General features: G+C 32.2%; 4 protein-coding genes across 4 annotated transcripts; all 4 read right to left on the bottom strand.

The window, feature by feature from the left end:
* Window positions 1-16,120: 16,120 nt before the first annotated feature.
* LOC134694019 (inositol oxygenase-like) lies at window positions 16,121-18,105 on the bottom strand. The gene has a single exon (XM_063555019.1). It carries the CDS (start codon window positions 17,977-17,979, stop codon window positions 17,110-17,112), a length of 870 nt encoding a protein of 289 aa, XP_063411089.1. The 5' UTR covers window positions 17,980-18,105; the 3' UTR covers window positions 16,121-17,109.
* A 15,482-nt stretch (window positions 18,106-33,587) lies between these two features.
* Window positions 33,588-41,602, bottom strand: LOC134694964 (probable Bax inhibitor 1). Its single transcript, XM_063556088.1, has 8 exons — window positions 41,320-41,602; window positions 40,072-40,180; window positions 39,343-39,512; window positions 38,160-38,257; window positions 37,821-37,900; window positions 37,245-37,345; window positions 35,137-35,206; window positions 33,588-34,359 (listed from the first exon to the last, which is right to left on the bottom strand). Exons 1-8 carry the CDS (start codon window positions 41,382-41,384, stop codon window positions 34,342-34,344), a joined length of 711 nt encoding a protein of 236 aa, XP_063412158.1. The 5' UTR covers window positions 41,385-41,602; the 3' UTR covers window positions 33,588-34,341.
* A 6,406-nt stretch (window positions 41,603-48,008) lies between these two features.
* On the bottom strand, window positions 48,009-54,045 carry LOC134694479 (uncharacterized). The gene is made up of 4 exons (XM_063555489.1): window positions 53,344-54,045; window positions 52,140-52,342; window positions 49,661-51,395; window positions 48,009-48,125 (listed from the first exon to the last, which is right to left on the bottom strand). The coding sequence occupies exons 1-4, from the start codon at window positions 53,737-53,739 to the stop codon at window positions 48,009-48,011; spliced, it is 2,451 nt and encodes an 816-aa protein (XP_063411559.1). The 5' UTR covers window positions 53,740-54,045.
* A 16,171-nt stretch (window positions 54,046-70,216) lies between these two features.
* LOC134694042 (ecdysone-inducible protein E75-like) lies at window positions 70,217-129,011 on the bottom strand. Its single transcript, XM_063555039.1, has 14 exons — window positions 128,883-129,011; window positions 126,011-126,121; window positions 109,160-109,248; window positions 103,692-103,798; window positions 98,304-98,341; window positions 89,152-89,390; window positions 88,573-88,740; window positions 87,135-87,242; window positions 85,431-85,551; window positions 84,446-84,622; window positions 82,428-82,491; window positions 80,177-81,038; window positions 78,303-79,345; window positions 70,217-77,703 (listed from the first exon to the last, which is right to left on the bottom strand). Exons 2-14 carry the CDS (start codon window positions 126,054-126,056, stop codon window positions 77,568-77,570), a joined length of 3,198 nt encoding a protein of 1,065 aa, XP_063411109.1. The 5' UTR covers window positions 126,057-126,121; window positions 128,883-129,011; the 3' UTR covers window positions 70,217-77,567.
* Between the last annotated feature and the right edge of the window lie 15,168 nt (window positions 129,012-144,179).

Genomic DNA, 144,179 nt, shown 5'->3' with positions numbered 1-144,179 from the left:
ACACGATATGTGCATGTAAAACCAGAGGTGCTATAAACACTATACATGTTAACCAAATGTAATCCTCTAAAAATAATATTTTACAAATCAGTGTTAATTTGTCTTGTCACGAAAGCTTCTCAAATTGACACTTTTTTGTCATTACAAACAGTGTTTCATGCTATTGGCACCAAATAAGACCAATAACTTTGTGAGGTTCATACCGCGCAGTGCTAACCACCGCAGTTAGGTGTATTGGCTTCATTTGTGGTGCATAGATACGCAGTTTCATTTTTTAGATTTGATTTAGTATGGTTTGGTAATTTGTATTAGTATACGTTCAAGATTGTTTTCTAAAATCCGAGTAGATTGACATTCGTCACAACTCGGCCTATTCCGTACCTCAGCGGAGTCACCTGAGGATTACCGATTAAGTAAAATTGATAGATCTTCCATACGCAGGTCACCAGTCGTCGCTCACTTCCCGTATTTTCGAAAACTTCGCCCGTTTCGCAAAATAACAACTTGTTGCATTCAATTATCTACACGATTACCGTTCTAAAGCAAAACTGTTACATTATAGTTGGTTTCATATCGTGTTTTTTAGTGTACAGAAGAAGGAAGGGAAAAAATACAGCATTCTTTGCGTGCTCAACAAAAATATCGCTTGCATAGTACTAAATGAAAACTGCCTGATCAATTCAAAAGGACTGATACGCGCCCACCTTAACATGCTGAATGTTTGACCTTATCTATTTTACTGGCTGTGAAATGAAACAGTTGTTTATTTTGTCAAGTTCAAGGGATTTTTATGCCTCATTTATGGGCATTATGTTTTCTGGTCTGTGCGTCCGTTCGTTCGTTCATCCGTGCGTCCGTTTGGTCGTCCCGCTTCAGGTTAAAGTTTTTGGTCGAGGTAGTTTTTGATGAAGTTGAATTTAAATCAACTTTAAACATTGTATATAAACATGTTCCCTATGACATGATCTGTCTAATTTTAATGCCAATTTTATCCTATGTCTGTATTATACACAAAATGAAATTTAAAAAATGCACTATGCTTTCTAGTATAAAATGTTAAACAATTTTCATGTTATATATACGAAAATAAGATAATAATAAATGTTTCATTCACAGTCACAAGCAGTCCCCTATTAATAAATGTTGATGTATATTCACGTATGTATTAAAAGTGTAAGTTTTATCAAACATTGACCTGGCCTGTTTCCAGGATACACCTGTGAGCTTAGCTTTTTAGTGTACAGCTTTGTATTTTTTTATATTTTCGAATGTATCACATTATAAATAAAGTATTATGTACGTGAGACAACTATCCGTTCGTCTCAACTCGGCCGATTCCATACCCTCATCTAAGTAGAGTAGCAGATTCTACGGCCGAGGATTGCCGAATGAAAACTACCCACAGATTACAAATAATGCGTAGGGCCGTAACTAACGAAATGTGTTTATATGGTCAGGATTCTCGCTGTATTGAAGACCCAATTGTGGTCTTGCACTGTTTTCTGCACTTTCGTCGGGTTGTTGTCTCTGACAATTTCCCTTTATTCATCCTCAATTATATACATATGTAAAAGGCAGTATTAAGATAGGCTGGAGTTTGCCAGCTAAGTACCTAAATGCTGAGCCGTTTTCGTGCTTTGTTGTGCAATTCTTTTTCGGTGTGAGCCAAGGCTTCGTGTCGAAGACCGTACTTTGACCTACTAGTATAATGGTTTACTTTTTACATATTTTGACTTGGACGAAGGCTTGTCTCATTAACACATCTTCTTATACCTGTCTTCATAGTTTCAGCTGCTGCGTTCGCCCTATTACACTTGACGTGTGCCGTCAGATTTAAGCGGTTTGTTTATCATTATTCCATACTAATTCAGTAGCGATTGTACTAGTACTTGCCCTTTAAAACAGACAAATTTCATAAAGCAGCAGTCTTTAAATAAGAAATGAGCTTTTACGAATACACATGTATCATTTTATGTGGTTCTTTTGTCTATGGCTAATTTCATTTTTATTTAGTTTTCCATAAATAGTGGCCTAGAAGACAACTTGCAAATGTTCCGTCACATAATTTACGGTACTAAAAGTATAAGTCTTATGTTGAGAAAACCTTATAATACCGTATTTAGTCTGAGTAAAAAGGCACGACATGAAAAACGTGAAACAATTCAAACGAGAAACAAACGGACAAATTTAGAAAAAACAATTACAAGTTGATATTTGATATAATAATTTTGTGTCAGAAAAACCACAATCGTGTGCAAATGTAAAGCAAAATAATGTCCTATAAAATATTGTCCAACAAGACATTATATCATGACTATGTACTATGAAATTCTGTTCTCATCTATAAAATTATGTCTTGAGATAAACAAATTTTCATAGTGGAATTTTGTCTGTTTGATTACAATACTTCATAGATGAATAGTATAAAATTTTGTCCTGCTAAAGAGAATTAATCATTAGTTTATATTAAGACAATATTTCATAGACTGATTGTTATGAAATTTTGTCTTATGAAGGGGAGGTTATCATCATATATCATGATCGTTAAAAATATCATTAAAGTGTTTTCTTCAATTGACAATAACTAAATTTATTTCAAGAGTTTTGATAAGAATTCAAATGAAGTTATGAAAAGACTTGTGATTCATGAAGACAAATTAGAAAGAGGGATGTATCTATATATATATACAACTCGTCTAAACATCAACCAAACAATGTTAGATCTGTAAATTTGCTTTCGCAAATTTTTGGTTCTTCCCTCGCCGGGATTTGAACCCCGGCTACTGTGATATCGTGACACCAAATCGCCTGCACTCCAGCCGTCCCGCTAGACCACACGAACACCTGGGATCTCAAAAAAAGAGCTTTCGGTGGGCATGTGTTACCTTTCCACGTCAGTTATATAGATATATTAATAACCAAATTACAATTTATTATTATTCAAAAATCTGAATGCTGCATGTTTGTGTAATATAACTTGTATTAATTTGAACAAGAATTTTTATTATGGACAGTATTCTATGGGAAAATATAATATTATCCATGAAATATTGTGATGTCGAATTTAATATAAAATATTGATAGCAGACACGTTTTCATAATGATGTATTGTCATTGACAAAATTTCATAGTGAAATATTGTCTTTAAGGTGGTACCTTAACACTTTAACTAAAATTAATTTGGCTCCTTTAATTTTCTTAAAATTTTGACACAGTATTTACTTTGACCCTTTGACAAAAATATAAGAATTTCAAAAGATTTGAAACAACAGTTTAATCAACAAATGGAAGTTTTTAACGACCTTGACTGGCTATACAGCCCTTGCACGGTCGGTTCAGTTTAATCAGAAAAATTACACTGGTTATATAGCAGTTTAAGAAATTATTTTGATCATTAAGAAGCTTAATATTCCCGTATGAACATAACGTCATTAAAACGTTCTGCCGATTTTACAGAGTTATCTCCCTGTAGTGTTAGGTATCACCTTAAGGCGGTGACAAGCACAATATTTCATAATGTAATATTGTCCCTTGACAATATTTCATTATGAAATTGTGTCTTAAGACAATATTTCATATGAAATTTTGTCCAACAGACAATATTTCATGGAGGACAATCTATTTGGAGGAGGCGCATGCGTCAAGTCTAGATCAGCTGTTCTGAGCTCCGAGAAAAAATTCTCGAATTCGTTGTTTAATAGATATTTTTTCACAATTTGAACTGAACAGAACATTTAGAAGTATTTCATCTATTGATTTCATAGCTCAGTCTTACAAAAAAACACATTTTGACTATTTGTAAAATATCAAAGTGTCCTCAAAATTTACCGCCGAAATTGTCACATGATTTGTTGTTTATAATTGTGTTTTTCATTGACTTCCTGTGTAAACAAAAACAGTCCACAGACTGACCCATCATCATTTTTTGACACCTTGCACTGAAATATCATAGTTGCACACTTACATTGCTCATCATTCCATCATCCGAGCCCTAGGTCAGCAATAGGGACAGAAGATAACTATTCATCGGCCCATAACAATACAGAGCCCAAGTCCTGAGCACCGGTCCAGGTCCATCACATACCAGGAGGTCACTTGTATTACACCATGAACATGTTGACAATTGTTTATTACTTTGTTATCATAGCTACTATATTTATAGAAGAGAAACACCCAAATGTAGTTGCAAATGAGAAAATACCAAAAGTTAACGAGTATTCAATTTTGACCAACGGCATTAACAGTGACACTGCTATGACGCATATGAATACAGTCACCTGTGTAGTTGTTGAGAACCTTCATAATCAGTTTCATTGTAGTTTATCATTCATGTTTGAAATAACATCTAATCTTAAATACCTCCATAACATGCATGTTTGTCTTAGTATTCAGAACACCATATACAAGATGGCAAAGCAAGATCCTAGATGGACAAAATTAAAACCATCTAAAATGCTCTTATTTTTTCTTTTACTCATGATCATGAAGTCTAATGATATCCAGTCAAATCCTGGCCCTAGTAATGACAGCACAAAATATTTGTGTGGTACTTGTGATCAGTCAGTAAACTGGGACCACAAAGGCATTGCATGTGAGACATGTGATCAGTGGTTTCATATAAATTGCCAAGGTATCCACTCAAAAAGTTACGAAGATCAAAATGACAGCATGATAAGCTGGCACTGCATTATCTGTGACAAACCTAACTACAGCACGGTACTTTTTGACTTACATAGTATTGATTCACCAAATCCATTTGCAAGTCTTTATATTGGAGACATCAATCACTCAAATCCTCCATCAAGTCCAGATTATCAGAATCAAAACATCAAGCCTCTTCATGCATCTACACCCATACGTAAAAAAACTCGGGTGTCATCCTTTAATAAGCCTTTGAGAGTACTCAATATTAACTTTCAGTCAATTAAAAACAAGCAACACGGTTTGAATGGCTGACCACGGTTTTCCAGAGCTCCCGGAATAACACAACAATTTATAGTTATGTACAAGTGTGAAAGTCACTCCAACCATTTAAACAATTATCAAAACATTAATTAACATCTAGAAACTGTCAGATAATCTTATACTTTGCAATATGAGTAATCAAAACAGTGAAAATCCGGACAATGACAAGATGGCCGGCTCCTATGTCTCGGCACTGAAACAAAACAACAACAACTTTTCCAAAGATAATGCAGAACCTGACGCTGAATATTTCAACATCAAGCCTGTATTTATTCTTGAATCAGACATTTTCGGTAGCTCAAAACCCGATAAAAACAACTACCTAACACACACAGAACTGTTTAGATGTATTGATCTCACAATACCAGCTAGCCATCTAAACGGGCTTCAGAGGGTAATTGGAGGCGTCTGGCGCATCTACCCAGACAATGAGGAAGACAGGAATACACTTGTGGTTAATTCAATTACAGTAAGGAAAAAACGCATTGAAGTATACCCTAGAAACCCAAGATATGTACAAAAAGAGAGTCCAACTACTGTGAGAATAAGGATGAAAAATATACCACTGTCCGCCGATGATGGCCAATTGTTAAGATACCTGCAAAATTGGCACCTCAACATACTCAATTATCACAGAGAAAGATTAAGGATCGATGGGTTTATGACAAACTGTCAAACAGGTGACAGAATTTTTCATTGCGAACCCTTTCCACCCACAATTCCAAGAAACGTAAAAATTGGCAAGTACCGAGGCCTCATATTTTATAAAGGACAAATAAATGAGAACAACACAGACATTGAATGCTCCAAATGCTTGCAAAAAGGTCACAAAAAAACAAACTGTAGCAATGATTGGAAATGCAAGACATGTGGTGAAAACGGACATATCTCAAAGAACTGCATTTCTGAATTTGATAAAAACAGTCAAATTGCCTCAGAGGATTCAACAGAAGAGTCAGATGAAGGAAGTGAAAATGAATTGGAGAAAGATGAGGAGATTGTCACATCTCAATCGACTGAAAATCTCTCACATACTGATGATACTCCACAGAATAAAGAAACCAGTAATATTACCAAACTTACCAAAGATACCAGTAAAGTGGATGTACCAACACAAGACATATCTAAATCAGAGTCGGAGGCACCCATAGAACAGTCTCCTGAACAAAATCAAAAAAAAAAAAAGAAAAAGAAAAAAGTATCCAAATCCCAAGAAACAACTCACGGTCCGCTGGACAAATATCTTGGAACAACCCCGCAGCAAAAAACAGCAAAACGATCTGCAACAACACCAACCGACACTTTGCATGACCGAGATATTGGCTCAACAAAACCAAGGACATCTGAAAACTCCTAACAATTACAAATTAAAACACAACCATGAATAATTGTAAATATTGTATTATATTTTTTACTTGTTTGTCTATTTTTCTTTTTATGCAAAAAAAAAATACAAAAAAAAATAAGTCAAAGTGTGATATAATTCTAGATTATATATACCTTGAAATAAGTAATAAAATAAATATTAATCATGTGAATGAAAATGTATCTATATGTAATGAACTGTGTATAATATTGTTTATTATGGAAAAGAACGATTTTCAAATAACCCCATTCCTCAAACCAATGAATAAATGTTTCTGCTCTCAATATGCGATCCAACAAACAAGAGATGAGAACAAGTCAAATTGTGATAAATCAATCACCAAAACAGCCTTCCCTGTTTATGAAAAATACATACGAAAAATTGTATCGATAATCAAATTTATTAAGACGCTAATAATACAGAATCAAAATACAATAAACATATTAAATAAATATATTTTTGAACTGTTTATAGAAAATAGAATAGCTGTCAGAAATAAAAATAAAATAGATCCAACAAATTTAAAGTTTATAAAGAAGCTTTCCCTGATAGATATCAATTCATTAATCCACATATATCTGAATTCAATTTTTCTGTTTATCTCGCTAACTATCTGCAACAACTTCTCAATGATACATCCTTGCTTTATAACAAATTATCCGTCCATTTTAATCCTTATAATAGTAGAACATATTCATAGTCCTATTTTACATCATGTAAACAACATTTGGATATCACTTGTAATCCACACATTAGAAATATTTCAAATGCCCAATTTAATCCACAATATAAAAATCTTTTGTCAATCCATCACAAGTCAAATACATGTATCACCATCTAACATGTTCCTCTGTATAAAAATGCAAGTACTGATTCTGTCTCCAATTGTTTCCGTAAATACTGTAAACATGGTAAACGCCTACATCATGTACATAGTCCTACAATCTCATTATACTGTTAAAATAACAAACCTACAAATAAATAATTATGAAATTATTATACATGATACAAAAAAAATATATCTAGTTTTTTTTTATTATATATTTATAGTCTCAAATTATGGCAAAAAAGCAATACATGTAGTAAAATCTAATGTACGGGGACACTTAAATGAAAATATGTGTTTAAATACATGTATGAATGCTTATATATATTTGTGTTGTTATGTCTCATTTTCTTCCATGAACATTGTGAAGTATGTGCACATATTTTGTTTACCAGTACTGTATATATTTAAATCACAAATAATCATGTACATGTACCAATGTTTTTATAGTATACTGTGTAACTTTAAAACCAAACATTTAATGAAAGTACTTTGTGAATATGATGTGAAACAAATATGTCTCCTTGTAAATTTTTGTAGTTTTGATATTAACTACACATATAAACTCTAAATTAATCAATGGGTGAAAATCTTCATATAATATCACTAAACTGTCAAGGTTTAGGCCAAAAAAACAAAAGAGAAAGATTACAACTATGGACAAAAAATCAAAAATGTAACATTCTTTTCATTCAAGAGTCACATTTTATAGAAAATATTGAACAAACAATAAATAAAGAGTTTGATGGCAAAATGTTTCATAGTTATGGTAACACACAATCAAAAGGTGTTTCAATCTTTGTCAAAAACAATTTAAAATGTAAAACAATAAACGAAATAAAAGATAATGAAGGTAGAATAATTTTGATAAACATAGAAATAAATGACAATATTTTTACTCTAATAAATGTTTATGCTCCAAATCTACACAAAAATAGAAACAAATTTTTCAAAAGGGTTCAAAATATAATTGAAAACAATCGTTTGGGTATCCTTATATTAGGAGGTGATATGAACGAAACTCTCTCAATTAATGATAGAAAAACTAATATCATCCCAAGAAACTACAAACCAGTAAATAGCTTAAAAAAACTAATAAAGAAAAATAATTTAACAGATATATGGAGAGAACTTAATCCAAATACTAGTCAATTCACATGGAGAAGGAAAAATGAAACAAACATAGCGAGCAGAATTGACTTCTTCTTGATTAGTCCTGATATAAGACCGCATGTTATAAAAGCAGATATTAGACCTGCAATGATCTCATACACTGATCACCAAGCCATTTCTTTACAAGTTAGACAAAATTCAGAAGAAAGAGGCAGGGGTTTCTTTAAAATTAACAATAGTATACTTAAAGAGCAAAAATATATTGACCTCATAAATGATTTAATCAAAAATTATAAAGTACAAATACTCACCAAAAATTTAAAAACACTATGGGATATGTTTAAATCAGAGGTAAGAACTGCAACTCTTACTTACTGCAAACAAAGATCATCTGAAAATAAAAATGATATAAAAAAATTAGAAATAAAATTAAGAAAACTAAATGAGAAAACAAATGCAAGCCAAATTATAAAAAAAGAAATTAAAAACATTGAAAATGAACTTGAACACCTCTATTTAAATAAAGTTAAAGGTGCACAAATAAGATCTAGAGTACAATGGCTAGAAGAAGGAGAAAAAAATACTAAATATTTCCTTGGCCTTGAAAAATCAAGACAAACAAAAAAGAGCATTACAGCGCTAAAAAATAATCAAGGGAAAATAGTAACAGATTCTGCAGAAATCCTAAATATAGAAAGATCATACTATGAAAATTTATATAAAAGCACTTCTCCAAACTTAAATGATATAAAAAATTATATAAACGAAACCAACATTGATCACAAACTATCAGAAAAAGAAAGTGATTCCTTGGGGGGGCCCTTAACTATAGAAGAATGCACTAAAGCAATATTCAACATGAAATTAAACAAATCTCCAGGAATAGATGGGTTAAGCGTAGAATTTTATCGTACTTTTTGGAGTAATTTAAAAGAATTTACAGTTGAAGTTTTTAATAAATGCTATGATGACGGAGAACTAACAACTATACAAAAGATAGGTATCATCTCTTTAATTTACAAAAAAAAAGACCCTTTGTCACTGGATAATTATAGACCAATTACGCTATTAAATGTAGATACTAAACTCATTGCATATGCAATAGCCCAGCGCTTAAAACCAATACTGCTGAAAATAATTCATGGAGATCAAAATGGGTATATCAAAAATAGATATATTGGTTTTAATATACGCCAAATCCAAGACATTATAGACTATGCTGAAACTTTTAACATAGATGGTGCATTACTCTTTATTGATTTTTCAAAAGCTTTTGATTCGCTAGAATGGGACTTTATGTATGAAGCCCTTATAAAATTTGGTCTACCAAACTCTTTTATTAAATGGGTTAAAACATTATATAAGAATATTAAAGGCTGCATGCTAAATAATGGGTGGATTTCAGAAACTTACAATGTATCTCGCGGGATACGTCAAGGCTGTCCGTGCAGCTCTTTAATTTTCACAATAGCAGTAGAAATTCTTGCATGCAAAATAAGACAAGATACTGGTATTAAGGGATTTCAAATAAAATTAGATTCCAAAACACATAGTCTGAAAATCTCACAATTAGCCGATGACACAACTCTTTTTTTAAAATGCAAGCAAGAAATTAGCTATGCTCTGAATATTATTGAAATATTTGGAACGCTCTCAGGTCTTAAACTCAACCGATCGAAAACAGAAGGAATATGGCTAGGCAGACTTAAAAGCTGTAAAGATAAATATGAAAACATTAACTGGAATAAAGAACCTATTAAAAGCCTAGGTGTATACTTTGGACTTAATAAAAATGAATGTGACAAATTAAATACTGAAAAAATTCTAAGAAAGTCTCAAGATACAATCAATAGCTGGAACAGAAGAAATCTCACAATGATAGGTAGAATAACAGTAATTAAATCTCTCATCTTACCAAATTTAACTTTCTTGGCATCAGTAACAACCATTTCCAAAGAATTTTTAAATGAATTTAAAAAATTGATTTACAACTTTATCTGGGGTAATAAAAAAGAAAAAGTTAAAAGAATCACCCTATGTAAAGATTACTTGGAAGGAGGCCTTAAAATGATTAACATTGATGATTTTTTATCAGCTATACAATTATCTTGGGTCAAACGTTTAACATCAACACAATTTGCAAACTGGAAAGTCATCCCCCTTTTCTTTTTCAATAAATTTGGAGAAAACTTTTCTTTATTTAACATGAATCCAGGTAGCATAAGAGCAATCCCAAAACTCAGTAAAACAATCCCTCTTTTCTATTTAGAAATAGTCAAAAGTTGGTTTAAGATAAAAAATATCTCTGAAATAAAAACCAACAGTACAAATTTTATTAATATAAGACAACAATACATATGGGGCAATAAACATATAAAATTTCAAAACAAATGTTTAATATTCTCACATTGGATAACCAATGGAATACTATTTATTAATGATATAATAGATGAAGCAGGAAATATATCACAAAAGGCAGTATTAGATAAATTGACCCTCAAATCCAACTGGATATCAGAAATATCTAGAATAAGAGCTGCAATACCAAAAAAATGGCAAATGATAATGAAATCAGATAACTCGCGCAATACTCAAGTTAAAACAGATAAAAGGCTATACTTTAAAACACAAAATAATACAAAATTGATAAGAATTGAAAACCTTCCATCAAAAGAAATTTATAAAAGTATTAGCTCCTGTTATATACTGGAAAAAACACCAATTGGCTTTCTAAAATGGAAAACACAATTAAAATTAGATTCATCAAGCCATTTGTACAAAATGCTGAACTTTATATTCAATAGTTTACAAGTAAACAAACTAAAAATATTCAGATGGAAGTTACTTCATTATATACTTCCTTGTAAACAACTATTGTACACCTGGCATCTGAAAAATGATGACCAGTGCCATATTTGCAACCAATTAGAAAACTATGAACATTTTTTCATTTCATGCAAATACTTTAAAAACTTTTGGAAAAAGGTCAAAATACTCCTTGATAAAATAAAAATAGGAACACACATAATCACCTTCAAAAATCTAATACTAGGCTACAAAATATATGATAAAAATTATTATGACATTAATCTATTTCTTACTGTAATATTATTCTCTATTCATAAATCTACATATGCATCAGAGTATAAACAAAACAATGTTGATGTCTATAGAATATTTAAAACAGAATTTAAACAACATTATGAAAATATGAAACTTCTTGATAAAACAACAAGTAGATTTTTGAATGATGTTTATAAAAAAATATAATAACCATAATGTATTATTGCGCATGATCATTCTTCTGTATTACTATATATATTATGTAGAAAAACTCAAATGTAAACAAATGTATTATTTTAAGATGTTCAAATGTGACGCATGGTCAATGTTTACCTGTAGGACATGATTTTTGACCCCATACTGTCTACTGTCTAATTATCTCTAATTACTGGAAAATATCTAATACTTTAGGGAAAACAAATCCTTCTTGATCAATTTATCATAAGTCAATAGGAATATAACAAAACTCACCTTTAGAAATACTCAATTTAGATCCTTTGTTCATGAAATCATTCCACGTGTTATCCTTCAATCATTCGATCATCTCAATTTTCACGAGATTATGCCGATTAAGGTTAAGGGTCAATGATTAAATTATAACCAATATCGGATAATGAATAGTACAACTTCCGTATTTACGTTACATTATGAGAACTAAGAACTTAGACAAATTGTTAAAATCAATGTATTGTATACTATTTATAATAACTAATCATAATTAATATATATATATATATATACATATGAATATAAATTTACTGTATAATCTCCCTGGTTAAACAGTAACTAATTCACAGGGATACCCGGCTGAATGCTGTGAGTCGAGTAATTTGTTAAACAGCAAAGAAATGTGCAATAAAAGATTTATCGTTTAAAAAAAAAAAAAAAACAAGCAACACCTAGTAAATAACATCATTGACAGCACAAAGCCTGACATAATATTTGGCACAGAAACTTGGCTAAACCCCAAAGTAAAAGATGTAGAAATATTCCCTGACAATTATAAATTGTACAGAAATGACAGAAAGAAAACAGAAACAGACAAAGAAGGGGGTGGTGTTCTTATAGCTATAAAGAAAGAACTTATTAGCTCTGAGGTATATGAACTTGCACCCCCAGACAAAACAGAAATGGTCTGGGCAAAAGTAGACTTTGTTGGCTCGAAAACACTGTACTCAAGCTCTTTCTATAATCCAAGAACATCTGATGAAACTAGTCTCAAAAATTTTGACTTGATGATAAGAAAAGCCACACAAATAAAAAATTCTACGCTTATTATAGGGGGAGACTTTAATCTCCCAGGTTGGGATTGGAATAACAGATCATTAAAACCAAACACTACTTACCCACACCTTCATTACTTCTTTGGCAACTCACTTGACGACACATGTCTCACACAAATTGTTGATGTCCCTACACGTAAAGACAATATTCTTGATCTGATAATTACAAACTTACCAAACCAAGTACAGCGTGTTGAAGTTATCCCTGGCCTATCTGATCATGATATTGTGTTCGCAGAATTAGCAATAGCTTCATCAAAACTTAAACAAAAGCCAAGAATAATTCCATTATACAAAAAAGCAAACTGGAGCACAATTAAACAAGAAATTAACACCTTATATAAACATCTCTGTGAAAATCAGCAACATCTTTGTGTAAATGAAATGTCGAACTGTTTTAAAACAACAATAACAAAAGCAGTGAAAGATCACATCCCACATAAAACAGCAAAAACAAAGGACGGTCACCCATGGGTCACAATGGAAACAAAAAGGCTCATTAGAAAAAGAGATAGACTTTATAAAAAAATCCAAAAAATCTGGGAATGCATCACTTGCTAAAAAATACAAAGAGGTTAAACACCAGGTGCAGAAAAGTATACGAAAATCATACTGGGAATACATTGAAAGCATCATATTACCACCACAAGATGAAACAAATTTTGGCACTATGAAAAATTTTTGGACCTACATTAAACATAAAAAAAACTGATTATAGTGGTATTACTGAAATCAAACAAGATGGCAAACTTCTAACTGATCCACTACAAAAAGCTGGGGCACTTAACGCACAATTCCAGTCTGTATTTACACCAGCATCTAATATTTCTCATACAGAATTTGTCAAACAGTGTAACATGCCACAGAATACTTCTTTTCCACCCATATCAAAATTAATAATAAAAACAGAAGGTATACAAAAACTCTTACATAACTTAAATCCAAACAAAGCAGCAGGACCAGATGAAATTAAACCAAGATTTTTAAAAGAACTTTCACATGAAATTGCACCCATACTCACTATTATCTTTGAGAAGTCAATCAAAACAGGCGTTGTTCCAGATGACTGGAAAACTGCCCATGTCTCTCCTGTATACAAAAAAGGCCAAAAATATAACCCTGAAAACTACCGTCCTATATCACTTACATGTATTTGTTGCAAACTTTTAGAACACATCGTAGTAAAACACATAATGAAACATGCAGATAATCACAACATTTTATATCCCCTACAGCATGGATTTCGCAGAGGTCGATCCTGCGAAACACAACTATTAGAATTTATAGACGATGTCTCACTAAACATGGAAAATGGTAAACAAACAGATATTTTTGTCATGGATTTTTCTAAAGCATTCGATAAAGTTTCACATTCTTTTTTAACTAATAAGCTTCATCATTACGGGATACAGGGGGAATTAAATTACTGGATACAAAATTTTCTTAGCAATCGCAAACAGGCAGTAGTTCTAGAGGGGGAAAAATCTGAGTATGTTGCAGTTGAGTCAGGGGTTCCACAGGGGTCAGTTCTTGGACCAAGTCTTTTCCTGTACTATATTAATGACATTCCATCTGGTCTTACATCTACAGTACGTTTATTTGCAGACGACACAAGTTTATTTGGCAATAAAATCAAACTCCGATGCATTAACACTACAAAAAGATCTCGACAAACTGGCATCGTGGGAAACTACCTGGAAAATGGCATTCCACCCAGATAAGTGTAATGTAATTTCAGTCACCAGAAATAAAAAACCAATCACATTTAACTACACATTACACAATCATTCTTTAGAACATGTAACAACAGCAAAATATCTGGGGGTCACCATCAGTTCAAACCTTAAATGGGATGTGCATATTAACAACATATGCAAGAAAGCTAATAGCACACTAGGCTTTCTAAAGAGGAACCTGAACATAAGTTCAACATCCATTAAAGAGCAAGCATATAAGTCCCTAGTAAAACCATCACTAGAGTATGCTTGCTCTGTTTGGGATCCATACTTACTACAAGACATAGATAGCATTGAAAAAGTTCAAAGGAGGGCTGCGCGTTTTGTTACCAACAAATACAGAAACACCTCAAGCGTTGGTAACATGTTACAACATCTTGAATGGCGCAGTCTCTCTGACAGAAGAAAAGACTCCAGATTGGTAATGCTCTACAAAATTGAACACGAAAAGGTTGCAATCCCTAAACAAAATAAATTAATTCCACAAAAAAAGACAAACAAGACATACAAATTCGAACAGCTTCCAAATTCCATCCTGCAAAACACAGTACAGAAAAGAGTCATATTTTCCAAGAACTATCACCGACTGGAACAAACTACCGGACAACATTGTAAATTGCACTTCAGTCGACTCTTTCAAATCTTCAATTTCAAAGCATCAATATTAACTCAATTACAACATCTTACTTTATTATACAAAACATTTTATATTTTTAATTTTTCCTATTTTTTAAAAATTGTACATTTTTCCAATCTATGTCTTGTTGTAAGTTTCCTCCTGTGACATAATCTTCAATTTGTTGAAGGCGGTCACTATATGGTAGAATAGAATAGAATAGAATATTTTATGTTACACAAACACTTCTCGGTTTCGTCAGATTATATTCATAATGTAAATATTTTATAACGGTGTCCGAACTTGTTGGCCTTTAGAAAATAATTTGAACAGCTTAAGCTACTCTCATGCAGTGACTGAAATATTGTTTCTCGGGGATCGTTTTCAGTTATGAGATGGTCCCTGAAAACAGATCGTTAATCCCGAAGTCGGATGTAATACTGTTTGTACATTAAATATAGTAACATAAACAACATTGATATATCAGTCAGGTGTGTATGCACCAGATGTCTAATGATCGTGACATAATAGATAAAACACATAGTTAATTGCCATTGTAACTCTATGATGTATTAGTGTTGAACTAAATTCAGAAGCCTACTGACATACATTTAAAGGAGCAACCATTAAACTGATGGGAGAGGGAGTGAGGATTATGGTTTTCGTCCGAGTCAGAATTCCCCCCCCCCCCCAATTATCAGTCAAATTATTTCAAAATTTAACGCTAAAAGGTACTGGGAAATTCTGGATTCAGAATATAAAAAATGTCTGCTTGAACAGAATATTTGTTTCATAATGAAATTGGGGATCAGACTATTTTTAAAGAAAAAACATAATCCCCCCTCTTAATTGAAGTTTAATGGTCGTTCCCTAACTGCTGACAAGACGCATACACGTACATATATTTATTTCATTGTTTGTATTGTATGTATTATGAAAATTATTGATGTTGTAATGTTAATGCCCTTTGGTGCCCATAATTGGAAATAAAAATATAATCTTATTATTACTGTTTCATTATCAATATTAATCCATTATTTCCATGAAACCCCTCGCTGTTATGACATGATTCTAATGAGGCACCATGGAGTATTCTCATACAAAGATTCATAAAAGAAAACATTTTTTAAATATCTATATTTATTTCTATAACAAAACAAATACAATGGACAGCAATGGATTGGTTTTTTTTTTTTTTTTTTTTTGTCTCATTGTGAATTATACCCCGTCACATGAGTTTAATATAAACATGATTCTAAAACAAATTCCATTTGAAAAAAGTGTTTGTCAGTCTTACTTAAAAAGACAGTTAACTTTATAATGCATGAAAGTTTAGAATATTTCTATACGTATCATTAATTTACATTTTTGCGTATTTTATTTTGAAAATTCCAATTTGTTGAAAACCTCGAGTAGGTTAGGAATGCGCATAGCCCGTTACTGACTTAATTGCTTTTGTTTTCGGAACAATATATACATACTAGTTCACTGTATATGGAGAAATGGGCATAGCGCAAAATTGACTCCTTAAAATTCAGTTGTTTTCGAGAAAATATATATATAAAGATATCAAATATGTGAAAATGCGCGAAGCTCGAAACTGACAAAATCAAAGTTCATTTCGAAACAAAACATATACAAGTATATGCGAGTTTTGTGTATGTTTTTTTATAGTTAAATTTGAAATATTTCATGAGCAAGAACTTTCCAAGCATATGCTTAACAAATACAAATAATTTATCAGAGTGACGCCAAACCTATCTCATAGTGACGAACATTTGCCGATTCTAAAACGAATCTGTTTAAATGTTGTGATGGTGCTTGAATTACTTTTTTTTTTCTTTTTTTTTTATATAAAAAACAATATAATTAAAAAATCTTTCGTCTTTCGAAAATCCGTGTTCAGTGTGAACAAACGATTTGAAACTATATAGACTGACACAGCTATAATATAGGTATAAAATAAGGTAACCTTTTGTAGAAGCTTAAAATTGCATAGACGTTTATAAATACCAAAGTATTCAAGGAATTCTCATATTAATGATCCGATATATAAATTATCCTGTAAAACTACTTTAACACATGCTTTGATCATTTGTTCTTCACTATAAATGCAAGTCAAAGTTTCCTGTAAGACTTTTCTACCATTTTAGCTTTCCTGGAATATATTTCTCCACAAGTTGTGTGTAATAAGGCACCAACTCCTCAAGCGGAGGAATATCCGGAGTTTTGGAATACAGATCAAATTTATTAAACTCGTTCACCCATTTCATGATTTCCAAGTCCTTGTTGTCGCACAGATATTTGTAAGCACCGGAAGTGTGCCAGGGATAAAACGAATGAAACCGGATGCAGTATAAGGCTTCTTCTGGAAGATGGCAGGTATTTGCGGGAGCTTTCAGGACACGGTAAAGATATTCATCGTGACCCCAAGACATGTAAACGTTTGTCAAACCGCAGTTTTCTTCGTAGATTCCTAGTTTCGTGTTGGTTTTCTCATTTTGTAAATCGGGATTGTCTTTAAAAAGTTCGGCGTCAAAAACGATCGATTTATCGGGACGGCAGCCGACTGGAAAAGTATCTCCAACGGTCGAAAATTGTGGTTCACCCCACAGCGCCATTACTTTTCCAACATCATGGACCAAACCTGTAACTTGGAACCATTCGTTGTTAGGGTGTTTCTGTCGGATACCCTCGGCCGTTTGGAATGCGTGGACGGAATTCGGTACATCGACATCCGGATCGCTCTCATCCATAAAATTGTTCAACATGTTAAGCGCTTCCATAATGCTCATCTCGCCATGGTTGAATTTGCACCAATATTCATTTTTCTTTTTCACATAATCCAGGGTCTGTGTAGTGTGCATTGCTCTATATGTATTGATCACTCTTTCAGGTGATGTGTGGATATCGAACGTACGGTAGTCATCTTTGTCTTTATATTCTGGACGGTATTCCGACGGATCTTCAAGAGACACCGAGCCTGGAGGTACTACTTGAGCGTTCGACATGATCGAAGCATATGATTGTATTGAATGATCTATAGTCTACCTATGTATATAGTTTCAATTGATAATATACAATAAATCCGGTTAGAACCGCTTACATTTTTAATACCTGTACAATCGTATAGTCTATTCCAAATAAGTTTGTTTTGGTGTCAAGGGATGTTCTCAAAACGTTGTTTTTTTTGGAGATGGGGGTACGTATTTATTTATACGTGATTGTTGATGTTTTACGTTTTAACTGCAGGAGGGTCCGGTTGTGTAGCCTGGTAGGAAAATGTGTTTAGTGCAGTTTTACAATTGATTAAATAAAAAAAAAACATAGAATACAAATGGGAATATGTTACAAGGAGACAACAACTCGATCGAAGAGCAGACAACTCGACCAACGAGACAATAACTCGACCAAAAAGACAACAACTCGACCAAAGAGACAATAACTCGACCAAAGAGACAACAAATCGATCAAAGAGCAGTCAACTCGACCAAAGAGACAATAATTCGACCAAAGAGACAATAACTCGATCAAAGAGTACATAACTCGACCAAAGAGCACACAACTCGACCAAAGAGACAATAACTCGACCAAAGAGTCAACAACTCGACCAAAGAGTCAACAACTCGACCAAAGCGCACACAACTCGACCAAAGAGAGAACAACTCGACCAAAGAGCATACAACCCTAACAGAGGGCAAACAACTCGACCAAAGAGACAACAACTCGACCAAAGAGCTCACAACTCGACCAAAGAGACAACAACTCGACCAAAGAGCACACAACATGCAACTATTTGCAGAAAAGCGTCTTTCGCCGTTAATACAGAAAATGATGATAAGCAGTAAATATAGAAACATTTGTAATGATATATTACTGCGATTGTTGGACTATGGAAAGACATGAGGGTGTGGATGGGGGTCCATTACAGAGGTGGATTTAGAGGGCAGGGGAACCTTTTTATGTCCACAGGCACTTGTGACTCACTTGTCTCAGATTTCCCCCCTATATACCTTAATATTAAAAAAATATCCTTCTTCATTTTTTCATTGCGTTTTTTACCTACTTATAAACTAACACGAAGAGCGATCGAAGTGTAGAAGTTTACTAATCCATTGAATTGGATGTCCTGCTTCTTAATATCACATGTGCTTATCGAACGAACAAAATAAGGATATTGCTTAAGACTCCCTTCTCGTGCAATTATTGAAATCTATCATGTTGTAAAACATTACATCATGGAGTAACTTAAATCAGATAAACCCCAAAAGGGCTAACACCCTTAGCCGGCCTTAGGGTGGATTAATATACTAATATTTCGTCTTACATAGAGAAATTTATCAATACGATTACCTTAATGTTTTAGATTAAATTTGATTTAAGACGGTTTCGTAATCTTTTGGTAATAAGATAATTTTTAACGTCTTCTTTAAAAAGATTTTTTACAAAAATTCATGTAAAACAAATAATTCATATTAAAAGTTTTCTAGTTATTTTAAGAGATTACAATTAAGGAACCTGTTGTTCAGGTGGCAGAAACCATGCAATTATTTTACAATAAATCTTTAAAATTTCATGGATTAACCGATTTATGATTTAATTTTCTTGAAAAAGATGTATGGTTTCAAGTATTTAAGACGTGCGCGTGCTTATGTGAATATATAGAAAGATTAAAAATGTGGGTGTCTGTCCAGCATAGATATTTTAAAATTTGTAAATGCGATTTAAAATTTTGCTCTTATATAAATCTTATCCTCACCTGCAGAATCCTCCTAATAGCAGAAAAGAATTTTAGGAGAAATTTCAAGAGATAAATTATATTCAATGAATAAGAGCTTTGTTCCGATCCTATCCTTACCATCAAAATCTCAAGACAGTTTTGTAAACATATGATTAATTCCCCCCTCACTTTGACTTGATGCCGTCAAGTGAAGAGGCCACAATTTTGACTTCTGATTGGACTCATACCACATCTTCTTATATCTCAATATTAAAGATTCTACAATTCAGGTTAATGGTGGTTGTCCAGGCACTTATTTCCGAAAAAAAAAAAAAACCCCTACAACGTGACTATATGGAATATTAAGGTATATTTTAATTATTGTTAATAGAAAATATAGACAAGTGCCTGTGGTTGTCCAGGCACTTATTTCCGAAAAAAAAAACAACCCCTACAACGTGACTATATGGAATATTAAGGTATATTTTAATTATTGTTAATAGAAAATATAGACAAGTGCCTGTGGGTGCTTGCTACTATTGGTTTTATTCCGTCATTGAACTGAATTCTAAATGTGCGTATTGTTATGCGTTTACTTTTTTACACTGGCTAGAGGTATAGGGGAAGGGTTGAGATCTCATAAACATGTTTAACCCCGCCGCAATATTGCGCCTGTCCCAAGTCAGGAGCCTCTGGCATTTGTTAGTCTTGTATGATTTTTAATTTTAGTTTCTTGTGTATAATTAAGAGTTTAGTATGAAGTCCATTATCACTGTACTAGTATACGATTTTTTAGGGGCCAGCTGAAGGACACCTACGGGTGCGGGAATTCGCGCTACATTGGAGACCCATTGGTGGCCTTCGGCTGTTGTCTACTCTATGGTTGTAGTCGCTTTGACACATTCACCATTTCCTTTCTTAATTCTATTACTATATCTGTTTGACTCGGTTTTTGTTTGAAGACTACTGCATGCAGAGGCTTTACATGTTTTTACTCCTGCATAGGTTGTGCCTCCTCTCTTTTCAAAATCCTAGTTCTGCAGATGACTGTAATACATTTAAAATTAGAAACATGTAACATAAAGTTATAAAATTTGACCGCTAGTTCAAGTTTAGATAATACTATCAAACTGACCTATCAAGCTGTTCCAAATATTGACACGTCTGGTGAAAACGTGATGGTTCAAAACTCGGGGTATTAGGGACAATACTAGTAGTTTTGGTATCAATCAAGCCTTTAATGATATTTTTTTTATGGTTCCGGACAGATTATACATGCTTTAAATCAGATTAAAAATGCTGTAAAAATAACAAAATAGCAACACCGCAAGATGAACAATACACTTATATCAGAACAATTGCTGTTGGATGTAAGCCAAGGCTCCGTATTAACGGCCGTACTGTGACCAATAATTGTTTGCTTTTACGGATTGCGACTTGGATGAAGAGTTGTCCCGTATATATAAAAAAGAAGATGTGGTATGATTTCCAATGAGACATCTATCCACAAAAGACCAAAATGACACAAACATTAACAACTATAGGTCACCGTATGCACTTATACCACATCTTCTTATTTATATATACACGTTGTTTTATTAGAAAATTGGACAAGAAGCAATCAGCCATTTGTTAATTTAAAGTTTCATTGTTTGTCCTTTCCGCAGCACCCGAGATCACCCGCGAGTTTTGTTAAGTTATTGTTGCCCAGTTTTCTATGCTGTGTTTTGTGTACTGCATGGTTTCCGTCTTTTCTTCGTTTGCTACGGCATTGTCAGTTTGCTTTCGGCATATAAGTTCGAATATCCCTTTGGTATCTTACGCTATGCCAGTGCCTTAAATAGCTTACTATACGACATCTTCGCTATAGCCAAGGGTTACGATCCATTCCCGTAGTGAAGAGAACGGGAGTGGATCGTAACCCTTTGCTAGTGAAGAAGGTTTTGCTTGCTGTTAAAGATCGTACAACTCTTCACAAAGGATAAAATGACACAGAAATTAACAACTATCGGTCATCGTACGGCCTTCAACAAAGACCATACCGCATAATTAGCTATTAAAGGTCCCGAAATGACAAATGGTAAACAATTTAAATGAGAACAAGAGTGCACACGCTGAAATGTCTCGCCCTTTTATTGATATCATGTTGATAGACATAAATATAAAGCTTTATTACAATCGTCACATAAACTCAACATTAACCAAGAAAACTATACATTGATCAATGAACCATGAAAATGAGGTCAAGGTCAGTTATGCCATGCCAGACAGACATGTAAAGCTAACAATTCTTCAATACAACAAATATAGTTGACTTATTGCTTATAAATTAAGAAAAGCAGACCAAAACACAAACACTTAACACTTTGAACGTGAAAATGGGGTCAAGGTCAAATAAAACCTGCGTAACAGACATATAGATCATAAAATATTTCCATACACTAAATATAGTTGACCTAATGCATAAAATATTAGAAAAATAGACCAAAACTCAAAAACTTAACTTTGACCACCGAACCATGAAAATGAGGTCAAGGTCAGATGATACGGGGCGCCGAATGGGACTCTTGTGGTTTTGTACAAAATTCAATTCTGTCATAACAAAATCATTTTTGTCTTACAAAACTATGTGCTACAGACTTGTTATGTGAGAACTTCAATTTTGTGATGACAAAATTCATTTGTGTAGACAAAATTCATTTTTGTCATGACAAAATTCATTTTTGTAGACAAAATTCATATTTGTCATGACAAAAGTCAATTTTTTCTTAAAGGTATGCAAATATAAACATATTTGCATACAAAATTGACTTTTGTTACCTGATATGGAAATTAAATCACAAAAGTCAATTGTGTACGGTAAGATTCAATTTTGTGAGACAAAATTGACTTTTGTGAAACAAAATTAACTTTTGTGAGACAAAATTGACTTTTGTGAGACAAAATTGACTTTTGTGAGACAAAATTGACTTTTGTGAGACAAAATTGACTTTTGTGAGACAAAATTCAATTTTGTCATTTTTGTTGAGACAAAATTCAATTTTGTCATTTTTGTTGAGACAAAAGTCAATTTTGTTAATTTTGTTGATTTTTGTGTAACAAAAGTCAATTTTGTGTAACAAAAGTCAATTTTGTGTAACAAAAGTCAATTTTGTGTAACAAAAGTCGATTTTGTATGCAAATTAGTTCACAGAAACCAAACTAAACTAATTTAAATACAAAATTGACTTTTGTCGCTCAATTTTCAAATTAGGTTACAAAAGTCAAGTCTGTGTAACAAAAATGAATTTTGTCATGACAAAAGTGACTTTTGTCCGCTGATAGATAATTTTGTATGACAAAATTTCAAATTTGCAGTATGATACAAATTTTGTTAAACTGAACTCATTTTTGTTGAACAAAAGTCACTTTTGTCAGTACAAAATTGAATTTTGAGTACAAAACCACAAGAGTCCCATTCGGCGCCCCGTAGATGACACCTGTCAGATATAGACATTTCCACCTTACAGTCATTCCACACACAAAATATAGTAGACCTATTACATATAGAATAAGAAATACAGACCGAAACACAAAACTTAAGTATAACCACCGAACCATGAAAATGAGGTAAAGGTCAGATGACACCTGCCAGTTGGACATGTACACCTTACAGTCCTTCAAACACCAAATATACTAGACCTATTGCTTATAGTATCTGAGATATGGACTTGACCACCAAAACTTAACCTTGTTCACTTATCCATGAATTGAGGTCGAGGTCAAGTGATTCTGTCTGACGGGCATGAGGACCTTGCAAGGTACGCACATACCAAATACAGCTATCCAATTACTTATAATAAGAGAAAATTTAACATTACAAAAAAACCTAACTTTTTATTCAAGTAGTCACTGAACCATGAAAATGAGGCCAAGGACATTGGACATGTGACTGACGGAAAGTTCGTAACATGAGGCATCCAGGTCTTCTACCTTCTAAAAATATAAAGCTTTTAAGAAGTTAGCTAACACCTCCGCCGGATCACTATCCCTAAGTCGAGCTTTCTGCAACAAAAGTTGCAGGCTCGACAAAAACTATCAGCCTAGTTTAGGTACAAATAAATGAACGAGACAATAACTGAATTACGGGCTTCAACATGCATTAGGACATGACATGTAGGGCAGGATCTGCTTACTCTGCCGGAGCACTTGAGATCACCCCAGTTTTGGTGGGTTCGAACGTGTTCTCGACACCAATATCTTTGTCAAACCTGCAGTGAATGTAATGACTGTTGGGCATTTATATATAAGGGAACAATAATTTATCTTCAGGGGATATTGTATTTGTTCCAGTTAGAAAAGTTTAACATTTTTATATAATGTTTGCTTTCAATCATTTTTTTTTAATTTAACACTATAAGGTATGGGGAAGAGAGTTCAGAATATTTGTTTGGTCGAGAGTTCAGAATATTTGTTTGGTCATCTAGATAGATATAGGAAGATGTGGTGCGAGTGCCAATGAGACAACTCTCCATCCAAGTAACAATTTAAAAAGTAAACCATTATAGGTTAAAGTACAGCCTTCAACACAGAGCCTTGGCTAGATGACTAGAATATTTTTTCCCCTTAAATTGGGTATCAGAATACTAGTCCCCCCTTTGAAGTTAAATGGTCGTTTCCTAAGCTTTTTCTAGATCCAGAAATAAAACTAAGCATTTAAATGAATACATTTTTTTTAAATATTGTTCTTGTTATTCTAATAATTGGACTTAGTTATTGGCATTATTCCTTCAATTTACGCTTTTACTCCAACAGTAGAAAAGGAAGGCTAGACACACGGTTCAGTTTTTTCTCCTTCAATATTAAACAGAAATAGACTATTGCAGAATAAGTCTATTTAACCATCTTTTAAAACATCCACATTATTCGATGCCTAATGGTGCATCAAGTTTAAAATAAAACTGGAAGCTCCATTAAGCCTGAACTATTCACCTGTGTGTATCTTATACAACGCGGGTATGTTAATGCTGTATTTTCAAAAAAATGAAAAAATGATACTTAAATTTCAACTTTTAATAAAAAGACTTTTTGACTCATTGTTAGTGTAATTTGTTATATTTTTTAGTTTTGCTAGTATGTTGACAATATAAATTTTTGTTTTCAAAAATAACATTCTCAAATTATCACGTGGTTATCACGTGACACTCAAAATCTATTTATAAACATGTAAACAGTAAACTCAAAAGTGCTAGCGTGTAGACACTCTTGTTTTTTTAAGTATTGTTATATGTGGATAGCTTATATACCAAAGTATTAGAAAAGTGCTACTCGCTTCCTTTGAACGAAAAGATTAATTAAATAAACGGAGATTTTCGACTAAATTGCGCCAAAAATACTATGACCTTCAGATATTACATCGTCTAACACTTAAACGGAATAAACAACATGAACCGAGTAGCAGTTTTCGTAAAATATTAATATTCAGCTTTCTGTAGGTTAATTAGAATCGAAAATTCATCATTTCTACACGCTAGCACTTTTGAGTCAAAGTTAACTTGTTTCATAAGTTTTCGGGTCCGTCATTGTTTACAAACGCACAAGTGACTTTCAAAGGGAAGTAATTCTGTAAAAAGAAATAAAATTTTCAATCATCGGGTAATTGTTGCTGATCTTTATTTAAATGTACTTTTTGTTGCATCTTCTCCATAACCAATTTATTTAATAAAAGAAATATATATTTTACTCGGACAGTAGATCAGAATGATTATAATTACACATCGGCTTGGTATGAAGCCCCTTTTCTTTCTGTTTGGTATTTTTTGGCCAAAAAAATATGTACGGAATTTTTCTACGGACACTAGCTTTATCTACCAATAAAACATGACCTCCGTGTATTTTCGCACAACAGTGTGGGAAGTGTTATTAAACACCATTCAATCAATCAGATAGTTCTTTGAATTGTGTTTTCTATTTTGTCAGATGAGATCATGCCTCTCATGTTTGGGTTTTGCCTCTTGTAACAGTGTAAACTGTCAGAGTGTACAATAAAATCTGGAATCTTTCTCATTCTTCATAAGTCATACAGACCCATACACTGTACATCATTCAGTCGTTGGTCACAGTGGCAATCACACCATATATAATGACAGCTTGGAATATATATATTCAATGTCCTGCTTATTTTTTCTTTCAATAAATTTAATTACCACATACTGATAGAAAACATAGTTCAAGAAAAATAGATGTTGATTTCATAAAAAAAACCTTATGATGGTCAGTAAGTATGGGACTATTAAATGAATTTATACCAAATATGATATTCCAAGAGCTAATGGAAATTTAATTATATTTCAAATCCTGAAACATTTTCATCACACATTGATTTCCCTTTACACCATGTACACATTCAATGAACATTCTGTGTCTCATTCAAGCATACTTAAAACTCCAGAACATGTATTAATTCTATGTATGTATATATATGTACCATTATCTCTGTATTGTATTTAGTTTATGAGAATAAAATATTCTAAAACTGCAGAATATTTTCTTTTTCAGCTAATTGCCTAAAGCTTGTAGAGTAAAAGTTTGGTTGGCCTGCTTTTTTTGTTTGTATAAACATTTACCTAAGCTTAAAGCACTTAAGATTGTCATCTTCAAACAATAAATATAGACAAACTTGTAAATATTAAAGTTAAATGCAATTTGATGTTATTTAAATTATCATTGTACAATATATACAAAAAAGCAAACAAGGTAACTGAAGTCTTGCTCTACATGCAATAGGAAATCAGCTGTAATCTGTGCCTTCTTTTTAAGGTGCTATTTGAATAAAAATAATAAACAAAAATTCTCTTAACAACTAATTGACCCCCTCACCCCCCCTTTCAGACCCCAATGTATGTATCTGTGGCCCAAATCTGTATAAATTTAAAAAAAATCATGAACTTGGACAACTGTTTTAATTATCTATATTTTATTTATAACAATATAATATATTATCTTTTATAACTGCAATGCTAACCATCAGTGAGGTGTTTATTTTTAAGGATAAACAGCATAAAACTAGCAGACATCAGTTTAAACCATGTTGAATAGTTCAAGTTATAATATTTATCATCTTTTTAAGCTTCATGTAATTAGATAATTGAATTATTGATAATTGCTCTTCAATAAGAATAATTTGGTACTTTCTTAAAAAGGTGGAGTGAATGCTTTTGTAAGGGATTATATGATCAGTGTCTGACAGAAAACACTACAGGGCAATCTCAAAGTTGTTTCATTTAACCCAAGTAATTTAAAATATACATTCACTGATTGATTGATTTGAAATTGTGTATTAAATGCAGCCAACATGACTTATTTTACTTCATGTGCTACAAAATGTATGTTTTTCTATGTGTCACAACTTACCATCATAACCAAATAACATAGATTTTTTTGTTTTTATTATAAAACATGTTTCACAATCATAGAAATTAGGGAATGGGTGATCCTATTGATGAATCTATTTGCTTATTTGTATGTGAAAACATTTCATCATTCCTAATACTTTTGCTTTTGTTTCACATTATTATTAATAAACAATATTAATAATTTTGATTTTAATCATGTTAATATTCCATGGAGCACAGCTAAATATACTTTATCCGCCGAATAAAATCACAATTTGTACACAGTGACACATTTATGAATTAAAAGTTCTGACTTCTGTGAAACATCCCCTCCTCAGTGATGATAATTAGGACACAATATCACATACTATATGTATTCCACTATCTTATAAATTTTTCCTCTAATGATCATGAATTAAACACATGTTCCAGAATCATTGCAGTTAGTTATTCATTCATTTCAACCTATTTCCTTTTGTTGAACCTGCTTTTTCATACAGCAAATTTTTTTCTCACTTATTTTTAATACAGTCAATTAACTTCTAATTTGTATTCCTTTTAGCACAGTTAAAACAGTCTTGATTCCATTCATTTTGTCACACATATGTATATTAGTAAAGAGTCTTTTCAGGAAAATTAATTTTCTCTTTAAATCTCATGTACAGGAATCTAATATGAAAATAATATCCTTGTTTGTGTTTCATTTGTTGATCTTCCTTATAGAATGACAAGTGCAGTCCTTGTGTCTTATTCATTTTATCAAATGTGCTATTGTATTGGAAGTAGCCATTGTTTCTCATTTATCTTAAAATCCTGCAAAAAAAATGATATTATTATACACAATATATTTAATTTTGCATATATATACTAGTATGTATAGCAATGGGGCTTATAATATAAGCCCCATTGCTATACATACTAGTATATATATTAGTATATATATGCATAATATTTATTACTTCAATCATTGTACTCGATTAATATGCTCTAAAAGTGCCCTGTTATTAATATTTTGAACATAAAAATCATCTTATTCTTGTTTTGTTACAAAAAGAGAACTTCAATATAATCAAATTTTAGTAAGCTTAATAGCCTAAGCCCTTAGTATCAGCTTTGGTTGGTAAAACCAATAGTAAACTTACATGTTTGTAATAAAATAATTGCCATGTTTGTTTACTTTCTTAACACATAAATATAATTAAAGACAGATTAATCTAAACTCATAAGCAATTAATCTTTAGATAGCTTTCATATCACTTCAAGTGACTATAAAATAAGTGTCAGTAACAATAATATAATATTTGAATGCTTACATGATAATGCAGACTTCCTACATGTCAAGTCACTTGGAAGCAGTAGAAAACCCAGTGAATACAAATTCTGCAAAAGACAAATATAAAATTGCATAACCAAAACTTTAAAAGCAATAAACACACCAAAAGATTTTTTTAAAACATGTAGGAAATAGGCAATAAAGGAGATATTTAAAAAAAAAAAGATTGATTGTTGGTTGCTTAACGTCCAGTGGCAAATATTAAAAAAAAAAACTGTTAAGTATTTAATCTGTATGATATTGAAACATTTACATCAATGTAGATTGACAAATTTTAAAGTCACTTATTTGGATTATAACATTTTAATAGTTATCAAGCAAATCCTACAAGAACTAAATAGTCTTTAAAATGTCAATTGAATGAAAGTGGTGATCAATCTAAAATTTTCATATCTTTAACTAAAAATTAAATTAGATAATATATTAACTGAGAAGAGCCAAATTGGCAATTCTCTCATTTTGTAAAATCTCAGTAGCCTGTTAAATGAAATATGACTTAATAGTACCTTTTATTTGTTTGTACATGCATTTTTAATTTCTTTGTCTTTGTGTGACTGTTTTTTTCTCATAAACTTAGAAATGTCAATAAATATATAAATATTATTTGTGAAACAAATCCAAGTTTTATATTTATAAACATTCATCCTTAAGTTAAATCACAATTAAAAAAAATAATTCTGAATTGAAACAATGTCATTCTTTTTTTAACATGTAAAAACACCAACCCTGTTCATTTGTGGACTTTGTGTGGGTGGTGTATAAAAGTATAAAAAAAAATGACTAAGCCTATTAAGGAGAGGTAGACTGGGTATATATGATAATATAGGGGGTGCACCCTTACTACCAAAGTTAAGAAGCTATTTATACATAAATGAATAGTTTTAATTTATTGCATACACTGAACCAATGGGGAATTAAAGGGGGGAGGTAATTATTATGTAACAGGTGGCATGGGAAAAATCGGGAAAAATCAAGTGTACTATAACTAATATTAAAACAATCTTTCTCCGAGCATTTTTTCCATTTAGCTAATTTTATTGCTTCATTGATTGATTCATAGGCACTTGTGTTCATAGGTCAACGGTTTTCGTCGTCGGTTATCGAAATAAATGACGAATTATGAATGTTTTGATTCACTTCAACAAATTCAATGAGAAGAAATGGGTACCGTTGATAAAGAGTTACAATTTACAACATATTTACCTCAAAATGTATGCAAAATCCTCCTTTCCATTGTTATTTCCATGTGCCGACTTCTTTGACAAGGTGCTCAACAGCTGATGATAATGAGTGTGACGTGACAAGCTAAACATGGACGTTGATGAATCTTAGTTTTTGGCGATTTTCTTACTCAAAACTGTAAGTGTTCAAGGGAACAACGGTCATGTTTGAAGATATTGTAATTGTCGCAATGATGTTGTCGAAAAACAACAAGTTGATAAATCTTTGATCTCGGTGTAGCCAAAAAATCACCACTCCATATCAAATTCTCCCAACGTCCGATCTAGCCAATCAAAATTCGAATAGTTTCGAAAATGACGTAATAGATGAGATTTCGATGCAATCGACTAAAATCGTCAAAAATGATTTGAAACAGCATTAACCTACCCGCGAAATGGTAAAGCAAAATGATTCTTATTTTACCTGTTAACAAGGTTAATATTATACCTAAGGAACATTTCAGCTTGAATTGATTCTTATTTTACCTGTTAACAAGGTTAATATTATACCTAAGGAACATTTCAGCTTGAATTGATTCTTATTTTACCTGTTAACAAGGTTAATATTATACCTAAGGAACATTTCAGCTTGAATTGATTCTTATTTTACCTGTTAATAAGGTTAATATTATACCTAAGGAACATTTCAGCTTGAATTGATTCTTATTTTACCTGTAAAACAGTTTCTTATTGCTTTCAATGTCACCTATAACATATATGTATGTCAGAAAAAAGCTCTAGAGCTTATGTTGTATTGCTATATAAAATTGAGAATGGAAATGGGGATGATGATAAAAAGACAATCCAACCAAAGAGCAGAAAACAGCTGAATGCCACCAATGGGTCAACACAAACCTTCCTTTTGTGGTCATAAACTGTGTGTTAAAATTTCATAGATTTCTATTCACTTTTACTAAAGTAAGAGTGCGAAAACTAAAAGTCTTCGGACGATGATAACGACGCCAACGTGATACCAATATACGACCAAACAAGAATTAGTCCTCAGTACACGAATGCCCCACTTGCACTATCATTTTCTATGTTCAGTGGACCTTGAAATTCGGGTAAAATCTCTAATTTGGCATTAAAATTAGAAAGATCATATCATAAGGAACATGTGTACCAAGTTTGAAGTAAATTGGACTTCAACTTCATCAAAAGCTACCTTGACCAAAAACTTTAACCTGAAGCGGAAAAGACGGACGGACAGACAAACGGACGCACAGACCAGAAAACATAATGCCTCTCTACTATCCTAGGTGGGGCAAAAAAAAATTCAATTTTTGCGATCGTATAAAAAGGGTTTGATGTAGATCAGACCGTTAGACACATTTTAAAGAATAGTACAACTTTGAAGAAGCAACATTCTTATGTTGTACTTTTATACCACTGTCCCAGGTTAGGGGGAGGGTTGGGATCCTGCCAACATGTTTAATCCCTCCACATTATTTATGTATGTGCCTGTCCCAAGTCAGGAACCTATAATTCAGTGATTGTCATTTGTTTATGTGTTACATATTTGTTTTTCGTTCATTTTTTTACATAAATAAGGCCGTTAGTTTTCTCGTTTGAATTGTTTTACATTGTCTTTTCGGGGCCTTTTATAGCTGACTTTATGCAGTATGGGCTTTGCTCATTGTTGAAGGCCGTACGGTGACCTATAATTGTTACCGTAATGCTTGTGTCATTTTGGTCTTTTGTGAAAAGTTGTCTTATTGGCAATCATACCACATCTTCTTTTTTATAAGTAACTTTTTACTGTTGATGAATAGACCAGAATAGTTACAAACTATATAACTGCTTTTACAAACACTTCTTTGACTCATATTAGTATTAAGCTAAGTGCTTGAATCAGAGGCAAAACAAATCTAGTTCCAACAGATATTAAATGACTATGTAAGTAAGGGGTCATCCATAATTGTCAACCATTTTCCAAAGTGTACAAAACGTACACTTGGGGGGAGGGTGTTTAAAATCAACATTTTTACCGTACACTTTTTTTTATCACCAAATAATCTATATAAAACAGTCCGATATGTTTCATTTTTTTTCCAATGCAAATTTCTATATTAAACTAAACTATGATAGGCAGGACATTTTTTTTTAATTAAAAATGATTGCTTCTTGTCTTGAAATCTGAAAATGGTTGATGTACACTTTTTATGGGAGGGTGGGAGGTCTGAAAAAGTGTATGTTTTGTACACTTTGGAAAATGGTTGACAATTATGGATGACCCCTAATTCACATTAGGGCATAAAATTATAAGAATTTCAAGACTTTTGTCAGGATTTTAATTTTTTGGGAGAGTATCAACGGTATTCTCCAATTAAGCTTGTACAAGTTATCAGGGTAGAGTGGTAACAATGCATTCCAATGTTTTAGATTCTTTCAGTTACATGCCTATATAACTCTTATTCATTTCAACTTTCATCATGTAATCTTGCACACCAACAATGCTATTTTTGCGATGGACAAAAGATCAAATTATGATTTTAAAAGCTTAAAAGAAAGATATAGTATTTTTTTTTACAATTTTTATTACCATAATAAACAATGACAGATATTATAATTCTGCAGGAAACAAATGTTTAGTGGTTAAAGTTGAAATGGTCTTATATTTTAGAATTTATAAAAAAAAAAAAAACCAAGGGGAGATAACAACTCTATAAACTTAACCAAATGTAAATAAAATATTCACCACGAAATATTTGTCCTCAAAACTATAATATAAAACAAAATGATTGGCAAAGCAAACAATGATTATATAATTATATACTCTTGTATTGAACAAAGGGAACATAAAATATGAAAAGAAAAACATTTAACAATGAGGCCATGCAAAGTTAACCTTCAGTTTCTCATGTATAACTTGTTGAACGAAGCAGGATAACTGGATCATTTTCATCCCATTGATTTCAAATGATAATGAAACAAAAATCAGTTAATCCATAATTCTGCTCATATATCAGTTAAAATTGATATAAATGTACATAAGAAATTAAAAGTTGATTTGATGGCCTTACTTACAAATGTATATTAAGATACACTTAACATTCAAAAGCAAGTTTTAATATCAGGAATTTAAACTCTTCAAGCAGACATGGTAAATCATTTTTTTTTACTTAACATGCAACTTAAATATATTTGTTCTTTAATACATACAATTACATTTCTTAACAAACTATTATAAAAAAAAGTTCCAAACATGCTTAATTTACAAAAAAAATGCTTTTCCAATTTTCAAAACTGAAATGAAAAACATACCCTGACAATATCAAACATATTTTTGATTCTAAATATCAATTTATTAATGTAATTTTCTGAATAAATGATTATCAACAAATGAAACCATAACCCACTTGAGATAGTACATTTTTGTTTTACAAAAGTAAACAGTGTAATAATTCCAAAACCACTTGTTCTATAAAGGTTTATGACAATTCCTTTAAAGTTTACAAATAAATGTACGGAGTAAAAATTCCATGCGTAGACCATTTCAATGATAAAAATTTGCATTCCCAAAAAAGAACAAAACTTTATTCAGCTGTTATTTACAAATCATTGAAGTATATAGAATAATTGTGACAACAAATAAAAAAAATCTATTCTGAAAATAAAATATATGTAGTCTTTGAGAAACCTTACATTTTTTCTATCAATCAATGAGCAAAAAAATACATCATTCTGAAATCAACCTTCAAGCATGTTCTAATTTTCAACATTTTTGGTTCAAATTAAGTCTAAGACCAGCAGATTATACTTTTTAACACATAAGATTTCTAATTTCTTGGTGGTATTTTTCAATACTGTATTCTAAATCTTTAACAGCATTGTGTTTCTCAGATATCAACATTTAAATTTCTCATTCCTACAATCATTAATACTGAATGTAACTGCTTTGCTGAAGATGGCAATATTTCATGGCCTTTTTACCAATGTATTTTGTGTTGAAATAAAATTAAATAAATAAAGATAAAATTTCAATCAGTGCTTTATTACAATTATAAATAGTCAATTCATATTTTATGCAATTTAAAAATATTAAGTGCCTGTTTTCAAGCATGAGTTGTAAATAAAGAGCTGTTGCAAAAATAATGTTTGGTTGTATTTAACCATCAACTTTGAAGAATTATACAATGTTTCAATTAAACAATGAAATAAGTGGCCTGGTGATCTAAGAAAATTACCCATGATGCACCACACAATCATGAGTGCAAAAAAAATAAAATAAAACTTTAAGTGTAGTAGATCTATGGATTAGTAATAAAAAAATAATTTCTTTCTTTTATTCACTTTAACAAATTCTTCATGTTAAAATCGAAGATTTGCTTTCTCTTTGTCTTTTCTTTTTCTTTTAGAATTTGTAAACACTGCTAGAAACCTTTTATAAATAGCTGTGTCCAATTTACCAATGATGTGCCTTGATTTTTGGGTTTCAATATCTTGCAGATAACTAATTATTTCTTTGTGTTTATATCCCAGCTAGATGAAATATTAAAGTTGAATTTGATGTTTCTGTTTGGGTAAATACAAAATTCTTAAAAAATTAACTTTGACAGAATTTCAAGTGTACAAAATAAGCAAAGTATCACAACATATGAAATCAAAAAGGAAGTTTAATAGTTAAAGTTTAATTTTTTTTTGTATTTTCTCTGCATCTTTCCCACAAAGATGTCAGATGTCATTAAGAAAATAAAGTTCTTCAATTCAATCTGTTTCTGTTTTATTTACTCCTTCTTCTTTTCCTGTAAAGAGAAAAAATAACTCCTTTAATTTGCATTGAATCTTGTAGAGTTCTATAAAAACACACCAGATTCAGAGAAGAATTCAGATTCTAAACTATTGCTGGATGTCACATACTTATTATTCCCCACATAGGGCCTTATGATTTTCAGTTCCTCCCTCTTCAGGTTGTTAAGTGTTTTGTCAAGGTAGTTTTTGATGAAGTTGAAGGCCAATCAGCTTGATACTTACTACACATATTCCCTATGATATGATCTTTCTAATGGTAATGCTAAATAGGAGTTTTGACCCCCCAATTTCACAGTCCACTGAAGATAGATGATGTTCCCTCTTGTAAATATTATCAGTTATTGAAGTATTGAAAAGGACTCTCTCATAGCTGATTTCCTAATAATTTACTAACTGCATCAACAGAGCATTTTATAAGTTTTAATTCTGTTCAGAGAAATTTTAAAACATTTGAAAACATGTTGGGTCACAAAATAAATCCAAGAAACTGTGTCACTAAAAGATTACTGCTATATCTCTTATGCACAAAAACGGTAATTAAACCCATACATTGTTTATGTAATTTATACATGTTTCTCTTTTTTCATATATATTAGACGGTTGGTTTTCCCATTTGAATGGTTTTACACTAGTAATTTTGGGGCCCTTTATAGCTTGTTGTTTAGTGTAAGCAAAGGTCTCATTGTTGTCTTATTGGCACTCATACCACATCTTCCTATATCTATACAAGACATTATCTTCTTGAACTGGCTAATCATTTACTAACTTACCTTTTTGCCTAAGATGATCATCAGTTTACGGAAGATGTTGATGAAGTCCAGGAACAAATCTACACTGTGCCTACAGTTAAAATAGGTTTAGAAATATAATTTGATTTTACCTTCCATGCTTACAAAATGTTTAGAAATATCATTTGCGATTCATTATCTATTTAAAATTTAACAATGTATGTAATTTTGGCCCAATGATAGATGGATTGTTGCTTCCTAAACATGTACATGTAGGATAGATATTCAGATCTTTCATCAGTTATTGCACTTTTAATATGATTGTGTATGTAGATTGAACACTATGCGTCTACAGTCTTTATCTTAAGTGTGTATTGTTTTTTATTCATCTTCATGCAACAACTATTTTCATTCGCTATATTTACTGTCAAATCTACATGTCTTAGGATGCCTTTTTGAAATGCTTAAATTCACAAAGCTTCCATTTATACAATATAATTGAAAATTTTACTAAATGAACCTCAACAAGAGGCTGTCACAATGACAGCAAACTGGATTTATTAACATTTATTTGTATCCTGCCAATATCACAAGAACCATAACTGATAAACGGTGAAAGTGAAAACCTTCAATATCAAATTTGACCTCCATTTTGTCATCAGTATCAACATATTAAAATCTGAAAAGCTTATTTTGTCATCAGTATCAACATATTAAAATTTGAAAAGCTTAGGTTGAATGGTTCATGAGGAAATGCAAGGACACGACTGGAAAAGCCATTTTTCAATCTTTCAAGAACATAACTCCTGAACTGTAAAAGTCAAAAAAATCGTCATTATTGAACTTGTTCTCCCTTTTGTCATCAGTAACAACATATTGAAATTTAGGAAGCTTTGGTTGAACAGTTCATGCGTAAATGCATGGACACGACTGGAAATGCCATTTTTCAATCTTTCAAGAACCATAACTCCTGAACGGTAAAAGTCAAACTCATCATTATTGAACTTGACCTCCATTTTGTCATCAGTAACAACAAATTAAAATTTGAAAAGCTTTGGTTGAACAGTTCATGAGTAAATGCATGAACACGACTGGAAATGCCATTTTTCCATCTATCAAGAACCATAACTCCTGAACGGTAAAAGTCAAAGTCGTCATTATTGAACTTGACTTTCATTTTGTTGTCTGTAACAACATATTAAAATTTGAAAAGCTTTGGTTGAAGGGTTAATGAGTAAATGCACGGACAACATTTGGTTGCCACCCGCCAAACCACCGTACATCCCCAAATCAATAACCAACATTTTGGCACAAAAATCCGGTTAAAAATGGTGTTTCAATGAGATTGAACCCTTTTCTCCATTGATAATTTTTTTAATTACTTGATTTGCATAGGATTTTTTCAATAAAAAAAATAATATTGCATTGCGAAAACGAATATATTTCAACAATGAAATCCCAGTCTTAGATTCTCATGAATATCCTTTTTTATATTAGATAAAAAATTTATTATTAAAGTCTAATAAAGTTTTTTCATAGGAGAAACGTTTCAACTGAGTCACTACACAGGAGTCATTATGGATTTAAGGGGATGCATCAAAAGGCATCTTTAAGGAGGGAAGGGTTTACCCTGATCTGAATCATACCAATTAAATAATGTTATTTGTCATTTTTTTCATTTGTGTGACAATACAGATGTATGTTTTGCCGTGATGTTTTTGCACAAAATCATTAATGAATTAATACAAAATATTATCTAAAAGCAATAATGTACAATTTTCTTTTTGTAATGCTTTTGTGACTTTCTAATTGCTTATTGGCAACAGGAAGTTTTCAACTAGTAACTTCAGTACTGGTAATCCTTAAGATTTATGTAGTGGTGCACTGATTATATGAACCATCTACTAATTGGTTAATCTGGGTTACTTGATTTCGTTGGTTGATTTGAAGTGTGTATTGATTTGTATTTTGAGATGACCCATATAGTACTGAGGTGTGTTTTAATATACATAATACAGAGGGAAGGCAACTACATACATTTCACAGGGCCTTCCCAGGGTATCATGTGCATTGTATGTGTAAATTGAAAGATGTTAGAAACTTTTAATACTGTTCTTTTTAAATTAGATGTTAATTAAATAATAAATTACCAGATAAAGTCTTCATCTCCATTACGTTTTTTCTCAACAATAAGTTGTGTGTCGTACAGAACAAAGGCACAGAAAATCAATAATCCAGCATGAAGGTATAACTAAAAAAAGAAAAAAAAACATTTTTTTTACATCTATTTTCGAGTTTTGCCTAGGCATTCAAGGTCCTACCCCAAACCTGCACATGTATGGAAATGTGTTTTAAAATATCAACCAGAATCAAAACAAAATTCATGTTGTACAATGAGAGGTAAATATAATGTCCGACTCCCATTATAACATGTATAAATGTTTAATACATGTACAAAATGTACATGCATGACATGTACAAATGAATAAGTATTTATTTTAATACAGTCATAATATTAATTTATGTGTCATTTTGGTCTCTTGTGGATTAGTTAACATGTAATTGGAAATTTTACCACATCTTCTTAGCCAGCAATGTCCCCTGATAACATGATAAGATCTGAGTAAATTATTGATATAACAAACTAACATCCCAAATCATGGGAGACACTGAGCCCCCTGATTACATGGTAAGATCTGGGTAAATTATTGATATAACAAACTTACATCCCAAATCATCTGAGACTGGAAGAAAATGTTCATGAATCCCAACAGCATCAACCAACTAAGGCCAGACATCAGAAATCCTGAAAAAAAACCCATGTATAATGTGTATGGATAATGTATGACTTGTAGATTAAGAGTGGGTGTCTATTAAAGTTAAGATATAATACAGAAAAGCTAAACACAATTATACCTTATAACATTGTATAAGATTTCTTTGCATTTTTATTTTTCAACAGAATGGTAAAAACTTTTCATCTAAATTATCTGTAAACATACAAATTTCCAATTGTATCTTCATACTTATTTATGTATTTGCTAAAACAGATTTTTTTTACTTACCGCCCATGTATAAAAATGTTCTGTCTGTGTTGTATAATGCAGCCAAGGAAAAACTGACAAAAATCACAGTAGTGGCCATAAAGGCTGTGGCTATTATGCTGAAAATAAAACATAAACAGAGGTGAACTCCTGTGTACAATCACAGTAGTGGCCATAAAGGCTGTGGCTATTATGCTGAAAATAAAACATAAACAGAGGTGAACTTCTGTGTACAATCACAGTAGTGGCCATAAAGGTTGTGGCTATTATGCTGAAAATAAAACATAAACAGAGGTGAACTCCTGTGTACAATCACAGTAGTGGCCATAAAGGCTGTGGCTATTATGCTGAAAATAAAACATAAACAGAGGTGAACTCCTGTGTACAAACACAGTGGTGGCCATAATGGCTGTGACTATTATGCTGAAAATAAAACATAAACAAAATTAATATTAAGATGAGGTGAACTCCTGTGTACAATCACAGTTGTGGCCATAAAGGCTGTGGCTAGTATGCTGAAAATAAAACATAAACAATATTAATATTAAGATGAGGTGAACTCCTGTGTACAACCACAGTAGTGGCCATAAAGGCTGTTGCTATTATGCTGAAAATAAAATATAAACAATATCAATATTAAAATGAGGTGAACTCCTGTGTGATTGTTTATTGTGGATTTACTGGCAATCACACATGTCTTTTGAAAAATCAAATTATTTTTTAATCTGGTGAATTCAATGGCTGACTAAGTAGTGTGAGTTTTGCTCATTGTTGTAGGTGATACAGTGACAATGCATAATATTGTACTTCAGTGGATAGTTGTCTCATTGGAAGTCATACCGCATCTCTTAATTTTTTAAGGCAATAGACTTACAGTGTTAGTGATCAAAGGTTGCTTACATGCACATCTATAGATTTAAGAGGATATTTGTCTCACTCATTATTGGCAACAACATTCAATGCACAATTGCAGTCATTGTACATGGTGTTTGTTTTTTAAACATTTCAAGGATTGCATTGGAAATGAAATTACCCTACTGTATTCAAATAGTTGCCACTGTCAATTTAGATTTGACAGGATCTACTTCATGACATTGTCTACAGTAAAATGGCATGTTGAACTGCCAAATCCTTAATTGATAATAGAAACTCTTCAAATACTGTACTGTTATTTCTTAACAACAAAACAATGTATTTTACAAACCTTGGATCAATGTCTATAACCCAATCCATGACTGGACCAAGTGACATTCCACTGAAGAAAGTAAAACCTGTAAAGATGGCCATTCTCTTCATCTGTGTCTCTTTTGAGTGATGTGTCATTGCCAACCATATCATTAGTCCAATGGAGGCTAAGGAGGTGAGGAAACCGGCCTGTAAGAAGTAATGAAAAATATAATCCAATGTACATGTATGATGTGCAATTAAACTTTACTCTCGTCAAATGTTCCTAGAAAAAGGAAACTTACCCTCATAAGACGAGTAAACAGAAGGATACTTACCCTCATAAGACCAGTAAACAAAAGGATACTAACCCTCATAAGACCAGTAAACAAAATTAAAGGATACGTACCCTCATAAGACCAGTAAACAGAAGGATACTTACCTTCATAAGACCAGTAAACAGAAGGATACTTACCTTCATAAGACAAGTAAACAGAAGGATACTTACCCTCATAAGACCAGTAAACAGAAGGATACTTACCCTTATAAGACCAGTTAACAACATTAAAGGATACTTACCCTCATAAGACCAGTAAACAAAATTAAGGGATACCTACCCTCATAAGACCAGTAAACAAAATTAAAGGATACCTACCCTCATAAGACCAGTAAACAAAATTAAAGGATACTTACCCTCATAAGACCAGTAAACAAAATTAAAGGATACCTACCCTCATAAGACCAGTAAACAAAATTAAAGGATACCTACCCTCATAAGACCAGTAAACAGGTGGACATAGGCACCTACACCTGCAGCTATCATCGCTATAGATAGAGTTCCATAAACTTTCTTCAAATGCTCCTGCACATTTCTTTCTCTGAAAATTATAAAAGCAATATTTAACATGTTTAAATGAGAAGCATTGTATGATTGTTTCAACCTCTGACAGCAACATCAAATTATATTAAATTTATTTATGTCATGTTCAAATGTACATTTTACATGTACATGATGTATAGGAGATAAAAACCAGTCTCTGTTAGAAATGCATGCGAAAATTTACAGAGATATATGGTTGTCTTGCCGCTTTTAACATCACAAATTGCAACCATGATGATGTTGCACTCAAAGTAAAATGACAGTCTTTCACATTGAGGCATTGAATTAGATGTTCTTGACGGTAATTCGTTCTGGACAAGGCATAATGATTGTTGTAAACATGTTAAACTTGTGGATTTTTCAATATTGGCAAACATGTTGAAAATGCATAAATTGTCATGTTTGTTTAAGTTAATAAAAACAAGAAAAATAAGAAAATAAAAAGAAAAGATGCTAGTGAAGATTGATGCCCTCTAAATTAAAATCTCAACTGTATGGATTATATCATAACTCAGGTGTCTGTTTGTTTCATCATCTTGGAATAATCAAATTTCAGTTTAACCTCTAAAAACAACCACAGGCACAGAAAGCAGGAGTTAGTACATGTAGAACACAATTTTATTTAGAGGCCACCTGTGGATGCAGGATTTTATCCCTGCGTTGAAGACTCAATGGCGGACTTCGGCTGTTGTCTTCTATTTGACATATTCCCCTTTTCCAATCTCAAATTTATATAATATAGATCTATGCAAGTTTTTAATTTTTTGAAACATAACATGCATTTGAGTTTTATAAACCTAGGGCTAGGATTCTAGAAGATGACACATGACAAATGTGCTGATGCACAGGTTTTCTGCAATCAGAAGTAACACTAACAAATGCCATCTGAGATGGTGTTAATTTTTTCAGAACCAAAATACTTTCATAAAAAAACACGTTTATTTTTTTAGCCTTTAAAGTTTGAATGCTTGGTCACTTGTCTTTGTACATTTAGGCGTCCTTCAATTAAGTTTAAAAATAGCATCCTCATACGCAAAAAAAAAAGGTTTACTTTCGTTTTTAGAAATTGAGTATATTGTACATTTGTGAAATGAGTTAAATGGGATACAGATTTGTTTTTGTTTAGTTTTAACTTACATATGGTCAAATTTAAATAGAGCTGCCGGTAAAAATTCATCATTTCTTCTTCTTGTGCTTGTCATGTTGTCTTTTAAATTTATGACGTCTGGAGATTTCCAATTTCAAGATGTCGGTTAATAATATCGCTTCTATCACTGCAAATAATTTCTAACCGCTTACAACATTGAAATACAACTGGATAACAATATATGTGTAAAAGTATTCAGAATTGATAAAAACGTTGGCTTTGGTAATTTTTTTTATTCGAAAATAATAGTTTACAACCAACAGTTATAAAAGGAGAGAAATAAATGACTACAACAAAGCCAAGTAATCCAATCAGAAATCGACACACGAATCACGTGATTTTTATTCATCAGGGACGTTCTCGAAATTCGATATGTTTCTGGTTACCCCGAAACATTTCATCATTAATGATTTTCGTCGAATCTAGTTTAAAAAAGTATTTTTTTGTTAATGTCACAATGTCGCAAACAGAAATAACAAAAATAATCATTACAAAATCACCGAGACAACAATTATAACTCAATTCATTTTTACCTTTTATAATTCAAAATGTTACTGAGGGACTTATCCTTTTTTAACTGGGAAGGGAGGGATGCTGGTAATTTTGAAATCAAACATATAAAATTTCTTGACCCCACCAAACCATAATATTTCACTATTTTCATTTGATCCCCCCAGTAAAAACATTTAAAAAGTTTGACCCCCTCTATTTACACACGAAAATTTTAACCTAAAAAGCACTTGTAATTTCACGAAAATATTGATAATGAAAACATATTTGAGGAAAAATTGTCTTGAAATAGTGCTCTTCCATAAGGCCTTTTTCCATGAATATAAGTAGGAAGAGCAAACTAGTGCTTTAAGTAGTTTTTTTTAACTTTGAAAAAAACCCGTAATTTCCCATATGGTGCTACACAAGAAAACTTTTTGAAACAGTAGCAACACATTAATTATAAGGAGGAATATAATATATGAACGCTGCTTAAACTAAAGCTTTACGTATATTAAGGCCTTATTGAAACTGAATGAAGAGAAAAGAAAAGTCCTATTATCATGGTCCGCAAAATCAGAGACATGTATTATATTGTAATTACACATGTTAAACAGGGGCGGATCGAGCCATTTTGAAAAGGGACACGGAACAAAAAAGAGGGGGGTTCCCACTACATGTCCCTATTCAAATGCATTGATCGTCCAAAAAAGGGGGGTTCTAACCCCAGGAACCTCCCTCCCCCTGGATCCGCAACTGTTACATCAAGTTATGATGTATATATACTAGCTCTGCCAATATAGTCATCTCTAGTGGCGGATCCAGAACTTTTTATAATGGGTAGGGGAGGGACGGGGTGAGCATGTGATCATGATGTTTCAGTATTTACCTAGAGGCCAGAACCCCTGGTTCCCTCTATCGGATCTCAGATAGTCATATACAAGTGAAAATACAGAAGTAATGTTGCACTAAATAGTCTATTAGCCGCGTTTATGATTGTTTCTATAACTACTTTAATTTATATAAGATAAGATAAGATAAGATAAGATAAGATAAGATAAGATAAGATAAGATAAGATAAGATAAGATAAGATAAGATAAGACAAGATTAGAATTTTATTTATCCTGATTTAGAGTAATTTCTCGCAATTTGATTGGCTGATATTGTCCTAATAAATTTCAGTACAATTTTTTATCACGTCAATTGGAATTATCTCCCTTATTTATTACGTCAATTTAAATTATCTCCCTTATACCATTAGTTTAAACATATTTTATTTGCTCAAAGCGAAAAGGGATCAGACACAAGTAAAACATACTTATAAAGTCTTCTCCACAATACAATATATATAACAATACATTGACCTAATAAAACAACAAAATTCACAGTTTTAGATTAAATATCTAAAATATATGTGTTGATATTGTCCTAAAATTTATTTTGAATATAATAATATATTACGGATTACAAATGTGTCGAGGTTTGTGATTGGATAACAACACAGATGTCAGTATATATTCAGGAAACTGCCGGGGTATATACGACGTTTTAATCCCCAATTGGAACCTCAAAAACGTCATCATAACACCGGTTACTATGTGACGTAGTCAAAAGCTATCAGACTGTCAGAGGCTCACAGAGGGAAAATTATGACGTGCTTCAGTCAATAATACATTTTTGATACAAAATCACGCAATTAACACTTTTATTTCTTAAATCTAATGTTAAAAGTGTTATTATAAATTATTACATACACGATAAAATTATGTTGACAGCAAATTAGAAAATCCTTCACGTATGACAAACATATCAGGTTGGGGTTTTCAACTTATATGTTGTCAACAAATACCTGCACTGTAAAATAACATTAAGCCAGGGGTAATCCGTAATATATGTGTAATTCAGGTCTCAGAAAGGGTATATACTGTGACATTCCCGGCTTAGAGCTTATAAATCCAAAGCCGGGAATGTCACAGTATATACCCTGTCTGAGACCTGAATAACATATAATGTCATATAACAAAATCAGGATAAATTCGTTACACAGTGTTCAATTGTCCTAATACGGAATTTTATTGACCCGATAAATTCTCGTATTAGGACAATGACACACTGTGTAACTAATAGTATCTCAATGACGTCAGTGACAAATTTAAATACATGTATATATCACATTTTCCCTAGAAAAAACTCAAACCAACTTTTACAACTGCCTCAGGTCTTAAGTTACATCTAGATATTGACAGTTGAAAACAAAACTTTACAACAAAAGACATGATTTCAGCTTCCCAATTGTGAACTTTCCATTTCTATGTAGCAACATTCCAGCAGCGTCTGCATACAGAGTATATAGCTCCCAATTGATACCATATTTACGATCTTGTATTTCGTATCATGCGTTGCTTGATAGAGGATTGCTGCTCACAGGAGAGCTATCAAACTAGGACCAAATGGTGAAGCTGAAATCACCGCTTCATAAATTTTACGGACGCCATCGTGAGTTAGTTTCACCAATGATGTCGGATTGTTTCAGCAATCCTGTTCCCTTTCCACGAATTTGACTTAACGAATAAGATTATTTACTGGGTTTGTAGTAACATGAGCAACATGGCGGATGCTACATGTGGAGCAGGATCTGCTTACCCTTTCGGAGCACATTATATCACCCCTATTTTTGATGGGATTCGTGGTGCTTAATGTTTAGTTTTATGTGTTGTGTCTTGTGTTCCATTGTCTTTCTGTTTGTTTTTTACTTTTTAGCATTGGATTTGTCAGTTTATTTTTTATTTAAGAGTTTGAATGTCCCTCTGGTATCTTTCGACCTACTTTTACACAAAAACCTTTTAAAGAGAGTTAATGGGAAGAACGACTTAAATCGAAAATACATAATGCATACTACCCAGTACAATATGTTGGTGTCTAATAGATATAGGAAGATGTGGTGTGAGTGCCAATGAGACAACTCTCCATCCAAATAACAATTTAAAAAGTAAACCATTATAGGTTAAAGTACGGCGTTCAACACGGAGCCTTGGCTCACACCGAACAACAAGCTATAAAGGGCCCCAAAATTACTAGTGTAAAACCATTCAAACGGGAACACCAACGGTCTTATCTATATAAAGTAAAACAAAACGAGAATCGAGAAACACGTATATATTACATAAACAAACGACAACTACTGTACACCAGATTCCTGACTTAGGACAGGTAAGAATGTCAGATAGTATCATACTGGTAAAGTCGTTTGATCTGCAAGATAGATGATTGTGTCCTTTTCAAGAGTGTTATCTTTTTACTGAGTGTGAATTCGCATGGCATATAGTGTATACAGAACAGGAAACGCTTAGTCGGTCTCTCACCTTTTGGATTTCATTTAGAAAATTTTGTCTGCAAAATGTATTTGATGAGAATATTTCAAAATACGAATTTATGGATTTTTTTAGGGAACAAGTATACAATAAGATTAAAGTAGTAAGCAAAGGTACCTGGATTATAATATAGTACGCCAGACGTGCGTTTCGTCTACAAAAGACCAGTGACGCTCAAATCAAAATATTTATAAAGTCAAACAAGTACAAAGTTGAAGAGCATTGAGGATCCAAAATTCCAAAAAGTTGTGCCAAATACGGCTAAGGTAATCTATACCTGACCTGGGATAAAAAAAATCCTTATAGTTTTTCGAAAATTCAAAATTTTGTATTAAAACAGGAAATTTATCAAAATAACCACATTATTGATATTCAGGTCAACACAGAAGTGTTGACTACTGGGCTTGGTGATACCCTTGGGGACGAAACGTCTACCAGCAGTGGCATCGACCCAGTGGTGTAAATAGTTATCAAAGGTACCATGATTATAATTTAGTACGCCAGACGCGCGTTTCGTCTACATATTGTTAACGTCTTTCTATGTGTAGGAAGGTAAATAACTGTCCAAGCTCATATAAAAACAAAGACAACATATCACTGACATGACGAAGTAACGTTAGAACTGTTACATTCGTGACTTTGAAATGCACGAAAATAACGCTTTATAAATTTCGTGCAATCAAGGTTTTGGGTATGAACTTAAAATAGAAATGGTCTAAACAGACGAACACATATACTGACCGACTTTAGAAACGTAACACTAGATTATTTTCATGTTATTTTTGAATGAATGTGTCACCGTCAAAAGCGACGACTGCCTGTTACAAACGCCAAAATAATTGTTAGAAAGGTCAACAAATTCTGTCTGACATGTTTTGGGTTCTGTTTTACACCTTCTGATTTTGCATTTGTTCATGTTTTGGGCAATTATGCGGTTGGAACTTGATGGCTTTAAAGGTTTTTTTAGTCGATTCTATGGCAATTCAGTTGATGGGAAAATTTTATGGCATGAATCTGAACTCAATGGCACTCGGCAATTGGATAAGCAGTTTAAACATGTCTAACAAATGACGTTGCGTAATCAAATTCTTTTGACGTTTCAATGTCACTACACGTTGATCCGTTCATTGATGGCCAGCAACAAATCTTGTTTACTTTTATCATTGTCGGAAGGACAGTAAGACGAGTTTCTGAAGTCATACAGTATTGTTGCAGCACGTTTATGTTTTCATGTTTGCAGTATTCTTAAGGGCTAATTTAGTTTTTTTTATTTCTCAGTCTTTGCAAAATTGAGATGAAACATTTTTAAACTGGTTGAAGTGAGGCAAAGGATTGAAAGAATTGTTTCACAAATAAAAAAAACCTAAAACAATCTTTCATGGGTCCAAAATTTCGCTTTAAGAAATTCGTGCGACTTCAAAATTCGGTATGTTCAATAACCACAGGTAAGTCAGATTTTGATTATTTGTAAGGAGAAAGAAGCATGATAAGCATGATTATACTGCAATCAGCTATTTTACTATACAGATAAAGCTATACGTATAAACGTTAGCTTTATACGTCAATGACCCCAACTAACCTATAAGCCCCGCCTCCTTATTGTATTTCATCAACAACGTCACGTCACGACCATGACAACGTAAAGTAACAATGGTCAAACTTTTATGAATTTAAACTTTTATGTCTTCAAATTGGTTATTTATATACCATGTTTATCAAATGTTATTTATTAAGTTCATTTTCTCTTTTTCTAATTTCAATGTGACTTTGTCTTACCGCCTGGACTACGCTCATAGGGAAATACCCCAAAATGGTACCCCAAGGGGAAATTCCAAACAATTTTTTTAACAAATTTTGTTACATATTTTTTTCATTTTTCATTTTTTTTTTTTCGATTTCAGTATAAAGACAATATACGTATAGTGTCTTGAAATATGAAATTTGTTTGTATTCGGCACGAAACGGGAAAATGCTCGGTAGAACCTCGCATTTTCCCGTTTCTAAGCCTCATACAAATAAATTTCATATTTCAAGACACTATACGTATATTGTCTAAAAAGTAGTTGTAAGAGAATCAAACAAGATTTGGTAAAAAAAATCAAATAAATGAGTGTTGCGTTTCTAAAGTCGTTCAGTATATATGACATATAAGACAAAACTATAACATCGATTAATTGTATACTTTGTCCTTACTTTGTGGATAATGTACAACAAGTTACTTGTTAGTCAATAAAGCATTAGAAACTAAAGATTTTTCAATTATTCTATTGCTATATCATTCTCACTACAAGTGCTTAAACATGTTAACCGCAGATAAGTAAATGATGTAATTCACAGACTGTCATTTTCTCTTTCAATTTATCAATTATATATAATAAAGTGCTGTGGAAGGTGTCTTGTTGATGTAATTAAGGAATACAGCAGATAAATACAACAACAATATAAAAGAGGGACGTAAGATACCAGAGGGATAGTCACACTCATAGATTGAAAATTAACTGACAACGCCATGATAGCTAAAAATATTAAAAAAAGACAAACAGACAATAATAGTACAGAAGACACAACATGAAAAACTAAAGACTAAGAAATCCCACCAACAACTCGGGGTGATCTCAGGTGCTGCGGAGGGTAAGCAGATCCTGCTCCACATGTGGCACCCGTCGTGATGCTTATGTTATTTCAAATCCGGTAGGTCACATTCGATAAAAGGGAAGGGTATTGTAGTTACGACATAAGGTACATCCGTTATCATCTGTGAAACTTTATAATGTTCAAAACACATTCAGCAATAACAAAGTTAACAATTTTATTTGCTTTAAACTTTATCTAACATCAACTTTAGAATTTCATCATTGTCAAGTTTATACCCAGCATTCTTCACTAACAACTTTTGATGTTTAGTCTTGGTTTCTATTTCAGCAGCTGATATAACCTACAATGAAATGAAAACCACATACAAAGCAATCGTATTATCCAATAAAGAATCTCTTGTAAGTTTCAGTTCCTATTTAGAGTAAGTTCTTGAACGTAGAGCAATACTAGATCAATGTAAGTTACGACATAAGATACATCCGATATCATCTGTGAAATTTTATCATTTTCAAAATACATTCAGCAATATCAGAATCTCTTGTAAATTTCATTTTTTTAAGAGTGAGTTCTGGAAAGTTCAATGTTACTAGGTAAATGGGTATTTTAGTTATTACGCTAAAATTAAGACATTTGTTATCCATTCCTTTGGTGTGTTTGATATTTTGATTTTGCCAATTGACAATGGAATTTTCCTTAGAGTTCGGTATTTTTTGTAATTTCACTATTTAGAATTAAGAACCAGTGACCTAGTTTTAAAAAATGTCATTGTTTTTGATGTTCTGTGCTGTCTCTAGTTAATGTACGATGTTTGTTGTTAATCCGCGGTTAACATGTTCTAACAATTATTATATTATTTTTGTGCTTTTCCGTGTGGTAAATGATCTTGCGTTTGTTTGTGCTGTATTTCTGTCACATACTTAGCGATATTTTTGTTAAACATTGCCATATAAGCGGGAGGTTTGGTTAGCCATAACACCAGGTCCAACCCACCAATTTTTTCTTTTTAAAATGTCATGTACAGCGTCAGGGATATGGCAGTTCGTTTTTTATGTGTGTTTGCGTTTTTGTTGTTGTTGCACAACAGTTTTTCTGTTGTTCCTTTGTTTTCCTCTTATAGATGATGTGTTTCCCTCGGTTTCAGTTTGTGACCTAGAAATTGTTTTCTCACAATCGATTTATGGCATTTGAACAGCGGTATACTACTGCAGCCTTAGAATAATCGTCTGATACCGATTGTCACATTTTGACTGATGATAGATTTTGATGGCGACTAATATATGCCTACCACGAGACGTTATTTAACTTCAGCTGTCAGCAAGTATGTGCCACGTTGACGCACCTGATCCCATCCTGTTTTGGATGCCCCCATTTATAATTTGTTACCCTCTTTTTGTTTTTTCTGAATCGATTGACGAGATTTGAACATCGGTAAAGTAATGTCGTCTTAAAAAAATTACAATTAATTTGTATTAAGAATTTGTAAGCTACTGTCATTCAAGTAAAAGCTGTAGCTAGCTATAAAACCAGGTTTAATCCACCATTATCTACACAAGAAAAATGCCTGTACCAAGTCAGGATTTTGACAGTTCTAATCCATTCGTCTAGTGTTTGAGCTTTTAATTTTGCAATTTGATTAAGGATTTTCCGTTTTAGATATAATCGGAGTTCGGTATTTTTGTGGTGTTACTTTTTGCATTGCCATATAAAGAAGAAGATGTGGTATGATTGCCAATGAGACAACTGTAAACAAGAACCCAAACTGACACATACATTAACAACTATAGGTCACCGTACGGCCTTCAACAATGAGCAAAATGATTATTTTTATCTCTAATTTTAAAAAGGAAAACAAGCCATTTTAAAGAATACTACTACCTTATAAGTCAGCAATCGCAGGAACTCATCTGACCCAATTTCAAATCTGGCCATTATTTTGACATCGGTTCCTGCATACCCTGTTGTAACAAGTCCTTCCCATATGTGTTTGCTAGTTTCTTCGAGGTGCGTCCATCCTTTACATGATACTGCCGCAACGTCTACAGAATTAGGTATTTCAATAGAAAAATAAATATCTGTTTTGGCTGACAGTATTCCGGATTTTGGAGAAAATACGCCAATATTATTGGTCCGTTCAGGACAAAGTTCTGGATATGGCGACCATCGTAAAGAAGGGTTAGTTACAGATATTAAACCATTATACAAACATTTTGAATCAGTTTCTCCCGCACCAGAAAATAATGATAATAAATATTCTCCTATTCTAGGCAGATTTAAACGAATGATAACTAAAGACGCGTTATAAGTAATGAAAACATGTCGAATCATGTTATGGAAACATGACGTAATTATGTGAAGACGAGGCTCAATATGACCACCATTATAATTTTCCAGACGTAAAGTTACCTCTCCTGAATTAGTGCTTTTAATGATTCCGTTAACACAGTCTGTGAACCTTATTCTTTCTCGTCGTCCGTCTTTTGTTATCCCAAGTTTCCCATCTTCAACAAGTGGAGGCATGCAATTACATGATGGTTCATTAAGGAAATTAATAAGATACGAACACACTGATGCATTATGGGATAATAATATCGTCTCCCTTTTTAAAATATTGAATAAGATAAGACCTTGAAATGGGCTGCTTATCCGGTATGTTATTGAATCTGTGTCATACCAGAAGAAAACAAAACGTCTTGATATCGGTTCATCGGAAGTAGATATAGTGTCGATACTGAAGTCATACATGTAGTCATCTTTTGTACGTTTGAACTTGATAAGTACTGAACTATCCGAAGTTGTTATTTCTGAATCTCTGTGAGAAAGTGGAACGAGCCCACAAATTCTTGTATCAATCCCAGGTCCCCATTCAAAACGCAAAACATTTCTCGGAAATCCGGAAACATCTTTACTATCGGGTTTGTTGTTGTTGTCGTAAGAAGCCATGATGTCATAACAGCATACCATAACATATATACTAGAGGATTCTGTATCCATGGCGTATACTTTAAGCACTCCATTATGTGCTGTATTTAACCTGACCGCTGTTTCGCATTTGTCAACATCGGTATCGACAAACGTCCAGGATTTCTCAGGCGTGTCGAGACAATCACCACCATAAGAACAAAATCGTGCTGCAAATTGTATCTTTTTATTAGATGGAAAAGATATTTTGAAAGTTTTCAATTGATCTGATGTCATATCTACGTGTAAAGTGTGAGATGTTTTCAATGTTAGTTTCAGTTCAAAAAAGAAGGATGTTAGATAAACCATATTTTGCCATTCATCGTAGGTAACGAATCTCCATAGCAGTTGCCAATAAGATTTGTGTGGAAAACAGTAATAAACAAATTCAACGGGATTAACCAAAAAATGATTGTCCATTTGTTTACGGAAAAGAAAATCAACAGTATTTATTTTTCTGTATGAGGAACCAATCATAATGCAATTTTTAGACTCCCACAATTTCTTATCTACTGGATGAGGGTCAATCAACATCCATCTGTTTTCGTGCAAAACTGCTAGCCACTGACTCTCAACTGACCAATCCACCTTTTTCTCTTTCGGAATAGTTCGTAGATATCCATGAATTGTCATACATGGAATATTTACAACACTGGAATGAATAAAATTGTACATTAGTAGATCAATTTAATGTGTATGTGTGTAATTATGTGTGTGTGATTATTGTCAATTGATTAAATATTTAAAACTAGCATAATAATACAAGGGTATAGGAGCGCGAGGCAAGCGAACAATTCCTTCACACATTTTGGCAAAACAACAACAAAAAACTGAAAATGTAAGAGGATAATAATCAACGTATAGTCTATTAGAATACAGATAGGTTTTTCTGCCAGTCACTTTCATTATGGACTTTCCGAATTGATTTTCCTCTAAGTTCAGTATTTTTGTGGTTTTATTTTTTCAGAGGGAGGTATCACTCCTTCCCTTCCCTTCCTTTTCAGTCTTTTCATTTTATGCGACTGGCATACTTTAGAGAGTTTTAGCTAGTTGTAAAACCAGGTTTGACAATCAACCATTTTCTTCATAAGAAACTGTCTACACCAAGTCGGGAATATGACAGTAATGATCCTTTTGTTTGATGTGTTGGAGTTTTTGATTTTGCCATTTGATTAGGGATCTTTCCGATTTGAATTTTTCTCGGAATTGATTTATATTGTGATTTTTCTTTTGATTTTGCCCAATTTAAAACTACTGATGATTCAAAGTCCTTGTTTGATCGAAGTGGCCAATGAAGTGTATACATCACGTCTAGATCTGTTTATGTTCATATATTCATTGATAAATAAAAGTGGTCATATGCTATGTATATATAAATTATGAGTTTTATATCTACCTGCAAAAATAATTAAATATCTCCACATAAATATCGGTTTCTTCATCTTTCATTTTTATACCAAGATGTATGGCATCATTTTCTAACTGTTCCTTAGAAATAAATGACGTCACTACATCGAAGATTAATCGAAGTTTGTCGTAAGATGTAACTTCCTGTTTCAAACGGCTTTCGAAATTGGCAAGTGGTATACTCGAACACATCTATAAAAAGAACACGCACATGTGAAGTTAGACATTTAAATATACATAAAATGTAATCAGTCTGATTGTGAGTGCCTTCTCTTTTACATGAATTCATCACAGATACCAGCCATGATAAAAAAAATGTAATTCGTCAGCGAATCTCAAAGTTAATAGGCAAAATAAATTACTTGGTTGAATTGTATGGATGACAGTGCTGTTCGTCGTTATATCGGTATCATATAACTGCTCCAGTGCTTCACATGTTTCAAGCGGACAGTATTGTATATATTGACCATACCATAGCTGTGAAGTTAAAATTCTCAAATCACTTTTATAAAAAGTTTCATATTAAGAAATAAAGGCAACAGAAGTTTACAGATGTTCAAAAATCATGAATCGTTTGAGAGAAAATAAATCCGGGTTACAAACCAAATCCGAGGGAAACACGTAACTATATGAGGAAAACAAAGGAACAACAGGAACACCGAAGTATAAAAAAACATCCAACACACATATAAACGAACTATTTGATAACAACTGCCATATTCCTAACTTGGTAGGACATTTTAAGACAATGGTGGAATGAAAACATGTGATGTGAACAACGCTTTGTACCGCGTTTTTATACAAATTTAATACCCTCTACCAGTGAGCTAGAGATCAAACGACAAGAAAGTAAAATGCACAAGGCGAATAGCTTATCTTAGTGTATAGATAGGCATAATTAAGTAGGAGCTAAAAGTAAAATCACAAAAATACCAAACTCCGAGGAAGATTCAAAACGGAAATCCCTAATCAAATGGCAAAATCAACAGCTGAAACACATCAAACGAATGGATAAAAACTGTCATATTCTTGACTTGGCACATTCTCTTATATTTCTTATTTTTTTCGATACGCTATTTTTAGTGTTCTGATTCAACTAATGCTTGTGTTAATGTTTACTTCAAACCATTGTCGCAAATATCCTTGAACATTATCAAAATAGAATTGAAATAAGTTGATACAATTGTACTTACCTTTGATCCATTGGTATGATGATCGCAACCTAAATCCCAACGATATGGTATTGGTATTGGCATTCCATCATTAAATCGAGGAACATCAGAATTCTTTTTCCCCATGATGGTATTTTGTGCTGACTCTAACACATTTGGAAAAGGGTGGAGAAGAAACAAATCCTTCTGTATCAAAGGTTTATATTTTTCAAATGCAACTGTTATCAAATGATCGTCAAAAGTCGATTTTAAAACATGTTTTTCTTCTTTGTCTTTGTTTGAATTGCCATTTAGGTCATTCGATTCAGTATGTTGATCTTCTAAACTTAATGCATCATCTTGCATCACATCGTTTTCGGTGTCAGTTATCACATTATTTTGTGTCTGATTGTCTGTAGTGCTTTGGTCACGTGTCATTGTAGTTGAAAATGGCGGGATGTTAGCAATGCCCTCTACGTTTGAAATCTCGTTACCATCTTCTTGTATATCGACAGAATTACTGAATTGAGAATTTGAGGAGAGTCTTTCCGGTACAACATCTGCTTCATTTTTAGAATTACCTTTTAGTCCTTGGAAACTAATTTCACGTGCTGTTCTGTCATTTAAATTGTCTGTTTCCTTGTCTTGCAATTTTGTACGTTCAATCGAAGAACTTGAGTTATTTCTGTCACACCCTAAAGTATTAGGCTGAAATGATAAAAAGGGTTAGTTTACCATTTTACAACCATGCTTGGTCGACGTCAGATTCAATATGGCATTACAATCGTTTGGCTCTCGTTTAACACACGTGGTTTTACAACCGTGTTTACTCAATGTCAGATCAAGGTACAAATCTGACGAAACCTCAAATAAGATTGAGATATAGTTTGTCAAGGTATTTATAACATAACCGGACTGCCGGTTAGTTCCTATCATTACATTTAAATCATTTCTTTAAGAAAATGTCGCCAAGGTCAAGACAATATTTACTGTGTATGTGAGCTGGAGATTAAATCTTTTTTTTAGATGACCTGTCAGATATCTTCCTTTGATTTTTTTATACAATGATTATATACAAATATATTATTTGGGTTATATATACTATCAAGTTCAAAATGAGATGTATTCAAAGATACTGTATTAGCTATACAACGACATTGGTAAAATGGTTTAAGTTAAAGGTGACTTCTAGTCCGTATGTTTTATGAAAAGCATGCCCAGAATTCAGTTATGGAAAAAACAAAACTTAGCTGAATATTAAAAGACGATCATTTCATATCCATGGAGTTGGAAATAAATATGTTGGCCTGGCAGGAATTTCAAAACATGTATAAGACAGGATATAATGAATAACAAGTTGTCATAAAAATTAGTGTGTGTACTCAATATTAAAGGGGATATAAATAAATAAATAAAACCAGAATAGCAACAGGTAACTAGAGGCTCCAAAGAGCCTGTGTCGCTCACCTTGGTCTATGTGAATATTAAACAAAGGAAGCAGATGGATTCATGACAAAATTGTGTTTTGGTGATGGTGATGTGTTTGTAAATCTTACTTTACTAGTCTTGCTGCTTACATTTATCTCTATCTATAATGAACTTGGCCCAGTAGTTTCAGTGGAAAATGTTAATAAAAATTTACAAATTTTATGAAAATTGTTAAAAATTGACTATAAAGGACAATAACTCCTTAGGGGGTCAATTGACAATTTCCGTCGTGTTGACTTATTTGTAAATCTTACTTTGCTGAACATAATTGCTGTTTACAGTTTATCTCTATCTATAATAAAATTTAAGATAATAACCAAAAACAGCAAAATTTCCTTAAAATTACCGATTCAGGGGCAGCAACCCAACAATGGGTTGACCGATTCATCTGAAAATTATAGGGCAGATAGATCTTGATCTGATTAATAATTTAACCCTGTGTTGGATTTGCTCTAAATGCTTTGGTTTTTGAGTTATAAGCCAAAAACTGCATTTTACCCCTATGTTCTATTTTTAGCTGTGGCGGCCATCTTGATTTGATAGTCGGGTCACCGGACACATTTTTAAAACAAGATACCCCAAAGATGATGATTGCCAAGTCTGGATTAATTTGGCCCAGTAGTTTCAGAGGAGAAGATTTTTGTAAAAGATAACTAAGATTTACGAAAAATGGTTAAAAATTGACTATAAAGGGCAATAACTCCTAAACAGGTCAACTGACCATTTCGGTCATGTTGACTTATTTGTAAATCCTACTTTACTAAACATTATTGCTGTTTACAGTTTATCTCTATCTATAATAATATTCAAGATAATAACCAAAAACTGCAAAATTTCCACAAAATTACCAATTCAGGGGCAGCAACCCAACAACGGGTTGACCGATTCATCTGAAAATTTCACGGCAGATAGATCTTGACCTGATAAACATTTTTACCCCATGTCAGATTTCCTCTAAATGCTTTGGTTTTTGAGTTATAAGCCAAAAACTGCAGTTTACCCCTATGTTCTATTTTTTGCCGTGGCGGCCATCTTGGTTGGATGACTGGGTCACGCCACACATTTTTTAAACTATATACCCCAATGATGATTGTGGCCAAGTTTGGTTCAATTTGGCCCAGTAGTTTCAGAGGAGAAGATTTTTGTAAAAGATAACTAAGATTTACGAAAAATGGTTAAAAATTGACTATAAAGGGCAATAACTCCTAAACGGGTCAACTGACCATTTCGGTCATGTTGACTTATTTGTAAATCCTACTTTACTAAACATTATTGCTGTTTACAGTTTATCTCTATCTATAATAATATTCAAGATAACAACCAAAAACTGCAAAATTTCCACAAAATTACCAATTCAGGGGCAGCAACCCAACAACGGGTTGACCGATTCATCTGAAAATTTCAGGGCAGATAGATCTTGACCTGATAAACATTTTTACCCCATGTCAGATTTCCTCTAAATGCTTTGGTTTTTGAGTTATAAGCCAAAAACTGCAGTTTACCCCTATGTTCTATTTTTAGCCGTGGTGGCCATCTTGGTTGGTTGACCGGGTCACGCCACACATTTTTTAAACTAGATACCCCAATGATGATTGTGGCCAAGTTTGGTTCAATTTGGCCCAGTAGTTTCAGAGGAGAAGATTTTTGTAAAAGATAACTAAGATTTACGAAAAATGGTTAAAAATTGACTATAAAGGGCAATAACTCCTAAACGGGTCAACTGACCATTTCGGTCATGTTGACTTATTTGTAAATCCTACTTTACTAAACATTATTGCTGTTTACAGTTTATCTCTATCTATAATAATATTCAAGATAACAACCAAAAACTGCATAATTTCCACAAAATTACCAATTCAGGGGCAGCAACCCAACAACGGGTTGACCGATTCATCTGAAAATTTCAGGGCAGATAGATCTTGACCTGATAAACATTTTTACCCCATGTCAGATTTCCTCTAAATGCTTTGGTTTTTGAGTTATTAGCCAAAAACTGCAGTTTACCCCTATGTTCTATTTTTAGCCGTGGCGGCCATCTTGGTTGGTTGACCGGGTCACGCCACACATTTTTTAAACTAGATACCCCAATGATGATTGTGGCCAAGTTTGGTTCAATTTGGCCCAGTAGTTTCAGAGGAGAAGATTTTTGTAAAAGTTAACGACGACGGACGACGACGGACGACGACGGACGACGGACGACGACGACGACGACGGACGCCGGACGCCAAGTGATGAGAAAAGCTCACTTGGCCCTTCGGGCCAGGTGAGCTAAAAATGAAAATTCCGTCAGCAAAAAAATCAGTAGCAACTAAAACAATTATTTAATAGTTATTTAGGTCTGTAAGTTTTAATATTTTATTTTTATCTAGGGATTAAACAAATGTATATAGATGTATCTTGGGTACCTAAATACATTTCTGTTGATTTAAACTTTTTCAATATATTTAAATAAAAACATGGAAGAAGCGTATCGATAAAAACTTTTCTTATATCAATGAGCGATATTGTCTTATATCAATTGTAAATATGCAGACATTTCATGCGGACAATGTTGTTTTCGGCAACGAAAAATTAAGAAAATACTAACTTTAAAACTTATTGTTCAAATATTAACAACAATTGAGTCTAAATATACATTCAGAAGTTAGTTAGAAGCTAAAGTTTATGTCCGTGTAAAATTTTATGGGCTGTGTTTTTCTTATGTACATAAATAAACAATGCGATACTTTTAAAATATCAATGCGATACTTTTAAAATATCATAGCGGTGTTTTTGTTATATCGATATTAGTAATTATTAGTATTAATATTTGACTGCTGTATCCATATTTTGACAATTTTACCTATTATACCTGTTTTGTTCATGCATCGTTGTAAATATGACAGAATTTGATGATACTGTCATACACGTGACAGTGTTATTGCAATATAACCAGGTTCAATCCACCATTTTTAAAATTTGAAAATGCCAGTACCGATGGGGTTTAATAAACAATGTCGTAATCAAATAGCTAAGTATCAAAATCATTGTTAACATATATATAAACATTTAGCAAATTTATAATGAACGCACCGAAATAATATATATCAGATATGCTCGAAACGCATGCATGAAAGACTTTTTTTTTATTGAAAACAATAAAACTAACTTTTGACAAAGATGGATCATAATGTCCTCGTTCAGATTGATTCGACAAAATTTGCCCTGTGCATTTTTGAATCTCCTTTTTTAATACAAATTAGACTGTTGGTTTCCTGTTAAAGTGGTTTAACACTAGTAGTTTTTTGGTTCCTATATAGCGTGGTGTTCGCTGAGAGCCAAGGCTCCGTGTTTAAGGCCCTACTTTGATTTATAATGGTTTTCTTAAAAACAAACTATTACTCTGATGGAAAGTTCTCTCATTCGAACTCATGCACTATCTTCTTCATATATCTATAAATCTCATATCAGATAAACCCCTTATAAATAACTCCTTCAAAACGTCATTTGGGTGCTGAATCTTTTGTTTAGTGCAATATGAACAAACACACTTCTAAAGCTTTAAAGGTAACGACAGTTATGATGGTACAAGAACGATGACGTCAATAATAATACCAAATAAACAGCACTGAACGATCTAAATGTATAAATATAGAAACAATATATACACATTTCTAACGTCAACAGACATTCTTATTCATTTGTTTTCTAAACATTTTTAGTATTCATTGAAGAAATGAATTTACAACAAGCGATACGGATTGTTATTTATACGATCGATTACTATTCAAAAACGCAAGTCAAATCTCTGTGATAACAAAGCAACGGAATGCCTTCACGGTCATCGCGATGTAAAAGAGCGTCCAGGCGGCGAGTTGATTATGTTCATAGTGATATCGATTTACCAAAGGGGAAAGTCTTTGATATAAAAAAGAACTGTTTCCTTCTCAATATTTTTTCTATGTTAATGATAAATACATTTTCTGATTGACAAGATTTTTGATATTCGTTGTATCTGAAGTTCAATTTATAGTCTGAGGCTACTCAGTTGGTATCTTCAAAGTTCGGGACATCAGCATTTGTACATTGTACATTTTAATTTGTTTGGAATATTTCTTTTACCATTTGAACATTTATTGTTATTTAGAGCTGTATTGGATTGGACTGTTTGAAAAGTAATGATATGTATGGTCCGGAACGAAGTTGCCGGTGCCATATAGCTTTACCCTTGCTCGAAATTCCGCAATTCCGAAATTCCGTCATTCCGTAACAAACCATTATACGGATTTTTTTTAAACGCCTTCATATATTGGGCTGATTTTTGTTATGTGAGTTAACCATGATGAGTTACAGATCAAGTTTAAGTTTTGTTTTGCTTGGCTAAGTTTTGCCGCAATTACGGGCGATGGACTTTGATAAATTGTTGAAAATCTCAGTTATACAGACTTTTTTTCTAAATGCTTTCAGATATTGGACTGATGTTATTTGTATGTGAGCTAACTATGATGATTTGCAGATGAAATTTAAAATTGTTTTGCTTCGCTAATTTTGGCAAAAATTAAGGGTTAACAACTTCGGAAATTGTTGAAAATCACAGTTATACTGACTCTTTTTCTATACGCCTCTAGATTTTGAGCTGATTTTTGTCATGTGTAACTACCACCATGTTTGTGTCCACATTTGTTATTGAAATTGCAGATTTTTCAACATTTTAAGCCGGGACAATTCGTGTTGCTTTGACATATCTAGTTTTTGTCTGTTTCGATATTACCCATGTGGATATAATATAGCAGTGTGACCTCAAGAGCAGATCCATGCGTTTTCAAAAAGGGGTTCCAAACCTAGGATAAGGGGGTGGGTTCAGCCATTTGTCCCTATTCAAATGCATTGATCGGCCACTGGACCTATATTAGAATCTTATAAGTTGGTAGTCTATTTACAACCGCATTTAAATTCCACCATTGCATCATCACTTCAAACAGATATAGTCGGTTAAACCATGTGATTGAAGCCAATAGACTGAACAGGTTTTTAACACTTTCAAATATCAATAGGGTCAAGCAACATTTTTAAAATGATAAGATCGTGTAAGCGTTTATTTTGTTACAGATACGAAATTTTAGTGATATTGATCCTCAAACATTAAGCCGGTCATGAACTAAGTTTGTGAATTATGTTTGCGGTTCTTTTGACCTGCATTGTGACGTGTCATCGTATTAATTTTATATTAGAAAACTATAGCAGTTATATTAGAAAAGTATCGCATTCATAAATTCTTGATATTAAAAAAATATCGCTTTGATATAAGACAAACATCGCATTGATATTTTAAAATATAGCAGTATCTTTGACTTATAGGCGATTTTGGCTTATCCAACAATTGAATTCATCTCAATTGCATTCCACATAATTTGCTACATGACATTAATTGAATTTGTACATCTACAAATGATAAATCGTGCATTTATTTCTCATTTATTCAACAATTCAATTTTCTCGTTTAAATACACCTTGATTGGTATAACTTAAAATAATTCATGGAAATTATACAGCAGACGTATGTCTTGTTAAATGTTAGCCTGTTTTCAGAAAAGAATCATTACTTTATACCGAGAAATCTTCGTTCCTTCATAAAAATGTAAACATTCGTCTCGAAATTCGAGATTTCCCACAATGCAACTCGTTGATATAAGACAATATCGCTCATTGATATAGGAAAAGTTTTTATCGTATCGCACCTTCCATAGACTGAAAAATTCGTAGTTCAAGTTCATGTTAAAATACTATAAAAGCTATCAGACAAATCATTATGTGTTTCCTCTGTGTCGCTGTGTCCATACCTATTACACAATGTTAATTGTACTATAATATATTTCTTAACTAGATTGCTACACATATTTTGTTTGCAAGTTTGGAACTGTAGAAAACTTATTTCTAACAGAAAAGCTCATCCTAAATTGTAAGGGGTGTTGTTAGCTGTGTTTTGAAATATAGGTACGAATTTGGTAAACTTATCACTCTTTTAAATAAATAGACTACATTTTTGTATGTTATAAAAGGTTACATATTCAACACAGTAACTCGATCTTTGAATATTGTTTTTATTGGTATGGATATTATTTTTGTTCAGTAAATAAATACCATACTAAAAATTACGTATATATTCTTTCACTGTACTACAATATGTCGATAACTTTATTTGGCATCGCACAAGGTCATGTTTTTCCCTGACTGTTAAAGACATCTTTACACTAAATTCAGTGTATTTTGAATGATTGAGTTTTTGTTGTCTTAGATACATTTTTTAGTTAGCTGTTTTTTCTCAGTGTTGACTGTCGTACGGACGCCTATAATTGCTCTCAATTTGTTATTTGGTGGGCAGTTGTCTCATTGTCAATCCTATTCCATCTCCTTTTTTATATGCTGTTAAAAAATTTAAGGTTTCTGATTTCAGTGTCTTTGATACCTTATAAGCACTTTTATAAAGTCAAGATTACAGTACAATCAGTACGTTCCTTAAAGGTACTGACGCAACGTCAGATATTGCTACCATTTAGTGTAACAGAAAAAATAACGATAAATTAGAAACGCGCACTATCAAGTTTTTCCTGCTTTCCTTGTTGGGTAAATGCAAAGTATAGCCCACAAGTAAAAATGCCGAGATATTTCATTTCAATATGATTTTGTAAGTTACATCGGATATCCTTGTGAAATTAAATATTGTAATTTCATGAAAATTACAAATTTCAAATCTCATAACGAAAATGATTTTTCAGAAGTGAATTCAAAAGTTTTTTGATACATTTATCAAACCAACAAACTTTAAAATTTGTAGAGTATTTTGCAAAATCTATTTTTTCAGCTTAAAATGAAAAATGTTTGGCGTAAATATACACGGTCTGATATTACATTTTACTTCTAGTAGTAATGTGTTTTTCTGGGGAATATTGCTGCTTTTTATAATCAACCCGAATATGATTTTATTTAAACAGTGGAACAAGAGACAAGTAAATGGGTTAAAGTTATGACACTGAAGTTTTCTTAAGTTTTTGATCGTCTTATAGATGTGTATTTTTGTTATATGTGCATCATTTCGTTTTGTTGAAAGTAGGACATTTACATAAAGGTGAGGACTGAACCCGCAAATGCAGTTCATGCCGTCCCATATTACGCTTGTGGCGACGTCAAATAATGATAAAGGACAACCTTGCAAGACATTTTCATTATTCTTTAATTTTCAGAGGTAACCCTATAATCTGAATACAATTTGGTGTAACAATTTCAACTTTTAAAGTACTTTTATTGTTATAGTAATCAAAGCCGAAAAATAATCTTCATGATATCAAATCTCTGTTTTTTGGCACAAAATGTTTTGTTGAAGGCAAGAAAGTTTTAGTAGGACATTACCGCAAGACATCGCAAACATATTGTATTTTAATTGAATATGTAGCTCAATTCATTCATCAATTTGAACTTTTAGAGCTTACATTTAGTACAAAACGACCGTACTTACAATTAAATAAATTATATGTCAAAATTTTATTTTTTTAACTGAAATGTTTCAAGTTTCAAACTAAATTTCCCCTGGGACAGACATTTATGCATATTCTTTTCAAAATAGCTATGCTAATTTTATATTGAGACGACCATGTAAACCAGTATTGAAATATATCATTTCATAGAACATTCATGCAAAATTTCGAAGAGTTGCTTGAACATTTTGCGAATTGTTCGAGTTTAATGTTTCGAGTTTGTTACATGGGACAACGTCAAGTGAACGTTTTTTTCTGATAATCTGTTTCTTCCGAAGCCTATGAATTTATATTTTTATTCTTTCTCTATCATTATGTGAAAATTTAAGAAGCATTCTTAATTTTCATATATAATACCGGAATACTCATTTCAGCATTTCTAAGAAAATTTCTATATCAAAGATTTACTTAGCGCTATTTTTCGTGGTAGTAGCAATATCTAACGTTGCGTCACTATTTTACACATTGTCATATTTGATAAGTATATTTACCCACTTTCTCAACTGAACCTTCGAGGAGTTGGTTCCACAAAAAGCCTTACGACCAAAGTTTATAATAAGTATACTGCATTGTTTATGACTTACGATCAATCTTAAACGAATGTTATTTTGTGAAACCGACTCCAGTATCGGATGTAATGGTCATGCAGTTGAAGATTACATTTTGAAAACAATCTTACCTTAGAAGTAATGTTATAGACTTCAAGATTACTATTGCAGCTTTTAACTGTGATTGCATTGTCATCCAGCACAGTACTTTCCTCAATGTTATTTGTTGTATCATCAGCTTTTTGTTCCTTGATTGCCGTAGACAAATGGTTAGACAAACGGGTCTCGCCAGGCTTATCCTGCTTAGGTTTACTCGTTGCGCTCCCCATTCTTCCTTATCTATGATGAACTTGTATCGCAAGACACATGCTGGTTAGTATTACTAGTTACACCTCTCATTCTTATTTATTCAGCCGTTCATTACATCACTTCATTTTTCCGAACGGATATTTTAAAGATAGATTCAAGAGTGGACCTATGCAACCTTTTTACATCCAATTAACACATTTCTTTTTTTCAGGGAAAAATAACTTTCCAACAATGTATAACTTTAGAACTCATTCCTTATAATAGCCGAAAATTATACTCTAATTAATTAAACATTATAAAGAACAAAAGACATTAATAGCGTCCCATTACTAGTCACAACTACACTATGGTTAATTATAAAAGCTATAACGCAAAAGTAGTACCGTGTTCGCATAGTTTAAATAGTAATAAAACAGTGATAATGATCGTCAGGTTGTGTCCTATTGTTTTACAGAGATTTTTACCCTCTCGACCACACCAATCAAAAATCGATAATTCAAAGGATTTGGAATTGAATTTACATCAAGTTATTAAAGTCAATGCTTAAGTTCTACATTTTAGCTCTGATTCTATTATTTGAATGTCAAAATAAACAAAAATAAAACATCTTGTTTCAATTCTGTAAAAAAATATCTCTCATTTTATGCTATTATGAGGAATGAGTTCTTAAGTTAAACATTGTTGGAAAGTTATTTTACCCTGAAAAAAGAAACGTGTTAATTGGATGTAAAAAAGGTTGCATAGGTCCACTCTTAGGTCTATTAAAAAAATATCCACTGGGGAAAATAGTGTTATGTAATGAAAAGGGTGTATAAATAAGGAATGGATATGAAACTATTATATACGCAAATCTAGTACAATGTTCACATAGTTTAAATAGTAATAAAACAGTGATAATGATCGTCAGTTTGTACGCTATTGTTTTACAGATGTATTATGATGTTAAATGAACCTAAAGGAGGTCTTGTGGAAAGAACGTAGTCTTAAACGGGGATCTATAGGAAAGAGTCTTTACTTATATAAAAATAAGAAGAAGTGGCATGTTTGTTATTGAGACAACAATATATTCAGCAATGCACAAATAAAGTAAATGTAAGCAATTAAAGGCAAACGTACTGCCTGCAACAATGAGAAAACCCTATACCGTAAAGTTGGATATAAAAGGCCCCGGCATGCTATCCTTTTGTTAATTCAGATGTGAATTGAACGTTGGTCTGAACGTGGGTCTATTTGAATAACTATTGTCCAACAAATGTGTTGTAATGCTGATGACCAGATTGACCGTTGGTGCTACTTTCAACACTTTGCTAATATCATGGAGGTCAGGTTTTGATTGCATGGTGGACGAATTGCCCGACGATAAACATAGACGTTCAGATTAGAGTCGAAAATACCTGCCACGTGCAGGGTGCGAGCTGACAGGCTAGGTTATTTTAGTTGTACAACTTAGGAATAATAGTTAAGGACGTATATACAGGTTTAACCCACCATTTTGTCTTAAAATGTCCTGTACCAAGTCAGGAAAATGTCCATTGTTATATTATAGTTCGTTTCTGTGTGTGTTACAATTTAATGTTGTATTGCTGTTGTGTGGTAGTTCTCCCCTTATACTAGTATTTGATGTGTTTCTCTCAGTTTTAGTTTGTATCCCGGTTTTGTTCGTTTCTCAATCGATTTATTTCGAACAGCGGTTTATTACTGTTGCCTTTATATAGCAGGAAATTATTTATGCTTTCACTGCGGAATGGTGTGAAAAGATATTAGGTTAAACCCTCTGTGTGTGTCATCTACTCGTTTTGAGTGTAAGGTGTGTCTATTGACGATGTAACAGTGTCGAATGATTTATTCATTTATTCAAATTATTTAAAGAACCAATGTATTGTCAATAATTTTTTTATCAAATATATGTGTTAAACTATAAATAGGAATAATAATATTCCGTTTAAATAAAGCGGTCATATTATCTTTGTTAATCAAAAGGTTTTAGAGTCAAAGTCAAATCTAGTAGAAACTTGGTCTAATTGCCAACAAACGAATACATATTCCGTTTATGTGTGTCTATTGCTGTTCTGGCAATAGATAATTTATCTAGGACTTTAGAATTAACCAGTAAATAAAGATGAAATGCAAGTTTTATTAACCAGTAAATGGAGATGAAATGCAGCTAGGTTTGCTTAACATGTTTGATTCGAAGCTTATATATAGAAATATCAGCCTATAAACCATATCAATATTCTTCAGCAATGGTACAATGTGATAAATAAAGGCAACAGTAGTATACCGCTGTTCAAAACTCATAAATCCATGGACAAAAAAACAAAAATCGGGGTATCAAACTAAAACCGAGGGAAACGCATTAAATATAAGAGGAGAACAACGACATAACACCGAAACGTAACACACACAGAAACGGACCAAGCATCAGACAAAACACCACGAGAATAACAAATATAACATGAAAACCAAATACATGAATTTGGGATAGACAAGTACCGTGCCACAAATTGTTTGTACATAACATATGTACAAACAATTTAATGTAATAGCCGTCCATTTCATTTAATTCACCCCAAATAAGGTACTAATTTTTCTTGACGCCGTTCAGACAATATTGACAACTCTAATGGTGGTCGCTGTACTTAACTGCACCATAACAGAGAAATAAGTATTACCGTTAAACATGGAGTAATCATAAGTATTGCAAACTTTCATTGAAAACAGTGTAAAATGACGTGATTGTAGAATGTGTACAATTTGGGTTTTACCAAATACATGTAATCCGTTATGTTTTAAAATTGAATTCATGGTATTAACTTTCTTTTCATTTTCTGTATCAGATGTTCACTTTACTGTAGAAAATTAACAAAATTCCTTTCTAGATACTAGTTTATCTTATCATAAACAAGCTTCTGTCCAAGTTTGGTTCAAATAAAAAATAGTATAAGAAAGTATTTATAATTTTTGTCGAGCCTTCGACTTTTGTCGAAAAATCCAGACTAAGCGATCCTACATTCCGTCGTTGTCGTCGTCGGCGACGTCCACAAATATTTATTCTGTGGTCAAAGTTTTTGAAATTTGAATAAATTTCTTAAACTGTACTGGATTACTACCAAACATGAACAGAAGCTAGTTTATGATCATAAGACAGTATGCAGAAGTAATTTTTGTAAAAATAAAATTCCATTTTTTCCGTATTTTACTTATAAATGGACTTAGTTTTTCGGACTGAAACATTATATTCACTCTGTGGTTAAAGATTTTTAAATTTTAATAATTTTCTTAAACTGTACTGGATTACTACCAAACATGGACAGAAACTTGTTTATGATCATAAGATAGTATGCAGAAGTAAGTTTTGTAAAAATAAAATTCCATTTTTCCGTATTTTACTTTTAAATGGACTTAGATTAATTTCACTCTGGGGTTTAATTTAAAAAAAAATAATAATAATTTCTGAAAGTCAAACTATTTTCAATTTGTACCAAACTTAGGCAGAAGCTTGTTTATGACCAAAAGCTAGTATCTAGAAGGATTTTTTTTTAATATTTTGTACCTGTGTATCTGTATTTTACTTATAAATGGACTTTCTTTCAGTTAACATTACATACCATTTGTCGTTAAGGTTTTTAAAACATTTATTGGATTCATATTCTATCCTGGATTTTTACAAAACTTGGGCAGAATCTCCTTACAATCAAAAGATAGTATCAAGAGGAATATTTTTATTGATTTTTTTCCATATTTTTTATTTGTGCCTGAGATTTTCAGCAAAAGTAGGCGAGACACTGGGTTCCGTGGAACCCTTACGGATTTTTAAAATATTAACCACAGAGTTGATGTGTTGTTTCTCGCAGAAAATCTAAGTCCATTTAAAAGTAAAATACGGAAAAAAGGATTTATTTTTTTACAAAATTTACTTCTGGAACCAGCTTCTGTCCAAGTTTGGTAGAAACCGAGGATAGTTTGAGAAAGTTATTAAAATTTAAAAACTTTAACCACAGAGTGATTATTTATAGACGCCACCGACAACTAAGACGCCGACGCCGACGGAATGTAGGATCGCTTAGTTATCGCTTTTTCAACTAAAGTTCGCGTTATTTTTCTACTTGCGAAAATAAATCGCTCGCGGAAATAAGTTGGTTTACAGTAATTGAAATCCCTGGAATCTGTGCAGTCATATGCATGTTGAACTACTAGTAACTGGGGATTGTAGTTTCAGAAAGAACCAAAGGAAGATCACAATCAAGAAAAGATAAACTATGGGAAAATGAAAAATTCTTTGTACAATTAAAGTCAACTGTCAGTGGATAATGATACCTTTCTTTCACATCCATGTTTTACCGTAACATATTAATCATCAAGCTCCTAGTTTAGGAATAGTTCTTTAAATATTTTACTTTGGAGAAACATGGCAAAGAGACAACAACCCGACCTAAGAGTGGAAAACAGCAAAGGCACTGGCTACGGTTACATGGAAATGTAACAATAATAAAATAATTAATTATTGTTACTTTCAAGGGAGACTAATTGCCAGAATACAGGGTTTGGTAAGGAACTGATTCATTACGAATTGAACAATAATATTGGTGTCTACAGCAGTTGCATTGCTTTATTTTTACATTAAAGGGTGCCATGTTTGCCAGATTTATTAAGCTTGAACCTTCTGTAGTTTTGTTGTTTAATTGGTGAGGAAGACTCTTGGGTAGCATTGGGCTGTTTTCCGGTCTTTGGTTGGTGTGTTTTGGTTTTCATGTTATATTTGTTATTCTCGTGGTGTTTTGTCTGATGCTTGGTCCGTTTCTGTGTGTGTTGCGTTTCGGTGTTGTGTCGTTGTTCTCCTCTAATATTTAATGCGTTTCCCTCGGTTTTGATTTGTTACCCCGATTTTGTTATTTGTCCATGGATTGATGAGTTTTGAACAGCGGTATACTACTGTTGCCTTTATTTTTCTCTTTGACAAATTTCCAATTTCCATTCATATTTCACCAACCCAGTAGCAGTATTGTTAAACAAGAATGTCTGCATTGCCATACTTAACCATTCTAAAGTCACAGTTACAGAAACCAAGTAGGTGTGAGATGACTGCTTATATAAAATAAGATGTGAAAGGAGTGTGAAAGAGACAAGTTTTTTTTAGAGTCCAATTAACATGGATTTAAGATCATTTAACACATCTGGAATCAGGAAGTAGGTGCCTGATCACACTGCTGCTGGTCACTATCAAACTACTGACCAAATATGAAGTCATTGTGTTTAGTAGTACCCGAGAAAATGTGAAAGAAACATTATTTAGATGACCCGAAAGACACACAGCAGTATGCAATCTAGTCCCCATTCCTAGATTAGGGGTAACAAGATCCTGAAATAAATTCTTAACACTATCTGCACATTTTGATAGTAGTCATGATAACCCCCCCCTTTTTTTTTATAACTAAGATCACTCAGGTGAAATAAAAACAATAAAACTATATACAAGCACAGCACTGTTTACTAGAATAATATCACATCAAGTTTCTGAATTTTTCATATTGCATCTGTCAAAAAAATCACAAACCCCAAAAAATGATATGTGGTGACAGCCACACATAAACTGTACACAATAAATATTATTGGAGGTGTCTCAGCTTCACCAGAAAATATTCTCCCTACTACTTGATAAGGATAAATGGCTGAATAAGCCATGACATCATAATTTAGGAATAATTACATTTATTTTCATGTTAAGTTACAAAAATACCTATTTAAGTTTTAAAAAAAATGTGTCGCCAGAACACTGATGACTCATCTGCAATATTATTTTCTATGTTCAGTGGACTGTGAAAATGGAAAAATTTCTTTAAAGATAAAAAAAGTCATTGAATGTCTGTTGTTGATTTTCAAAATAAACTTTTGATTTGTTAATTGATGTGAAAATTCGAGTTTGTGGATTTTGTTTTAGTAAATTTACAAAACACATGGACTAAATGAATAAAATGAAGGAGGGAGAAAAAGATTGATTGATGAACAAAATTGAGCATTATGCTTCAATGCTGTCATGTATAGAAAAACTTTAAAATAATTTTCACTCTAATTTAAAGTTAAAATAATTTTCACCCTAATTTAAAATTAAAATAATGTTCACCCTAATTTAAAGTTAAATAATTTTCACCCTAATTTAAAGTTAAAATAATTTTCACCCTAATTAAAAATTAAAATAATGTTCACCCTAATTTAAAGTTTAAATAATTTTCACCCAAATTAAAGTTAAAATAATTTTCACCCTAATTTAAAGTTAAAATAATGTTCACCCTAATTTAAAGTTAAAATAATGTTTACCCTAATTTAAAGTTAAAATAATGTCCACCCTAATTTAAAGTTAAAATAATGTTCACCCTAATTTAAAGTTAAAATAATTTTCACCAAAATTTAAAGTTAAATAATTTTCACCCTAATTTAAAGTTAAAATAATTTTCACCCTAATTTAAAGTTAAAATAATGTTCGCCCTAATTTAAAGTTAAAATAATTTTCACCCAAATTTAAAGTTAAATAATTTTCACCCTAATTTAAAGTTAAAATAATTTTCACCCTAATTTATAGTTAAAGCACATTTATAATCTGATATTGCACTCTAGCATTAACTTCACAATATTTAAGAAATTGTATTTCAATGAGTTATTATTTTTATTATTAAAAAAAAAATCCCAATCAATTATTAAATCATATATAAATTACTTACATCAGAATAAATCTTAAGCAATTCATCCACCCTATAATTCTGTTATTGTTTAAATTAACGGAAAAAATTGGTAAAGAAAAATGTCCACCCTAAAACTCTATTACTTGGTTGGGTGAAAGATCAAATTTGTAAATTACCAGTAACAATGACATTGTGGCACATGACATGTCACATGACAAACATTGTAATAAAAGAACCCTTTCTGGTGAAGCTAAGATATGATATATCAACAACTGCCCATACTCAAAGTTTGTCGTTTGTAACAGTGATAAAAGATAATTGAGAAGTTTACACCATTAATTATTACAGTCATCAAGGAAAATTTTATGTATCTATAACTCTCATATTGTTAACCAATAAATTTGCTTCATAAATTCTGAATTAGAATTAAAATTTAATCTTTTAATCGCATCATGACATAATTATGAGAACAGGAGCAAATAAAGGATTTAGTTTTAATTAGATTGATACTTTTCAAAATTATCCTCTTCTTTTGGGTGCAATATTTAAAACAAAATTTCAATGATTTGTTTAACATTGACATAAAATATCATATCATGTATAATCTATTAATTCTGGCTTAACTATTCTCCTTTTTTTAAAACCGTAATTTTAGAATCTAGATTTCCCTGCTTGTGTCTGCATTGAGGAATAGCATGATTATTTAAAATCTGTACAATATGTACAATACATTAAAATTGATTGATTATGATTGGCTAAATACACAATACTTAGTAATGGTCTTGGCCAATCAAAATGATTTTGTGCAAGTGTTTAAATAAATAAGAAATTAATAGAATTTAGCTTATGTAATGAGTTATGTTTGGAGATAAGCCCCTTGAAACTAAATGCTTGTATTGTATAAACTCTTGTTTTATTTTTAAGTCTAACCCAGGGAAAGAAAAAAGTTTTGGCAGCCCATTTATAGGTAGTTCCCACCTTTTGTCCTCTTAACTTTCCATTACTTTTTAAAATATTAATTATCACAATGCAGCAACTGAATTCATCAAATTTGATTCATCCTGAATAAATTATATTACTGTATGGACAGAGTCAATATCTAGAACAAAACATTAAGTAAATAGAATAACATACTTATAAACAACAACTAAACAACATTTATAAAATGAAAATTTGTGTTATGAATTTTCTGTAACAATCACATATTTATAATTAACAAAATGAATCAATGGAATAAAAAACAGAAATATTATAAAATGACAGGTGTTTTAATAACTTATCATTTATAATTTTATAAAATAAATTATTGACTATTTTATTCTATTACTTATAATGACTCAATTCTGCATTTGTTTACATCCCTTTAATTAAACAAGGTACAAGGAATAAAATCAAAACAATTGTAGCACAATGTTTTGTGTTTACACATACACAATGTGTAATTTGTGTGTATAAATATACAAAGTAATCTGTGTGTACAAATATACAATGTAATCTGTGTGTACAAATATACAATGTAATCTGTGTGTACAATCATACAATGTAATATGTGTGTACAATTACACAATGTAATTAATGTGTACAATTACACAATGTAATTAATGTGTACAATTACACAATGTAATTAATGTGTACAATTACACATTGCTAATACTTAAACAAAAGTACACTGTAATAAATAAACATTTGAAAAAAAACATTGTAATTTTATTTTACAAAACTTGTGCACTGTATTTGAAATAAACATAATAGTTTTTTTTTAAAACAAATTCTTTAATAAACAATATTAAATATAATAAAAGTATGAATTATCTCATTAAATCTGATGATATCCATGAACATTTCATTATAAATTAATGTATTTAATGTAAATGTAACCACTTCTTGTGCAAAATCATTAATTACATAATCTTTTTTATGTACTTCATGTATAACAATCGTTTAAACTAAAGGCAAGCAAGCTTTCAACTAACTCAAAAAGTCTTAACAAAAATCTTTAAAATTTTCACATGTTTTTTTTCTCTATTCATAAAAAACTTGAAATAAAAGAAATACATACAAGAAATAAACACCACATATATTACATTATTGTTTTTCTATTTTTATTATAGATGCATCCTATTACAGTCAAATCTGGAAAGGATTTTTACATTGTAGGGGACCATAAATCGCAAAAGGGGTTATAAATCTAAAACATTTCTATTATTTTTGGCTTGATTCCTTATTTATTTAACTTAACCCTTAATTTATAGAACTTCTTAGTTATCAAAATGGTGAACCCTATTTAAGAATATTTTCAGATCATAGTTGAAAATACATAACTCATCATATCTTGTGACACACAGGATTTAACATAATCAATCTTCCTTTTATGAGCTGTTTAAAAATGCACACATCAGTCCTTTTTTTATAGTAAAAAATAACTGTTAATCAAATCATTTAAACAATTGCAATCAACAGTATTAATGACTTCAGGGGAGAATTCAGCCCTTTTCCAATTATGTCTCCATCCAAAAGCATTGATCATGAAAAAGGGGGGTTTTAACCCTGGGAACAAACTCCAACGTCCTGGATTTGACACTGAATGTCTGCAGCTTTAAAATAAAGAAAAATTATCCAGTAAACTGGTCCGACTGCAATACAACTTTATAACAAAGAAGTAACTATGTATTCATTTATTTTCTTGGGTACCAAATTTTCTTGAATTGAGGAAAACTGAAGAATTTCCTGGATTTTTGTGGTTTTGCCAAAATTCTGTATACAAGCCAATTTGCAATTTGTTGAACATTTAAAATCATAGTAAACTTGTACCCACGAAAATTGGTATCCAACGAAAATTAATGAATCCACAGTATTCTCATAACTGATCCAACTGCAATACAACTTAATGAAGGCACCTCAGTTATAATATATAATACAGTTACAGTCACCGGTATGGTTCTTGCATATAGATATGAATGAAGAGGGATGTTAGGTATACATCAACAAGACAGTAACCCAACAAACACAAAAAACCAAAAGACATTTAGAGGTCAACACAGTCTTCAACATGAGACAAATGTCTTTACAAAATGTCAACCTTTAGATAATTCAACATCGAGGAATAGTTGTGAATAAATTATACAGAATTTGACATAAATTCTTAAATTTACTTCGTCTTGTCGAACATATCTAGGTTGACATAATTTTTTTCTATGGAATATTCAGTAATTATTTTGAAGATGGGTTGTTTGAAAAAAGAAAAGTAAAAAAACAATAATTTTCCTCAGGTCGTAATAAATTAAAATTATCTATCCTTTTAATATAGTATCCTGGACGGATTAGATTAATAGGTCTATAGTCTATACATACTCTTTCTATCAGAACTTGCTTTGATGATTAAAAGTATTTTACCCCTTTTCAAAAACATAATTTGAATCAAATAGCTATGATTTCTGAATTTACAGTGTTTGTTTAGGCAAGTAACATTGTAATGGTGAAGAATTACAATTCAACACTATAGGTAACTGAATCAATTACTTCATATAAAAGCAATGTTATAAAACAAATTCAGTATCCTTAATGCATTTAACTTTCTTATCACAAGATGTCTCTTTAATTTAAATTTGAATTATCTCCCCTTTCTCAAATGAAAATTTATTTATAAAACATTAATAATCATTTTTTAGACCTACTTTGGCAAACAATACCCCAACCAAAAAATGTGTACAGAGAAGAAAATAATAAAGTTTTGTAATATTACATCACAGTGGTATTCATGTTATTTTTTTTTAAATTAACTGGAAATATTGCTTTGGTCTGACATTAAGATACAGGAAATACCTTATCTATAAATATTATGCTGACAAAGTAGATGAAATTTTCAACCTAATATAATGCTTCTCCTTTTGAATACATAAATTTTTAAATGATAATTAAATAAAAATGATTATTGGAGCATTTTAAACTTTCTTATTCAAATTTTTGAAAAATTTCTCTCAATGCCCATACCAGTTTATTTTATCAAGTGTTAAATAAATATTTATATGAAAATATACAACAATACAAATTTGATTCCACTTTATTGTGGGTCACCACATAAATAAATCTTCAAATAGAATGAAGTGATTTGTGCATTTAGAGCAAATCCCAGAAAAAATAATTTATTACAGTTTCCCATAATGAGCCCCTTCATATGGCAATATACAGCATTTACAATATTAATAATAACTAACTAATGAAAAATTACCAGTCATATTTACTATCTGTCACACAAATATTAAATATATATTTGTACTTTTTTATAAATAAAAATAATGATAAAATGTATCTTTTTAATAAACGTGACAACAAAAAATGTATCTTTTTAATAAACGTGACAACAAAATATATTATTATTTCCTAATTCCACAACACACAACATCAAAAATAATTTGCAAAACTATCAATTCTGAGCATTTATACTATTACATATTTTATATTATTCAGAGAAATTGCAACTTAAAAACAATTTCCCATTCTGAAATTAATGCATTCTGGGTAATATTTGGAAAGGTGTACACCAAAGCATTATCAGAATCATTTGATTAAAAGTAAATTGAAATTTCTCCAATGACACACTCTTCTTTTAAATTGGGTGTCAACAATGGATTTACCAACAATTGGCGAGTCCAAACAATAGAATATTGAGATTTAAAGATTCAAGAAAGTGTTGTAACAACTATTTTCCTACTAAACAGAGCAGATTTTTTTAATACTTGACAGTCCCAAATTACTAAACATTTATCAGTATTTCTTGAGTTTTTTTTTTAATTTGTTTCCAAATGTTTAAAAAATAAAAATAATACAAGTCCAAACCATTAAATCTGTTTGCATAAATAAATATTGTGGGTAAAGTTTACAGCTCAGAGTTAAAAATTCTGGTACATATTTTTTATCAACATTCATACCCATTAAATAATCTACATATACACACACAAAAACAACTAAGTATATACAATATCCCTCCTTAACATCACAATTAACAGGTAGAAGAAAAACAAATATTTTGTAATGATGAGTTTCTTGATTTATGGTAAAATGATTCAGTTTAATTTTATTATTTTCAAACTGATGTTGTTATGTGAACTTTTTAATGAATACAAATATTAAACTGAAGAATCAGTTAATTTTTTTCAAATGTTGTAACTTTTGACTTTCTTTAAAACATTATCAACCAGATGCTCCGCAGGGCGTAGCTTTATACGACTGCAGAGGTTGAACCCTGAACGGTTGGGGCAAGTATGGACACAACATTCAAGCTGGATTCCGCTCTAAATTTGGATTGTGATTAAATAGTTGACACAGCATAGGTTTCTGACACAGAATGAATGTATTCAAATGAACTTAAAATTTTTGTTTTCTCTTAGAGCAATTCACTATGCTGTTGAATATTAATCCTCTCAAAAAAATGTTTGAAGAAATTTTCTTTTTATTTATGAAATTTCAAATGAGAAAAATTTAACCCAATTTTTTATTCACATCCCCCTTTCCCTTATTCCAAAACTAATTTCAATTAAAATATTCTAATGGAGTTTGCAACAATTACTACTCATTTAAATACATGATGTAAAAAAACTGCTTGTTATCACTGAATGGTAAAGATTATTTAAATTTATCAGTTGGTAGTAAAAAGTGAATATACATTGTATATTGTATATAACAAAGATTTAAGTTGATTCTGGACAAAGAAAGATAACTCTAATTAAAAAAAATTCTTGCAGATATTTCTTGCTTACTATACTGGACAAAGAAAGATAACTCTTAATTAAAAAAAAATTTGCTATTTCACAATATTGTGAAATTAGCTATTTCTTGCCATTGCACAATACTGTGCAATTGAAAAGACTTGCTATTGCACAATAAATAATATAATTTTAGATCCTGATTTGGACCAACTTGAAAACTGGGCCCATAATCAAAAATCTAAGTACATGTTTAGATTCAGCATATCAAAGAGGCCCAAGAATTTAATTTTTGTTAAAATCAAACTTAGTTTAATTTTGGACCCTTTGCACTTTAATTTAGACCAATTTTAAAACAGGACCAAAAATTAAGAATCTACATACACAGTTAGATTTGGCATATCAAAGAACCCCAATTATTCAATTTTTGATGAAATCAAACAATGTTTAATTTTGGACCCCGATTTGGGCCAACTTGAAAACTGGGCCAATAATCAAAAATCTAAGTACATTTTTAGATTCAGCACATCAAAGAACCCCAAGGTTTCAATTTTTGTTAAAATCAAACTGTGTTTAATTTTGGACCCTTTGGACCTTAATGTAGACCAATTTGAAAACGGGACCAAAAATTAAGAATCTACATACACAGTTAGATTCGGCATATTAAAGAACCCCAATTATTCAATTTTGATGAAATCAAACAAAGTTTAATTTTGGACCCTTTGGGCCCCTTTTTCCTTAACTGTTGGGACCAAAACTTCCAAAATCAATACCAACCTTCCTTTTATAGTCATAAACCTTGCGTTTAAATTTCATAGATTTCTATTTACTTATACTAACGCTATGGTGCGAAAACCAAGAAAAATGCTTATTTGGGTCCCTTTTTGGCCCCTAATTCCTAAACTGTTGGGACCAAAACTCCCAAAATCAATACCAACCTTCCTTTTGTGGTCATAAACATTGTGTTTAAATTTCATTGATTTCTATTTACTTTAACTAAAGTTATTGTGCGAAAACCAAGAATAATGCTTATTTGGGCCCTTTTTTGGCCCCTAATTCCTAAACTGTTGAAAATAAAACTCCCAAAATCAATCCCAACCTTTATTTTGTGGTTATAAACCTTGTGTCAAAATTTCATAGATTTCTATTAACTTAAACTAAAGTTATAGTGCGAAAACCAAGAAAATGCTTATTTGGGCCCTTTTTGGCCCCTAATTCCTAAAATGTTGGGACCAAAACTCCCAAAATCAATACCAGCCTTCCTTTTATGGTCATAAACCTTGTGTTAAAATTTCATAGATTTCTATTCACTTTTACTAAAGTTAGAGTGCGAAAACTAAAAGTATTCGGACGACGACGACGACGACGACGACGACGACGCCAACGTGATAGCAATATACGACGAAAATTTTTTCAAAATTTGCGGTCGTATAAAAAGTTGTTTTAGTATAATAAATATCTCTTCAATACTAAGATCTTTGTTCAAACTTTATACAAACAAAGAAAAGTGGGATATTCTTCGAGGAGACATCAACCCAAGGACATCAACAAACCAAAAATATTTGGCTGTTGACATTCATTTTTTTGTCACTTTTATAATTTTAGCCTCATAAAGCTACTTTTGAATTGAACAAAGAATGACAAATATATTCTTAGGCAAGTTACTGATTGTATCATTGTTGCAAGAACTGAAAATCTGTGAATGAATTATGCCCCTTTTCTCTATCTTTTGTAATAAAAGATCATGAGGTTGACATATTTGCTTTACTATAAGAAGAATCTACATCATATCTCTCCAAACTCTTCACCTCGTTATCAAACTTTCTTCGTTCACATGCAAGCAGCAACCATGTTTCATTATTATCACTAATGCCGTTCACACATATCATTCACTCAGGTTGAACATAATTTGATATAAAAACTACCTTTACATTCATCTTACACTTATAACAAAATGAAAAGACAAAATGTGAAGAAAATTCTGAACAATAAAATATGTTTTATAAGGAATCGTTTAATTCGCCATAAAAACTAAGAGCTAATTTCCTCTTTGATCTTTCTGTCGAGAATTTCCTCCAACGTGACTTGTGGCATGACTTGTGGCATGTTTGATGGCATGGTTAATGGAGGACGTGTTAAGTTTAAAGGCTGGCCTTCACCTTCACCTCTGTAACGAGAAAAAGTTAAGTTACCGTGAGTCTTTACACCTAGATACACACTTAAAAGAAAAGGTTTGTAGATTAACTAAACTATAGAAAACTATATAAAAAATTAAAACTTATTGATGTATTTACCTATGATGTGGATTGACTATATTTACCTGTTATGTGGATTGACACAGAGTTGAGCTGTATATATATTTGCCTATTATGTGGATTGACAGTACGTATATTTGCCTATAATGTGGATTGACTATATTTACCTATCATGTGGATTGACTCTATTTACATATTATGTGGATTGACAGTATATATATTTACCTATTAAGTGGATTGACTATATTTACATATTATGTGGATTGACAGTATATATATTAACCTATTATGTGGATTGACTATATTTACCTATTATGTGGATTGACAGTATATATATTTACCTACTATGTGGATTGACTATATTTACCTATCATATGGATTGACAGTATATATATTTACCTATTATGTGGATTGACTATATTTACCTATTATGTGGATTGACTATATTTACCTATTATGTGGATTGACTATATTTACCTATTATGTGGATTGACAGTATATATATATTTACCTATTATGTGGATTGACACAGAGTTGAGCAAGTTGCTGCATTCCTGCCAGATGCTGATTGTAAGCTGGTAGGAGATTCATCGCCTGAATAGAGTTGTAAGCTGCCCCTATAAATGCAGGATGCATGGGTACACCACCAGGGTACATTTGTGGGTATACCATACCCTGAGCATTTTGTCCAATCGGACCCATCACATGTGGTCCATTAAATCGCTGCATCTGGGCAAAGGGATTTGATTGGTTGTCACCAAGCATGGCTGAATTTTGTCCATTTTCAACAATGCTGTGGTTGGCAACATTTTCATTGGAGCCATGTCCATGATCAATTTTGCTTAGATTTTCCGTACTGTCATATTTGCGTAATAATTTATCTTTAAGGTGAAGCTTGGTTGAATGATGCAAGTCTCTATCGGCCACATCACCTGCAAATTCTTTATCTGACTTCTGAGGGACACCATTATCAACAAATTGTGATTTTTGAACAGTACTTTTCATAACTCTTGGTACATTCAATAGTAATTGTTCTCTGTTATTTGACGTGACTAGCTGTTGATGACTCATGAACGGATTGTACGACTTTTGTACCGGACTATTTAAATGAGCAAACAACTGAGGATGTGCCTCGATCGTTGATTTTTTCACCTTTTCATTCTTTTTTGGCTCCATAGCGACACTTTCATTCGATTTTGTGCCGTTACTGGCTGAATTATCAGGAGTCGTGGGCCTTGATTTTTCTTCCCCATGGGTATTATTGTGAATATGGTGTTTTCGTAGCTTATCAAATTTCTTATGAAATATTTTGACTTTGTCCTCAGATTCGTCGTCTTGATCTACAGCCATAGGAGAGCCGGGCTGTGAAATTTCCTCTTTTTGTATTTCTTGAGATCCATGAATGCCTTCCTCTCTTGGAGGTATGGGTTTGAATGATGATTTAAGGTGACCTGATGGGGAACGATGTTGCCATAGTGATCCACCAGGTGCTATAGGAACAGGTATCCTTAGCAACGATGAACTTTCATAAGAATCTGAACCAGGTCTTTGAAGCTGAAATACAAAATATAATAATTAAATATTTTTCTTCTTTTTGAATTTAATAATTACTGTAAATTCAGATTTAATGTATGCATTTATAATTGTGAGTTTAAGAAAATCTACATACAGCTACTGTATATATATCATATCAGTATTTTTTGTTGATGTGTTACATATATTTTTTTTCCATTTTCGTACAAAATAAGTTTTTAATTTTTTAAATTGAATTGATTTACATTTCTCATTTCAAGGCCTTTTATAGATGACTATGCTGTATTAGATTTGCATTGTATGGTTACCATGGTAACCTAACAAAGTTAATTTCTGTGTCATGTGGTGTCTTGTAAAGTGTTGTCTCATTGGCAATCATACCACATCTTCTTTTTTGTAAACCTTTTATTGAAAATGCATCAAATGGGAGAGGGAACAAGAATGACTAGGACCTGTTTGTGAAATAGTGTAAAAGATAAACTTCATAGGACACCAATCCGTGATAACATTATCATATTTCCATATTCAGTAAACCTGTGAAATCAGTGTCAAAACTCTTCATTAACAGACTTTTTCAGTAAAGCAAAATAATTAACACCCATCATGTACCGCAAGCACTGAGTTTAAAGTTACTCATGATAATTAAGGAATAACATCATTGAAGTTGAAAGTGTTGCCGCAATAAATAAAATATTGTAGTAATGGATCTTGATTGATCCAAGTGATTCAAAAATTAGAGAGTCATTCCTTAGCTATATTATGTACCACTGGTCAACTGTGGGTTTGGTAGTAACTTCAACATATTGAAATCATAAATTGTAAATTACAAATTCATTAGTATCATGAAAATACCTTATGTTCTTGAGAGAGAAAATTATCTGAAAACTTGGGTAAATAGTCTGAGGACCTCTCAGCCAATGGTGACTTCTTTCTGGCGTAAGGTCCATATGATGCACCAACACTGCCGCGACGCATTTCTGGATTTAATCGATACTGGAGATCATCGGGGGAGATTCTTTCATCTGGAAACATCGTAGCCGATAGATTCCGTGGAACTCGGGAAGCTCGGCCTTCACTGTTCATATGAAAACTATAACATCTGGGCCTCATAGGGCCAAACTCGTCCTGTCCCATAGAACCTGACCTTGACCTTGAATTTGGAGATCCAGGTGACGAAGAACCAAAGGGAAGTAACGAGTCCCGAGAAAATGCTGGACTGGCGCGAGAACTACAAGCACTGGTAGAATCAGCCATTGATATAGGAATAAAATCGTGGTGGGTTCTATTCAGATAAGCATGAAATTCCTCAGGAATGGGACTGCTTGCGGCACTGTTACATATCGATGGTGGCATGCTGTCTCCACGAATGGCGGCACGCTTTTCTAATTTGTCACTCAACTTGTTCACCATTTTGTTCATATAGTCTCTATCTAAAGTATTCCGTCTACGATTTCCTTCATCAATAGTATGTAATCTGGGTCGTGTGACTGTTTCCCTGTCTAATGTGTGACATCGTCTGCGTGGCATGTCGGGAACCAGACCATAATATCCAGCGTTTTCTTCTTTATAAAATGTTCCATAAGGTGTTTTTAGAACCACTTGGTGGGTGTCATTAGGGAATCTAATTCCCGAGCCTGTGCTGCCGTCATACGACCCGCAGCCAGAATCATAACCTGTGGCCCCAGACTGATCGGATGGAGATGATCCTTCAGATCTGTAATAAAAAATATTTCTTAAACACTTGTCATGTTACAATGTCTAAATCTTAATTTATTCATAATACTTGAAAAGTTTTGAACTTGTTTTTCATGAGTTTGTCTAAACTAATATTAACCTTCCAAAACAACTTTCATTAAATGATGCAAACTGACATTTTATTTTCCTTTCAAGGTACAATGTTTAATTATATTAATTTTTCACACAACACATGCTCATGTTCTTTTTTCACACATAGTTGGTGATCTTAAAAATTATTAACATCATAACTTTTGTTATTCTTCCAATACTGGTTATTAGTTTGTAATTCAAGTAATTTTTTTTTTTTTGCTTGTGTATTAAGCAAACCTTGGCTCTATCATGGAAATTGTTTTATTATGATTATCAGAAAACCTGCATTTACCTCTTTTGTCAATGTTTAATTTTGATTCCATTTTCATCTTAGGTGCAAAATAAACTGAATATTATTAGAGCCAAAATATACTTATTTACAACCAGTAGTTGTAATCAATATGGTTTTTAAAGATGTAATATGGTTGCCTATGAGAAAACTCTCTACAATTAGCCTTTTCAGAAACTAGAGGACTATGGGTAATCTCATTGTTTGTACACCAAAATGAAAATAATGTTATGTCATTGGTTACATTTCAAATGTTTAGATCATTTTTAACCAATCACAACGTTGTGGTGTACGCTTTTCCATATATTACCCATAATGCATTAGATTCCTAAACGGTGAATTTTCAGTACTATTGGCTATATTGTGGTGGCCATTTTTAATTGGTGGAAGAAGCAAGTGTGGGAGAGAGACCTACAACATTCAACAGGAAAACTGCACATGCCACCATAGGAGTTGGAACTCATGAACTCAGTATTGACAGACTACACAGCTACTTTTACATAGGTACTATTTCTGTACCAAAAATCTGTAGTACTGGAAATCTTCTTTTAATATACAGTACTATTTTGTTACTTGAAAAAAATATGGTAATATTTAAGTACCTGTATTTTATAGTACTTGATTTATACTTGAAATGTAAGTAAGTACTACAGATTTTTGGTTACACAGTAACATTTTCAGCATTTTGAAAGTTTGTCTTTTTCAAATCACATAAAGTTATGATGTTCAAACATGGAATACTGTGATCAATATTGGTATTATGTTTGTACCAATATTTTAGGTACAAATCAAGTACTGGAAAATACTAGTACATTAATATTACAATAATTTTTAAGTAAAGAAATAGTACTAAATATTAAAAGTAAATTTCCAGTACTACATATTTAGTACAGAAATAGTACCTATGTAAAAGTAGCTGTGTATAGGGATAAAGTAAATAAACTAATAGGACCAATGAATTAAAAGCTGACAGTATTACAAGCTTACCTAGAATCAGATATATTTTTATTTGTTTCCATTTTCCCGTCACCCGACTCTCCTTCTCCTTGCCCTGTAATAATAATAATTTCTGTGAATATTTGATATAAACAACATGAGCTTACAATATAAAAATATCAGTCATAATGTGGATGCATTATCATTCGTAGGCTTCCAATTTTAGTGGATTTCATGAGAACATGTTAGCAGGAAAATTCAATGTTTATCAAAACTACAAAACAAATTTCTACGAAAATACGTTTCATCAATCCATGAATATAAATTATGAAGGCAGGCAAATAAATGATTTGTCAGTACAGTGGTATACATGAATTTTCCCATACATATTATTTTTAACACACTGAAACCAGCATGAGTTTATCTAAATTTTTCCTATTTGTTTTCATGTTTAAAACATACCATAAATCTGGTATTGAGTGAACAGAGAAAACAGCATGGAGCTAAACATTTCTATTACATGACTTAGAAAGACAGGACACAAATAAAACTTATTCCAGGTATCTGTGTAAGGCCAAAAACTTTTATTTTTTGGTTTCATCATAATTTTATAAGCTTAGTCATTTTAAAATTAATTGTTTTGTTTAAATTGTGGACAACATTGCTCTTTCAAAATTTCAATTTGAAAGCCTCAATGGGGGATATCCCCCACAAATAGTAAAAGTTGGCAGTAATGTTGTTTATATCAACTATATATAGATCATGTCCAGCAATGAGGTCAGTTTAAAACTTAATCTTTTGGTATTGCATAATTTATAAATCAATCCCACAAACACATAATATTTCATATGAAAGAGGGCTCTTGCATGACAGAAGATCTTTCTATGAAATATTTAATTTCTATAGACTAAATTAACAAAACTCCTAGTTCCCCAACTTTACCACCAGGTGGAATTTTCTGTTTCACCTTTCCTATTTTTAATTACTCGTTTTACAATACATTGAACTTTTCACATTCATTCCCTAAATAAATAACGTTTTTTCCTCTTTACATAAAATAACATTTGTGAATGCACTCTAAATAGCTCTGTTTTACCTTTGGTGACATTTTGTATTAAATAAAAACAAAAAAAGGTTTATTTTAACAGTGGCAAAGTACACAAATCAACATTAATTCAAATTCAATATTCAAAACAAAAAGATAGCTGCTGGAAAGATGTGAAATTAAGGTCAATTAAATGTTTTATCCAGTCAAATCAAGGTCAACTAAAGGTTTTTTTTCCATGTCAAATCAAGGTTAATCAATATTTTGCAATAATTTCTGTATTTAATTCATTTTATGCAAATGATCTGAATATTAAAAAGAACACCCACTGGCATATAGTTTTGTCACAGTTGTCTATGTTTAATATTTAAAACTTTATCCAGAATGAAACAAATAGATGAGTAAATAAGAAAAACAATTTGTGAATACATCAAAAAAATAAAATTCCTATTACAACGACAAAATAAGACTCATGTAGAGTATTAAGATTCTATGTGTCACTTGGTAAATATTAACTTCACAGAGCATAGAGTATTCAGCATGTTGAGAGTACATACATCAGTAGTTCCCTGTGTCACTTGGTAAATATTAACTTTTCAGAGTATTTCAAAGTCCCTAAATTATAATTTTTTATGTGTAAATAGGTGCATATTGACTTTTTGGAGCTATTAAAGAGTACTTGGAGTATATAAGTTGAATTTCGTTGACCTACCTTTTGACTTTTCTGAGTGTAGAGTATTAAGGGTACGTAAATCAGTAGTTAACATAAGTAGTTTAACAAACAGAGTTGTATCCCCTTTAGGTAATGTGACCTACCTATTGACTTTTCTGAGTGTAGAGTATTAAGGGTAAGTAAATCAGTAGTTTTCATCAGTAGTTTAGCAAACAGAGTTGTGTCCCCTTTAGGTAATGTGACCTACCTATTGACTTTTCTGAGTGTAGAGTATTAAGGGTACGTAAATCGGTAGTTTTCATCTGTAGTTTAGCAAACAGGGTTGTGTCCCCTTTAGGTAATGTGACCTACCTATTGACTTTTCTGAGTGTAGAGTATTAAGGGTACGTAAATCGGTAGTTTTCATCAGTAGTTTAGCAAACAGAGTTGTGTCCTCCTTATGATTAGTATTTATCACGGTCTGTAGACTCTCCGTTAGTTTGTTCTGTAGCTTCTCTATCTGTTCTACATTTCGTAAACCTGGACGATCTGAAAATAAAATTACCTTATAAACAAGCATGAAGAAAAAAAGTCTGTAAAACTGGATTGCCGGACAGACTGATTGAGTGCAAAGCTTAAGTCTCCTAGACTTCATTGGTTGGGAACTAATAATCAACTATATGCCAATAATTTAGTTTTGGAAGTAACGCATCTTCTGATTGGCTGACGTTATTTTGTTATCAGCCCAAAGACATGATTTTTTCATGTGACCGTGACGTTATATACGTTTTTTCATGGTTTTCTACGGTTTAAAATGGAATTAAGAATTAAAAGAAATGACTGAAATAATTTTTCTGTCTATTCGAAATAACATAAAAATTGTGGTGCACACTGTTAAATAACCCTCTACGCGCGTTATTCAGTGTGCACCAAATTTTTTATGTTATTTCTTCATAGATAGAAAAAAATATTACAGTCATTCCTTAAATATTTGTTACTGATACTGAAAGGCAAAGGTGTATTTAGGCCAATAAAAAAATTCTAGTTACTCATCCAATTTTCCCTTAATTCTGCATTTGAAATCATCAAATGAATTTTGTTTTTTAAGGATTTTAAATAAATGAATGGTGAATGACACAGAAGATGCCCCTGCTGGCATAGAACCTTGTAAAAGTGACGCTACCCAAATTTGTACTTTATCTGTGTTTTGAGGTAATGAACATTCTCCTTAAGTTTCATAACATTTGGTTGAGGCAAACGTAAGTTAACAATTTTTCACTTATAAAGAGCCATAACTCTAGAACAGTGAAAGTTTCAGGTTGTTTAAAACCATGGAGTTGGCCGAGATGTAACTTACCAGGAGATAACAGCACTATTGCAGAAAACAATGCGATTTCTTCCTCTGCTAACTTTAACATGTTGAACCTCTCGGCAAAATCAAACATGGAGTCCAACAGGAAACCAGCAGAATTGGTGGACTGAAATAATTGTAATAAAGAATAATAAGAATGAAGCAAAAAAATACACGAATCAGTCAGCAACAATAGTTTTCCAAGCTGAAATCTTTCAGAAATTTGAAAGATCTCCTGAACTTTTTTATCAATGATATCAGCTTAAAAGTGTCAAAAACTATGTTCCTTATGTCTGACAGTAAATAAGAGAAATATAGATTCCTACATAAAGTGTCAGAATCTGTTTCTCTGATGATGTTTATCGTTCTTTTCAAAAGACTTTCAGAAACTAGTGTTCTTTATATATGCGAGGTCATCAGACATGGTCGCCTTTTTTCATGACGTCACAATAGGAAAATTCAGAAGAAAACAAAACATTTTGATGTCATAATCAAATTTTGACTAATCATTTGCTGAGGACAGATATTTCACTAGTGAGGAGAAATATTTCTCACACCGATCAAGAAATTTGAATATAGCACAAAAATTAGAGAAAAACTTCAATTTTATGATGGGCTACCAAAGTTCATCAAATTCCTAAAACTTCCAACCACCAGTCAGGGGTACTACTTGTACAAGTGTATTTTATTTACTTGAAGAAGTAAAAAAAAATATACACATATAAGTAAATTTGTAGGATACTTATACAAGTGAATTTTATTTACTTGTATAGGTAAAAAAAAAATTGGCTGAGTTATGTCCCTTCCGCATTCAGATTTTTTTACTTGTATAGGTAAAAAAATCATCCTTTCTTCTTTTCTTGAATTCTGATGATTTCTTTGCTCTAATAGAATTTTAATTTGTGTACCCTTTGCAGATTTCTTTACTAATCATTCAAGTGTAATTTCATGGACAATGAAAGTCCTATTTGTCTGTTATCTTCTTAACACTGCTCATTTACAAGCCCCAAAAGAGCAATTTTTGATTGCCTTGCACAAATATACAAGATCTTTGCTCAATCAGTTTCTTTGATGAATTAATGAGATGAAACATTGAACCTCAATGGAAAAATTTGAGCAAACCTGGGAAAAATCATTAAAGGCATGATTTTACATCTCAAAACTTGAGGATTTTTGTGGGATTGTAAGAAAAATTTACTTGTACAAGTAAATTTTTCAGAAAATTAAGGGGAGATTATTCAAACATTATTTAATTACTTATATGTGTATATTTTTTTCACTTCTTCAAGTAAATAAAATACACTTGTACAAGTAGTACCCCTGACTGACCACAGAAAGTACCATATTGTTGACTAAAAAAGTTTATTTAATTATAAAACTTAAAATGCCAACGAATGCAAAAAAATATAATACAAACAGTTTGACTCTAGATAGTATCATGTGACTATACAGAAGCTTCTGTTAAAATAAAACTTAATCAAAATGTTTACTAAAAAAAATTTTCTTAATAAAAGACAAATTTCTTTAGATACTCTTTCGTGATTATGACAAAGTTTCTGTCAAGATTTAATTAAGTTCAAAGAGGGTTTGACAAAATTGAAGTTCTGCTAATTTGATATACAAGTGTAAATATTATATCTTACATCTGGAGGTGGCCGTTTGAAGAGTTTGCCACTAATTTGATATACAAGTGTAAATATTATATCTTACATCTGGTGGTGGCCGTTTGAAGAGTTTGCCGCATGTAAACATCATTGTCCCATTGTCTGTATCAAACAAACAAGCGTGTCTAACCAGTAAAACTTCAAACGTTGCTGCCTGAAAAAAAGTATAAAGGTTTCAATTATCATTTTGTATAAAATTAAAAGAATTAGTCAGTGCAGATGTTTACACATTCAATCACATTCCTGTTTCCATTCTGAATTCTACTTTTCTTATTAATATAAAGTTATCAATAAATGTTTGTATTGAGTTATTTCCTATTAATCTTTATTTTACCTGAAAGGAGAAGGTCCAGTAAGACCCCTTTTTGGCCCCAGAATAAAGCATTTTTACAAAATTGTTAAAATGTAAACTTTTAGTTATTTATTGGAAAGTAGCTAGAATGCTTCTGCTACATAAATATTGACTATTTTTTACAATACAATGCACATATATCGGGTACTAACACCATTTAGTCATGCTAAATTACTGAAATCTTCACAATTCTAGCGTTTTAGTTAAATTTTAGACGGTTTCTGTGTAAAGCGAAAGTGGCCGCATTCGTGTTCATCCATAATATTGAAATGTAAGTTGTATTTGATGATAATACATAACATATATATAGGTTGAGGAGGAACACGGATGCAGCCACTTTCATTTTTGACAAAAACCATCCGAAAAGTGACATTTTTCGGCATATTTGGTAGATTTTTCATATTTGAGCTTGAATCGGATAGTTTTTTAATGCCTAATCAGTTAAAATCTTTCACATAAACTAATTGAATCATATAAAATAGACACTTAAGTGTTTAAAAAGTGGTCAAAATCTTTCGTCAGATGAACTTAAAATTTGAGGCCAAAATGGGTCCTTACCGGACCTACTCCTTTGATATTAATGAAAAATGTGTAGTATATCTCCTTTAAATTTCGTTCACTTCTTTTGATGCAGGAAATTGATTGAGTGTGAAATATGATTGGTTTTTGGTGGAGTTTGCTTAATCTTTAGTTTTCTATGCTGTGTTTAGAAGACTGTGTTAAGTCTATGGATTGTTTTTTTGTATTTTTTCTATGGCATTATCTGTTTGTTGTTTTTATGTATGAGTTTGAATATATCTTTGGTATCTGTTATTTCTTTTTTTATATATAAATACTTGTCATGTGTTGATACTGTAAACCAACTTATTTTCACGGATTACTTTATTTCACATTTTACCCTTTCTTCACCACTTTGCGGCTATTTAATTTCACGATTTTCTGATTTACTTGATAAAGTTTAATAAGGGAATAACCAAGTTTTACATATTCAGGACAACTTTTATTTCCGTTATTTTTCTTCCGCAAAAATAAGCTGGTTTACAGTATGTAAATGACAATCGACATATGTTTTAGACACGCATGTGTTGATGACTGATATATGTTAAGAAACCTGTCATGTTATTTTATTTACCTTCAGTAGAGTGACTTGATCATCCTGATTTAGAATACAGAAGCCAGGAACAGATTTGGCAAAGTTAACCACAGAGATAATGGCGGGTGTGTAGAAATCGTAAAAGTCCTCCCATTCCTGGCTGTTATCGTTTGGGTCTCGGGCAAGCTGGGCATTCAATGGGCAAGCCTACAATAAATCACAAAGATTATGCAAACACATGTACAAATGTATGATATATGTATTCATAAATTACTTTTTGAAATACCAAGGTCCAGATAAATGTGGATAAATTAAAATATATATCAATCAAGTTGATGAAAAAACAGATATTTGAGTCGAAGATGAAGATTTATTGTTCATTAAAACATAATGCTGCCTCTCTGATGGACTTAACATTTTGATGTTTTAAGATAGTCTTTTATTATGTGAGCAGAAATGTCTAGGAAATCCTTGCACCACAAACTTTTCTTCCTTCTGGACACAAATGTTTTATGTAGCAAGATAGCTAGACTCACCATGTGAGCAGGGACGTTTAGGAAATCATTATTGTACAATGGTGCAGCATTTTGATGTACGCAGTTAAAAACCCAGTCTTACCATATGAGAGGGGACATTTAGGAAATCATTATTGCACAAGGCTGCCTCCCTCATGGTCTGTACATTTTGAGGAGGTATTGTGTTAGTCTGTCTGTGTGCCAGTATAACAGCTTGAATGAGATCATCAGGATTTTGTAGTAAGGTATGGAGTTGGTTCACCTGAGTCTGACAGTTCACACGATGCATTTGTTCGATAATTCTAGCTTTCTCTTTCTTTGGGACACGTCCGAAGCGGACAGCTAAAATAGAAAGATTGATAAATAATTGTCATTAGCTTGTACAAAATCTGTAAAAGGCTGCATGGAAGTATGACCATAATGAAACAGCTCCTTACCAGAGACCAATTCATGACGACTCTAGCAACTAAAGGTCACTGTACAGCTTTCAACAATGAGCAAACCCCATATCATACAAAAAGCTATAAAAGGCCCTGTCAGACATGACAAAATGTAAAAATAATTCAAACCACAAAAATAATGGCCCATGCACCAGATAATTCTAAATAAGGGGTCATCCATAATTGTCAACCATTTTCCAAAGTGTACAAAACATACACTTTTCAGACCCCCCACCCTCCCTCAAAAAGTGTACTTTTTTCTTGATAAAAAGAAGATCTTGTCTATTATAGTTTTGTTTAATATAGAAATTTGCACAGAAAATAATTTGAAACATATCTGCCTGTTTTATTTGATAAATTTAAACTAGAGGCTCCAAAGAGCCTGTGTCGCTCACCTTGGTCTATGTGAATATTAAACAAAGGACGCATTTGAATTCATGACAAAATTGTGTTTTGGTGATGGTGATGTGTTTGTATATCTTACTTTACTGAACATTATTGCTGCTTACAATCATTCTATCTATATTGAACTTGGCCTAAGAGCTTCAGTGGAAAATGTTAGTTAAAATTTACAAATTTTATGAAAATTGTTAAAAATTGACTATAAAGGGCAATAACTCCTTATGGGGTCAATTGACCATTTAGGTCATGTTAACTTATTTTTAGGTGTTACTTTGCTGTACATTGTTTCCCTTTACAGTTTATCTCTATCTATAATAATATTCAAGATAATAACAAAAAACGGCAAAATTTCCTTAAAATGACTAATTCAGGGGCAGCAACCTAACAGCAGTTTGTCCAATCCATCTGAAAATTTCATGACAAATAGATCTTGACCTGATTAACAATTTTACTCCCTGTTAGATTTGCTCTAAATGCTTTGGTTTTTGAGTTATAAGCAAAAAACTGCATTTTACCCCTATGTTCTATTTTTAGCCATGGCGGCCATCTTTGTTGGTTGGCCAGGTCACGCCACACAATTTTTAAACTAGATACCCCAATGATGATTGCGGCCAAGTTTGTTTAAATTTGGCCTGGTAGTTTCAGAGGAGAAGATTTTTGTAAAAGATTACCAAGATTTACGAAAAATGGTTAAAAATTGACTATAAAGGACAATAACTCCTAAAGTGGTCAACTGACCATTTTGGTTATGTTGACTTATTTGTAGATTTTACTTTGCTGAACATTATTGCTGTTTACAGTTTATCTCTATCTATAATAATATTCAAGATAATAACAACTAGAGGCTCTAAAGAGCCTGTGTCGCTCACCTTGGTCTATGTGCATATTAAACAAAGGACACAAATGGATTCATGACAAAATTGTATTTTGGTGATGGTGATGTGTTTGAAGTTCTTACTTTACTGAACGATTTTGCTTCTTACAATTATATCTATCATGAACTTTGCCCATTAGTAACAGAGAACTATATTTGGTAAAAATTTACATAAATTTACCAAATTAATGAAAATTGTTAAAAATTGACTATAAAGGGCAATAACTCCTTCAGTGGTCAATTGACCATTTAGGTCATGTTGACTTATTTGTAGATCTTACTTTGCTGAACATTATTGCTGTTTACAGTTTATCGCTATCTATAATAGTATTCAAGATAACCAAAAACGGCAAAATTTCTTTAAAAATTACCAATTGGAGGGCAGCAACCCAACAACCAGTTGTCCAATTCATCTGAAAAATTCAGGGCAGATAGATATTGACTTGATTAACAATTTAACTTCTTGTCAGATTTGCTCTAGATGCTTTGGTTTCATAGTTATAAGCAAAAAACTGCATTTTACCCCTATGTTCTATTTTTAGCCGTGGCCGCCATCTTGGTTGAATGGCCAGGTCATCAGACACATTTTTCAAACTAGATACCCCAAAGATGATTGTGGCCTAGTAGTTTCAGTGGAGATTTTGTAAAAGATTACTTAGATTTATGAAAAATGGTTAAAGATTGACTATAAAGGGCAATAACTCCTAAAGGGGTCAACTGACCATTTTGGTCATGTTGACTTATTTGTAGATCTTACTTTGCTGAACATTATTGCTGTTTACAATTTATCTCTATCTATAATAATATTCAAGATAATAACCAAAAACAGCAAAATTTCCTCAAAATTACCAATTCAGGGGCAGCAACCCAACAACCGATTGACCGATTCATCTGAAAATTTCAGGGCAGATAGATCTTGACCTGATAAACATTTTTACCCCTTGTCAGATTTCCTCAAAATGCTTTGGTTTTTGAGTTATCAGCCAAAAACTGCATTTTACCCCTATGTTCTATTTTTAGCGGTGGCGGCCATCTTGGTTGGTTGACCAGGTCACGCCACACATTTTTTAAACTAGATACCCCAAAGATGATTGTGGCCAAGTTTGGATTAATTTGGCCCAGTAGTTTCAGAGGAGAAGATTTTTGTAAAAGATTACTTTAATTTACGAAAAATGGTTAAAAATTGACTATAAAGGGCAATAACTCCTAAACGGGTCAACTGACCATTTTGGTCATGTTGACTTATTTGTAGATCTTACTTTGCTGAACATTATTGCTGTTTACAGTTTATCTCTATCTATAATAATATTCAAGATAATAACCAAAAACAGCAAAATTTCCTCAAAATTACCAATTCAGGGGCAGCAACCCAACAACCGATTGACCGATTCATCTGAAAATTTCAGGGCAGATAGATCTTGACCTGATAAACATTTTTATCCCATGTCAGATTTCCTCAAAATGCTTTGGTTTTTGAGTTATAAGCCAAAAACTGCATTTTACCCCTTTGTTCTATTTTTAGCCGTGGCGGCCATCTTGGTTGGTTGACCAGGTCACGCCACACATTTTTTAAACTAGATACCCCAAAGATGATTGTGGCCAAGTTTGGATTAATTTGTCCAAGTAGTTTCAGAGGAGAAGATTTTTGTAAAAGATTACTTTAATTAACGAAAAATGGTTAAAAATTGACTATAAAGGGCAATAACTCCTAAACGGGTCAACTGACCATTTTGGTCATGTTGACTTATTTGTAGATCTTATTTTGCTGAACATTATTGCTGATTACAGTTTATCTCTAACTATAATAATATTCAAGATAATAACCAAAAACAGCAAAATTTCTTTCAAAATTACCAATTCAGGGGCAGCAACCCAACAACCGATTGACCGATTCATCTGAAAATTTCGGGGCAGATAGATCTTGACCTGATAAACATTTTTACCCCATGTCAGATTTGCTCTAAATGCTTTGGTTTTTGAGTTATAAGCCAAAAACTGCATTTGACCCCTATGTTCTATTTTTAGCCGTGGCGGCCATCTTGGTTGGTTGACCGGGTCACGGCACACATTTTTTAAACTAGATACCCCAATGATGATTGTGTCCAAGTTTGGTACAATTTGGCCCAGTAGTTTCAGAGGAGAAGATTTTTGTAAAAGTTAACAACGACGACGGACGACGGACGACGACGGACGCCGGACGCAAAGTGATGGGAAAAGCTCACTTGGCCCTTCGGGCCAGGTGAGCTAAAAAACAGCAAAATTTCCCTAAAATTACCAATTCAGGGGCAGCAACCCAACAACAGGTTGTCCGATTCGTCTGAAAATTTCAGGGCAGTTAGATCTTGACCTGATGAACATTTTTACCCCACGACAGATTTGCTCTAAATGCTTTGGTTTTTGAGTTATAAGCCAAAAACTGCATTTTACCCCTATGTTCTATTTTTAGCCGTGGCGGCCATCTTGGTTGGTTGGTGGGGTCACCGGACACAATTTTTAAACTAGATACCCCAATGATGATTATGGCCAAGTTTGGATTAATTTGGCCCAGCAGTTTCAGAGGAGAAGATTTTTGTAAAAGTTAACGACGACGGACGACGACGGACGCCGGACGCCAAGTGATGAGAAAAGCTCACTTGGCCCTTCGGGCCAGGTGAGCTAAAAAAGCGTACTGTAAAAATGTTGATTGTTTAACCCCCATCCTCCAAGTGTACGTTTTGTACACTTTGGAAAATGGTTGACAATTATGGATGACCCCTAAGTTGTGGTCATTAATAATCTACTAAAACTACACAAAATCTACCATCACCACTTCTCTTTCTTAAGGTGGTATATAACACTACAGGGAGATAACTCTGTAAAAATCAGTGGAACGTTTTGATAACATTCTATTGGTAAGGACATATTAAGGTTCTGGATGATCATAATTAGTGTTTGTCAAATCCCTGAGTGAAGTTGAATGAAAATGTCCAACATTTGTCAAATAAACAATGTTTAATAGACATTGTAAGTGCCTGGTTCATTTTTTTTGAAATTTTTATATTTATGTCAAACTCAAAAGGTCAAAGTCAATATTTTGTAATTTTTTTTATGAAAATTAATTAAAAGAGCAAATTTTTATTAATTATAGATTATCGTTGATCATCTCAACGAGATTGATGTTCTCGCTTGAGCTGGAACAGCGAAAGTGAGAAAAGCAATCGAGTTTAGATGATAATCTGTTTATCGCTATTTTACCTATGACAACCTTGTCAATTTCAATGTCAATTTCGTTAGCAACGCCACATGGTCTCCTTAGTTTCTAGCGATAATTTTTCCATCTCAAGCGAGAAGCATGATATGAAAATTATCACAAAAAAGATCAAAGGAAAAATGCACAAAATAGGGATAATGTTTAGTATCACCATTAAAGAGCAAAAAACATCAATATATATACATAATGAAATCTACAGGGTTGTTTATGCCCTTGTGCCCGTTGTTAATAGTTACGGTTTTAAATCAAGAAAGTTGTGAATTTCACCTTCTATTCTTGTAATCAGTGGGTTTAAACTTCCTTGATAAACATATTGGCCAATTTATGTGATAATCATTCTCACATTTAAACACAAAACATCTGCATGTGGATTGAACATTTGTGAAAATTGAAATTTATCAATTTTATGATATTTTACAGACCTTCAAAATTGGTGAACTTTTAATTTTTTTTTATACTTAACTTTAAGGATGCACACCTCTGAGGAGCCAAACATTTCTAGAATTTTAACGTTTTACTTTAACCTGATTTTATGGGTTTTAAAGACTTTTTTAGAAAGTAATTGCTAAAGAAAAAATCTTATGGTGGTGCACTTCATTTTTTGCTACAGCCTTTTGAAAATGGATTCCAACAAAAATAAATGAATCAACACTAGACAAGTGACATCTCGATCGTCCACAGCATCCTACATTTGACTGTCCTTGGACAATGTGTTTACCTTGTTGATTATTGATTTGGTATCAAAGCAATCCCTTACTTCTTTTCTTAAGTAATTATTATATCTATAGATATATACATCATAACAAAGACGTTAGTAGTCTGTATGTGTAAACACATTTTTTACATCAATATAATTACTAAATTAGGTCATATGTCCTCTTTACGTATCTTATTCCCCCCTTTATTACAGAGACGTATCTTATCCCCCCTTTAGACGTATCTTATCCCCCCTTTATTACAGAGACGTATCTTATTCCCCCCTTTATTACAGAGACGTATCTTATTCCCCCCTTTATTACAGAGACGTATCTTATTCCCCCCTTTATTACAGAGACGTATCTTATCCCCCCTTTATTACAGAGACATATCTTATCCCCCCTTTATTACAGAGACGTATCTTATTCCCCCCTTTATTACAGAGACATATCTTATCCCCCCTTTATTACAGAGACGTATCTTATCACCCCCTTTATTACAGAGACGTATCTTATTCCCCCCTTTATTACAGAGACATATCTTATCCCCTCCTTTATTACAGAGACGTATCTTATCCCCCCTTTATTACAGAGACAGAGAGACGTATCTTATTCCCCCCTTTATTACAGAGACGTATCTTATCCCCCCTTTATTACAGAGACGTATCTTATCCCCCCCTTTATTACAGAGACGTATCTTATCCCCCCTTTATTACAGAGACGTATCTTATCCCCCCTTTATTACAGAGACGTATCTTATTCCCCCCTTTATTACAGAGACGTATCTTATTCCCCCCTTTATTACAGAGACGTATCTTATTCCCCCCTTTATTACAGAGACGTATCTTATTCCCCCTTTATTACAGAGACATATCTTATTCCCCCCTTTATTACAGAGACGTATCTTATCCCCCCTTTATTACAGAGACGTATCTTATCCCCCCTTTATTACAGAGACGTATCTTATCCCCCCTTTATTACAGAGACGTATCTTATCCCCCCTTTATTACAGAGACGTATCTTATCCCCCCCTTTATTACAGAGACGTATCTTATTCCCCCCTTTATTACAGAGACGTATCTTATCCCCCCTTTATTACAGAGACGTATCTTATCCCCCCTTTATTACAGAGACGTATCTTATTCCCCCCTTTATTACAGAGACGTATCTTATCCCCCCTTTATTACAGAGACGTATCTTATTCCCCCCTTTATTACAGAGACGTATCTTATTCCCCCCTTTATTACAGAGACGTATCTTATCCCCCCCTTTATTACAGAAACGTATCTTATTCCCCCCTTTATTACAGAGACGTATCTTATTCCCCCCTTTATTACAGAGACGTATCTTATTCCCCCCTTTATTACAGAGACGTATCTTATTCCCCCTTTATTACAGAGACGTATCTTATCCCCCCTTTATTACAGAGACGTATCTTATTCCCCCCTTTATTACAGAGAAGTATCTTATCCCCCCTTTATTACAGAGACGTATCTTATCCCCCCTTTATAACAGAGACGTATCTTATTCCCCCCTTTATTACAGAGACGTATCTTATTCCCCCTTTATTACAGAGACGTATCTTATCCCCCCTTTATTACAGAGACGTATCTTATCCCCCCTTTATAACAGAGATGTATCTTATTCCCCCCTTTATTACAGAGACGTATCTTATTCCCCCTTTATTACAGAGACGTATCTTATTCCCCCCTTTATTACAGAGACGTATCTTATTCCCCCCTTTATTACAGAGACGTATCTTATTCCCCCTTTATTACAGAGACATATCTTATTTCCCCCTTTATTACAGAGACGTATCTTATCCCCCCTTTATTACAGAGACGTATCTTATCCCCCCTTTATTACAGAGACGTATCTTATCCCCCCTTTATTACAGAGACGTATCTTATCCCCCCTTTATTACAGAGACGTATCTTATCCCCCCCTTTATTACAGAGACGTATCTTATTCCCCCCTTTATTACAGAGACGTATCTTATCCCCCCTTTATTACAGAGACGTATCTTATCCCCCCTTTATTACAGAGACGTATCTTATTCCCCCCTTTATTACAGAGACGTATCTTATCCCCCTTTATTACAGAGACGTATCTTATTCCCCCCTTTATTACAGAGACGTATCTTATTCCCCCCTTTATTACAGAGACGTATCTTATCCCCCCCTTTATTACAGAAACGTATCTTATTCCCCCCTTTATTACAGAGACGTATCTTATTCCCCCCTTTATTACAGAGACGTATCTTATCCCCCCTTTATTACAGAGACGTATCTTATTCCCCCTTTATTACAGAGACGTATCTTATCCCCCCTTTATTACAGAGACGTATCTTATTCCCCCCTTTATTACAGAGAAGTATCTTATCCCCCCTTTATTACAGAGACGTATCTTATCCCCCCTTTATAACAGAGACGTATCTTATTCCCCCCTTTATTACAGAGACGTATCTTATTCCCCCCTTTATTACAGAGACGTATCTTATTCCCCCCTTTATTACAGAGACGTATCTTATCCCCCCTTTATTACAGAGACGTATCTTATCCCCCACCTTATTACATAGAGGTTGGAATATAATAGTACATGTATCATAATTCATGGCATTTTTTATTTATAAATAAAATTGAGAAAGGAAATGGTGAATATGTCAAAGCGACAACCACCCGACAATAGAGCAGACAACAGCCTTTATATAGAAATTTCATATATAAAAATTAAATTAATAAATGTCCTTTTAAATATATTTATCTTTAATCAAGTGAGAAAAAAACAAAAAAAACAATAAAGAAGTTTAAATAACCAAACTTACAAGGGAACGGAACCTTAGCTCAAACTGAAAAGCAAGCTATAAAGGGACCTAAAAATGTCTAATGTAAAACTTTTCAAACCTGAAAGCTAACCATCTAATGTAATTAAGCTCAGAAGACACAGAATTCAGATTTTTCTTTTTTTTTTGTAATTTAATAGAAATTTTGTGGTAACTTTATGAACTTTAAGACATTAGTTTTCATTTCCTTTACTTTGTTCATTAATAAATAGCATAAATAGATTTTTCCTACATTTTGCATTGTATTTATGTAGTTTTTAAATGTCATCAGTAATTTTAAAACATTAGATCTCATTTCTAAAACAATTTCATCATGTTTATCCACCAAAAAATTAATAGAATTATCATGTTATATATAAACTTCAGTGCAGAGAGAAATCTATTTTAGGATATAAATTCATTGGTTTTTAATGTCAAATAGTATTTGATTTCTGTTGCTCTTTTAAGCTTAGGTCTTTTTAAAATCATGAAATTCCTTGGGTTTTCCAGAATATTATGTTGTCCCCCAACTTTTAAAAGGACATGAATCCTTAGCACAAAAATGAAACTGGGGATACATGGATTAAATGGGGACAGAATAACCAGCAATTTAAACAGTAAAACGAGTACAAATTTTCTAAAGGCTGAATGCAGACTTTGCAAAATTAAGAATTCAAATACCAATGGAAAATTGTTGCTCATGGAATACCTGAAAACAAGGTAGAAAATTCACAGATCCATTATTTCAACAGAACTTTAAGTTTTTTACTTACCATCCCTGGACATACCAACTGCAATACATTTCTTCAACCTGCAATATAAAGTGAAAATAATTTAATTTTGATTGAAAATTCTAACCAAATTAAATTCCTATAAAAAATGCGTTTGTATGATTGTTTGTTTGTTAGTTGGTCTTTGACTAGTAAGTGGAGGTAGTCCGAGAAATGGGATAGAACAATTGACCTCCCCAGGAAAATTGTTATTTTAAAACAATAGCTTGTAAGATTATCTCCCTTGTTATTTTAAATCAATATCTTGTTAAATTATCTGCCCTTGGTATTTTAAAACAACAAGTAGTTGGATTATCTCCCTTGATATTTTATAACAGTGTGAATTAAGGTAACACGATACCGAATGGCATATCTCCCGATTTCCAAACTTTTTGGCATACGCGTTCTTTGCACCGAGTTACATCGAAATATGTAATAAAAAATGGGGGGCACCATTTTTGTTTTCTTGGTATTTTCATTGGAAAACGTCGATTTGGGCGACAAATTTACTTAGGTATATAGGGGAAATGCCTGTTTTTCGGCTAACCTTTTTAGATTTTCCAATGGATGGCTATGTTCTTATATACGGAGAACAACAAAAAACTAACATAATATTCAGAATTACAAACTGAATTCATACATGTATAGAAAATCATATGTCACCATCCTTGTTTTTGAAATAAATGGCTTCAAAATTGATTGATACCCTTAGAATTTGACCTAAAACGTGTGACGTTATTGAATACAGAATGTAACGTTTTTCTCCAGAGAAATGGAAAACACAAAATGTGTCGGGATCTGAAGGGTGTTTATTTTATTTTCGTTTCCCCTGTCAGGTTTCCGTAAATTTCCTAGTGATGAGATTCTACTGATATAATTTATTTCGTCCTACACATAGAAATTTCACTAACATGAATTTAACATTAATCTCGTCTGATTTTTACACTTAACGAGCATATTAAATACCTTCATATTTTTGGTAAAATTCGAGTGAAAATAACATAAAATGTTTTACGTGTGATTCATTTGAATTACTGAGTTTTTAACTCCATCTTTTATGAAAATGGTGTTGTCATTGCTTCATCCATGTAGAAAAATAGTACTTTAAAAATTCGATTCAGTTGACAGTGGTATAATTACTCTGTTTTGGATGGTTGTTCAGTGGCAAATAGTTCATGCATGATAAATAAAATAAAAAAACTCAAAGAAAAATTCAAAACTTTCATTCTTGACTTGCTACGTACATTTGTATAGTGTACTTTGCGTGGTGTAAATGTGCGAGATGCTTGCTAAGCAAGTCGGACAAACATTGCAAACTGTATGCAAAATTTCACTATTAGTTCAACAGTCTGGCATTTGTGAAAATTATTTTATAAAACAAATCTTGAGATCATATATGCATTCTTTATAAGTAAAACAAACTGCGAAACATAAAAGCTCAAGCTTGAAATTCCACATGCAGGAGATGTTATCCGGAGTCTGTACTGGGCGGGCCTTTATAATCTATCAAAATGCCTAATCAGGCAACCTGCCATGAACAAAAAAAAATAAGAAAATCCAAAAGGTATGCGTACCTTTAAAAAATAGGTGCACAATTTAAACATGAAGCAAAAAGACTATCAAGTGTGGGATTGACGGTCGAATTTACACAGGTGAAACAATATGATGTTGCGTGCTCTATTAGTTTCAAGTGGCGATTTTGAATTGTAGGATTGATTGCTGGTAACTTTACGTCCAGTGGCAAATATTTTATGCATGTTCAAGACGCAGTTTACAATAAATAATACATCCCTCACAGCCAAATGGACGCCTCACTTTGGAAGCATTTTACTGCCGGTCGGAAGAAGACCCAAGTGACCATATTGTTATCCCTATTCACCCTAGGCCTTGGGGTGTAAATTGTAGGATATAAACAAAATATAAAATTATGTGCAGTATACATTGTCACTCGCTACGAAACAAGTGGAAAGCTCGGCGAGTCTCGCTTTCCATCGTGTTTCTAAAACTCATGCTAATACATTTTATACTAGTATTACAATATACATACATGTATATGATTTTTTTTTATATAAAATTGAGAATGGAAATGGGGAATGTGTCAAAGAGACAACAACCCGACCAAATAAAAAAACCAACAGCAGAAGGTCACCAACAGGTCTTCAATGTAGCGAGAAATTCCCGCACCCGGAGGCGTCCTTCAGCTGGCCCCTAAACAAATATTTACTAGTTCAGTGATAATGAACGCCATACTAATTTCCAAATTGTACACAAGTTACTAAAATTAAAATAATGCAAGACTGACAAAGGCCAGAGGCTCCTGACTTGGGACAGGCGCAAAAATGCGGCAGGGTTAAACATGTTTGTGAGATCTCAACCCTAATAAATATATATATATATATTTGTGCATGCTTGCTTGTTCTAAAAACTTGTTCTTCTTTTGCATGCTTGTTCTAAAAACTCCTTTCAATACTATGAAACTCCTCGGGCTTTTCTAGACGATAAGGCAGCAACCATTTGATTTTCGGGGGGAGGGGGGGGGGGTGTTTTTGACCCTGAGAAAAAAAATGTTTGTTTCACCCTCATCTGCAACTATATGTAATGCTAAAATTGAAAGAAAAAAAATTGTTTTCGACTTGTCGCCAAAAAAATGGATTGTCTTTCGCCAAAGCCGATAAAAGAAGTTTGTTTAGAAAAAAAATCCATAGCCCACCCCCCCCTCCCCCAGAAAATCAAATGGTTGCTACCTAAGTATGTGAGCAATATGTCCCTCAGGGCCTAAAAAGGCAACTATGTTAATTCTCTTTCAATCGGGTTGTCTCCAAACTTGTACATGTACATTATTTCCACCTCAAATCACAAAAAAAATTAAAAAAATACCACCAAATACCCATGCAAGCGTAATTAACACGAAAATCAAATCTAGAGGATTTCAAGATCTAGCTATTTCAGTCTCTTTTTTCCGTTTGAATAATAATTAGTCAGTCGTTTGATTGTAAATTTGGAGAGAAAAAAAATTGTAACGAAACCAGTCTGACTATAGCCAGTCCCGACTATCAACTTGCGTTTATGGGCGCAAGTAGCAACTTGGGGATGGCTTTAATCATACTGTAACGGGACCTGCTTTTTTCATTATATTTTTGCCAAATCAAGTTCCCATGTATTTCTCAGCCTACGTTAACTTTTTCAGCCTTAATTCTGATGTTGCTGTATATCCTGTGTAGACTTGGTCTATAGCATTACAAATCTAGCACTTTATTTTCAAAATAATTCCGAAACGATATTGGATCTACTCTGTACAGAATAATGAATTTCAGAGACCTTTTATACTGGGACATAGAGAAAGATATATATTCGGCAAAATAACCAAGTAAACCCCTTTCTTAACAATCCATACAAACAAACTATTTTTGTATGAGTTGCAAAGTCTGCTTGTATTGTGCATTATCGACTAATTCTATCCGTATTGTCATCCAGATAAATTTCCTTTTTCCATTTTTCCAGAGCGGTGTTTTAGACGACCATTTTAACAAGAATTAATAGATGTACCAACAATTCCCCGTGTTTTTTTACACATCATCCTAAGTTTCTATAGATTAGATTTCTACTTTCAAAACAAAATTTCATGGTTCATCATGATCAAGAAAAAGTATTTATTGCAAACATATACCAAGAATAAAGACTTGTGATAAAACTCAGTCTATTATATGTAGATAATCGTTCAGATGCTTAAATTTTAAAGAAACAGAATATTTAAAAGTAAAGTAATACATTTTTAAAGATTTTAAAACAATGAGCAATAATAAAAAAAGTTATTAACATTTTCCTCATCGGTCAGGCCATAAGTCTTTGCTCCATCAAGTATCCAGAAAAAGTTACCATTAAAAATGTCACATAAATACCCAATATTTTTTTTTTAATTTTATCACTTTGTGATTGCAAATACTGATGCATTGGCTTGAATGTGTGAACGTTATTCGATAACGTCAGGAACGATAACTCGTGGCGTAACGTCATTCGGTATCGTGTTACCTTAAGGGCAGAAAGCTGCATTGTTTGTTGTGTTCCCTCAAATTTCTTTGCATTGTCTTTGCAGATGACTCTTAAACCAAAACCGTCATATATTCCGAACAATTGTATAATGTCCTTTAAAAGTCCGGTTGGGCAAAGCATGAAACAGTCATTTACTTTTTAGTTTTCAAGGTCATTTTAAATATTTCATGATCTTTTTGACCCAACCTTTTGCCTTTAACAGCCACACATTTCAGGTCATAAAAGTGACATGATGATTAATTACTATCAAAACAACCCCTACTAGTCCTTTTCTTGAGAATTAATTTCACAATATTCAAGAATTTGTTACATTAATTTGAATAAGAAAATATTTCATGTTTTACATATTCACAATAATTTGTGTTAGACTTATTAGTTAATTCGGGAAAGTTGCTTAAAAATTTAGTTGGTTTACAGTATATGAATTAATAAGACCATGAAGACAGCAACCCAACAAAACAAACAACTAAAAAAACATCAAATCTTCTGCAAAAAAATAACAAGGGAGATAATCTTTACAAGCTATTGTTTTAAAATAACAAGGCAGATAATCTTACAAGCTATTGTTTTAAAATAACAAGGCAGATAATCTTAGCTTAAAGGCAGATAATCTTACAAGCTATTGTTTTAAAATAACAAGGCAGATAATCTTACAAGCTATTGTTTTAAAATAACAAGGCAGATAATCTTACAAGCTATTGTTTTAAAATAACATGGCAGATAATCTTACAAGCTATTGTTTTAAAATAACAAGGCAGATAATCTTACAAGCTATTGTTTTAAAATAACAAGGCAGATAATCTTTACAAGCTATTGTTTTAAAATAACAAGGCAGATAATCTTACAAGCTATTGTTTTAAAATAACAAGGGAGATAATCTTTACAAGCTATTGTTTTAAAATAACAAGGGAGATAATCTTACAAGCTATTGTTTTAAAATAACAAGGGAGATAATCTTACAAGCCATTGTTTTAAAATAACAAGGGAGATAATCTTACAAGCTATTGTTTTAAAATAACAAGGAGATAATCTTACAAGCTATTGTTTTAAAAATAACAAGGGAAATAATCTTACAAGCAATTGTTTTAAGATAACAAGGGAGATAATCTAACAAATTGTTGTTTAAAAATTAAAAATAACAAAAATACAAAATTTCAAGAGAAATTCAAATGGAAAGTCTTTTATTAATGGCAAATCAAAAGCTCAAACACACCAAGCAAACAGATACAAATATCATATTCCTGACTTGGTACAAGTACTTCCTTATGTAGAAAATAGTGAATTAAACCTGGTTTTAAAGCTAGCCAAACCTCTCACTTGTATAACTTAATGTATCCTTACCTGCAGTACTGACATCGATTTCTGTTGACTCTCATGATATTACATTGCTGATTCTTTAAACAAGGTCTGTATTGTATCTTCTGCTGAATACTGCGACGGAAAAATCCCTGAAAAGATAAAACATGTGTTGATAATTTCCTTTACAACATACTAAACCCCCTTTGGAAGAGACACACTAATTCTTTTTAAATAGTCGGGATATTACATACTCCAAAACCCAAGTTTTTGGCCCACAAATCGTAACTTATAAAGTAAGAACAATAAATGAACTCCTCAAAATCAATTGCGACTTTTTTTAGTAGAACTTATGGAATATTGTGGTTCAATTTCATAGAGATCCATACACTTATACTCAAGTTGAAAATTAAAAAAAATCATTCTGTCTGACTAGATTTTTTAGTTATTTCAGTTTGGTATATTCTGAAGAAGCTTTGATTCTAGATAAACACAAAATAAAATATTGAAAACAGAATACGGAAAGTCATCATAATATCATCTTTTCCTTAAATCACAAGTTTCTAAATAGCTGTCAATAAACAGAATTTATTTCAGTTTCTACCAATTTGATTTAAACTTAATCAACCATTTATCCCTTAGTAACACATAACCTAATTGCACTTCTATTTAAGTCAATTAAGACAACAGCCTCATCAATACCCCATAAAAACTGAAACAATTTCTGTTAACACACAATGGTTAAATTAAGATATTAACTGGAATCTTATGTTCAAAAATATTCCATAATCTACTTATTAGCTGAATTAGTATAGTAAACTTTGTGTACTGTCTGTGATAAAGAAGTTAATGATAAAAATAGTAGGATGGCGACCAAGGCACAATGTCATACAAACAGAATTACTGGGTTCTATTTTCTATTATAGCCTATTAATTTTCTCGTTTGAATTTTTACTTTTGTGATTTGGGGGTCTTTTATGCTTTATTGGATCAGCTCTGCATGCATTGTTGAAGGCTGTACAATGACTTTCTGGGCCTTTTATAGCTGAATACATGTATGCGCTATGGGATCAGCTCATTGTTGAAGGCTGTTCAATGACCTATAACTGTTAATTTCTGTGTTATTTGTGTTTATGATATAAAAGAAGATGTGATATGACTGCCAATGATGAAACTCTACTCAAGAGACCTGTTGTGCCAAAGCAGGTATCTTGAGTAGAGTTGCATCATTGGCAGTCATATCACATCTTCTTTTATATCATAAACTCAAAGTATAACTGGGTACAGTCATGTTATACAGTAGATTCTGGCAAATCAGATATGGATGTTTTGAAAATGTCAGCAAAAAATTTATCCCATTACCCGATATATTTGATTAAACAATACATCAATTCTTTTCTCTGCATATTAGCCTACATCCTATATATATAATATGGTGGTATTAAAAGGTCAGAAGGTTCTATAAGTTCATTTAAATTAACAGAACAGCTGAAGATACTCGACTGATATTTGAATATTTTAATACGTAAATGGATGTTTTTAAATATTAATGGTCAAGTTAGCTAATTATATATAGTTGAAAAGTTTACTAATAACAGCAAAATACATGTAGTGTAAATGAATAAATTTATTTCAAATCGTTGACATGTCACAATATTGTTTTTTTTTAAGAAAAATTCACAACTGACATTGTTGAATTTTTCACAGAATAAAAACATCACAATATTTCAGAATTTACAGTAAATTAATAGTACAACCATACATAATGTGTTGCAAAATTTTATTAAAATTGATGGATTAGAATATGAATAGAAACATCCAGTATATTTAGACGATTCCTTAATTATTTTAAAGCTGAGTATTTGAAAGCAAGACCATAATTTATCCCTCCTTGCAATTCAAATGTTCAGAAAAAGGGAAGTACCAAATGTGTGTCAGTGACAGAGCTTTGATCCATTGACTTGATGCTGAACAAATATATAGTTATTATTCTATTCACTTGTATCACAGTGAGACAAACATATATTACAATTGCACCTTGTAGACATACAAAGTGATGAATGAACCATATGTTGATGCCTGCCACACAAAAAACATATCAAATACAAAATATTAAAGCTATTGAATAAGAAAAATTATTAAAAACATGGTAGCTGTAATAATTAAATTGGTCCTCTTCATTGATGACAGATTTGTGATGGGTATATGAGGGGAGATAGGACCTTTATCGGGACTCTGGGATCGGGTGTTTTTAAGCTTGGGATTTCGGGATTGACCCTTTTGAGATCCAGGATTTCTTTTTCTAAAATTTCGGGACATCATATATTAAAGCCTGGGATTTCAGAATTTCATGTTATTAAGCCCAAGAATACAGGATCTGGACCCCTCCAACCCCCCTCTTATATCATAACTTATAAATCAGTTCAACCTAATTCATGTTATGAAGTTTTGCAATCAATTTTTACCTATTCACTACAGGTATGCTATGTAACCTTGAATATAATTAACTCATCAGAAAAGAAAATTGAGAAAGTTTAACAATATTGATCACATATGAGGTATGATTGACAATGAGACAGCTATCCATCAGAGGTCAAATGAGGTGGATATAGGCAATTATAGGACACTGTACGGCCTTCAACTCAATCATGTGTAAAACCCATATACTAGTGAGTTTGAGCTATAAAAGACCCAGACATCACAAAATGTAATGAAACAATTTTAAAGAGAAGATGAACAGTTTATTTTACCTAATAACTTTTGATTTTGTTATTTCTATGGACTTTTTTTTTAATTTGCTTTGGATTTCAGTATTTTTGTTATACTTTTTATTATAAAAATGTAAAGATAACTATTCCTCCTTTGAGAAGTTTTCTTTAAACAATTCTCACAGGTATCTAGACACATTTTAATGATAGGTTATAATCTTCTTAGCTAAAATTGTTTTTCAGAAGTAATTTGACAGACGACCTTGAATATATAGGGTGCATCAAATATATAGACACATATTTACTGTGTTTACTCAAGTGTAAAATGCACAATTAACAAAGATTTATAAGGTGCAGAGTAATACTTATTGATAATTACCTATAAATGACATGTTTTCACCCCCTCTAGTCATTCTTTTTACAAGAAGTTCACAAAAAACCATGGCAAATCTCAGATTATTGGTAAAAATAATAATTTGAAGTACATTGGAAAAGTAGGCCAAGGTTAATAGGAGGTAAACAAAAACAACAAATTTATTCATGAGGTGTAATAACAATGGTAAAAATAAAACAATTTTAGCTAAAAAATTAATATTTGATGGGTTAGAAAAAATAAAGGCTATTTTTATTTCCAAATGACAATCACTCATCTTCAGCATTTTTTTCTTTTCAAGTCTCTTGTTCATTGTTTTAAAATACAATGTATCTTGCATACATTTGATAAATCAAGGGTAAACAAAAAATCTAATTTGATATTTTTGTGCAAATAAAAAGTAAAAACACAAAAATACCGAACTCCGAGGAAAATTCAAAAAGGAAAATCAAAAATCAAAAGGCAAAATCAAAAGTCCAAACACATCAAACGAATGGGTAACAACTGTCATATTCCTGACTTGGTACAGGCATTTTCTAATGTCTGATGTGATTTACATATAACCTATAAATATAAAACTTCTATACAAGGTGTTGAAATGTAGACTTTGCAGAAATGGCATTAATTCTTATTCTGGATCATTGAACTTTTGAATGAAAAAAACCAGAATGAGGAATAGATTTAAGAATAACTTAAAAAATGAGATGAGACAGTTACCCAACTACACAAGACATATGAAAAAGACCTGTGTTAACAAGGTTATGGATGTTGGCCTGTGGTCAGTGTTGACCTTTGACAAGCCAACTTGACCCTATTCCCTTCTGTGTTAATAACCTTATTGATGTAACTGAACTCCTATATAACCTGCCACCTTGATCTATTTAAGATTGAAACAGACCAACCCTGCGAGGGCTGTACATGTATAGCCAGTCAAGGTCGTTAAACCTTCCATCATCATTTGAAATTGACCTGTATTAACAATGAAGTTGGCTCTTAAGGTGGTACTTTGACTAAAATTAATTTGGCTCGTTTAATTTTCATAAAACTTTGTAATTGACCCTTTAACAAAAATATAAAAATTTCAAAAACTTTGAACCAACCGTTTTGTCAGAAAAATTACACTGGTTATATAGCAGTTTGACAAACACCAATTTTGATCATTGAGAAGCTTAATATTCCCTTAATAACACAATGTAATTAAAACGTTCAGCTGACTTTACAGAGTTATCTCCCTGTAGTGTTAGGTAACACCTTAAGACCTGCCAACTTGACCCAACTAAAATAGACATGTCTTGACTATCTAAATTTTGTTGACCACGAACTTACCAAATTGACCAATTCAAAATAGACATTAGTTGACTAATTTATTAAAGTTGACCTCAGACTTGCCAAATTGGCCAATCTAAAAATAGCCCTGTGTTGACTATAATATTGATGTTGGCCCTATGACCTGGTTACTTGGTCCATCTAATTATGACATGTGTTGACTATAATATTGATGTTGGCTCTATAAGCTGGAAACTTGGTCCATCTTATTAGGACATATGTAAATGTTCCTTATAAAATAGACCATGTTGACTTTTGTATTGATGTTGGCCCATCAAAAATAAACCTGCATTAACAATCTTATTGTTGTTGAGTCGTTGACCCTGTTTTTTTCACTTTTTATTGATATATATACAACTTGTTTATGCAATTAACGATTGTAACATAGTTATTAACTTCCTGGATTAGTCAACCAATCAAATTAAAGTTATTTGTTTTTCTCCATCATCAATGTTTAAAAATATGTAAAAATATGTTTGATATGTAACGAGTTAACAGGTGTCATTAACAACTTCCAATACTAATGTACTTTGTCCTGCGTCAAATTAATTTGTCATGTAGTCCAGTGGTGTATCCAGAAATTTTCATAAAGGGGGGGGGGGGGAAGGTTCACTGACTGCCTAAGAGGAGGGCCCGCTCCAGTTCCTTATATAGTCAACCAAAATTTTCTCATAAAAAGGGGGGGTCAGAACCCCTAAAAATACACTCTAAATCAGCCTCTGCATACCTACAATGTACCAATGACTTTTAACTAATTATTATAAATTTTCAACAATATAATTTCTAGGCAAATTTCATACAAAATTTCAAATAAAGTCTATAGATACAGTAAAATATTAATTGATTGTTTTTTGCTTAAAAATTAAGGTCCTGGGCAATTAAGGAAACAGGTTAATCTGTTGAAAATTCATATTACCCCCCCTCCTTGAAACCAAATAAGCACTGTAAAAGTCAACGTTTTGTTCAAATTGTGACTGTTAATGTCGAGTTCATGAGTCCAAATACCCCCCTTTGAAATTCCTGGCTACAGGCTAAAGGTCATACTGAAACCAGCTACATATAGCTCAGCACTGCTTCAAGGTCTACATTGTAAAAGTTAAACCTACCTTGCAGCCTTCACAAGCGTGTACCCCATAGTGGAAGCCGCTAGCCTTGTCCCCACATACTCGGCAAAGTACAGTATCACCATCAAACTCTGAAAAATAGTCAACTTCTTATTATAACCAACAAACCAAAAAATTAACATAGATATATTTTTGTAAATCATTATGAATCAGTTTAAATGTGCATTATAAAAAAAAAATATCCCCCCCCCCCCAAAAAAAATAAAATAAAAAAATAAATCACATATTGCATACATATCTGAAACTATTGTTAATTATGTAAATTTAATCAATTAAATCAAACTACTTCATCTAAATCTGACTTTAAATAATAAAAAATCATGCATTCCTTCTTAAATCCATAACTCTCAGAATAAATGATTTGTTAGTTTATAAGTTTATGAAATTCACTGGAAGAAGTAATAATGAATTCTTCAGACACTGACTGACCATGCTGACTGACCGCTGTCATTTCATACTATTGAATCTCAAAATTACATGATTTGCTGTTATAGTGAAAGTGATCCACATGTACAAGAAGAACTAATTTTGAACTGTTCAGACATTATGAGATTGTTTAGTAGTGGATACCTGAGATTGTAATTGTTCTCCTTTTGAGCCAGACATCAGACAATTGTAGTTTTGCTTTGTATGATCAATATATATATGAACATATCATAGGTAACATGTATGTCTGACAGTTTTAAAAATACTACTTCTATATATATATACATATACTTGAAGATTTATAATCATGACTGATTCAAATATTTTTGTTTTCAATAAGAAACACAGTGCATTGATCATCACAAAACTCCTTAAATGACAAAAACATTAAGATGTTACCATGGCAATTATTGTTTTTGTCTTCAGATATATCATGACAAAGTACAAAATGTAGATTACACAGACTGTTTAAGTTATTCACTCTCCCCTTTTTAATAATGTTGATGTGAATAAAGAAAGCAAGTAGTATCATATTAAGCTTCTTTAAGGCCACAATATCAATTATAAAGCTAACAAGTTTAAGAATTGGCCTGCATATGTTTTGCTTGTCTTGCTTCATATACATATTGGTGATGTTATTTATGATATGGTGACTGGTTTTTTTTTATGATAAATCATCAATTGCCCAAGTAAAAGTTCAAATTCAAAAGTTAGAAAAAAATGTTCTTTTTGCATGTTTTGGTCATTTTTCATTGAAATTGGACAAGAAAGAAATTGTCTTTCTTACTTCTTCTGCCTATAAAACTGGCTGCAATGATAATGCCAAGTGTGTTGAAGGTGGTGTTAAACACCAACACCCCATTAATAAATCAACATTATGTTATACACTTATAAGTTACATCTACCTGGATTTTTAAGGAAGTATAAACAATTAAGACAATGTGGTAATTGATTGCCAATGAGACAACTCCCCACAAGCAACCAAATGACACAGACATTTTATAAACAACTAGAAGTCATTGAACAGTCTGCACGGTTAGCCACTAGTTCTTTGCCCCTGACTAGTAAAATTTTATTTTATTTTGCAAAACTTTGTTTGGACCAATAAGAAAAATGTTAGAATATTGGTCTTCGGACTAGTAGTTGAAAAAAGTTTTGGTGCAGACTGTGACATTGTACTGCCATCAACAATAAACAAAACCAAAACTGCAAAGTCAGCTATAAAAGGCCCCACATCATTGACCTACATTTATCTATAAACTCATTTATTAGGAGAAGATGTTACTAAGTTGAAAAACTTGTGTCTTATCTATTTGTCGTTTTTGAACAATAAAATATGTTTTAACTAATCAACTGATTCTAATTATCTAAAACTGTCTTGAACAAATTGTAGTAAGGAAGATATAAATATAATTATATTTAAGGAAGAAAATATAAATAAGAAATATATCTATATAACAACACATGTACATGTAATTAGTATTGATCAGAAGTTTATGTTTTACCAACTTGTATGAAACAGAATTGAATAGACTGCGGTTTTTAAACATCCATAAAAAGATGGTTTCAATAAAGAAGATCTTACCAGACTGAGTACAATGTTTAATTATTCCATTCCTATAAGTAGTAAGATGCATCACGACTGATTGTTGTATGATGACATGTCAATAGTTGTGGGAGGCAAAAGTACACTTGTTAACCTAATTACATATCACTTTATTCTGGTGACCTGGGGGGCCTCACTTAGGGGATTCAGCAGCCTCCCTGTAATGACTGAGGGACCTGGCTATGTGGGCCCTGCAGCCTTCTTATAATTACTGAGGGACCTGACTATTTGGGCCCTGCAGCCTCCCCATAATTACTGAGGGACCTGGCTATGTGGCCCTGCAGACTTCTTATATTTACTGAGGGACCTGACTATGTGGGCCCTTCAGCCTCCCTATAATTACTGAGGGACCTGGCTATGTGGCCCTGCAGACTTCTTATATTTACTGAGGGACCTGACTATGTGGGCCCTTCAGCCTCCCTATAATTACTGTGGGACCTGACTATGTGGGCCCTTCAGCCTCCCTGTAATACTGAGGGTCCTGACTTATAATGGGAAGTCTGCAGTCTCCCTGTATTGAGTGAGGGGCATGACTAGGCGGAGCTTGTGGCCTTCATGTAATGACTGAGAGTCCCGACTTAAAATGGGGAGTCTGCAGCCTCCCTGTTATGAATGAGGGTCCTGGCTTAAAATTGCAATGTAAGTGTTTTAATTGTGTTGCAATATATATATTACAGTAACATTTGGAAGTCATTAACTGTAACTTATATTCTGTGTCACAGATTTAATAGGACTGAAGCAAGCTCTCAGACTTCTCTAAATCATTTATTCTTCAATGGTTTTAATAAAAATCTGCTGGTCCTCACTATTATTCATATTGAAAAATATCAAACTTGTTTCTGTCCTTTGCAACTTTGGTGGCTAAAAACCTTTAGACAAGCTATCACTTTTAGAGAACTCTGCAAGGTGAAGAGCATTCAAAGGGTGAAATTGCTTAGAATGTTCTGGTAAAAATGTAAATAAATTAAATACCAGTTAATATGAATAAAGATAATCACAGATAATTATAAGTTTTAAGCTTCCCTAAACTGAAAGATATTTTACAATTATCCCCCCTTTTTCTCAAATACTGAATCCATTAGTGCTGAACATTTTGTAATAATTCTATACACCAACAATCATGACACAAAAAATAATAAAATGTGTTCCAATCCCTTAAACAGCATTCATTATGACTTATAAATGAAACAAACATCAAAAATATCAAATATCCTTGAAATATATGTCCCTCATAGTTTTACCAAAACAAAAGGTCATAAACCTGATATTTTTCACCTATATATAGACCATCAGAATTATTTATATCCATGGCTATGTCATGATTTAAATGTCACGGCCATAAAAGGCTAATACTTCAAAACCATCAATTTACTTATCATTTTTTAATCTCATAATTGGAAACAGGATTTATAGATGTTTCAAGGTTTTTTACACAAGAATTAATTTCACTGTCTCATTATTAATATAAAACTTCAAGGATGTTTATTTTACATAAAAAATAACTTTTGCTACAGATTTATCAATATATATATACAAATTGTTTTTCATGTAAATTATTTTCATTCTATTTATGGTGAACCCTAGTAAATATATATTATGTTTAAATGAACTTAAAAAAAAGGTAAAGTGTTATCTTACTGATCTATGATTGTATAAATGTGAAGTTTGAAACCCTAATAGCTAAACAGAGGAAAAATGTGAATATTTACTATAATGCCCCACTTTTGGTGTGTATGTCCGTAAAATTTTGATTTGATAATATTACAGAAGCAATGTAATGTAATTATGATTCCTGTCTTTAAATCACACTTTTACCCAAGGAAAGTCACTGGATTATGCACTATCAATGGACAATGACAACTTGCTATAAATAAACTCATCATAGATACCAGGACTAAATTAGTATATACACCAGACACGCGTTTCGTCAACAAAAGACTCATCAGTGACGCTCGAATCCCAAAAAGTTAAAAAGGCCAAATGAAGTACGAAGTTGAAGAGCATTGAGGACCAAAATTCCTAAAAGTTTTGCCAAATACAGCTAAGGAAATCTATGGCTGAGGTATAAAAGCCTGTTTTACAAAAATATCAATATTTTGTAAACAGTAAATTGCTATATTTCAGTCAAATATTGTCTTTTACTTTTACTTATTCAAATGATTGATTGATTGGTGGTGCTTAATAACACCCCTTTTGCAAGTTTGCCTTCTCGTGATAGATTGTTTATTTTTGGTGGATGAAGTTAAGGACAGACCTTTGACACTTAAGATTTAGAGCTGGTTGAAGGCAATGTATGATCCTCAGCATTGACAGGCTAATATAAATAAGGCTGTTAGTTTTCTCCTTTCAATTGTTTCACATTGTCATTTTGGGGGCTTTTATAGGGGACTTATGCTGTGAGGGCTTAAATCAATGTTAAAGGCTGTATGGTGTCATGACCTATAGTTGTTCATTTCTGTGTCCTTTTGGTCTTTGAAGGGTAAAGTAGTGGGTTCATTTATCTTAGTGGATTAAGGATAAACCAGATGCTCCGCAGGGAATAGCTTTATACGACCGCAGAGGTTGAACCCTGAACGGTTGGGGCAAGTATGGACATAACATTCAAGCTGGATTCAGCTCTAAATTTGGATTGTGATTAAATAGTTGACACAGCATAGGTTTCTGACACAGAATGAATGTGTTCTAATGAAATTAAAATTTTTGTTTTCTCTTAGAGCAATTCACTATGCTGTTGAATATTATTCCTCTCAAAAAAATGTTTGAAGAAATTTTCTTTTTATTTATGAAATTTCAAATAAGAAAATTGAACCCATTTTTTTTAATCACATCCCCCTTTCCCTTATTCCAAAACTAATCTCAATTAAAATTTCTAATGGAGTTTGCAACAATTACTACTCATTTAAATACATCATAAAATATTAAGATGTAAAAAAACTGCTTGTTATCACTGAATGGTAAAGATTATTTTAATTTATCAGTCGGTAGTAAAAAGTGAATATACATTGTATATTGTATATATAACAAAGATTTAAGTTGATTCTGGACAAAGAAAGATAACTCCAAATAAAAAAAATTCTTACAATTAGATATTTCTTGCTTACTATTCAGGACAAAGAAAGATAACTCTAATTAAAAACAAAATTGCTATTTCACAATATTTTGCAATAAGATATTTCTTGCCATTGTGCAATACTGTGCAATTGAAAAGACTTGCTATTGCACAAAACTTAATATAATAATTTTAGATCCTGATATGGACCAACTTGAAAACTGGGCCCATAATCAAAAATCTAAGTACATGTTTGGATTCAGCATATCAAAGAACCCCAAGATTTCAATTTTTGTTAAAATCAAACTAAGTTTAATTTTGGACCCTTTGGACTTTAATGTAGACCAATTTGAAAACAAGACCAAAAATGAGGAATCTACATACACAGTTAGATTTGGCATATCAAAGAACCCCATTTATTCAATTTTTGATGAAATCAAACAAAGTTTAATTTTGGACCCCGATTTGGACCAACTTGAAAACTGGGCCGATAATCAAGAATCTAAGTACATTTTTAGATTCAGCATATCAAAGAACCCAACTAATTAATTTTTTGTCAAAATCAAACGAAGTTTAATTTTGGACCCTTTGGACCTTAATGTAGACCAATTTGAAAACGGGACCAAAAGTTAAAAATCTACATACACAGTTAGATTCGGCATATCAAAGAACCCCAATTATTCAATTTTGAAGAAATCAAACAAAGTTTAATTTTGGACCTTTTGGGCCCCTTATTCCTAAACTGTTGGGACCAAAACTCCCAAAATCATTACCAACCTTCCTTTTATGGTCATAAACCTTGAGTTTAAATTTCATAGATTTCTATTTACTAATACTAAAGTTATGGTGCGAAAACCAAGAAAATGTTTATTTGGGTCCCTTTTTGGCCCCTAATTCCTAAACTGTTGGGACCTAAACTCCCAAAATCAATACCAACCTTCCTTTTGTGGTCATAAACATTGTGTTTAAATTTCATTATTTTCTATTTACTTAAACTAAAGTTATTGTACGAAAACCAAGAATAATGCTTATTTGGGCCCTTTTTTTGCCCCTAATTCCTACACTGTTGAAACCAAAACTCCCAAAATCAATCCCAACCTTTCTTTTGTGGTCATAAACATTGTGTCAAAATTTCATAGATTTCTATTAACTTAAACTAAAGTTATAGTGCGAAAACCAAGAAAATGCTTATTTGGGCCCTTTTTGGCCCCTAATTCCTAAAATGTTGGGAACAAAACTTCCAAAATCAATACCAGCCTTCTTTTTGTGGTCATAAACCTTGTGTTAAAATTTCATAGATTTCTATTGACTTTTACTAAAGTTAGAGTGCGAAAACTAAAAGTATTCGGACGACGACGACGACGACGACGACGCCAACGTGATAGCAATATACGACGAAATTTTTTTCAAAATTTGCGGTCGTATAAAAATAGTTAAATTCATCATGATATTTGATTTCATTGTTTTGCTAATTTCTGCATACTAGCCTTTGAAACTTTTACTTCATTGCATGAACATTTAAATTCATGATTAACCTATTCCCACAAAATAAACAAAAGTTGTTATCCCACATATATGAACATGATGATGGATTAAGAATGCACCAAGTTTTTATCCCCAAAGAATAATAAATATACAGTCAATTGGACATTATCTTTTTTACTGGTCATGCAGGTAGATCTACCTAACAAAGTTTATTTGATTCCTTATAGAAAATAATAATTATTTTTTGATATGAAGTTTTATATACTTGACATTGACCCGTTTTACAGCTGAGGTGGTTTTAAGTTGTAAACAAGGTATTTACAAAGTTATATACTTAATTCATGATAGGTTAATAGGTCAACAGGACTCAGTATGTGTATTATCATGTCCTTCTTTATAAATCTAATGTCTGATGACCTGATTACACATCCAAATAAATTAGGTGTTAAAAAAACGGTTTCCAAGTTCCTTGGTGGTGAAATTTATAAACTTCTTACAAATCTATTGTCTGACCTAAATATAGCTGTTATATTTTTGAGGTTAAAAAACTGCTACAAAATGTTATCAAGTCTCTTGTTGTGAAATTAAACTACTTAATGTACATATATATAGGAACATTAACAAATAACAAGAGATGTGGGTGATGGTCAAAGATAGCTGAACAATGAAATTATTATCATCAGATTATGATATAAATGAACCATACAAGTATTGGTTAATTGGTTGTTGTTACAATGTACCTAATTAACATAAATGAACCATACAAGTATTGGTTAATTGGTTGTTGTTACAATGAACCTAATTAACATAAATGTACCATACAAGTATTGGTTAATTAGTTGTTGTTACAATGAACCTAATTAACATAAATGTACCATACAAGTATTGGTTAATTAGTTGTTGTTACAATGAACCTAATTAACATAAATGTACCATACAAGTATTGGTTAATTAGTTGTTGTTACAATGAACCTAATTAACATAAATGTACCATACAAGTATTGGTTAATTGGTTGTTGTTACATTGTACCTAATTAACTAACATCCACTGGCAAATATTTCATAAATTAATATATTTTGGAAAGATTTCTATCCTTCACAGATTTTGCATAGATTTGAAAAAGTCAACAATACTTGGGAACTGATTAACCTCCACTACGAATACAATATGTCAGGTCAGATAATGACTAGTACCAAACTTCTTGAATAAAATTATTTTGGCTCATTTAATTTTCATAAGTTTTGAAAAAAAAATACTTTGATACAGTTAATATTCTGTGAGATTTAATGACTCAGTCTGTCTAACACTATAGGGAGGTAACTCTTTAAAAATCAGCTGACCGTTTAATCATTTTTATTGATTCTATTTTTTAAGGAAATATAAAGCTCATCAATGATTCAAGTGTTTGTCAAAACTCCATAAATCTAATAAAAACAATTTATAAAGTGTGCGGTTCAAGTTTTTGGAATTTTGTGCGGTTCAAGTTTTTGGAATTTTTTTTATAATTTTTTTTGGTCAAAATTTTATGAAAATTTAATATGCCAAAACAATTTTAGTTAAGAACTGCTTGGTACCACCTCAATTAACTTAATTGGTATTGGAAGTTTCTAGTCTCACATATTGTTGACTCCTCTCAAATCTATCCAAAAAATTTCAGATAGAAATCTATCAAAAATCAGTGAAGGGTAAAAAAATCAATTATTAAAAATATTCATTTAATACACAATTAAAGAACCATGCAGAAAACCAATAACAATATTAATGACCAGTCCAGTAAATGACCTGTATATATATGTAATCCATAGCCACCACCTGGAGAGCTGGATTAACAAGTCACAGATCCCTACAAAACAAATCAATAACTGACCTCTGTCCATTATATAGGTCTCCAAATTATTGACCACTTCTACAATGTCCCTGAACCAAAAATCTTCAATAATAATATTCTGACCAACCAAAACATGCATGGTGAAATAACCTTGTCTTGAATAGATAGTGTGGACATATGGAAAAGTTTGGAATGGAATGGTAAACCTGGTTATTTTAATTATACAACTCAATGGCACCATTTGCTAAACAAATTTATATTCCCAAGGGTTCTTGAAAAACCTTTACCAAATCAATATTTTTGATTCCCAATTGACAAAATTTTTAATTTTGCTTGTCCCTTTGGGAAGTTAACCCCCACTTCACCATGAGTTCACTACCAAGCCTACAACAATGAGCAAACCCATACACTTCCATGACAGGCAGCTTATTGAAGCTGAAAAGAATAAAAATGATGGTAGACAACAACCAATGCTATCCACTGGTCAACAGCTGGATCCTAGCTTGAGCCAATCACATAATTTAAACGATAACACAATAAGAACATTAATAATCATGTAACAGTATAAACTAATATCAACACTTGTCAACTCAATAAATAACAAGTTCCATTAAATGACTGTTGGTCAATCTTCCATTAAATCTGTTAAACGCCAGTACAAATGAACTGAGATATTGAATAGGTAGTTAAATGACCTAAATACATGTACACGTATTACAATAATCCTTCCTTTAAACCAAAAGGTGCCTATATTTCTGACTGCTTTGTTATATAATGTGTGGTATTATGAAGTCACTGTTCTCTTCAAAATAAGACCTTGCAGTCAGCTAAAACAGCCTTCAATATCAGCATTTTGTCTGTATTTGTACATATAATTTTTTAATTATTTAAAACCTATGCAAAATGTGTCTTCTTAATTATTGAACAATTACATGTGAATTCATTTATTTTTGTGGGAACTAATTTTCATGGATTTAGGAAAACTTGAATCCTAGTGAAATAAGATCCAGTGCACAGCCAGCACATGATTCAAACTCACAACTTTAGTATTCTTAGCGTTGACTGGCTAGTGAAAAAGTAGTTTGACTTAACTTAGACCACTTATCCATCAATGTCCCTGAACAAATCTGGGCTTTCTATTATTATTCGATATATGGTATGGGTTTTGCTCATTGTTGAAGGCCTTTTAGAGACCAATGCTAATATGCACGTCATTTAACCTTTGAAGGACCATTGTCTCATTCATGCCATATTATTGGCAATCAAACCACATCTCCTTTAAAAAGATATTAATTAACTAAAACCATTTATAGTATAATCCTAATCATATGGTCAATGTGTTCTACTGAACTACATGTTAGGTTCATTAGCATGATAAGTATTATAATACATGACGTTGTACATGTATTGGATGTTCTACTGAATTATATGTACCGTACATTTGTATTATAATACAGAAATATTCTTATTCTGTACCTGAAGTTCACTAGAAAAATTGACACTAAAATTAGGATTAATGTCAATTTTTTTATTTTTGTGAACTTTGTGAAAGGATTATCATGATTATCATTTAATAAAAGGTTATACGACAATTAAATGTTAATAACCTTAAGCTTGCAAGCCTAAGATAGTAAAGAATTTTGTACAGTGGTGAAATTAAATTTTAGTTCTTTTTAACTAATAACACAGAAAAAAATAATAAAAATCCCTGTAAACTCTTCGTACTCCCTCCCCCTTCAGAATATCAAATAGTTATTCTTCTCATATTTATACAAACAAAACTAACTTTATATTAGCTATGAGCAGATGAGAAAGGACTACACATTACTTTATATCTGAACTTCTCAAAATTCTGAGGCCACTGATCATTTGCATCATAATTACCAATTAACTTAGATTGCAATGGTACAAATTATCAGGATTAACAAAATGACTATTTTCATCAATATACAATGTATGATTTCCTTGTTTACACAATGTCTATATTCATACTTTTTTGTTGTTGTGGTTTTACATTTGTACCCACTAAATAATTGAAAATTTGTATTCCCCAAAAAATAAGAAGAAATCTGGATCTGCAGTATAATTATCTACATTTATAGAAATTTTACTACTTGTTTAACAGTAACCTTTGACTAAAACAATTAACATGATTAAAGATCCTCAAAGATAAAAGATATTATGAAGAAGTAATAAGCATACAGGTCAAAATGTTATCCATTAACATGCTTAAGGACTAACTCAAAACGGAATAGAGAGAGCCGTGGTGTAGTGGTTAGTGCATCGGACTACTAACACAAGGTTCCTGGCTCGATTCCCGTTTGGGATGAAAATTTCAGGACCTTAATTTTCGGCTCTCCCTTGACACCATTTGCGTGTATGGTCTTGAGGAAACGATGATAGTCCGTCGGACGGGGACAATAAATGGCTGACCCATGATAAGAGAGAGCCATATCTCTTGCACGTTAAAGACACCCTTGTAGATTTCGAAAAAGAGTAGGCTAATGCCGCTACAAGGCAGCACTCGCACCCGCAAAGTGGAAAGGGATTAATATAAGTTGCAAAACTAATGTTTCCCAATCCACTATAAATAAATATGTTTAAACTAAACTAAACTAAAACTGATTTTTAGCTGAAGTGAGAACCTTTAAATACATAATTACAGATCCTTATAAAGATAGAAGATATTATGAAGAAGTTATAAACATACACGTCAACATGGTCAAAGTTATCCCTTGAGGACTACAGACAAGACATTACATAATCATACTATTAAGTAACACATCTCTTGGTACATTGTATAGTAACACTCTGTATAATTGATATTACAACAAGTACAATTTGTAGAGTACCCAAAACATGTCTAATTACTATTGTCATGGGTACTGATTTTTGTTGAGAAAAAAAGTCTTTGGTATTTAAATTTTGTTGATTTGACAAAATCTACATTCATCATGCGTACATACATTTTGTACATGTACCAGCCTATATGAAATTAGTATTTAGTTCAACAGTACTCAAAAAACAATTGTATTGACTTAAAAATAACTAATGATCATAAAAAAGAAGATGCGGTCTTAATGCCAATGAGACAACTATCCACAAGAGACCAAAAGACACAGATAATAACAACTATAGATCACCATGCACCCTTAAAAATGTGAAAAGCCCATACAAAATATTCAGCTATAAAAGGCCCCGAAATGACAATGTAAACAATTCAAACCAGAAAACTAACGGCCTAATCCATTACATATTATTTTAAAGAGATTATAGCCTAAAATCAATGGGAATCAACATGCAAATAGGTCACAAATGACATCATCATACACTTGCAAAAAAAGAACATAAAGGGGCTGTAAAAAACTACCAAAAACATCGTATGAACACTGTCAGATAGAAATCGACCGTTATGCAAATGAATACCAATACATGTAGATGTTAACTTATGTTGGGTTGACAATTGACAAAATCTCTATGCAAAGTCTGTGACTATTTGAAAATTTAGATGTTATGAGTTATAGAACACTACAAAACAAGCCCAAGTTCATCTTTTATTTCACATTTGAATGTTCCAAAATCCACCAAAGGCTTTAAACATGTACTGTGGATTCATTATTATTCGTTGGATACCAATTTTCATGGGTTTCATAGATACATGTAAACCAGGAAATTAAATGTTCAATGAATATCAAATTTACTATAGGCTTATATGCAGACTTTGGAGAAACCACAAAATTAAATATCCATGAACATGCAAGTTATCTGTAATCCACGAAAATTGGTACCCACGAAAAATAAATGAATCCACAGTACATGTGTACGTGAACTTGCATAAGGTCGATTTCTGTCTGATGCAGGTCATATGTTATGTTATTACTCAATTTGTTTCACTTTACATTAAACCCCTCAGAATATATACTTTAAAAACACTTAAATTTCATATAATTATAAAATTTAAACAAATTATTTCAAAGGTCATGTGCAATTATTCTTTCGAATTGTTTTGTCGGGTTTTCCTGGTTCATAACTTTTAACCTTTCGATCATCCAAGAAATAAATGAAACATTCTGGCTTTGGTGTAAGAGGTTACAAACGATATATATTGACTTTTGAACTAGACAGAGTAGACAGGAATTCAATAACAATTAAAGACAAACTATATAGTTTTATTTTTGAAACATGAATCATGACCAAAATTTAATTTTAGTTTCTTTTTTTAGTATAATTTTGGAGTTTGGTATGACATCCAGTGTCACTGAACCATTGTACTTATTTGTTTGGGGGGCCGCTGAAGGACTCCTCCAGGTGTGGGAATTTCTGGCTGTGTTGAAGACCCATCAATTGGTGGCTTTTAGCTGTTGTCTGCTCTTTGTTAAGATTGTTGTCTCTTTGACACATTCACCATTTCCATTCTCAATTTTATGGTTAAAATAAAGATTGACAGATAGTTATACATCATGTTGTACATGTATGTCAGTCTCAGTTGGTTTACAAGGATCTGAAAACCATCCATTCTACTTTCTGTTTAAATGACCTTCCAGGACCCTCAAGGTTAAGTCAGAACAAGTGAAACTGTGAGCTACTGCTCACTGATGATACCCCTGCCGCAAGTGGATAATATTAAAAGTGTAAGAATATGCAAGTGTTCGGTAAACAGGAAGTTGTCAAGTGATGAATCTGAAAACGCATCACACGGTATAGCTGACTTATATAAATCCTGAAACCAAATTTCAGAAATCCTTGTATTGTAGTTCCTGAGAAAAATGTGACGAAAATTTTCAACTTGGCTATCATGTGTAAAATCATACAAGTGTTCGGTAAACAGGAAGTTGTCAAGTGATGAATCTGAAAACGCATCACACAGTATAGCTGACTTATATAAATCCTGAAACCAAATTTCAGAAATCCTTGTAATGTAGTTCCTTAGAAAAATGTGACGAAAATTTTCAACTTGGCTATCATGTGTAAAATCATACAAGTGTTCGGTAAACAGGAAGTTGTCAAGTGATGAATCTGAAATTGCATCACACGGTATGGCTGACATATATAAATGTTGATACCAAATTACAGAAAGGGTGGATGTGTAGTTCCTGAGAAAAATGTGACGAAAGTTTCATGGGACGGACTGACGGATGGACTGACAGACAGAGGTAAAACAGTATACCCCCCCTTTTTTAAAGCGGGGGTATAATGATACAACCTTAAAAAATTTCAATATGGCCTGTGCTCATTGTTGAAAGCCTTACAGTGACATAACGTTGTTGATTTTTGTGTAATTTAGTCTCTTGTGAAGAATTGTGAAGAATTGTCTCATTGGCAATCATACCACATATATTCTTTTTTATTAATCAAACATTGATAAAAAATATGTTGTAATTACTAATTAATAGAAAGTAGAACAAAATGTCCTGAGGTCTTTGTAAGTGTACATGTAGATACAGGATCTATGTTTTAAACAGATTGAGTCATAACTGGACCACCATGGTATTTAACTAAACTACTTATAAACTTTCCTTTAAGTGTCAGATCTTAGTGATAACTTTCACCAACATTAACAGTGTCAAATAAGTTTTAGAACATGGTAATAATTTTCACTAGCATAAGCAGTGTCAGATCTTGTTGATAATTTTCACCAGCATTAACAGTGTCGGATCAGCTTAAGAATGTGGCGTTAATTTTCACCAGCATTAACAGTGTCAGATCTTGGTGATAAATTTCACCAGAATTAACAATGTCAGATCTTGGTGCTAATTTTTACCTTAAAAGGTCAGATCTTGGCGTTAATTTTCGCCAGCATTAACAGTGTCAGATCTTGGTGATAAATTTCACCAGAATTAACAATGTCAGATCTTGGTGCTAATTTTTACCTTAAAAGGTCAGATCGGGGTGATAAATTTCACCAGCATTAACAGTGTCAGATCATAGTGATAAATTTCACCAGCATTAACAGTGTCAGATCTTCGTGATAATTTTTACTTATATCAAAAAGGTCAGATCAGGGTGATAGTTTTTCCCAGCATTAATGGTGTCAGATCATGGTGACAATTTTCAAACCAAGAGTTCCAAATGGTGATGTTGAAATCATCCCTTCGTAAATTTCACGTACGCCATCACGAGTTGGTTGACCGTTATGGAATAACCGTTTCACAAATGATATCGGATATGTTCCTTACGTCGTAACTACAATCCCCTTCCCTTTCATGAATTTGACCTACAGAAAACATGCGGAATTAGACTATTTACAGGATTTGTAATCACATAAGCAACACGAGGGGTGCCACATGTGGAGCAGAATCTGCTTACCCTTCCGGAGCACCTGAGATCACCCCTAGTTTTTGGTGGAGTTCGTGTTGTTAATTCTTTAGTTGTGTCATGTGTACTTTTGTTTTTCTGTTTGTCTTTTTCATTTTTAGCCATGGTGTTGTCAGTTTGTTTTAGATTTAAGAGTTTGACTGTCCCTTTGGTATCTTTTGTCCCTCTTTTTTCATCAATATCAAAAGTGTCAGATCATGATAAATCAATACTTTTTCAACTGAATCCCCTTTTTTGTAATTGACATTTATACCTGACTGTAATATCTCCATTCTTTAAATATACAGGATAATTTTTTGATTTTATGAATAATCTGTGTTGTGGGAGATTGTCATCACATGAAGGTATTTGCTTGGTGACTTCATTTTTCTTTGAAAAAGCAACAGTTAAAAGATCATGTCAGTTTTTATTGGTTGAGGAAGTCAGAGTGCACAGAGATAACCACCAACCTTCGATAGGAAAAATGACAATCTTAGTAAATTAACATTTAGAGTCAATGCAAGCGCACCAGCATGCTCAGGGTTTGAATTCACAGTGTTGACTGGCTAGTCATTACAGTAGTAGAACTACTAAAAGCACTTGGCCACCGAGGCCCCCTAGATTTAATTGAAAACCTTGAGAAAAACTATAAAAGATGTATCTTTCAACTTACCCCTTCTACCAGAAATCATCATAGATCTGAACAAAATATTTAATCAGGTCCAGATAATTATCAAAGGTTCAATACATTCATAGTTCGAAACATACATCCAGGAAAACAATTTGGATTCAACCGTCACTGATGAGTCTTTTTTAGACGAACTGCGCGTCTGGCGTATATACAAAATTTAGTCCTGGTATCTATGATGAGTTTATTACCAATGGAATGATCTACGTATAAGACAGTGCTTGGTACAACAATGTAAACTGCAAATGTACCATATGTACAGGTATATATTTCATTTTTTCCTGGAAATGAACCTTGGTTTACCTGGTGTGTGTATTGATGATTATAATGGACTACATTTTACCAACTAAACAATTGTTGACCTTTATATTAAAGCATGTATAGGAACTTTAATAGCAGGTGCTTTTCATCACAGTTGAGGTGAAAACAATTGACATCATTTGAAAGTGTACCGAGACATGGTTAACCGTATGTTTATATAGGTGTTTTTTATACCTTAATCTCAAATGTCATGATTGTATCTGAACAGGAAATGCACAGAACTTAAAAAAATAATTGATGAATACATGTGCAATATTTACAACATTTATTTTTTTATTTTCCCATAAAAAGCAAATTTCTCGTCATGATAATATGTTCATGTACGAGAAACGAAAAATGCAGTCACTTAAAAAATATTGTTAAAATATTTGCTAGTCCTGGAAGACAATGAACTGAGAACTGATCAAAACAATGTTCAAAGAAGACAATCAATATTAATACATGTACATTATTCAATCAAAATTGCATCTTTGTTTATGTTTAATTTACCTCGCCTCCTTGTCTATTGTTTAATTTATCTAATTCATCCAAACTTGCCTCTTGCACTATCCATGCTATCATTTAATTTACCTTGCCTCTTTGTCAATGTAACATTTTGTTTGTCGTTTTATTTTAAATTATCCTAATCCTTCAAATTTTGCCTCTGACAAAATTTTTGAATTTACCTTGCCTTTTTGTCTATTGGTTAACTTACATGGATGTACCTATAAAACCATCCAAACTTGCCTCTTTCAGAGTTCTCAATTAGGATTTTTGAAGGCAAGTTCAGACTCATTATTTTAGGGCATGATGAGTCCAACAGTAAGAAGAAGATATCTTAATTGCAATATGATTTATCATTTTAGTCTCCATGACCTAATCATGCTAATAGAGCAATGAAATGACATTAAATTCATATTACCTGTAAACATTTCCTATACAATGATCATGATGATGCTATGAATGTATGTTTAGTTTATAAAAACATTTGCAATCTTAAAGTTATGCATCTTTTGGACTTGCCAGTTTTGAAAATGGTGATTCCAGGACTCAGTGTACTTGTCTGATGAAGAATCCTGCTCTTTGGCTATTGTTTCACTTACCTAATCCATCCAAAGCTACTTCTATCTTCTTTGCTCATTTTTGTTTAACTTACCTAATCCATCCAAGCTTGCCTCTTTGCCCATTGTGGTAGTATTCATAATAGTGTGGAACCCAAATCTGAAACTTTTTTCATAAGGCCAATGCCATCGCCTTCTGCAAAAGTCTAGAAAATAAAAAAATAGTTTTATTAGTATAATTTGCAAATGATTTCTATGCAATGGTATAAGACCAAATAACATATCCACAAGTGTGGATGTCCACAGCATAGTATTAATCATTTGTCCCTCATCCATTCATACAACATACATGTAAAAAAGTATAAAAATTTATATATGCAGTTACCTTAAATGGTACATGAACAATATAATGTACATATTTTATGCATTGAACATTGTTGAAGAAAATGCATACATGGAAATTTGAATATACAAGTATATATATCTTTTCACATTTTGATACATATTGAAACATGTGAAATTTGAATACATAGCTTTTCACAATTCGATGTGGTTTAAAGAATCCATGACAAATTTTTACCCACCCACAGTTGATTTTTTTCTACATTAAACCATGGTGGGACCAGGATATGTAAGGAGTAATTAATTGGAGGCACACCCTCTCACTCTGTTCTTTGTTTATGTCTGATAAGGAACACCAGCATGACCATCTATCTTGCTCATTAGTAAGTCCATGTTGTGGCTCACCATCTCACTTCGTTTCAAGTCCATGTCTGATGAGGCAGGTCCTCTCACCTGTTCTAAACTCATGTTTGATGAAGCATACCATCTTGCTGTTCAAAGTTCATGTCTGATGAAGCACACCAGTCAGGGTTGGCAAAGTATTACCCGCCTGGGAAAACCCGGGTTTTCCTAGCCTGACACCAGTAACTCTGTTAAAGGTCGTGTGGTAAATGTACACCAGTTAACTCTGTTTAAGGTCGTGTGGCACACCAACTTGTTCTGTTTTAAGTTCATGCCTGGTGAGGCCCACTAACTTACTTTAAGTTCATGCTGTGGTATACCATCTTGCTTTGTTTTTAAGTTTGTGTCTAACATGTCTAATTAGGCACAAGAGCTTGCTGAGACTGTTCAAAGTGCATGCAATGGCACACCATCTTGTTACATTTTAAGTCCATGCATGATAAGACAGCCTTCTCACCTTCTCCTAGTTCAAGTTAAATGAGCATGATGAGGTGAATATATAATCTCATTTCATTTGATTTGAATTTAAGCTCAACTTGCTTCCTTCTGATTTTAATTTTGATGAGGCAAACCATCTACCTTCATTTTGAAATCCTGTTTGATGAGGCGCACCTTCTAGCTATCTTCTGAGATCATGTTTGATGAGGCCCACCAACTAACATTGTTCTGAGTTTATACCCTTATTACACCATCTCCATGAAGCTGCTTTATGTCAGCATGTTCAGAGTTCATACTACATGTACTATAGGAGTCACCCCATTTAAAAAGATACAAATTATGAAGCAACAAACAATGTCTTATAGCTAATTTGTGCACCCCTAGAGGTAATGTTGTGTAAAACCTGAAAATAATAAGTATAAACAAGTCCAATAAAATGATGAATTACAAGAAGAATGTGTATGAAGACATGAATATCCCAGCTCTTGATAATTATGTGAAAATTCTTTTGGAACAACAGTCAAAGGTAATGCTTTACATGCTTTATTACCCTTGGTGTACATTGTAGCAGCAAGGGAGTAAAAACACAAACAGTGATAAAAGTCCTTATACACGTGTTTATTCAATGAATACCCACAAAAATTGAAAAAGCATAATACTTGTTTTTTGTGTACTATTGTTTGTCTGTTTTCTTTTTTAGACTTGGTGTTGTCAATTTATTTTTATTGATGAGTTTAAATTTGAATGTCCATGGTCATGATGGTATCATGATACCATGGACATTCAAACTCATCAATAAAAATAAAATACGACCCTGTTTTGTAGTCACCATACTGGTACAAATGCAGTTGTAAAAGATACTGGGAAACTGGAGTACTTAATATAAGAATATAACTAGTATTTACGGTAAGCATGGTATGAGTCTGTTGGGTTTTGAAGTGACTTAGGCCTCTTCCTAAAGGAACCCTGTTAACGGTGAGATTGATGAAATGGTTCAAAGACAGGATCTGACAAAATGTATCATCATTGATCATTGGGAAAAACAAAAACATCTATAGGGGGGAATTGCTCTGATTAGTTGAACAAAATTTATTTTCCTAGCATCTAAAAATATCCAAATATGTCATTATGTGGTTAAAGGAAGTGACAGGATTATTCTTATTGAGTTACTGAACGACTGATTTCACCGGGTACACTCTCAATTGAAATGTGTGATGCTCCTTTAAAAGTTGGTCACATGAAACACTTACAATGTAGGTAATGTGATGTATTAGGCCTACAGGGGTGTTATGTTGCTTTAGTTTGTTATTCTTCAAATGAAATTAAAATTACATACATGTATACACAGGTACGCTAAATATATAGGATAAAATAAGTTTTATCTATGTGTATGTACACTATACTGTATTAATTTTGTTTCTCTCAAATCTGTAAAAGAGCTATGGTTGATTGACTGATATGTAAAATATAGCTATAGACAAAACACCTGCCTAGTGCCCCTTTGTCAACTTTCTATTTTGTTTTGATTTCCAACCATTCAAAGTCATCTTTTACTGTTCTGTTACTCAAATCCCCTACACTAACTCCTTTCTACCTGCCTTGACCGGAACAGATGGTCACTCAACATGTAATTAATTAAGGGTACGTGATACATCTGTCGAATCAAGTTCAGGGTGAAAAAGTACATGGAGCACATTGGCGTAAACAACTCGGCATTTTTTCGCCGGTTTGGTGTCCGCGCACCGAAATTTAGTGAAATTTCGCGACAAAAAGCAAGAAATTTACCTGTATTATATATATGATGTTAATATTCAGCATTAAACTCCATTAATTTTCAGTTGTTTTTGATTTATTCTTCAATGTTCCGTGAACTCTTCATGACAGAGTGACACACATCCAGACAAATCGTGACCCAGTTTTTCGCCCACGATTACCCGCAATTTGATTGGTTGATTGGAAACTATGACATTGTGAACTCATTACATATTTTTGTGTATTATTCGTTAATTTACCATTTAACCGTGCCGGTTTTCAGTTACATAGAGGTGAAACATTACATTTTATTGAAAAAAATTGCTACAACTCAATATTTCACTTGGGAAAAGAGAGATTTTCGTTGTAAATAAGTATCTGGGTCATGAACTATGGCCAATCAAAATCATCGTTTCAAAGGCCATTTTTGCTTCCCATCGCACTTTGAGGCTATGCGAAGAAAGAAGTAAACAACTATAAATAGAATCTATGTCACGTCATTGAATCTAGCCGAAAACAGCTGACAGGTCAGACGGAAAAACAGTTAAGAATAATTGAAAACGAAAAATAGGACATCCTTTGTTCAATGGAGATATAAACACAATTTAATAAGTTAATAAATAGATATCAATTAATTGATTTTCTTTGTATGTATTTTGATCTATTTTATATAATGTTTTAATCAAATACTGCCACAACACAAATATCGGTAAACCATGTATACCGTCTTATTTATATATAAGAACACAATATAATATTTTTCATAACGAAAGGAGGAGGGTATTTGTGCAGGCAATTGAACCAATAACTGCCAAGCAGAACGTGGCTAAAAAGGAGATTTGTATATGGCAAAACCAGAGACATATAAATATACGGTATGTCTCTGGCAAAACTAATACTTTTTTACAATATATTTCCAAATTGTTCGGAAAAAACAATAATTGAAAACGATCCTTTGTTCAATGGAGATATAAACATTTAATTTTTATTTTTTGAACAATTTAAAAAGATTATTTGTTTAATTTTTTTTTTTTTTTTTTTTTTTTTTTTTTTATCAAATACCGCAATTTATAACCGTAAAATAAAAGAATAAAACATCATTTCTATATTGTATTTAAAAAAAAAAAGGAGTGTGACTGTTCAGAAAATCGTATCTATACCGGCCCCCAGATTCATGAGGAGCAATTAACAATTCAGAATATTTGTCATTAGTGCTGCAGTATTTGTCATAAGTGCTGCAATACTTGTTTTAAGTGCTGCAATACTTGTTCCAAGTGTTTCTCTTGATTTTCAATCAACACTTATGTGTAAAAAAAATAATAGGATATCATATTTTCAATCAGTCTAAATATCTAAATTTTTGAATATTCTGGGTAACACAAGATAACCTCAGTACTATGTAATAAATCATCTGCATCTACATGTACAAATCTTAACAATTATTCGCTCGACAACATATATTTCTGCATGTCGGCCAATACCAATTTTCTGAATTTTTAAAGTATATTCAAATACTTGGGTCATTTAACCTGGAATAATTTGCCAAATAATTTAGTAACATTTTAGATCAAATGTTCTATTGAATACAATGAGATTCCCTTTCAGAAGTTTAAAGTAAGCTACTTTACATATTCATGATATATATTATAGTAGTTAATAAAATTGAGAATGGAAATGGGGAATGTGTCAAAGAGACAACAACCCGACCATAGAGCAGACAACAACCAAATGTCACCAACGGGTCTATAAAAGGCCCCGAAATGACAAATGTTAAACAATACAAACCGTAGAAATGTATGTACAACGAAATAACGAAACATAAATATGTATAACACATCAATACACGACAACCACTGAATTACAGGCTCCTGGCTTGGGACAGTACAGAATATGGCGGGGTTAAACATGTTAGCAGGATCGTGGGACAGTGGTGTAACAGTACAACATAAAAACGAACTATACAAATTAGTTGAAAAAGGACTGAACTCATCAGATGGATACAAATAGATCAACCCCGAAATCCCGAACTAAAAACACCAGATCCCGACGTCCCGAAAAAGACCATCCCCCTCTACACAGAGTGGACGCTATCTTCCGTAACATGGTCGTATCTGTGTTGTTCATTGTTCAATTTAAGAGGAAGTCTTTTCCTGCCTCAATTTCTGAACATTCACACAGTCAGTCAGATGTTAACAACCGAAGCTTGTGTTTATAGTGGTTGTGGTCCAAATATCCAATTTTCATTATGTAATTCAATACATATGTGCTGCTTTACAGGTGATACATACAGGTATTTTCCTTTCACCCTGATTTTCCTTTTTTGAACTCATGTGCGCCGTATTGATAGAATTGATTATTGAAGAGGATATTTCATTTCCAATTATTCAATTATATATAAAAACTTTTATCTTCAAATAAATGTACTTTCTATTAAAGATATCCAGCTAGTTTAGGACAAAGAGAGATAACTCTATATATATTTTTTTATATTTGAGATACAGGGTTTGACAAGTAATCCAAACTTGTCAGACAAATATAAATGAAAAAAAATATAACTATATATAAAAAAGAAGATGTCGGGTATGATTGCCAATGAGACAACCCTCCACAAGAGGTCAAATTGACACAGATATTAACAACTAAATGTCACCGTACGGTCTTCGACAATGAGCAAAGCCCATACCGCATAGTCAGATATAAAAAGCCCCGAAATGACAATGTAAAACAATTCAAACGAGAAAACAAACGGCATTATTCATTAAAAAAAACATGAACGAAAAACAGATATGTAATACATAAACAAACGATAACCACTGAATTACAGGCTCCTGACTTGGGACAGGCATATACATACATATTGCGGTGGGGTTAAACATGTTAGCGGGATCCCAACCCTCCCTCTAACCCGGAACAGTGGTATAACAGTACAACATAAGAATGAACTATATAAAAATCAGTTGAAAAAGGCTTAACTCATCAGATGGACAAAAATATAAGTGGACGTGGCCGGGTACATCCCAACAACAAAAAGACACTAGGAACAGATCTGAAAGTACTCGCAGTTAACTGACAGCTAGTTCAAAGCCACTAACAACTAATACAATAATCATGCATCTAAGATTATCAATCCGTACACATCCAACATACAATGGATTTAGTTCAAAGACGTCATAAACAGTCAGAGAAAAACATGACATTGTACAGGCAATGTCAAGATACAGTTATCGACAGATTTGTAAATCCATGCATGTGTATATGTATATAACATACTATAGTAATGTTTAGGTTGCTTTTAATATACTGATAACGAAATCAATATTTATGCCAATAAAAACAATATTCATTGATCTTATTACAATGTTGAATTGGTAACCTTTTAAGTGTTTTCAAAGGAGCGACAAGTTCACAAGGATCATTTCTAAATTTTCGGGCACGGTTTACAACATTTCTGTACAAATGAAGATGTGCTATCCCGTGAATAAGTTTTCTACAGGTACAACAAAACTTAAAAACCAAATCTTTTTATATATGGAAAAAATAAGCAAAGGTTTTTAGATAATATATGGTATCGATATCCGTGGTGTAATAATTTACCAGTAATACATAGATTACGGTTGATAAAATCAAAAACGTCACAACTGACACGAGTATAGCGAACTTTATTAGTCGTCAACCCTAAAACTATTTCCAAAATCATTTATCTTTATTTTCCTTCATTTAGGTTAAGCTCACAGAGTCTAAATGTGTCTAAATCTTTTAGCCGAAATCGTCCAATCCAGTCTGTATCGTTATATATGAACCACAACTAGATTTTTTTTATCCTGGTGTCTATGAGCAGTTCAACTACTGTTCACAACTTGCATTGATGATATTTTACTTTAAAATCTGATAGAATAGTATCGGTTCAATCAATCACAAAGTATACTGCGGAAATACGTAGGACCTTTCTCCTCTTTAATCGGTCCAGTCACACCGGTTCCAGTCATATGGTCTGTGAAAATTGTATAAATATACTAGTAATGGATATTAATAAGTCTATATATAGTATCCTCACACAAAATATCCACACTTCAGCATACATCAATAACATATTAGAGATTGTTAGTCTTGTATTATTTTAATTTTAGTTTCATGTGTACAATTTGAAAATTAGTATGGCGTTCATTATCACTGAACTAGATATAGGAAGATGTGGTGTGAGTGCCAATGAGACAACTCTCCATCCAAATAACAATTTAAAAATTAAACCATTATAGGTTAAAGTACGGCCTTCAACACGGAGCCTTGGCTCACACCGAACAACAAGCTATAAAGGGCCCCAAAATTACTAGTGTAAAACCATTCAAACGGGAAAACCAACGGTCTAATCTATATAAACAAAACGAGAAACGAGAAAAACGTATATATTACATAAACAAACGACAACTACTGTACATCAGATTCCTGACTTAGGACAGGTGCTAACATTTGCAGCGGGATTAAACGTTTTAATGGGCCCAAACCTTCTCCCTTTTTCTGAAACAATAGCATAACATCACAACATAGAAAAACATACGATAAAATATCAATTGGCAGACTTAACTCAATCAAAAAACGTATGATTACACAATGAACGAATAAATTTGATCTGCGATATCTGAATACAAATGCACAGTTAATTAAATATTAGAGACAAACATTCATGACCAAAAGGCTAACAAACAAATTCAAACACACTGAGAAATATTTAACCAATCAATGTTCACTTTAGAAAAAAAACGGTTTTTTATAATCTTGAAGTTTATACAAATGTTGTAAGAATAAGTGAAAAATTGAAGATATTACAAATAATCCAAGCTGGTATACAGACAAGATCCATATAAATAAAAAATGACAAAAAAGCATTATAAACAGTATCAACAGGTCGAATTAACAAGAAAATACGATTTGAGAGTACTCGCAGTTACTGACAGCTAGTTAAAAGCCAAAACCAATTAATAGTAAAAAATCATGCATCAGAGACTAAAATCGACTAAAACACATCACAGGGATTTAGTATTTTAACGTCATTAATAGTCAAAGAAGACATGACTTGTGCAATGCCAAAAATGAATGTATCGACAGGTAGTAGTATAGTGAAGAGCGACTTCTATAGAAATAAAAGTTAACGTGGCTGTGTCCCCTATACATCTCGCCTCAAAAGATAATGAAATTTAGTTATGTTTTAATTTGCTAATGACAAAATCAATATTAGTGCCAATGTGAACTATATTCAGAGATCTAATTACAATAATGGTAGGATAACCTTTACTTATAAGTTTGTTTAAAGGTTCGATGAGTTTACAAGGATCACATAGTGATTTCCTCGCTTTAAGTACAATATAACCATAAAATTTAGGATGAGAAATACCATTTATAATAAGCTTTCTACAGGTATAGCCAAATTTACTAATCAAATCTTTGCATCTATGAAAGAATTTAGTAAAAGTTTTAAGTAATTTATGGTATCGAAATCCCTGACACAACAATTTACCAGTGATGCATTGATTACGTTCGTTAAAATCTATGACATCAGAACACACACGGGCAAACCGAACGAGTTGCGATATATAAACACCGTATGATGGAGCCAAAGGCACATCGCCGTCTAAAAAAGGAAAATTAACAATAGGAAATGAAAAATCGTCTCTTTTGTCGTAAATTTTAGTGTGAAGTTTCCCGTTTGAAATTGAAATGTCTAAATCTAGAAAAGGATAACTGCTGCTGTTTATGTTAGATTTAGTTAAAGTAAGTTCGTTTGGGTAAATTTCTGAAGTATATTTAGAGAACTCTGGATTATTCAACGAAAAAATATCATCCAGATAACGGTAGGTATTTTTGAATGTATCAACCAAATGTAACAATGATGGGTCTTTACTGAGTTTGGTCATAAACTGAGATTCATAGCAATATAGAAATAAATCTGCTATTAAAGGGGCACAGTTGGTGCCCATAGGAATACCTACTACCTGACGATACACTTTATCGCCGAAACGTACATAAATGTTATCAAGCAGAAAGTTTAAAGCTTCAATCATATCCTCACATTTTCAGTAAGTGTATCTAGCATACTTTCCTTTTTCGTTGCAGAAAAAGGCCTTAAACGAGTTACAGCAAATAAAATTACAATGAGATTTTTCGAAAGACCATTTTATCAAATACAAAAACTTTTTCTTTATAAGATTGTGTGGAAGTGTAGTGTACAGAGTAGAAAAATCATAACTGTCAACAGAATTGTAAGGACCATTGAAAGCATGTATTTTATCTAAAACCTCTAAAGAATTTTTAACACTCCAAAAATAATTAATACCATTATTTTCATAAACTTTATTACAAAAGTTAATAACCAGTTCTTTGATAGTAGTAAGGGAGGTGGTTAGAAGCACTGATATATTAGTAGTAGAAAACTTACGCGAAGCGGAGATGAAACGGAATTTAAATGTTTTTTTGTGAAATTTCGGTAACCAGTACATGGTAGGGACTTTCAAATGTTCGGAAGATGCTTTAAGCTGGGCAGTGGCAGTGGTATGCTTGTTAACGATTTGACTCTCTGTGGTGCGCACTGACCTGAATGTAGAGGAATTGATAATTTCGTTTTGAAGAACTTTCGTGTAGTATATGCGTCACACCACTACTACATTATTTGCTGCCTTGTCTGCCGGTACGAACACAAACCACTCTGCGAGTACCTTGAGTTTGTTTTTTATTCTAGAAATGGGTATATCATGGTTCCTATTATTAATTTCAGAATTGTTTTCTAAATGAGATATTCGAATATCAACAGTATTCATAATTTTATTCAAATAACTGTCTAAAGATTTTTTATCGGATTTTTCACGTTTGCACCAATTTTTACAATAGGTGCAAATAGTATATATTTGTTTAGGGGCCAGCTGAAGGACACCTCCGGGTGCGGGAATTTCACGTTACATTGAAGACCTGTTGGTGACCTTCCGCTGTTGTTTTTTCTATGGTCGGGTTGTTGTCTCTTTGATACATTCCCCATTTCCATTCTCAATTTCATTTGTCAGGACGTCTCAAACCAATATGATTTATTATGTATCAGAAAGACAATATATCGTAGCTTTGACCCTTTGTTAAGCATGTACTTCTGATACATTATTTTTCAGATAAAGACTATAAATTTCTAGAAATCCGTCAAAAGTGCAGTTTCGAGCAATCTTAAGGCATTTAATACATGAACATTTTGTTAACACCTCTTTATTGTGAAAATGTACATACAAAAGCCCGACTTGATAAATGTTCAAACCAACATATAAAAAATTCAATCCTTAACCCAAAGTAAGCGTGTCAAAATCAATCACTATGCTATAAACAAAATCAATTTTGGACAGTACCCAATCAAATAAAAAGAACTGACAGAATCAAGACCACCTCCCAAAAAAACAGCACGATTCTTGGAGGACGACTATTTGATTTTCCGGGAGTGCCACGGTTGGGGTTTAGACATGAGCTTTCAAATCTGAATATGCTGACCCGGAAAGAACCTTTCATAGTTTAAAATGACAAATATAAGGTGAACATGAATATTCTTCAATTCCAAAACAGAAAATAATTATGTTCAAAAGTGAAAATATTTTTTCGTGCGAAAGGATCTTGTTCATTGGTCCATCAAATAACAACTCCAACGTATTCTATCAAGCTAATAGGATCTTGTGCATTGTTAATAGGACCTTGTTTATTGGTCCATCAAATAACAACTCCAACGTATTATATCAAGTTAATAGGATCTTGTGCATTGGTCCATCAAATAACAACTTCAACGTATTATATCAAGTTAATAGGATCTTGTTCATTGGTCCATCAAACAACAACTCCAATGTATTATTTCAAGTTAATAGGATCTTGTTCATTGGTCCATCAAACAACAACTCCAATGTATTATTTCAAGTTAATAGGATCTTGTTCATTGGTCCATCAAATAACAACTCCAACGTGTTTTATCAAGTTAATAGCATCTTGTTCATTGGTCCATCAAACAACAACTCCAACGTATTATTTCAAGTTAATAGGACCTTGTTTATTGGTCCATCAAATAACAACTCCAACGTATTTTATCAAGTTAATAGGATCTCGTGCATTGGTCCTTCAAATAACAACTCCAACGTATTTTATCAAGTTAATATGATCTTGTTCATTGGTCCATCAAATAACAACTCCAACGTGTTTTATCAAGTTAACATGATCTTGTACATTGGTCCATTAAATAACAACTCCAACGTATTATATCAAGTTAATAGGATCTTGTTCATTGGTCCATTAAATAACAACTCCAACGTATTATATTTAGTTAATAGGATCTTGTTCATTGGTCCATTAAATAACAACTCCAACGTATCATATCAAGTTAATAGGATCTTGTTCATTGGTCCATTAAATAACAACTCCAACGTATTATATTTAGTTAATAGGATCTTGTTCATTGGTCCATTAAATAACAACTCCAACGTATCATATCAAGTTAATAGGATCTTGTTCATTGGTCCATTAAATAACAACTCCAACGTATTATTTCAAGTTAATATGATCTTGTTCATTGGTCCATCAAATAACAACCCCAACGTATCATATCAAGTTGATTAGATCTTCGTCCTTGATGCAGCAAATATTGTCTCCTATGTGTTATTTCAAGATCTTTCTCCTTGGTTCAGGAAATAATATCTCCTACATATTTTATCAAGTTATTTTATCTTTCTCCTTGGTTCAGGACATAATACTCCTACATATTATATCAAGTTAATTAGCTCTTCCTCAAAGTCAAACAAATAACATCTTCGACGTATAAACTATATCAAGTAAATGAGGTCTTCCTCCATGTTTCAACAAATATAATTTCTTGTGGGGTTAACGAATACAATTTCCTACGTATTATATCAAGCTAATTAGATCTTTCTCCATGATTCATCAAGTAATATTTCCTACATATCTTAATAAGTTAATGTTATAGATTATGCATATTTTAAGGTTTTTCTTGTCGTAGAACATATCGAGGGATGTCAGGATTGATCTAATGTAAGACCTACGGTCTGTTTGCATTTTCTGACTTATATACCGTTAAAATTATTTTTTTATTTTTTTATAAAGATTTGCAAAATTTGGTATCATATTTTACCGACCAGACTAAAGTGGGATATTCCGTTCTAAGCAGTCAGGTTTTAATACGCCCTACGGCTCATTTAGAATGGGAAATAAAACTGACTTATTAGTTTAGATATAAACCTTTTAAAATTATCCATACACAATAAAATATTACTGCAACTGCATGAAGAAACACACATGGTTCAGTATTGATATCTCCTACGTATTATATCAAGTTAGCTATATAGTCTTTCCTTGTACACAAATCAAATATCGCCTACGTATTATATGAAGTTAATTAGGTTTTCCTCCTTGGTTAAGACAATACAAGTCCTGCGTATCATATCAAGTCAATTAGATTTTCCACCATGATTCAGCAAATCAACTCTCCTACGTATTATATTTATATAATTTGATATTCGTCCTTTGATCAGAAAATAACATCTCCTACATATTATGTCAAGTTAAGAAGATTTTCTTCCTTGGTTCAGAAAATACAAGTCCTGCGTATCATATCAAGTTATTTAGATCTTTCTCCATGGTTCAGCATAGGATATCACCTACGTATTATATCAAGTTATTTAGATCTTTCTCCATGGTTCAGCATAGGATATCGCCTACGTATTATGTATATCAAGTTAATTGGATCGTCTTTCCTTGTTCACAAAACAAATATTTCCTACGTATTATACCAAGTCAATTAGATTTTCCTCCATGATTCAGCAAATGCTATCTCCTACAAGTTATGTCAAGTTAATAAATTTTTCCTCCTTGTTTCAGAAAATACTACTCATGCGTATCATATCAAGTTAGATAGAACTTCCTCCCTGGTTCACCAATAAATCTCTAACGTATTATATCAAGTTTATAGATTTCCCTCTTTCATTCAGCATATAACATTACCTACGTATTATATTAAGTAAGCTAGATCTTCATCCTTGGTTAAATAAATGACATCTCCTACTAAATTCAACTAAATCCTTCTTATTTGTGGTTTTAAAGAGGAATTTCTTATTATTATTTTTTTTATATATTATTAAGATTACCGTTATGTTATTAATAACTAGATCATCTTTTCTCCAACCTCATACAAAAATACCAGTAATATTAATATCAATGAGAACCTCGTCTTTAAATCATATATAAGAATACCCGTTATATTAAACATAATAAGAAATTCCTCTTTGAAACCACACATAAGAATACCCGTTATAATAAAACTAATCATATCTTCCTCTTTAGATCTTCGTATTGAGATTATCCGTTATATTAATCATATCTTCATTTTACATCCTGATATAAGACTATCCGTTAAATATATTAGTCAGATCGTCCCTTTAAAATCCACACATATGACTTGGTACAGGGCTTTTTAAGAAAAATGGTGGGTTGAACCTGATTTTGTGGCTAGCCAAACCTCGCGCTTTTATGGCAATGTTAAATATGACAATAAATTGACAACATTTCATGACAGGACCACAGTATAAGCGAATGGAAGAACATCCAGGACAGAGAAATACACAAATGAACAATACAATAGTATGTTACTACATGCTTATCAAAGGTATCAGGCTTATAATTTAATACGTCAGACGCGCGTTTCGTCTACATGAGTGACGCTCAGATCAAAATAAGTAAAGCAATGATGATTTAAAAATTCCAAAACGTTTTGCCAAATAAAGCTAAGGTTATCTTTGCCAGGGATAAGAAAATCATTCAGAATTAGAATAATTCATACTTTTGCAAACAATTAATTTATAAAAAGGATCATATAATTGATATTCATATGATAAAAATATAAACGGTTTGAAATCTTTATCAGATCAGATAGAGAATGAGCTAAATATATATTTAAAACTGTTTGTTGTATTGTACGCAGACGACACTGTACTTATGTCAGAAACACAGGCAGATCTACAAAATTAATTAGACGCTTTAAAGGAATATTGTGATACATGGAAATTAAAAGTCAATATCCCTAAAAGCAAAATAGTATTTTTTCTAAAGGTAGACCACTACAAAATGTTAGTTTTAAATATGCTGATATTGAGATAGATATTGTTGAAGAATTCACATATCTTGGTGTATTATTTTCTAGAACGGGAAGTTTCACAAAAGCAAAAAAGGCACATGCTGATAAAGCAACAAGGGCTATGTATGATATTCTAAAAAAGGTGAGATTACATAATTTAGATATTAAAAGTCAGCTAGAATTATTTGATAAAGTAGTTAGCCTATATTTTTATACGGGTGTGGTGTCTGGGGAATTGATAAATAAAGGCAACAGTAGTATACCGCTGTTCTAACTCATAAATCCATGGACAAAAAGCAAAATCGGGGTAACAAACTAAAACCGAGAGAAACGCATTAAATATAAGAGGAGAACAACGACACAACACTAAAATATGTTATAGAACGTGTTCATCTAAAATTTGGTAAATTGCTGCTTAATCTTAAAAAGTCACGCCTATTTTATGATGCATGGGGAACTTGGCCGATTCCCATTGGATATTTTTTATTAAATTACGTACTATGAATTATTGGGAAAAGCTTGTAACTGGGGAAGATAAGAAACTACCTGTTATTCTATACAATCTTGTTACTGGTAGTTATAATGGAAATTTAGCTGGGTTCAAGAATGTAAAATATGTGCTTGATAATTGTGGACTATCAAGAATATGGAACACTAAATACAAACACAAAGTAAAAACTGGTTGCATGATACTGTTAATTTAAGATTAACTGACTAGTTAAGACAGACATGGTATTTTACTGTACATAATTCCCCAAAAGCTTTAAGTTATAAGTTTTTCAACATTGTTTAAAACTTACTTTGATATTTTAGATGAAAAAAAAACATTGCTTCTTTTTGTAGATTTAGAACTTTGAACACAAAAATTCCTATCGAAATTGGTAGATGGCAAAATTTGCAGAGAGAAAATCGTATTTGTACTTTGTGCAATACCGGTGATGTTGGCGACGAGTTCCATTACATTTTAGAATGCTCAGCAATAGACGATAGTTGACAATTGCTACTAAAGAATAATTTTATAAACAGAACAAATATTTTAAAATTTCAAGGTCTGATGAATAGTAGCAACCCGTCTGAACTAAACAATCTGTGCAAGTTTATAAGAATTATTATTAAATGCCTAGAATCTCCTGGGTAACTATTTTATGTCTCTTTTTTATTTGTATTTAAAATTTATACTGTGTTAATTTATTAGTATCTGTACCATTCTATTTGGTTTACGAGAATAAAAGATATATGTCAACACTGAAATGCTGACTAGCCACATCACAACCTTGAACAGCACATTAAAACAGCACAACCGAACCACGCAATGTCTGTCAAACGATAAGATTAGATCCAAGCTACAAAAGTGACGTCACAGGTAAATTTCTAAAAAAATTATATAGTTCAGGATAAGGTTTGTGATTATGGTATTTAATGTATTTTATAACAACTACAAGACTATTAATATGAAATTGTGTTAGTTATTATATAATTTATTGTATTTTATCTTTTACATACGAATAGAAAAAAAACAGGATACAAAGCAGTTTGATAAACACCAATTTTGATAATCACGAAAACTGATAATGTTAATATTTCCTTTTCAATATAGCATGATTAAAGCATTCAGTTGAATTTTTACAATGTTATGTCCCTGTAGTTAAAATGACCACCTCAGAGTTCTAAGAAACCCCAAATTAAAAATAAATAAATAATGCATATGTTTTTTTAAAACTCAATAGATAGTTTTCATTATTAAACTTATGTACACATACTTTTTCCTGTGGAAAAATCTTTAATTTGTTCATATTCAGAAGAAGTTTACTTTATTTTAATTGTTTCCTTTCTAGGAAGCAATTCCCCGACATATGTTCCATATGCAAAGTGACAACAGTGTGACCCATCTCGTAAAAAGCCGGTGATCGCAATACGCATGGATGTCCTTATCTTATTGTACATGTTAAACACGTGCTCAATATCCATGGTTTTTTGTTGTTTGTTGACAAACAGGTGAAAATCGTCAAACTTCGACTTCAAAACACGAACTTTAATTACCTGCATATTTTCACAACAACACTGACCGATTGAAAAAAAAATTGACGATTATACGAAATTTATGCGAAGAAATTAAAAAAATCGTGCACAGAAGATTAAGTTTATGATGTTTGTATACATTGGTTCAAGAATTGGAATAACATTATTTTTCACCGGTCACTCGTTTATTATGACTTTAAACAGATCTTCGTTTTCCATTCCACAAATTAAATGGATAAAAGAATAAAGTAAATTTTTGTTCCCGACCAAAACCCGATGTCAATATGTATAGCAGACTTAATTGTATCGGCTCTATCTTTAATCAAGTTTGATCTTAAATATGAATCATTAATGTCACCAAACTTTAGAGAATGGACATCATTTATATAGAGAAACGTGATGCTAATAGATAATATAAAAGAAGATGTGGTATGAAAGCCAATGCGACAGCTCTCCACAAGAGACCAACATGACAAAAATTAACAAGTATAAGTTCCATACCGCATAGTCAGCTATGAAAGACCTCGATGTCATTGATTGACAATTTTAAACAATTCAATAAACTCATCAAAGATATCAGGACAAAATTATGTATATACGCCAGACTTGCGTTTCGTCTACATAAGACTTACCAGTGACGCTCGAATCCTCTAAGAAGGGTGAAAAGTCCAAATAGAGTCCGAAGTTGAAGAGCATTGACGGTCAAAATTCCTAAAAGTTTTGCAAAATAGAGATAAGGTAATCTATGTCTGAGGTAGAAAAGCCTTAGAATTTCAAAAATTCTAAATTTTGAAAACAGTTAATTTATGAATATAACCATACCAATGATAATTCATGTCAGCACAAAAAGTGCTGTCATGAATTCAAACGAGAAAAATAACGGCCTAGTCTTGCTTCTTTTCATTCATCTGAATAAAAGCTCCTGTATGAATTCTACCTAATATGAATAGAGGCACTAGTCATCAAGAAGATGAATAACCATTCCCCGTTTTATTGTCATTTGAAACAAGATTCACTCCAGTCTCTTGTACCACAAATTATATCGCACATTGTATGACAAAATATCAATTTCATTTTTTTTATTTTACAAATTGTTGTCCATTCGTTAAATTTGTTAAGATTTTTGATTTTTCCATTTGATTAGGGACTTTTCGTTTTAAATTTTCCTCGGAGTTTGATTTTTTTTGTAGTTATACTTTACACATTATATATCATATTTCTCTTGGTTAAATGTTTCACTTTATATCTAAAAATTATTTCTTGCATCATTATTCAAACAAAATAAAAAATCTTCTATACATTTTTGGTAATACAAATTACAGTTACCTTCTCTGTGGTTGGACATCCTATGTACTTGGTAAAGCAAGAGCAACACAAAGAAGTAAATTCAAGATTTTAACATTGGTAACATTTTGAGGGAGACTAAACTGTGTGAATGATTTCTAAACATGACAATATCATCGGAAATAAGTACCAAAAAAAAAAAAAAAAAAAAAATTGCACTGATCATATACTAGTATTTGATTTTACTTATTTTGGCTGCTCGTAATTGACCGAGTGCCATTATGTTCTATCACAGAGTAGAAATCTGTCAAATAATTGTAGAACTTTGTAGTCGAAAAGAGGTACTACGAAAATGGTCTTTATATAAAAGAGGGACGAAAGGTACCAAAGGGACAGTCAAACTCATAAATCGAAAATAAACTGATAACGCCATGGCTAAAAATTAAAAGGACAAACAGACAAACAATAGTACCCATGCCACAACATAGAAAACTATAGAATAAACAACAAGACCCCCACCAAAAACTAGGGATGATCTTAGGTGCTCAGGAAAGGTAAGCCGAAAACAGAACTCCCTCCCCCAAAAAACATTGCACTACTAGTATTTGATTTTACTAATTTTGACCGCTCGTAGTTGACCAGAGTACCAGTATGTCTTATCACAGAGTAGGAATTTGTCAAATAATTGTAGAACTTTGTAGTTAAAAAGCAGTAATATGAATCGTTATCAAAGGTACCACGATTATAATTTAGAACGCCAGACGCGCGTTTCGTCAACACAAGACTCATCAGTCAAAATTCCAAAAAGTTGTGCCAAATACGGCTAAGGTAATCTATGCCTGGGATAAGAAAATCCTTAGTTTTTTTCGAAAAGTTCA

This window comes from Mytilus trossulus, chromosome 13 (assembly GCF_036588685.1).
Source record: "Mytilus trossulus isolate FHL-02 chromosome 13, PNRI_Mtr1.1.1.hap1, whole genome shotgun sequence".
Classification (NCBI taxonomy): domain Eukaryota; kingdom Metazoa; phylum Mollusca; class Bivalvia; order Mytilida; family Mytilidae; genus Mytilus; species Mytilus trossulus.
This window is presented reverse-complemented; position numbering and strand designations above follow the sequence as displayed.

What these genes read in the sequence shown, in the direction of transcription:
- LOC134694479 (XM_063555489.1), bottom strand. Translation starts at nt 53,739, where the DNA reads ATGACACGTGACCAAAGCACTACAGACAATCAGACACAAAATAATGTG. An exon ending in ATCATACCAATGGATCAAAG is followed by an intron (nt 52,343 to 53,343) that starts GTAAGTACAATT and finishes TTCTTTTTATAG; the next exon opens with ATGTGTTCGAGTATACCACT. An exon ending in ATATTTAATTATTTTTGCAG is followed by an intron (nt 51,396 to 52,139) that starts GTAGATATAAAA and finishes TATTCATTCCAG; the next exon opens with TGTTGTAAATATTCCATGTA.
- LOC134694042 (XM_063555039.1), bottom strand. Translation starts at nt 126,056, where the DNA reads ATGAATACTACCACAATGGGCAAAGAGGCAAGCTTGGATGGATTAG. An exon ending in ACGCTTGTGAAGGCTGCAAG is followed by an intron (nt 103,799 to 109,159) that starts GTAGGTTTAACT and finishes TTATCTTTTCAG; the next exon opens with GGATTTTTCCGTCGCAGTAT. An exon ending in ATCAAGTCACTCTACTGAAG is followed by an intron (nt 87,243 to 88,572) that starts GTAAATAAAATA and finishes ACTTTTTTTCAG; the next exon opens with GCAGCAACGTTTGAAGTTTT.
- LOC134694019 (XM_063555019.1), bottom strand. Translation starts at nt 17,979, where the DNA reads ATGTCGAACGCTCAAGTAGTACCTCCAGGCTCGGTGTCTCTTGAAGAT.
- LOC134694964 (XM_063556088.1), bottom strand. Translation starts at nt 41,384, where the DNA reads ATGACAAGCACAAGAAGAAGAAATGATGAATTTTTACCGGCAGCTCTA. An exon ending in CTATTTAAATTTGACCATAT is followed by an intron (nt 40,181 to 41,319) that starts GTAAGTTAAAAC and finishes TATAATTTTCAG; the next exon opens with AGAAAGAAATGTGCAGGAGC. An exon ending in TGTTTACTGGTCTTATGAGG is followed by an intron (nt 39,513 to 40,071) that starts GTAGGTATCCTT and finishes TACTTCTTACAG; the next exon opens with GCCGGTTTCCTCACCTCCTT.